The sequence below is a fragment of the Pelmatolapia mariae genome, linkage group LG5, assembly GCF_036321145.2.
Source record: "Pelmatolapia mariae isolate MD_Pm_ZW linkage group LG5, Pm_UMD_F_2, whole genome shotgun sequence".
In the NCBI taxonomy this organism is placed as follows: domain Eukaryota; kingdom Metazoa; phylum Chordata; class Actinopteri; order Cichliformes; family Cichlidae; genus Pelmatolapia; species Pelmatolapia mariae.
Window position 1 is genome coordinate 1,476,585 of NC_086231.1, and position 144,179 is coordinate 1,620,763.

The 144,179-nt window shown below is 44.3% G+C and overlaps 1 protein-coding gene across 1 annotated transcript; it reads left to right on the forward strand.

Moving 5' to 3' along the window:
• The first annotated feature begins 24,515 nt into the window (after nt 1–24,515).
• Nucleotides 24,516–86,510, forward strand: dag1 (dystroglycan 1). The gene is made up of 4 exons (XM_063473305.1): nt 24,516–25,107; nt 56,045–56,736; nt 81,861–82,322; nt 82,518–86,510. The coding sequence occupies exons 2-4, from the start codon at nt 56,323–56,325 to the stop codon at nt 84,357–84,359; spliced, it is 2,718 nt and encodes a 905-aa protein (XP_063329375.1). The 5' UTR covers nt 24,516–25,107; nt 56,045–56,322; the 3' UTR covers nt 84,360–86,510.
• The last annotated feature ends 57,669 nt before the right edge of the window (nt 86,511–144,179 follow it).

Genomic DNA, 144,179 nt, shown 5'->3' on the forward strand with positions numbered 1-144,179 from the left:
ACTGAACAGGCTGATCCGAAGGGCCAGCTCTGTTCTAGGATGCCCTCTGGACCCAGTGGAGGTTGTGAGTGACAGGAGAATGGTGGCTAAGCTGTCATCCCTGTTGGACAACATCTCCCACCCCATGCATGAGACTGTGACAGCACTGAGCAGCTCCTTCAGTGGGAGACTGCGGCACCCACGGTGTGGGACGGAGAGATTTCGCAGGTCTTTCCTCCCCACTGCTGTCAGACTCCACAACAAAGACTTTAACTGATCAACACACACATCCACAAATGTGCAATAACACAAATGTGCAATAATCTTTCTGGCACCGTTGTATTTTTCACTCTGTTGTATATAGCATTTGTATTCTATTTTTATCCTATTGTATATTTTATTCTATTTTATTCTACTGTATATAGTATTCTATTTTTATTCTATTCTGTACAGTTGTGTACTGTATTTATTCTTATTTTATTTTATTCTAAGTGTCCTTCATAACTTTTGCACTGTCCACTTCCTGCTGTGACAAAACAAATTTCCCACGTGTGGGACTAATAAAGGTTATCTTATCTTATCTTATCTTATCTTATCTTAAACTGTTCACAGCTTTTATTTTTTAATGAAAAGTTTCAGTTTAAAACATAAAAGTTTAACAAAGGCAGATTTTTGTTTAGTTGCTGAATTTGAATCTTTTTGCTGACCAGAAAGACTGCACGCTTGAGGAGCCTGAGCAGCGTAGTTAAGTGAAAGCTGAAGCAAACACCATCATTAGTCATCAAATTAAGGCAACACTGCGGAGGAAAAAGCGTCGGTGGCATTGTCCACTGGCAGGGAACGCTCACGCTAAGTAGCCCAGGCTTAAGCGGTCGAGTTGTTAAACAGGGATTGGAGGGAAGTGTAAGAGGATTGGCTGTAAGTGACCTCAGATCGCTGCCTTTGGTCTGTAACTCCACGCAGTGCTGCAGCTGCCACATGGTTCATAATGAGAGGCTGTCTGGGAGGGAGGACAATGTGCTGGTAAAATAAAAAGATGGTGCTGGATGACATGACGCGCACACTCTTCTCTTCACAGTCAATGCAGTTCTGATGAATAAACACAGGAAGCTGAACTGAAGGTCTCAAAGTGCGGTCGTCTTTATGTTTCAGTCTCAGCTATGAAAGGGTCAGCATATGTAACCAGGGTTAAAAGTGATCAGTGAAGGATTCAAATGAATTCTAAATCACAGTGAGAGCCGCTGGACAGCAGCCAGGATCAGGCTGATTGGACACGCTCTGTTAAAAGCAGTAAGAAGCTGCTGCTGCTAAAACCTTTGGTAAAACCACTGAAAACAGACAATAGTTTGTATTTTATATTGAAAAGAATAAAATCTTGAAGCATGCTGATAAATTCCTATGACTAAGAGAGGGACAGTAGCAAAAGATGGTGGAGCTGAAGATGTTCAGATGTTCACTGAGCCGCATGGATCAGAAATGAGTCCATCAGAGGGACAGAGAGGAGAGGCTGAGAGGGTTTGGACATGTGCAGAGGAGGGAGGGTGGATGTGATGGACAAAGGATGATGAAGATGGAGCTGCCAGGCGGGAGGAGAAGAAGAGCTGAGAGGAGGTTCATGGATGTAGTGAAGGAGGACATGCAGAGGGCCGGTGTGATGGAGGAGGATGCTGGGATAGGAGGAGATGATCCGCTCTCAGAAAAAGAACAGAGAGCTCTTATTTATTTAATTATTTTTAAAGAGTATCAGTCCGCTATTAAGAAACTGTGGACTTTTATTTTGAAAATCTGCCACACAGCAGCTTCTGTCTGTTCCTGATGTAACAAATTCAAATGCAACAAATCAGCGTAGAAAACATACATAAAAATAAAAACGACTAAACGTAGTAAAAACAACGTTTTAGGTAATGAGGACGTCCAGATTATGGTCACCTCTAGTTTTTAGGAGTAACAATTATTTTATATCAGGTAAGCTCGATATTGATTATGTGTGTGTGTGTGTGTGTGTGTGTGTGTGTGTGTGTGTGTGTGTGTGTGTGTGTGTGTGTGTGTGTGTGTGTGTATTCCTAATGGCAGTGGCCCGTGGCACAGTGCCAATCATTCCTCACTCCCCAATTACAAAGAGCAGAGGGCTGCAGGTAATCACCATTGATCAGTGCCGTGTACACACACACACACACACACACACACACAGTGTGGGTTTGGAGCATTGATCTGCCCAGCCCAGCCTGCAGGGAAGGTGGTGTGTGTGTCGGAGAGGAGAGACAATAGAGATACACAAACAGAGACGGGCAGAAAGACAAATAAATGGACGTGACAGGCAGAGAAAAGGCAGCTTCATGCTAACTGCAGCTGAGCTGAGCGAATAACTGCAGTCACTGTCACTTTGAGAGTTTACCTTAAATGTAATATAATGAGCTTAAAAATGCCAGGCACTGTTAAAGATGAAACCAGCTGCTCCGAGGCGTTTCATCCCGTGACCTCGCACAGAAAGCCGGGTGGAGCTGGATGCCATCCTCATGTTTCAGGGCTCTGTGAGCTACTCCACCAAGCTGAGCCATGTCTGCTTTAAACTGGCTTCATTTCGGCTGATTACAGTTGTGGGTCATGCTGTACTTTGTGGAAATAAGCTGTGCTTTATTTCGCATTAGAAAAAACTAGAAATAAATCATTCTTTATCAGAAAAAAGCAGCACAGTCCCTACCCTAATTACACACCTTACGGTCTAATTAGAAACCTGATAGAGTGCCGTTAGATCCTAAATATAGTTTAACAGAACTATGCCAGATTATATTTAGCCTGGATAAAAGTGAGACGCAACGCTGAGCTCAGAGGACAATACTTTTACCTTTAGTCTTTATTTAACGTAGTTTTTCCTCACAGCAGGATCATTCGTCGCTAACTAGAAGAAAACTGTGTTGTTAGCTTCGACTGAACCACACAGGCTCACACGCTAAGAATGATGGGTAATCCACTGCAGCCCTTACATCTGCAAAAGGTGTTTGGGTTTGTGAGCTGTGATTCTTCTGATCCACCAGGCAAAGGAGCAGCGATATGCAGCGTTCAAGCTCCATGTGTATAATCAGTTACCCATAAATCAGCAAGCGTGGTATATAATGGTGACAAAAACCAGTATGCACTTACCAGTTCATCATGAAACAAGTGTGGCAAAGCTGGCTGTTGTTCAGCAGACGTGACCAAACGATCAGACAGGACTGAGCCAGAATGAGCGAGGGAACATCACGGATCAGAACACAAGTGGGAACTAATGGGAACTGACGAATGCCTAAAACCTGCACTGCATTTTCAAAGGCCACCAGGGGGCGATATCTGTGGCTCCAGAAAAGACTTTCTGGGGAAATGGCAGTGAGGGGAACATTTTGGGGTTCAGCTTAGAGCTGGGCGATAAAACGATAACGATATGTATTGCAAAATAACTTTTTCTCGATAGAAAAATTAAACTATTGCGATAGACCTCATCTCTCTCTTGCTCTTAAAAAAAAAGAAAAGAAGAACAGCCAATCCAAATTAAGTAGCGCAGAGTCGAACCAATCACAGCTGCAGCGTCACGTCACGTGACTTGTTACGTACAGCACAAGTGCCAAGGCGCACATTATTATTATTAGTAGTAGTAGCAGTAGTATTTCGTAGTGATGTGTCGGTCGGGAACGAAATGGCTCTTAGAGCCGGATCTTTGACGTGAACGCGACCCGTGGGTTTTTTTTTTCTCACCCTGTCTCTCGCACGCGAGCCTTGCGCTTTGCGCTGGGAAGAGGCGGGAGGGGCAGTAGTTACACTCGCAGTAGCACAGGAACAGAGCGGGAGGGAGAGAGAGAGAGAAAGAGAGCCAGGGACAACAACGTCACAACGTCATTCTGGGAGGATTACGCAGTGCAGTTTCAAAGTCCAGCCCATCCTCACTCATCACTTCCTGTTTGAAAACATCAAGACGATGCGTGATGTCATGAAACAGGGTCAGGGGAAAATGAGTCGCTGCTTAGTTGATGATGTATTTTATAAGGACGACACCAACTTGTCTGCAAACACACTTTACTCTCCGAACTGTAAAACTTGAGAAATTACAACACAAACCTGAAACAGAGCGTTCTCCTTCAAATTAAAGTCACGTCTTCCCACTGAAACCAACACAACCGAGAACGTTTTGAACTCTCAGCGGTGCCTCTAGGATTTGTTCGATTTGGGAATCAAGGGAGTTTTAGGAAACAGCCGCATGGAGCTGCAGAAAGCCCGCCGAGCAGCGTCTGTCTGGTAGCTTTTCCTTTTTTCCAGGACAGAGAGATGGTGGGTGTCATGGCAATCGCTGACTCTCTCCTTTCACTGTAATGCGAGCTGTGCCTGCAGGTGTGGGGAGATGGATTCATCATTAGGTAGAGTTTTGCCACCTGAGGCTGAAACCCTGAGTGTATTAAATATGAACTAAGGTCATGTTCGCCTTCGAGATGCTGACCGGTGCTTATATTGTGCTCGGTTATAGTGTGAGTGTGTGTTGTTGTGGACCATCTGTGCAGTCGTTATGATGCATCAGCTGGGTTTGAAATTTAAAAGATGGGTTAATAATCTCTGGAGGTTCTTTGTTTTAAATCAGGTCATTAGCCCAGCTAGCCATCTGTCTGTCCACAGTCCAAGGAGTTTTGGTCGGATGGTTTCACTTTTAGTGGAAAAAAAAGACTGAGAAGGTTTCAGAATCACAGAATATCTGATCTTGGAGAGAGTCCATACATAATTATATGAACTGTATATAAAGATGGAAGTAGCCACAGTCCCAGCCTTGGTATGCTGAAACAGGACAGAGCAGATCTGACCAATAAACAGAGAGAGACACTCTTCAGCCAATGAGCACGTCCTGGATTGATTATGTTTAGTAAATCAGAATAAGACTGAGGCCATAAACTCATCAGGACAGCGTTCACTGAGTTCAGAGGTCAGCTGCACAGAAGGTTCATTTTCTCATAGACAACAATCCGACTTCTTTTCAAAAGCAGAGGAGTCACCCCCAGCTGGACATTAGAGCAAATGCAGGTTTAAGACCCTTAATGTGTGTGACCTGGAAGCTGTGTCCATCATTTTTATACAGTCTTTAAACCTCACTCTCCTGATCTGATGCGCATGCACGTGGTTTCTGTTGCAGCAGTTCACCTGAGTGATTCTTTACCGTCTGAAACATGAGCAGCAGCATCGCGGACAGCCTGTGTCATCAGTACTTCACTCACTGCTTGATCAGAAACTGCTGAATGACATCAAGCAGCGAGTGCATTTCAAAGTAAGAAGACTGACCTCATGATACAGACATTAGTGGTGTTATTAAAATGACATGTGGATCCATAAAGTGTCAGTGTGGCTAATGCGATGGGGCCGCTTAATGATTCAGTGAAGCGGCAGCCGAGTATTCATCATGCGTGCATTGATTTTCAGCTCCACACAGAGTCATCGCCCACCGTCTTCAATAAAAACACCAATAACATTTTATACAGAGAAATATGCATGCACGGGGTGACCCCGTTTGCTCCGTGCATGCATGAGTTTAAACGTTAAAGACTACGTGGACGATCCAGTGAAAGGCTGCATAAAGAAACAAATAAATGGAGGCTCTGAAAGCAAAGAGGAGAATGATGTGAGTGCAGAGGAGGGCTACTGACTGCTGTTCACATCCTCCAGTGAAAGGTTACACAAATCGATTCTCAAACAGGTCTAAACAACATGTTATCGACTCCTGTTTTCAGAGATGCATTTAAGCTTTCAGCTTCTGTCTCGCTGCAGCTCCTGTAAACAAAGGACACTCGGACGAGACGCAGCGCCGTATCTACACCTAACAAAAATCAGCACCTGCTCATTTCGAGACGTCCATCCTCTGTGTGTCATATCTTATCATGTTCCCGGGGTGGAAGCTGCAGATGTTTCTGTGGGATTCACAGATAAACCTCCAACAGTGAATTTCTCAGAGTATTTCAGACCTTTTATTAGTCATCTAGAGAGAACTGATTTGACCTCGGTGTTGGAGATACCTGATGACCTACCCATTAATGACCTTTTTGTGATTTCCAAAGCGTGCCCTAAAATATCTAACAAGCCTTCAAAGGCCTCGTCTCCATGAACGCCACAGAAATGATCAGACATGGAAGAAAGTTTTATTCTCTGATGAGAAAAAATGTAACCTTGATGGTCCTGATGGTGTTTCATGTTTGGATCTTTGATTTCTGATTTGGGGGGTTTACGGGTGTTTTCGGAGGTGTGCTCCTAAACTTTTGATCAGTTGTAAAACAGCCTGTTTCAGTTTAAGCGTGTTTTGTCTCACTCCCATTTCTTCTTGTTGTATGTTGAAACTCTACTTGGAGCCTTATTCAGATCCAACCATGCAAAATAGGATTTTTTGTCATTTTTCAAGTGGTCTTAAACTTCTGATCGGGACTGTATTGTATGAATAAATGACTATTCAGCTATGAATTTGATAGCAGTAGGAAGTTTTGCAGTATTTTCTCGGTTGGCCGGTTGATTCTTTGGTTTGCTGAAAGGAAACAGAGAGAAATGCTGATGAGTTACTGACAGCTGAGAAATCCTCACAGCTGTTTGTTTGCTCTGAAGAACAGACAAGAGAAAAAAAAGCAAATTAAAGGACTAAAAAGTGCCAGAGAAAACGCCGGCCTCTATTTTTGTTCTGAGGAACGAACGTGCTGACACGATAAAGCTGCCGACCGCTCTGTGGGTGGTTCTGAGAGCTGCTGACCCGCCCTCTTATCATGTGAGTCATTAAGCCAAGCCACCCCACCATCAGGTGAGCCTGGTCAAAGTGTGAGTGGGGCCTGAATGGTCTGGAAGGGATCTCAAGACTGCTCGGTAGCAGAACACCACGTGTGCTCCAGTGGGATGTAGATAGCCATCTTGGTTTTTCTCTCAAACTACCCGTGTTCTCGGTGTAGCGAGCGTAAGGATCCCCCAAACATAAATGTAGTGGCATAAGTAGCATGATAAACAGGAAAGCACTCATACGTGAGGAGGTGCACTGGGCTGTGGCTGGCAGCGGCGTTGCCTCACTCTCAGCAGGGCAGGTTGGATCATGAAGCCAGCTCAGCCTCTGTTTACTTCCCCCGGGTGAGAATGCTTCATTCAGCCCCCTCCGTAACTCTGGAAAGTCCCTTTGTAGGAGTCAACACACACTCGGCGCATGTGTGCAAATAATCCATTCATTCACTGCATTCTGCGAAGCATTAAATTGAATACTTTTAGCTATTAAAATCCTTTCCTTGAGCTCTCGTACTGATGCACTGCGTGTAAATATTATTTGCATTAATGCAACGATGGTCGTCGCCGTTGCCGCAGCCTCCACGGTTCAGATTTCTCCTTCTTCTGCTTCTCTGCCACAGATGGAATGAAGACGGAGTGTTTAATCTGCATGCACATGTGCAGAGTAAACACAACCCTGTGACCTACAGCGCACGCACGCACACACACACGCACACACACACGCACACGGTCCTGGGGCTCGTTTAAATGCCCCTCTGGAAAATGCTGTGTAATGAGAGGATCCATAAAAGGAGACATTCGGCTTTAAAAGTGAATTAGGTAATTTCACACGTTGCCGCTTGCAGTGAGAACAGGTGAGAGAAAGTGGAAGACTTCAGGTCACAGACGTGGATGTCGCAGTGTGACACATTAGCCTAAGAGTCTATTAAAACTCCCCAGAAAGGGCTGATTAGCACACAGCACGCTGACTGCATGAGGATTAATGACACAGTGAATGATGCATGCGATAAAGTCACATGATGAAACGCATGGATCCTGGATGTTTTCTCTCCTCCGTTTTTGGACTTTTCCTTTGCCCACAGCGAAGAATCTCAGAGCAGACTTTGTTATTGTCGGTCTTCATTGTAACTGGGTCACCAGATATTACTTTCTACATGAACCCCCTGCTTTAGGCTCTGTGAGGCCACTGAGACAGCGCGAGGTTTTCCAAGCCATCGCTCGCCCCGTCTCGTCTCATTTGCTGTGTTGTTCCCATCAGAGGAGCAACACAAGAACCACATTCACCTGCACATCAGCAAAACCTGATCCGATGACTCATAATGAGAGGAAAACTGCATTAGCAGAGCACTCGCTGCTGCCCCGCTTTAAACTTCCTTGGATTTTGATCGTGACTGATGGCAACATGCAGCTCAGCAGTGCGACACTATGACCTCAGCGCGGCGTGTGCAGTAGCATCCGTGCATGTCTGCGTTAAACCGTGTGACAGACATTTCACAACAACGGATACACGATGATGTACCTGATGTTGGCGACTACTGTAAAAATCAAACACACACCGGCCTTCAGTCCCGTTTCTCACAGACTTTACAACCAACGCTCTCCCGGTGACCTCGCAGCAGACTCCTGCGACCTGTGTGAGCCTCAGACTTTGTTTGGAAGGATTGCATCAGTAAGTTGTGCACCTGTTTAATGTTAGTGCGATGCATTAAAAAACATGTCGCTCAAATTCTTTTCAGACTGTGTCATCAGTACGACTTCACACATCAGCGTGTGTGAGACAGACCAAAGAGGCTGAAGAAAGGCAGGAGACAGATGCTGTCCACTGTAGCAATGATTTATTTACCAAAAAATATTTACAAAAATCAAAAAACTCAACTCCAAAGTTAACTCAGTGCAAATACACAAAACTGAACTTAAACCAACAAAAATGAAGGTGACGTGCGCTCAGCTATCCAAACTATTTCTTCTCTGGAATATTCCATTCAGTAGGCAAGATCAACATTACCGTACTCATAAACATTCCAAGGTGTAGTTGATACATATTACAACAAAACGTCCATTTCTCAACAAACAATGCTAAAACTGACTTTATTAAATTACACCAATTCTCCCCCTTCTGCCCCTGGTCCCTTCCTGTGACCTCAGACTAAACAGGAAGCTATAAATACAGGAAGTGAAGCTGCACTTCCTCCTTTTGCTCCTGGAACACAGGTAGGTAAGGTGAATTCAACAAAGTAGACAACTAACAGATGAAATAAATAACATGTTAACTTAACAAACTTGTCAGAGTTGATTTTAACCAAGATGTTACGTTACATAATCTGTAAAAGTGCAAAACATGAACAAACACGGGATAATTAATGTTTGCAAACTACAGGATACAAATAATGTGTGGCCAAGTTTAAAACAGGAACGTTAACTAAGAATAGCGAGCTTCAAATATGGACAAAGTGTGTTCTCACCCACTTTGTCACAGGGCGGATCAGTGTGGCTCTCACAGTAACGAGTAACTGCACTGGAAGCCACATTAATATTCTGATCTTCACACTCAGTCATAAACTGTCACAAACACCTAAGCAGAGTGAAATGAGGCGCTGTCGGGGTCGTGTGGTCTAAGTTGCAGGTTTGGAAGCTGTTTGCAGATCAGATCAACATTAAAGATTCAAACGCCTCCTCGCGTTCAGTTTTGTAATTGCTAAATCATTTCTAACAGTTTGTTGGGAGCAAAGACAGAACTGGATTTTTCTTTCACTTACAGATGTTTAAAGAGCAGCTCTCTTTGAAACCGTGGAGGTGTGTGGTGAAAGCTACACCTCCTCCTCCCTGGCACCGGCACTCTTACCACATCCTCAAAACAATCTCACCTCATCAACTTTCACACCTAATGACAGAGCAGGTCAATGATGTCGCCTGCGTCACTGTTACTCTCCCGCCGACGTGTCCCTCTCCGTCGGGCTGATCAATGTGCGCCCTGAAGTTCCAAAGCAGACGTCTTCTGTTTTCACATTCCTGCAGCCAACGTTGCCCGAGGGGCTGATTTTAGATAGGACCCCTCCTCGGTGGGAAGAGTGGATCAATGGCGTGACTTTGCACGTTCATCTGTAATTGGATGCCTTCACTGACCTGGCCTGTGTGGCCTGAGGACAAAGAGAGGGTGTCAGGAGCACACGGGTGCAGTCTCGTGGTCAGGTTACATACTTTAACACAAACCTGTCCTGACAGCGACCACGAAACCTGCACATTCATGGCAAGAGTATTTTTATGACCAGTTCATGAGTCCTAAATATTAAAACATGCAAACTCAAGAAATCAAAAGAGTTTTCTTCAACGTGTTGGTGGGAAGGATAAAGTTGGGAGTGTGGACGAGCACACACCCTGCATTAGTCTCTGTGAGGGCAGTGATTAGGTTAGGAACTAGGAGCCAATTGTATCTACAGATAGTTATTGATCCTGCAACAGGTGCTGAAGGAAAGTGTGTGTGTGTGTGTGTGTGTGTGTGTGTGTGTGTGTGTGTGTGTGTGTGTGTGTGTGTGCTCGCTGGTGTTCAGGATTCCTTCTATTTATGGATCCGTGGCACTCGAATGCCTCGGTGTGTTTGCATGAGTGCAGAGTTACCTCAGAGACTGCGTGTGTGTGTGTGTGTGTGTGTGTGTGTGTGTGTGTGTGTGTGTGTGTGTTCGAGCCTGCTGGGAGCCAAGACGGGGGCATTAACTGGTGACATCTACAGCCGTGGTGTCATCCCTCAAAGCCCTGCTTGATCTCTGGCTCTTTAATTTGCTAATTAGGCCACGAGGCCCCTGTTTGTTTCCAAAGACCACTGTTAGATACTCATCACTTTTACAAGATAATTCCCAGACAGCCTGGCACGCTGCTCATACCCCAGCTGGAAATCAGTCGTTCCTCGGCACATGCTGGCATTCCTTCAGCTCTCGGCAAAGGCAGAAGTCCTGGAGGAGAGAGAGAGTCACTGAATTCACATTTTAAACCCACAGGCAGGTATTTGTGTTGTGGATGCTGATGTGAAGACAGGTAAGGACAAGCACAGCTGTCGTGGTGGGCGTGATCCCTCAGTTTAACTTTGGAATGTCAGAGGCAGTTCAGAGTGGGCTGTTATAATTCCTTATTATCAGGTTGTCCTAAAAGCTTCCGGAAAAGCTTTCAGTTCATCCAACATGCCGCAACAGGAGTCCCAGCAGAGAATAGATGATTTAATCTGGGTATTTCCAGCCTCTGTTGGGGGGTCTGCATGTAGCTAACACAAAGAGCCAGCGTTACTTAACAGAGGTCTGTGAACATGTTCCTGTTATTTGTTCTTGCTAGAAGATCCAAACCTCTTTAACAGGATATTTTCAGGCTTTTCCTTTTAATCCAAACTTGGATCTTTTGCTTACAAAAGTCAGTTTTTGTGCTCTTAAACCATGAAGTGGGATTATTGTTTTGATAAATGTCTGTATCAGCTGTATCTGTATTTCTCGTTTTATATTTTATTTATAGATTTTAAAGAAGTTTATTGTTAATTTCCAGCACATCATTTAGCTGCACAGTTAAATCCTCAGTTTTGATTCAGTCTCAAAGGATCATTTTCGGAGGAAGAGCATCTAAAATCTTCTATAAAATACTCGCTCGTCGGAGCACGAGAGGTCAAAAAGGACCTCGCGAGGCGGTGAAGACCAAACATGGAGCTAAAAGAGATTAACAAACATGACTCCATATTATTTTTCAGCATGTAAACATGCTTTTGTTTCGCAGCATGAATATTTAATCGTTTCGGTATTGCATAGCTGAAGGGGAACCATAAAACTACGAGGGCCGCTTTGGAGGGAGAAACTGATGTTGAGATGAATCGAGTCTTCTTTAAAACAATCTCCCGCTGCCTGTTTGATTCATGCAAAGCATTAATGGATGAATATACTAGCCCTGGGTCACACCGGACAGCCGTGGTTGTTGCATTTGAAATGTTGCTTCTGAGCAGGGCTCGTGGTGAGTTTCCGTCCTCAAAGCAACTTTGGAGACAAGCTGCCTCCCACCCAGTGACCAACACGAGCGCTTTGAAAGGTCAATGGTGTTGCATGGCAAACATCTGGGCAAACAGTTGGTTACTGCAATTACTTGCAGTCTGTCACTGAATGCAAAAAATATGCAAAGAGACAAACTTTGGAGACGCAGAACGAGATCGTTTTATTACAAAGTTACAAGCTCTTAAACTACAGCTAGCATGTGTGTACAGGCATATACATCCTGAACAGGAAACATCTAAATGAAGCAAATACAAAGACACAACAACAGACACACTTTTATTGAACCGAGTCTTAATATGAGCCGTTTAAAGAGGCGGCCGTGTCCTTGGTGATGGCTGCAGATCCGCTCTCTCAGCTCGCCGTTCTCCGGATCTGTGATGTAACAGCTGTGCAAACGGGACAAATGTCTCACATGCAGTAAATCATAAATGTGTGTTTGGACTGAAGCTCATGAGAGCCATAATTTTTCTGCTTGATCACTGGTGCGTACGCAAAACATGTACACACACGTGCACGCTCCTCATTTCCTGCTCACATTCTTGTTTACCAACACAGAGCATTAACATAAAAAATGACCATATAATAAGTATTATGGTGTGTGCAGTCCCCAGACACTTTATTAGGTACACATTCTAGGTGTGGGTTGGACCCTCTTTTGCCTGCAGAGGTGCCTTCAGTCTTCCTGACTTAGATTCAACAAGGTGCTTTAAACACTCCTCAGAGATTTTGTCTCAGTGGCAGGAGGAGGAGCTCTTTTCAGTAATGCATATTTTAAAAAATCCTACCTTTTCTTTGTTTTTTCTTTCAGTTTTCTTTTCTTTTCTGCAGCTATAACCTGCAAACTGAAAAATGAAGCTAAACTGCTTCAAAATTTGACACCAGGCGGACCTGACAGAGCAAACTGGGACAGAGACCAGCTCAAAATCTGACCAGTTTTATTAGAAAATAATTTTGTGCTTTCTTGGACGAGAAAATGTTTCCAAAAAATTCCAAAAAAACAAATAAAATGTCCGTCAGTTTTATTAAAATACAAAATCATAAAAAAACAAAGATGTAACTGAAGAGCTTCACCAAAATAAGAGTCTCAGCAGTAAAACAGGAAGTGTGTGAGTGCTTTGTTTTGTAAAGATTCAATAAGAAAAAAATAGTCTGAGACTATTTTAAGTGTCACTCCATGCACCTTGGAATAGAATAGAATAGAATAGAATAGAATAGAATAGAATGCTTTTCACTATACACAGGGGCAATGAGATACAGGAGGTGGAGGTGGAGGAAGTAGGTGGAGTTGTGCCAGAAAAATTGGAGATTTTTTCAAACCCAGACCAAACTGTTTGACTTTATTAGATATTCTTGAAAACGAGTGAATATTTTTAGAATTCATAACATTGAATTGATTTGTTTTTGTTGTTTGTGTCTGCGTTGTTTTATTGCAGCAGTAATAATAATCAGCTGAGACGCTGAGGAGGAAAGGGTTAAAGGTGAATTGTGCTGTCCACTGCAGCTTTAAGGACATTTGCTGGAGCTCGATCTTGTGACATTAGTTTCAGGATTATCATTTTATTGCATCTGTAAGAAGCTTCTCGTTGAAGCCGATTGTGTCGTGAGTTATTCGCTCATTAGTCACCACCATCAACCAAAAATGACGTGACATTATTTAACGTTTTAACGAACTGAGACAAATCTCTGTGAGCTTCATCTTTGTTTGCGTGACGTGCTGATGAAGGGTCACGATAGCTGGCGAGGCCGCGCCGCGGGATTATCGATGACCTGTGTAACTTGACAAATCGTCAATCAGCTGCCGGGAGTAACGACCTTTTATCTTACGGTAGAAAATCCCCTGATTTTGTTTCCACTGTAGCGTTTCAGAGCATCTGAGCTGCACTGTGACACCTCCGGGCCAGCTCCAGCATCACTTATCTTCCAGCACAGGCTGAAAACTCATCTGTTGGAGAAGTGCATCACGTCCCCTTGTCCCCACTGAATCATATCCCCTCTCCCGTATCTCCCTCCCTCTGCTGGCTACAATATGCTCTTATCTCGAACTTAACAGAATCGTTTCTGCCTCTCAGCTCAGCTTTCATTTCTCTCCTTTCCCTTTAAAGCGCTCCTCTCTCTTACATGGTAATTCTCTGGTCACTGTAATATTGTCAGGACGCTCTGGCCTCAGTTACCGCAGCAGCCTAATGCCTCAGATCTTGTGTTTACAGCCGAATTTCAATTTCCTCTTCTTCATATTCAACTTAAAATCAGTCATAATTTTATCGCAGTGATTTTCCAACCATCCAAACACCCAAATCGTGACTGTTTGCACTGATTACTGCAATTATCACCTCCAAACAGTGGGAATAAACACAGTTTCTTGCCTGGTTTAATAGATAGTTTGCTCTGTTTTTGCAGCTCTTGCTGAACAGCTTCATCCTTGAATCTTTAACAGGCCGCAGCACAGTGTGCGGCCGAAGGAGAGTCCTGCAGCCGAGTCACTGAAAGAATAAATGAATAGATGAAGTGGTTTGGCTGAGATGTGCCGCCAAGCACTGCTGTGCAAAAGGCTTCCACCTACAGCCCTTTATAATTCATACTCTGTATATGCATAAGACATCATGTAGTTTATAAGGTCAGCTGCAGGGAGAGTGACTTATGGTCCAGTTTCTCTCGACTTTATTGCTCGTTCATGGTGCGAAGAACAGATCTGGAGTCAGATTAGAGTAAACGGCACTTCCTGCTGCTAGTCGTGTGAAACACGGTGAAATACCTTAAATGTGTTTCTCAGCAGCCAAAGAAAATCTCCTTTTTGTTGATTGATTTTAGGATTTGCATCTCCAACTCTTTGTAATTGCTGAGTGTTTCTCCCCATAATGAAGAATGGGTTAGCTTAATCCAAACAGTTAGAGGATTGATAGAAAGGCAGGAGGCCATGACCTCAGTTCCACAAGAAGCTCCTGGAGCTGAACAAATATCAAGGTCAAAAGAAGAAAAGGACACTTGCTCCTCTTCAGTCAGCCTAAAGGACTCACTTAGTTTTACCATTTATTCCTCTCCTAAAGATATCTGCCAAAAATCCCACCCACAGTTCAGCTCATTTTCACCTGACATGCCACAGGTAAGGCATCGCTGCCGCGGCCATGTTGCTGAGGGTGGTTCTGACCCGTTTTCGATTTGTTGTGAAATCACAGTTTCGCTGTGAGGAACGTGTTTAATGTGATCCGATTAATGTTCGGCACCCTGTCCTGGCACTAAACTAACACCAGCTTATGTCAGGTATGTGCTGTCAGGTGTTCAGCATATCTGTAATTATCTAAATGATGTGCCCGTGCTAAAGCAGCATCAAAAAAGCCAGTTTAGCTCCGCCTACCAAAGAACGGGAGAAAAAGAGGAGTAGGCGTGAGTGAACAGATGTAAATGGGAGACATATGTATTAATGGGGTTACAGCTGACTGTAATGCTAAACCGTGGCCAGAGGAGACTGGGTGTCTCTGGTTCATATTCCCAGATGACTTCCTCTTTGGAGCTCTAACCTGCAGGTGTGGGTGGTAAGGTGAGCTGTTGCCTGTTTTTAAAGCAGCACTGCTTGAAGATGGCGGTTCATCAGCCTCGGCCCTGCACACAGAGACTTCTCCAGATTCTCAGAATCCTTTGATGAGTTTATGTTTTTTAGATGAATGTTTAAAGTCTTTGTAATTCTTATGCTGAGAAACACGTTTTCTTTGATGAACCTCTTCTCTCATCTTTAGCTCCTGTGAAATCAGGGTCCCAACGTCCCATATGAAGACTAGTTTCCAGTACATATGAAGGAAAACCTTTTTTATTATAATCAGAAGAAGGTTAGTTTGTGTCATATTCATCTGGGAAAGTTACAAGTCACCAAAAAGTCACAAGCGTAGCAGATTTCACTGATTATCAGAGAAGCACACACAAAGAAAATGAAGCAGCAGGACTCAGAAATAGTTTTTGCTTTCAGAGTTGCACAGAGGGAATATGGTGTGCAGTGACACAGTAGATGTGTGCCATAATTGGGTAAAAATTGCTAAAATTGTCATGGATAATGCCTCCAAAAAGGTACACCAATCTATGGATACAAACTGAAACACAAAAAGTGCTGAAATAAGAGTGAAATCTAAGAGAATACAGGAGCATATAGAGGCTATTGTTTGAGACTGTAAGACAAACTGAAGCTTCCTTTATCCTTATTGTATTTACTGAAATGTAATATATGTGGTCTGTACATCCTAAATGTTCAAGTTCACACTGTGTCCCGATGTCTCCCACCCAAACACCCTGTTTGTCCCTCATTTAGTGCGTTGGGATCTGTTTATGTTACCTGTACACGACAGAGGGTCAGACCTGCTGACAAAACCTGAAGACGCCCAAAGCGCACGTTTCTCTGTGTACGTGTACCATCACACACACACACAAAGGCATTAGCTTCAAAAACCAGGCACAACAATACAATCTGAAATCAATAAAACATAAACAAAACTGCACACACACACAGACACACACATCCCCCCGTGTTACGGAGAGTCTCCGTCACATTAGGCCTTCTGTGTTTCTCTGCCCCATTTCATTCTGCCAGTGCTGAGATGAAATATTAACAAGGAGGACGGCACCCTAACCCACATACTGTATCCTGCACTGCCAGTTTAACTCGCTGCTTTACAAGGCACACAAGCGGAAAACACACACACACGTATTCATGTGTTGTGGGGACATCTAATTGACATAATGCTCCCCCTAACCATGAAAAATGAATACCTAACCATAACCATAACCCAACTGTAACCCTGACACTAAAACCAAAAATCCCATACCGGGATTTTGGTCCCCACAAGTGCAGTAAACTTCCAACTTTTGGTCCCCACAAAGATATGAATACACGCTCACACACACAGAGGACGTTGCCTTGCTTTTATTTAGTCACAGGACAGCCCACATTTATCCAAATCCTCAATAAGAAAACACAAACCCAGCCAGCACCCAGTCTAAAAATAAGGTTTTCCATAAATGTGGCTGCGGCACGAACACGCTGGAGTATTAATGAAACAAAAACAAAGTATGCGGCGCGTCTGTAAGCCGCAGGATACCCCGACACCAAAGCTGCTTCGCCTCATCGACCTACAAACGCCCACCGAGGATGGAGACTTTATCTTTCTTGTAGATTGATTGAGTGCACTGTGAAGTTTTCCTATCACATGCTCATCAGATAATCTGACACGCTCTGAATACCTGCCATTCAATAATCAATTTACTTGCTATCTCTCAAATTACAGCGTCACAGCGTTCCTCTGCCTCGCCGGCTTTTTCTCCCCAAACATCTGCTGTTCAGCAGCAACACACCGCCTACAGTTTCTCACATTATTACACATTTAAAGCCAGTCATCTCTCCCCTTTCCCTGCAGGACAATTACAATATTTAAAATATAATAAGTATATATTGGCAGCAAAATTGGGGAGCACTTTATTAGAAGGCTGAGAGGAAAGAGATGGGGAGCACTGCTGGCGGTGTGGGAAGTGGCGGTGGTGCTGCTGGTGCTGGTGGCGGCAGGGCAAGCAAATCGGATTTGAAGCCTAGCAAAACAGGAGGGCTTTCCGGGAGAAGGGAGTTGTCACTTTTCATTAGATACAGTGGCACGGATGAGGCCCCGGCTCGCCTGACGCCTTCCCTGCATTCATAGTCTGAGACGGAGAGCTGAGCATCTGCAGAGATTTGCCTTCTTCTCCCCTCCAGTGTGTTTGTGCGCTTAAATAAGTACGATTTTAGAGCCACGTGTCCCACCTCTTTCCCCCCGTCTCAGTTTCTTTGTGGACAACCTGGTTTTTTGTCTTCAATCTGCAGAGCTGGAAACGAGGGGACGCCACGGTGGACAGCCAGCTCCCTAAAAACACAAGTTCTTTATTTTGTGTGTAGACGATGTTCACTGGTGGGCGAGCACAAAATCTCCTGGCTGAATCCTCCAGACGTGAGCAGCTTCATTAGAAAGAGCAGCTCCTTTGGTACAAAATCAAAAGTATAAACATGTTCAGTCACTTGTAAAGAAACGTCCAATCACCGAGCTTCAAATGTTGCCGAGCTGTCATTTGTGGATTTTTGAGGATGGCTTCAGAAGCTGAGCATTCCTGGAAATTTCCAGAAAATAGTGCGCTCTGTACTGTAGTGAGGTGAAAATGCATGCTGTGGTTATGAGTATGCACAACTAGAAACAAATCTGTAGAGCAGCTTTGCGTGATTCTCAATTCAAAATAATCCTTCTTTGTCTCCCTCTGTGTGAAACTGGCTGTTTTAGCTCCTCCCCCTTCAAGCCAACCTTCTGCTGTTTGGTTGCCCCTCCTAAACAGGAAATTTGGGCAGCAGGTGGGTTTGGAATATAAGCTCTTTCTGACATCATCCTGATCCAGGAGTAGAAAATACTGCCCACATTATTGGAGACGACGTTTAATCTGAACAGCCAGCATTAAGAAGGGAAATAAAGAAAAGCAGAAGGTTCCTTTTGAAGATAAGGATAATTATTCTATGCGGTATAAATATAATACAATTTACTGCTGTCTCCTCTCATTCTTTATACTTGTGGCAGGTCTTGCTATGATCTTCTTCTTTCTCGGTCCCTCGCGCTCCGGCTCTTATACGCTCTCTGTCTTTGTCAGACTCGATATCCTTTATAGTGCTCTCCCCAGCCCTCCCCGGCTCTCTCGACTCCACTTTATGCCTCCGCGGTGTTGGTTTACTCCTACTTCTCCTCTCATCCACACTTCTGTCATGTACCATCATGAATATTGAAACACCACCCCCCTCGGTAAAGATGGCCTGTCTCCCGACGTTAGCAGCAATGAATACCTCTTCCAGGGGCGAATGTTTGCTCTGTGCACTCAGCACGAGCAGGCTGCCGGTCCATTTATTAGGTACAGCCGGAGTTCAGACAGTCTGCCGACTCGAAAAAAAAGAGCAAACCAGATTCGCACGAGCCAACCGGAGACACAAAGATGATGCAGGAACAAGAGGGAGGGGGTAATAAGGTGAAGGTGAACTTGGTCAAAACGAATGCTTCTGTTTGGACGGGGCTCCTAACCTCCTCTCTACACGGTCTGTGATGCTAACACAAAGCTAACAGCAGGCAGAGTACATGCTGACCACGGCCGAGCAGCAAAGCCCAAATATTCCTTTAACTTTCAGCATTTTCCACCCACTTTACAGTCACTCAAACCAAAAGCTTTCCTGCATGTCCTCCTAGTGAGGTAAAGGGTTTGTGCACACATGTGGACAGGTCTAATGTTAGATTCTTAACCACCGAGCTTACAGCTGCAGTCTAATGCTCTGATCTTATCCCCCGTGCTCCTGCCTGAGCACCCTGTAAACCAGGGGTGGGGAACTGCAGGCCTCAGGGTGAGGCCTGGTAATGAAGTAGTCATTTGATTCAGGCGTGTTGACCCAGGGTGAGATCTAAAACCTGCAGGACACCGGCCTGTGAGGCCTGGAGTTGCCCACCTCTTTCCTTTGCTTTTCTGTCATCTTGCAGATACTCAGCATCACTTCAGCTCCATCTTCCTCAGGACTCCAAAGACAGTGAGATCAGCCTCCCTGGACCTGCTCCTGCAGTCCTCGACCACGTGAAGTCAGATGGCCTCTGCCTAAAGCTCTCAGTACAGCAATTTTACACCATATTCACGAGCAGTAAAGTTGTGTTTTGCTGAATGAGGAGGCTTTTTATAGCCACTTAAAATTCTTTCACTTTGTGCTTTTACTTTTTGTTGCATTGGTGAGTATTTTACTGACTCATCTGCCCCCACGTGACTCCCGAAGTCCTACGGAGACCTTCAAGTGACACAGAAACTTCTGCTTTTGACGATGAATTGGTCAATTGTTCAATTTCGCCTCTCTTGTTTGTGGCATTTAACAATACATTTCCAGTTATCTGAGGGAGCCTGAGTGGCACGGAACAATTTTTTGTCTCTGCACAACTGGGACAATGTCTGCTGTCAGTTATAATAACGCTCTCAAAGATGGCCTAGTTCTCGGACAAAATACCAACAATTTTCCAGATACGTTTCATCCCTCGGCCCCCTCACTCATAACTGCCTCCGCTGGTTCTCGCAGCTCCACTTCAGTGGACGCTTTAATGTCCGGAGATGTTCCGAGCACCGTCGAAGCTAAGTACATACCGTACTCAACTTTTCTTTCACCTCCAGACTTTGGTATATGATTGTTGAGTCATCACAGGGCAGACAGTGTGAGTTTCAGCCTTACATTCCTACTCGCCGATCTGAGAAAACTTAACTCCCAATTAAACACAAATGAAATGAAGCGCGTTTAATGAGCAGATTGAAGTTTCACATCTCACTCACTCTGAAATGAAACATGCATTACTTAAAAGTGACACCTACGCTCATCTCATACTGCGGATTTAATGACAGAACAAAGCCGAATTAAATGAAAGCAATTTTCTAAAGGACAGACAGCCACTTAACACCGACACAAAGATAACGTCTGTGCAGGTGCAGAAGACGAGCACAACAACAGACTCTTGCGCTCAGATCAGTTCACCTACCACGCCATCAAAGAAGAGCTTTTTTTAAACACTGCAGAGAGAAAACTTTCCTTCAACTTTACAGGAGAAAACACATTTGCGTTCCAGACTGATGTGAATGTGGAATTTCCTTCAAGATATGGAGAACTGGTGCAGTGACATCGAGATCAAATCAAGAATTATCGATGTCAGCACAGTTGGTTCATTCTTCCATCCATTTCTGTTTTTCCGGGTCCGAGTCACAGATGGACTCAGGATTCACTTCTACGGGTCTGTGGTGTTGAAGAGAGACAGGACGTATGTATCTACCATCATTTCTGTCCATGAGCTGTGGGAGCTGACAGAAAGATTGAGACTGAGGACCAAAGTGGCAGAAATGAGCCGTTTCCACACCAAACACTCGCTGGAAGGTTTTTGGAAAATCACCGTCTGTTTGGTTCAGTCTTAGACCAGTCGATCACCTGCTCTGTTCTGTTTTGCATCACATGGACTTTGTACACGCGAGCTGACAGGTTAAAGTCTGACTTTGTGGCCTCAGATGTAATGCTTCATGCGTAACGTGTCGAAAGGTTTGGGGCTGCAGTGCATGCAGGACTCTGGCTGCCATCGCCTTCCTCACAGACTCCATATCCAGAAGCTGCAGATGTTTAAATGACGACCATCCTCTCTACCGCTGATGCATCAACCCCTGATGCGCTGATGCGTCAGACTTGATTACGAAGGCTCCTGACACGTGTGAATCTGAATCAGATAAGGAGAAAATGGATAGATGGATAAAAGAATATTCTCAGGAAATAAAGAATGACAGAAACTACTCCTCAGTTCTTATGTGTTAACGTCTTAGTTTCCATGAAACGAGTAGTAAACTGGTGAGGCCAAGCTGAAGCTTCTGTGAGCCTCGGCCCACTCCCGCCGCTCGGCGCCTCGTGTGGTGTATGAAACGCCGTTTGTGCCGTCAGAATAATGCGAGACATCGAGAGTGCTCTGAAGTGCTCTTGAGATAAAGGCACAGTATACACGCAGTCCATTTATCACTACCCTGCTTCACGCTCACATCATTACATACCGTATGCTCCCTGAGCAGCGCTGTGTTCGCTTCTCTCCTCATCGCTGACTCAGATTTTGGAAAGTGACCTTCCAATCAGAGCTCTGCTTTGTTAACGGCACCTTTAGCGGGATAGCACTCAACGCCATGCGACAAACAATGGGTTAAAGACGTTAACGTGTTAGCATTTACACGTCTCCAAGCAAAAGTCTGTTTTTTAAGCCTCGGTCCCATCGTGCGAGGTTATAGTTCAGACCCTCTCCTAGAAACACGAGGCTTTTACTACGGATAAAAAATGATTTCATGATTTCATAAAACACTTAGCTGAGCTTTTATATCCAATCAGCCTCATTTCACGCAGTGCTGAAATGCAGGCACACGCATAAAACCTCTGCAGGTGCCTTCACTCTGTCCATACAGCCAATACAAGCAATGCAGGCATGGAGACAAAGCCAAGTTCTTCTTATACAGGATTTATTTGTGGTTCGTTTATTTCACGAATCTCTCGTTAAGTTCTTATATATCGACTCTGTCTCTGGTTCAAACATTGGATGAGCTTCTTTGACTGTTCAGCCATCATTCTCAGCCTCTCCATCTTTTTGTCAGCTCTGCTCATGTGCAGCAAATTGTTCGGTTCTTAAAGTCTCACGGTGCAGCCCAGGAGCTCCCGGTGTGCCCATCGCTTCAGTAAAGAGTCTCTCTCAGGCTGACTGAGATTGTCTCTGCCCTTCAGAGACCCTCAACATGAACTTTTACTGAGAACAGTTGACTCCTCATCCTCCAGCTTCCCTCTGCTAATGTGCTTCAGTTTAAGCGTTGTTTTCAATAAACTGCATGCTCAAAAAAATGTTTTGTGTCACTCCCATTTCTTCTTGTTGCATGTTGAAGCTCTACTCGGAACCTTGTTAAGATCCAACCATGCAAAATCTGATATTTATTTTTGCCATTTTTCAAGTGGTCTTAAACTTTTGATCTTTTCTATTAGCCTGGCCATAGCTCTGCAGCTAGCCACCAGCTACCTCATCACTTTACGTCAGCTGAGGTCAGGGTTCTCCAACCTGCTCTTCAGTTTTCTGTCTTTGTTTACGCCCAAAGTGTTGGCGGTACTGTGTGTGATTTATTTCTGATCAGATCATTTTCCTGGAGTGGGACTTGGAGCGTTTTTAGCTCTCTTTGGTGCCTCAGAGTTTGACTTATTTAGGAAATGGAGACGAGAAATGGTTAACAATGATCAGACAGGTGGGTATTGTCTGGATCTGTCATACAATAGAAAAAATAAAAGAAGCTGAATTCAAAATATGAGAGGATTTGGTCAAAGTTAAATGTCAGATATTATCTTGTCCATTATGAGCTGTTAAGACTTAACTGCAGTGCACAGATATCGACAGGTCCTGCACGATGATTATTCACATCCTGGATCAATGTCATAAGCATCCCAGCTCACCGGAGGAGGCGTTGAGTCAACAAATTGATTATTTGCTCATGATTAGAGGGTGAACGCTTCACAGATAAAGACAGAGAACAGTGTGGAAGCTCACCTGAGGCTGCGCTGCAACAGGAGAGAGCCAACAAGAGATCGAGCAGGAATCTCAGTTAGTTTAAAACTGTCACTCATTAATCAGCACGTTTTAAAGTTTAAATCCAGTGCTGTAAATAAAACTACACTGCAGTTTATCATACATGTATTTATTTCCAGCTGCAACATTGAAATGATGAACAGCTTAATGAATTCATGAATAATTATAAGTCAACAATATGCACATGATTCTAAATAATAAATACTTTTACTTTAGGTGCTTTTAGTATATTTTGGTGCTGTAATAAATGCAGCTTTTCATCCACATCACGGAGTATATTTTTACATACATGTTTTAATAATTTGTTCTTGGTTTTTCTGAGTAAGGATCGTTTCTGCAACACCAACACAAAGCCCTTCATGTTCTTTATGTAACATCGTGATCGTTTCAGTTATTGTTATGTTGGGATTGTGGTGGATGTGTGGCGTCGCTCTTATCAGACCAACACGACTGAGACTCCTGCAGCAACGTTCACGTTGAAGAAAAACGAGATCTCTCAACGCAAAGAAAGGAGAAGGAAGTCCCAAAACAGGCCTGTGTATGGGAACTGATGCATAACGGTGCATTTCAATAATTATGAGACAGGCCAACAAAAGGGCGACAGTTTGAAGGATGACTGAAAGAAAGAAGAGTGGGTGGAAGAACAGTGATGATTGTAGGCAGAAAGTGAGAAGTAGGAAAGGTGAAGATGCATTTTTTAATATTAGCCTCTGACAAACAGCCTCTGTGTGATAATAATTAAAATGAATGAACTAATGAAAACTAAAGTAAAATCAGCAAAATCTGCTGGAGCGAAACTGAACTGCAGTGATGAATCTGAACAAACAAAACCTCAGGGACTGATTCGCTCCTGCTCAGATTTCAGATACTGTTTATATGTTTGCTGATGACACACAGGTGTACTTATCGGTGCCTAAATCTGCTGCAACAAAAGACTGAAGTCTGTCCACCTGAAAAACAGAAGCTCCAAATCAGGGCCGAAATCCTGGAATAGTTGCGGCGTCTGAGTTACGTGTTGGCGTTCAGCAGGTTCAACCACAGTAACGCGCACATTCACGAAGCTGTGTCGCCTTGCTGTGTTTCAAAGGACAGACTTTAAACCTTTCACTGGTTTAAAAAGCACGAGTTACGTTTCAGATGCACTCGCACATTTCCGCAGGCTCAGTCTGCGCTCCCACGCTGAGAACACACCGAATCAGCTGGTAGATCTTTGTGGTGTGAAACAAACTTCCTGAGCACCTGACGTCAGACTGTGGCTTTATTTGTTGTACATTTCTATTTTTTCTTGTTCTGTCCTATATTTGATATGTGTTTACACACGTTTTTAACTATTGGATGTTTGAATTAAGTTGTTCACTAGAATTTGGAGTCGCAGATCTTAATCTTATTTGGATGTTGTACTTCAGCCTTTGACTGATTTGTAATTTTACTGATTAATAACTGTTTGAAAAATGAAATGCAAACAAACTTTTATATTTTGTATTTTATTTTGAAATCCAGTTCCTGTCTGGTGTATTTGTCTGGTAGATTTGTGTTACACAAACATTTGCCTTGAAAACTAAAGAACTAATTATAAAACAGAATAATAATAATAAGTGCTGCCCCCGCGCGCAGGCCGCTGGTGGAGAGGTGGCGGCGCTGAGGGGAGGGTGGGGGCAGCTTGGAGGGTGGAGTAATTCAGAGAATGCGAGACACTGCCCTCCCTCCCTCCCTCTCTCTTCACTCCTCCTCCTCCGAGTGGAAATTCATCCTTCAGGCTGGGTAGCGGACATTTGTGAGGAGGACGTCGGGAGTGCGGGACGCGGAGACTCGGAGATCCACGGCGGCGGTGGCAGCAGAACTTCTACCGCCGGGTTTGGTGCTCTGCGGCTTCTGAGCTCCGCGCACAGCGATGTGATTTCCGTCTTGTGCTTTTCCGGTGGCTCTCAGCTCTTCTCGGTTCCTCGGATTTTTCCCGCTGCCGTGCCTCCCTCAGCTCCGGCGGTGTTCCACTCGGAGCTTTACGGACATCCGCCTCTGCTTCGTGTGCAACTTTGGAGATCTGACATCGACACACGGCCCGGTTCGTCCGCTGCACTCCGGAGTGAACGGGAAGGAGGTAACCGGAGCTCCCCGTCGCCTCCTCCGCCACCAGCTCCGGTGTGACCGCGGCGGCAGCAGCGGAGAGGGAAGCGGGATTAATGTCGGGAGGACCCGGACCCGCAGCAGCGCTCACGGTCAGTGTGTTCTCGGCTCTGTGCGTCACCGCGCGGCGGCTCGGCTCCCCGCCGGTGCTTCCGGTGTGTTTAAGTGTGAATATCGGTGCGTTCGGAGCGCGTCGGCTCCAGCACGCCCCGTAGCCCTGCGTGTCCTCCGTGTCCGCGACTCGGGCTTCAGAACCGAACAGGTGCTTTTTAATTCGGGAGTTGGGGGGGGGGTGCCTCTTTCTTAAACGCCTCTCGGTCACAGTCGGGCTTATTTTAGGCGTCATGTGTGAACGCTGCCCCTGACGCGGACACGGCGCGGCAGTCAGGGGAAGCATTCCTCGGGCACTCGGACGGAGGCTGAGCGGCTCGCTGACCCGCCGGCTCCTCCGGGCTCCCCTGCACCCTCCCCGGGCTCTCTCTCTCTCTGCTGGGCTGGAAGTTGGCCGAAGTGCACTAGGCGCGTGAAAACGTGCCGGGCGTCGTGGACACAAACCTCCACCTAATCAGCAGCTCCTCGGGACTGCGGGGTGAGCAGCGGGGGGAGAGGTGAGGAAGGTGCGCACCGCAGGGTGTTTTCGCCCAACTCTTCATCATTCCTCTCACGTCCTCTTCGCCATGGAGACGTTTGACAGTCTGCCGCGGCGCGGGGACGTCTCCTCTGACCGGGGGACGGCGGGGGGAGGGGGAGTGAGGGGGGCTCACATACTGCTCCGGTTCAGTGTTGGTGTTGCTGGACTCATCAATCAGTCTGTTAATATTCACGTCGTTATGAAATAATCCTGATTTCGGTCATTTTTAAAGCAGAAATTTCCTCCTGAAAACTGAATACTTTCCCTTTATATCTAAAAAGTGGCGCTTCCATGACGTCATTTTCTCACCGGTGAACGGTCTTCTGGTCCAAGCTGATCAGTAGCTGCAGTTTTCGTGAATTGCGTGAGGCGTGCAGAGGTTTTAACCACAGGACGTGATTGGCTGCTTCACGCCAGCGGAGCAGGAACGCGTCCTTGTGCTGCTGCTGGACCCCGAGCGGCGCGGGCTCTGCACTCGGTGCACAGCGGGTTTATTTCAGACACTCTGCTGATCCAGGCTGACCTCTGTTCAGCTCTGATCCTGCTCCAGTTATCTGTTAAACTTCTTCACTCTCAGCTTGCTTTCTTCATGGTTTTTTTTTTTTTGGTCCAAAGTAATGTGGCCCCTCTGCTTCACGGGCCCTAAATAAATTAAGGGGCTGTGCTGTTCAGTAATGGGTAATTTGGAGGGTTTTGAGTGGTCCCGTGGGTGCTATTACTCTCTGTCTGAAGCAGGAGCAGGCCTGGAGGTCCACCTGTTTTCCTATTACCACCAATGGAAGTAGATCAATACCTCCTCAGTACATCACCATGGATTCTATTCTCTTCTATTCTGTCGAGGCTTCAGTGACGTAAATCAGCCAGAGCTGCAGCTGAGCACACTGTGTGTGTGTGTGTGTGTGTGTGTGTGTGTGTGTGTGAGAGAGAGAGAGCAGGCGTCATGTTGATGGGGCTGGTGTGTTTTGTACACATGCTGACTTTAATCCTTCACACTGAGAACAGTGTTTGTTTCCGTCTGAGAGCCGGAGCTGATCAGCGTCATGGTGGCGATGAGTGTGTGTGTTTCTACACCGGACTGTTAATTTGTTCACTCTGTGTGTGTGCTGACTCTGACGTCCAGCTGTGAAAGTGTGTATGTGCCCATCGTTTGCTGCTTTCCTTCCACGTGAGGCCGTTTTGTGGACACTGTGGATGAAAGTCGTTTTATTAGGCAATGATCAGATAAATTTTTCAAAAGTCAATGTACAAAAATGAGGGATGCACTGATACGTCGCCATGCTAGTAAACAAAATGCATTTCCTGATGTGAGTGGGTGATGGGTTCTGCAGTGGGCCTGACTGTGGATGATGGCAGACTTTCAGCCTGCCCCTGTTAATGTGTCTGTTAGACGCTGACTGAGCTCACAGTCACATTTTTAAATGTCTTGTTTTGTTTAGCAGTTTAACACCTGCTCACGATCGTATCAGACAAAGAAAAGTCGGAATATTGAACGTTTTCTCTGTGAAAAGGCTTCAGTTGGATTTCTGTAGCACTGCAACACTACAGCGAGAGCACGGGGGGATGGTGCTGTGGGTCAGGACTTCATCAGGTTTAATACTTGATTTGTTTCCTCTTTCAAACATGAAGATGAAGTAGTGTGTAGAAACGTGGACATATCTGTGAAGATAGTTGCAGAAGCTGGCCGTGGTTCTCCACCTTCGAAGGGTGGAGTTCCTGTGTTTCTGGCCTGAGAACGCCTCCGTGTCTCCCCAGGAGAGCTGAGGGAGGGCGGGGCGTCTCCGATGCACGTCAAACCCCGATGCAGTTTTTGTGAGAGTAACGTAGTTGTTTGGGATTCGCACCCCAGACTGTTTCTCCCTGGCTCAAAGGAGCACCACAGGCGTGTTTATCTACATGAAGCTTATGTCAGCAGTTTTCCTTTGGGTGTGTGTGGCTGCTTGCCCGTGTTGCTCATGTAGGAGGGGAGGTGCTGGGTTTGGGTTATCAGTGATTCGGCTGCTGTCGGGTTTGGTTTGGTGTAACTTCAAAAGAGGTCGTAGATGATTTTTTTATTTTTGTTTTTCATTTTTGCCAGTGACCTGCTGCTTGTTAGGAGGTCCAGATGTGGACTTGTGGTGCTGAGTTGTTTCAAATGCAGTCAGATGTGAACATGTGAAAAAAGGGAAAACGTGTTCACCCAACTGTCCCCGAGTGAGAAAAGCTCTAAAAACCAGATCAGTGCTGCCGGCAGCTGCAGTAAATAACCTCGTCTCGTCTTCTGATGAGACGCCACGCGAACTGTGAGCCGTCATCGGTTTGTCGGAGAGCTGCAGCGGCACGACGAGGTGAGAAACGTTTTGACGTCTCTGTCTGCAGTGGGGGAAAGATGCCTTTTCCTGCTCTCCGGCTGCTCCTCATCACATTTTCTCTGCTTGTCCTGTAGTAGACGTCTCTGCGCTGACCCGTAAGGGCGAGCTTTTGCTCTCGCCTCTGAAATGCCCCCCAGCCTTTGTTAAAGACACTCTTCGGGCTTGAGCCTAATAGATGTGGTGCAGGCTTCGTGTTTGGCCTGCTGTGTGCTGGCCCACTGAAACAAAGCCTGCTGGCCCGTCTTTGAGGTTTGGAAAGGAAACCCTGGAATTCCACTTTGGGTTTTGGGCTCTACCCCACCCCCCTCCCCCAATGTGAGGCTTACATAAGCAGTAATGTGCTGAGTAACTTCAGACCAAGGGGCAACCTCTGGTGCAGAGAAATGAAGGCAGTGTCCAAACTGCAGTTCCTCTAATGTTCTCCTGCAGCGAGCCAGTCTCTGTGGACTCCCGTGTTAAAACGTCCGACTTTACAGGGGGAATAAACATGTTTACAGCCTGCTTCAGCCTCTCTGGATAGCTTCTCCTTCATAACAGCTCTGAGTGGGGCCATCTCTTATTTTTATTTATAAGACGTCCACTGCAGGAGCTCCTGACTGCTTTACGACCCCCTCCTGCGTCGCAGCTGCCCGGCATGGCGGTGCATGGGACGTTTATGCAAAGATAAACCTTGCAGGCTCATTTTTTTGTCTTTGTTTCTGTAAATCTGACAGCAGCAATGGTTTAGCCACACAGTCAGTCACACTCCCCAGACGCTCCTCTTCCTCCTCTTCCTGCCTCTCTCGCAGCATTTCTTCTGTCTGAGCGAGTCCCCATCTCTGAAATCAATATCATCCAAAATAGGAAAGAGTTCTCGTGTTATGAAAAGCCTTGTGCATCTACAGGATGATGAGTCTAATCTTTGGCTCCCTGCTTTTCAAACTTTTGGGTTACGAGGAGGAAAGGGAAGATTGGGTTATTTTTTTTCTATTTTTGAAGCTTTGGGTTGAAGGTAAAGAAAACGTGTGCGTGTAAGCCCGCTTTATCACGTCGGGAGATGAGCTTGAGATCCTTTAGGCGCTTTCCCTCCTCTCCTCCTGAGCTCTCGTGGGCTAAAATAGGGGGATGAGGCATCCCGAGCGTTCCTGTGCCCACAGCTGACTACCCTTCTGTCGCTGTGAGTCATGCTCTCGCCACGACTCGAACACCACTTGTCGATGCGCGTTTTTCAGAACTCGAAAATAAAACGGTCATGAGATGTTTAAAGAGCCTCGCGGGCTTTAGGAGGCGTGGGACGGCGAGGGCTATTCTTAGCCTGAGATAACAACGGGGCTTCGGTTGGCGAGCAGATTGAGGGGTGCGAAGCGGCCGAGCGCTGCTGAAGCTGGTTTCAGACACCGGCCTGCAACCCAACAGACCTGCTGCTTTGTCTTTAGCTGCTTCCTTTGTCATTAACAGTCGCAGCTTTCATCTGGCGTAAGCGCTTCGTCGGGGTTACAGCATTCAATGCAGATCCCGTCAGTCTGTCAGGGCTCACGGGGAGTTTCCTCCGTCTTCAGCTGCTGTTCTTCCCACGGACGGAAGATCATTGTGGTTAATTTCAGTCGCAGAGTGAGAAATTGGTGCTGTGTCAGTGACTGTAAAAGTTCACAGCCATTAGAGTTGACTTAACACTTTTGGATATTTCCGAACGCTCGCTTGGAGTCACATCAACACCCCAATCAACACCTGTCAGCTTTAAATAATCAGCACTGGAGTTGCTGGAGTTCAGAGGCTGGAAGTCATTTCAGGCCGCAGCGCATTTTATTTCCTGCTTGCAGGATTAATTGATCCTGATGCCACTAATATCATCAGAGAGGAGCTGCAGTGGGGCGATGGTGGCAGGAGAACTCGTTTGTCCTTCCACGGCGAGCTCATCTGTGCGGATGCTCGCTGACTAATGTCACACATGCTTGAAGTGAGAGCCGTGTTGACCCGGCAACAGGAAGAATCCTCCACCGTCCTAAATAAGGAGGACGCCCCCCTCAGGGGGAGGAGCCTCCTCCGTCAGGTCTTCTGAGGGCACATCGAGGCGTTCCCATCCCCAGTGGGTCCGACCCAGCTGGACATATTTGAGCCCCCTCGATGCAACGTAGCAGCTTTGTGGTCCTCCTGAACGTCCGAGCTCCTCATCCCGTCTCTTAAGCCCAGATGTCGTTGAGATGAGCGATATGTCTGCCGCTCGGCTCCGCCTTTCAATCTGTACAACGCTGCCCAAAGCTTGTGGTCATAGATCAGCGTAGGACTGCCTTCACACTCTGCTCTCGCTTCGCCATGGCGCATTGCTACAGCAGAGATGCTGTAGATGCTTAAAGTCCTTCACTTGGGGCGGCCACCCCTCCTCCCACGCTACAACCACCACCTTGGGTTTGGAGGTGTTACCTCACATCGTAGTCAGGTCACAATTGCTGGGAAACCATGCTGGTGAATTTTAAGTTTGATTACAGCGGAAATTCACAGTGACAATCTTGTTTCTGTTACTGTAGTCGCTTCACTTAAGCCCTGCATCCCCCTCCACGATCCTGCCACAGCTCACATTAATTTCCTGCTTTTCTTATTTGCTTTCGGTCGGTTTGCAGTTTAAGTTCAAAGACATTTACTGTTTTCTATTCATGATAAATCCAGGATTCTTCCCAAATCTGTGCACGATTGTATAAAACAGCTGAGATCTAAATACAGAGCAAAGTGTGGCGTGGAATCGATGAGCCTTATCTTTCAGACCTTTAGTTGTAAATGAGTGGCAGCGGCGCCGTCCACAGGTGAGTAAAATGTCCCCTGAAGCCTGTTTGTCACGTGCACGTGCGGCTCTGCGGATGCACGGTGGCAGCTTCTTGCAAATCTGACATCGGCTGCTGCTGCAGAGGGAGACGGAAAGCAGAGCCGGTCATTATGAGCGATGCTCAGCGCGGCGCTCGGGCCTGTAGTTGCTGATGTGGATCCATTTTAGAGCTCAGCAGGGGGCGGACGTGGATCCTGTAGTGCTGCCTCGGCGCTCGTACCTGTGGAGCGCTGCTGTGGCTCATATTTGTTTGGATCAGCTGCCGACGTGCCTCATGAACATCAGAGGTCAGAATTCCAGCTCCTCGTTACTTCCTTCTGTTTGCCCGGTTGCCGTGGCAGCAGCAGATATCCCAGCCCCCCCCCGTGTGTGCTCACATGTCACACTTCTGATTTGGGAGGAGAGAAAACAGGGTGGCAGTTCAGTAATTAGTTCTGGAGCATTAACTGCTTATCAGTGGGCGCTTTTATTAGCCCCCCTGTTTTGGCTGGTTAGCCTTCTGGACATGGAGCCAAATGGCGCTCCAAGTTGTCCGGTCAACCATGGAGGAATTCCTCCGCCGTGCCAGAACCCTCGGTGCCGGGAGAGGACCTAATTGTGATTCGACATTGGTGTCGACACAGCGGCCACACGCTGCTGCGTGATTTTCACCGACGAGATGGAGTCTGATTAGCTGAAATGCTTCCAGCGGCGAGCAGATAGAACGATAGGACCGGAGCCTGGGTGGTGCCATTTGGTTTGCTGGGCCAAGCATTTTGTAACCATCAGGTCACGGTCGACCCGTCTGGGGTTGGAGCTGCTTTTTGTTTCACAGAGCAGAAGATGTTAGATTTGAAATAAAGTCTAAAACACGACAGATTTGCTGTTTTTCTGGGTCCAAACTGATGAAAAGTCTTAAAGGCTGGGAGAATAATCGTACACAAGCCCTCGGTGGCTTGGATGTCAGCAGGAAACACCAACTTACATGAAATACAGGACAGTTTCACAGCGTGTTCATGTTGAGCAGTTTTTAAATCCATAAAGAAAGAAGAGTGTGGGAGATGCGGACCTTTAGCCCACACAGGCCAAAGGTTAATGCTTCAATATTAACTGGACAGATGCACATGGACTCAGAATTCATATGATATTGAATATTTGTGGGTCATCTCCTGTCTTCCCTCAGTGGTGACCCATCTGGAGTTCAGATTTGGTTGGTGTCCAATCCTTTCATAGGATGGATGGAATAATTTTATTTCCAACATGTAAACATAACTGAAAAAACCAGAGAAAAGAAAAACTTAAAAACATCGAGTTTTCATGAAATACACAATGTTTAGCAGAAGTTTGCACTTTTTCTGTTCCCACCCCCTTATTTCATATTCCAGTATTTACAAATCAATATTCAGAATATGACATTATACAGTCCACACATGTTTAACTATATAAGGTCTACACTCATATATGATACACTCATAAACTCAGCACCCTGTGGTTAACACCCACTATGTGTAATGTTTGAGATGTAATCTGTGAAAGTCTCATACTGTCGGGATTACAGTTTTTCCTTTTCCCATTTGGATCGTCCAAACAGAAGCTTCCAGACGTTAAAACCAGCTCCAACCTGCGCTGCAGGTGTTTTGTCTGGTTTTAGCCTCATGCTAAATCGGCACGTGTTCAGAAACTAGAAGATGTTCCATTTCAGATGAAGCCATCAGAAACGCTTTCATGGGAAACGTGAGAAGTTTAGTGTAGTTTGTGGTCTGTGTCCACTCGCCCTGATCGCAGAGGATCAGTGAGACGTCAGAGTTTAAGCTTCTCATTCAGGCTGGAAAACATCAGTGAAAACAGGGGGATTGTAACCCAACCCAGTCATGGATGGGACGCCACCTGGTGGATGTTTCCCCAGCACTGCTGTCCAACGATGAAAGTTCAGTTGAATAAAACCTGTTTGTAAAAGCGTTTCTTCATTTCTGCTCCTTCTTCTCTGCCGGTGATCTTCAGATTTTCTGTTTCGTGGAGCGACATCGGTCAGGTTTCCATTCTGAGGCTGCTGTTTGATGACGTGCAGTAGATCTTGGTGAGGTGCTGGAAACAGACTCGCATGTGTGGGCATGTTGCTTCAGGAATTCAGCTTCAGTCATGGAGACCTGCCCGTTAGCTGCGGGGGGGGGGGGGGGGGGGGGGGGGGCATAAAAGTGCCAAGCACACACAAATGTTTGAATGAACTCAGTTTTACTTTGTTGACGACGTCTGTGATAGCAACGCGCTGAAATAAAAAAAAAAAAAAAAGATAAGCGCTTGTTTGCTTATCTCGTGTGTGGTGTTAAAAAAGAGACTGTTATCAGGCATGTGCTGCTGCTGCTTTGGAGACAATTTGCATGCTTTATTATTAAAAATTAATGAGTGTGGTGCAAGTGTGAGAAGTGAAAGAGACTCGGGAACCAAAGAAATGACACATGAAGAGGAAAAGCAGCATTTTTCACATTTGTCTCCGGCGGTGGAAACACATTTCCTCTGATGGATTTATGCTTCTTCTGCTGCTCATTTTTTTTCTGCTGCACTCCCTCTCAGAGCTTTTTTTTTTTGGTATTAATATGAAAGCTGCACAAAATTAATATTTTGGACACAAAAGGAGATGGCCTGCTTTTAAAATGTCAGCTCTTTTTTTTTTTTTAAGCAAAGTTATCAGCAGAGATGGGAAACAAACGTCCAGTCATTGGACGGTCGCACAATTACTCTTTTTTTTTTTTTTTTTTTTTTTTTTGGGGGGGGGGTGATTTTTTTATTTTAAAAACAACATCAGAGCGTCACGCCGAGCTCTGACTAACTGTGACGTGTTGCTCTACACCAACCAGGGATTCATTGATCAAACAACCAGGAGAGTCATCCATAATGGAAACGATCATTAGCTCCATCCCCGAATAAAGATTTAGAAATGAGCTCCACCTCTGCGAGTTACAGCAGTAAGATGCTGATTACACACTGATGCATGATTAATGATGAGCTAATGACACAACGCGACTCTCAGCGCGACCATTTTCCTTCATTGAGGTCGCTGACTTCAATTAAATTTGTCTGATTACACCTCAAATTTTGGCTTTAGTTTAAAAGGCCTGTGTGTGTGTGTGTGTGTGTGTGTGTGTGTGTGTGTGTGTGTGTGTGTGTGTACGGGTTCGTACTATCCTGGTGGGGACCAAAATCTGACTTTTACTATCCTGGTGGGGACTTTCTGCACCGTGGGGACCAAAATCCAGGTCCCCTCGGGGTTGAAAGCAATTTTCACACTCAAAATGCGGTTTTACTGTCAGGGTTACAATTAGGTTATGGTTAGGTTTAGGGTAAGGGTCAGGGTTAGGCATTCATTTTTAATGGTTAGGGTTAGGGTAAGGGGCTAGGGAAAGCATTATGTCAATGGGATGTCCCCACAAGGATAGCAAACCAGACGTGTGTGTGTGTGTGTGTGTGTGTGTGTGTGTGTACACTTACATGTGTGTGTTGTTGACTCAGGCAGACAGCTCGGCCCTTCCACCTGGCCCGGAGCTTTTAAAGCATCAGCGACAGACAAATACAGCCGGCCGAGGAAATGAGACGTGAGAGAAGCTGACATGTTAAATCTAACAGTCAAACACCACCCGGCCGGCTTTACACCTGCCCCTCTGTGTGTGTGTGTGTGTGTGTGTGTGTGTATGTGTGTACGGGTTCGTACTATCCTGGTGGGGACCAAAATCTGACTTTTACTATCCTGGTGGGGACTTTCTGCACCGTGGGGACCAAAATCCAGGTCCCCTTGGGGTTGGAAGCAATTTTCACACTCAAAATGCGGTTTTACTGTCAGGGTTACAATTAGGTTATGGTTAGGTTTAGGGTAAGGGTTAGGGTTAGGCATTCATTTTTAATGGTTAGGGTTAGGGTAAGGGGCTAGGGAAAGCATTATGTCAATGGGATGTCCCCACGAGGATAGCAAACCAGACATGTGTGTGTGTGTGTGTGTGTGTGTGTGTGTGTGTGTGTGTGTGTGTGTGTGTGTTGTGCAGTTGGTTTCTGAATAGGTGACTTTACTCCTGGCGTGAATTCAAATGTGTACACACTTGCATACATGCATGCACACACGCAGGAGTAAAAGACTCCAGACTGCAGAGATGCATTCTTGCAGGAGTAGAAGAAAGAGGAAGACGCAGCGTTTAAACGTCTGTTTGCGTGTTCGGTGATCAGTTCTTCAGTTCCTGTGACGTTTGGATGAACATGTCAGTTAATTGGCTACAAACTCCTGGAAATGTTCAACTCTCAGCAGAGAAAACTGATAAAACATTAAAACAGGGACTTTTTTCACTGTTCATGAGATCTGTTGCTGGTTGTGTTCTTAATAATCACTTCAGCATTATTGCTATTAGTGCGTTAGTGCTGCAGTTAATGGTTATAATGCTTAAGACTCAATTATTTCTCTCAGATAATCAGATTAAGCTCCCGGAGCCTGAGATCCTGATGATGGCTTCTTCTCTCTGATCAACAATCACAGTAAAGTCAGATTTATTCTTGGCAACAATACCGGAGTTAAAAACACTCAGAGAGAACAAAAGCTCTCACAGCTCGGCTGCACAAACAACAGCAGTGCAGGCTGCAGTCATTAGTTCGCATTAAACATCTTTAATATTCACAAATGAGGCTGATGTGAGGAAACCTGATGGCCTGCTCAGTTACCATCAGCCACCAGCTTTTCTACTGATGGGTATCAAACACTGATAAAAGATTATAACTAAAAGATAAAACAGTAAACTCACGCGGGCTGACTGCTCAGCCCGTCACAGGCATGATGGGTAATTCCTAACGTTTCCACAGATTGTATTAAACATCTGGACTGTGGTGTCAGTCTGCACCCCAACAGGTGTGTCCACACTGGCTGTCAGCTCTCTGCGCCACCCTAAAAGCTTTAAAATATTCATCTGAACAATGAGAGGTACACGACGGTGCCACAGCCTGCCTGATGCCCTACAATGTTAAAGCAGCACACAGTGTCATTTTTCTTAGCTGGTATAAGAACTGATCACCTGTGACGAGCTGTGGGTGGACACCAAAAGCAGAAGGTCGAAGTTAGAAGCATGAGCTTCCTCTGCAGGGCGTCTGGGCTCAGCCTCTGAGGTGAGGAGGCTCCTCCTCCACATCAAACAGATCCAGCTGTGGTGGGTCAGCAGGACCTCCCAGGTGGGTCGTTTCGGGGATGTCCAACTGGGATCCTAAGGGCAGACCCAGGACACGCTGGACAAGATTATGGATCTGACCTGTGGATGGATTAACCAGGAAGGCGAACCCTCGTCGCTCTTTAAAAATGGAAATGTTGCACATCGGCGTCCATCGCAGTTCCACCGTCACGTGTGCGTGACACGGCGGCAGCCTGTGATGAATGAGCAGGTGTTGGTCTGAAACCAGTGAATCAATGGCTTCAAAGTTTATCAGTAATATTTTTGGCTAAATTGTCTTTTAACTTTATCAGGTTCGTCGATTTCTTTACAATCTGCTTTTGCGCGTCTCTGTCAGTGAACGCCGCCGCCGCTGTAATAAAGCCTGATATTTCCTGGATAATCCACTTGTGTGATAAACATAAACTTGGCGACGACTGCAGAGACATTGAGTTTCAGATAAATCCAGAAGCTTCCAGCTCTCTGTTAAAGGAGCGCTTCGCATTTCTGCAGCAGGAAGTAAACATGAAATGTGTCACGGCGGATGAATGCTCATCTCCGAGCCTATTTGCAGATTTGTGTAACGGATCAGGATGTCATGACTCACCCATTCATCCAGTTATTCGCCCTCCTTTTCATCCACCCACCCTCCCATCTATCCACACACTCATCCACCCATCAAGCCGTTTATTCTCTCCACCCATTCATCCGTCAATCTGTCTTTTATGACAGGCAGTCATTCAGGGGACGAGCGCTGCCGTCTGCCAGCTCGCTCTGATGATTCACGTCCTGGAGACGCCACGGTGGTGGTGCACGCGCTCGGCATGTTTGTTGGCGGGCGGCGGGGATGGAGGAGGAATTTGGGAATGACAGTGGATGTAGTAATGGGATGAGCTGATTGATTAGGACTGCAGAAAGGCACGGCAGAGGGTGAGATGGAGAGAGAAATGGGGTTAATAGAAAGCCGTGGCGTGAGAGCGGCAGAGAAAATGAGCGCAGGGGTGGAGGATGGGTGGAGGTGGTGACAGCAGGAGGATGGGTGAGTCGAGGAAAATTACACGAGGGAGCAGATTATTGCCTCTGAGCATCCTTCCAGCACTGCGGACCTCAGGAGGACGGTATTGTTGACGTCGCTGCCGCTTCAGAGCGTTGCACTCTGATTGGCCGATAGCCTTCAAGGGCAAACGGACTGCAGGTGGAGCTCACACCCAAACTCCCCGCTGTTGGCGACGTGGTGGCGGAGTCTTATCGGCGCCTCACATCTCGCTGCCTGCCGTCTTTCAGAGAAAGTTTAAAGCAGTTTATCAGATCTAAGAATCATCTGAAGACTTTTATTGGAGGCTGAAACCTTTGCTGGAGTCAAACTCCAATATTTCTGTTTTCTGAGAGGATGAGGCCAGCGGCTGGATAAACCGGGGGTGACGTCTCGGTTTATCGGGTTCTCACATTTGTTGAGACCTGAATAAAGTTCAGGATGATGATGACTTCTGTTTGTGGCTGCTTGATCAGGTCAAAATCAAAATCAGGTCAAGTCAATTTGCATCTTAACTTGTTTTTAATTGCCTGGAGTCACGACCTTTGGATGAGATGTTTCTCGTCGTCCTTTTGGTTTCCTCCAGTTCAGAGAATCGGAGACGGAGCCAGTCATATTTGGGAAGGAGTGTCGCACTCTAGGTGATAACATTGTGTAGCCTTTTAAGTATGTGAAGTTATTGTGGCACTTATTAATCATTCAGAGTTTAAATACTCTGTTTGCTCATAACACAGATGTCTCGACTGTCACATTTATTGGTCCATTGTTAACGTGAGCAGTAAAGCGTAAACAGTGTCTTATCTAAAAGGATTGCTCTGACTTTTAAGAATTATCTGTACTTATGAATTCAAATTTCACCTGTTTCCTTCTACACACCTAAAAGAAGAAAGCTGACTGAAAGAGGTGGAGCTAAAACGCCTGCGCTGACACTCAGTATAAACCAAAGAAGGATTATTTTGAATGGTGACTCATGCAAAGCTGCTCTAGGAGAGTCCAAGAATAAAAACGTGAAGCAGGAAATGAGCAGAACCGGGCGCATCGGGCTTCTGACATGTTTCTGCGTCAGGTTCAGACTCAATGTTTTTGTGTCCTAGCGTCACCAGTGGTAAATACTCACAACCCAAAAAAGTCCCTCTCATACCATCCCGGGGAATATTATCCTGGGATGGTATTCCTATACTGAGGTTAACGACAGCTGTTGCTGGGGGGATGGAGCCGGTAATGATAAAACTGGAGAGGAGAAACATGAGTGTGAGAGTCTGTTTAGACCTCAGGATAACGGTGATATTTAGCGTCACGTAAAGCAGCGAATGTTGTACATCCAACAATCGGCTGTCTGTGTGGAGGGATTGCCGGCAGCAGATGTACTGCTGCATGCAGAGATAGCTGCTCGCTCCTGCCCTAATGACTCCCCCTCTCTCTCTCTGCCGGCTGAAGTGGGTCTCTTGAAGTGCAGTCCTGTACATCCCGATAGCACAGAGCAAACAATGGATGTATTGGCTGTGCTAGCGAGGGTGTTAGCATCTCAGAATAACAACGAGTCAAGAGGACGCTCCGGTTGAATTACTGCACTTCAGAGAAAATCCTCGCCATCTCTTCCTGCAGCCGAGCAGCCCGTCTTTGTCTTTACTTTTAAATTAAAGAGGGCAAAACAGATGCTGATTAGTTTTCTTTCCTGAGGATTGCACTTGTTATTCTTTTCTTCAGAGGCAGATGTGGAGCAAAATTAGATCTGCTCCAAGTGCCAGAACTTTATTCATGCATACATATCTGCTAAGTATGGCAAGCAAAAAGCAAGGGTTCATACAAACGAGCAGAACGTTTAAAAGTCTGTGTGGTTTCTTTGAGGGGGGGGGCTTGCATGCTTCACTGTGCGGCTCTGAGGGTTGTGGAACTCATCCTGAACGTTCAAACAGAATTCATATCATTCCAGCCGAGCTGTGCTGATTACAGGCCCGGCTCTGCAGAGGCTCAACACCTGGTTTGAGGTGAACTTAAAGAGGAGCTCTGCCGTAAATCCACCTGATGTCTCAGGACTTAAACGCAGAGCAGATGACGGCAGAGCGCCTTCAAGTTTAGTTTTTCCTGAGATCTTAAAGCACTTTGAAGGTTCCAGAAATCTCACAGGTGATTGCTGGTGTGTTTTTCGGAGGTTTTACTTTTATTTTTGTGCCTTCGCTGGTAATCATATATATTTAGCCATTATCTAAATGTTCATTTTCTGGATTTTACATAAAAGAAAGCCAATTGGTTGGCGTAAAATCCTTGATACGTGCCCTGTGTGTGCAGAGGACTTAAAGAAAGCCGAGCTGCAAAGACTCCATATCTCAGATCCTCCAAACTGTCACACTATAAGTAACTGAACCCAAATTACACTCCAATAACTTTGCAGACGGCACAAATTGCCGACTTTGAATGAAGCCAGCGTGAACGTCGTTGTTTTATGAAGCACTCTGCAGTTTTATGACTTGTTTTCTTCAAGCTGCAGGCAGCCGTCACCTACAGTTAAGAAACTCTTTGTGAAATTAGGTTTTCCCTTTTATTAAAAAGAGACGCATACAGCTCAGTTGGATTGGATTTAAAAAGGCTTCATTTTGTTGTTCACATGGCAGTCTGCAAACACAAACACCTGAAGTAAATACACGAGGGGAGGGGGGGGATCAAAATAGAAGAAAGAGCAGAAACAAAATGAAGGCACAGATTTCAAACCCACCGACCGCACATTTACTCTCATTTTAAAATTACTCATTTCCACCTCCGTGTTTTCTTCTTGGACTCTTCTAGAGCAGCTTTGCATGATTCATAGTTCAACATAATCCTTCTTTATCCCGTCCTGGTCATTCAGCCAATCAGTTCATCCTCTGTCTGACCTTGTAAACATGCAAATATCCATCCTTGATGACATCATGCAGAGCCAAGTGTAGAAAAAAACTGCTAATCTGTCTGAAGGTTTCAGTGACGTCATTATTAGAAACTGGCTGTGTTTAATATGAGCAGCAGGTATTTGACTCGACCTCGTGTGTCTGAAATGTGAGAGTAGACCTCTGCATTTAGTCTGCCAGCAAACATGCCAAGCATCATTCACATCCTGAATTCTGCTCTGTAAAAACAAACTGCTGAGGTTTTAGAAAACTACTTTCTCTTATCATTCAAAGCTTAAAAAGAAAGAGCACCACCCAAAAAATTAAGTCAAATGACTGCAAATTGCAGCTGGCTCCAGCTCGTATGTCTTTGAACTGAGGAAGTCATCGTTCGAGAGCCCAGCTGCTCGGCCGTCGCCGCTATGTTTGAGCTCGAACTCGAGCTAAGGTTCCAACCTGCGGTAAAGAATAGGTGAGCTTGAGCTCGGGGTCTTTAAATGGGAAATAAGAGATTCTTCCTGATTCGAAAGACAGACGAGGATTCATAGTGTTAGTCGAACCTTTGGTCTCAAAGTCTGTCCTCATGCACCTGGAGCATTTAAAGTCCTGTTGCGTCCTTGTGCCTCTGCGATGGGCGTGTGATCCTTCAACTCGGTCATTACTTTTGGGAAGTGGGCAGAAGTGGCAGATCTGGTGAATCGGGCGGCTGGTGAGCTACGATTGTTTTAATGTGGCCAAAAAAACGAACAACATGGATTCTGGCACACATCTCGGTTCAGTCATTTCCTGCTGTTCTCCCTCAGGAAGCTCAGGACGTCACAGTAGATTAACCCAGTGTGTGACGGGAAACTCAGGCACGCCCAGTAATGAATGTGAAAGCAGGTCTTGATGTTTATAGACCTGCTCCCACGTTCTTCCTTTGGTACGCAGGAGATGCAGTGATTTCATTTCAAGACTCTGCGGCTCTTTGGAGTTTCTTGTTTTGACTCGTTCTTCGTGTTTTACTGTTATTCCATCTTCTCCACATCAGTCTGGTGCTGCTACACGCAGGCCTTCAGCTGCTGCCATTACAAACTCTCCCTTTTCCCTTTTTTCTGCGGAGCATCTAAATCTCCTGATGTTCAGGCTCGAGCCTTCAACCTTTCAGTCAGTGCCAGGCGCTGCCTTCTCCGCGTCCTTCCCTTTAATGTTATCAGTTTCTCCTGTTTGTGGGCGCTTATTACTTTTTATTTTTTTGATAACACAAGTGCAGCGTCACCTTCACAGAACCTTCTGCGGCACAGTGCTCTTAAATCAAAGCATGCCGAAAGTCTGCAGAGAAGATCACATTTTAATTGACTGATTAGCATCAAAGAGGCTTTTTTTCCACTTCACACAGAAGCTGCACAAAGGCCGAAGTTGTTGATGTGATCCAAAGACCAAAGTAGAGACAGGAGAGCAGAATAACCAAATTACCAACCTTGAATTGTCTCTTTTTAGTTTTTACCTGCACGTCCGAGTTTTGAGTCTTGAGCCTTTGTGTTGCAAGTCTCTGACCGTCTTTCTTTTCCTCTTTAATATTCGGGCGTTTTCAGAGATGAGCTGTGCTCTCACACCTCCTCTAACCTGTTAGCGGCGTGTAGTCACGGCTGCATAAGCGCCGATGGCGTGTTCTCGTCGGTAAAAAATAAGCCACGCTGTCGGCGACTCCGTGTTCTCTTACATGTTTTCATTTGCAACAGTTTAGAGGAATTTCAGGTTTGATTCCTCGTGACATTTACCTAAATCCGTCCGCGGCGGAGTGTCCGTAACATCCGCCACTGAGAGGAAAAACAAAAATGGAGTGATAAATATCAGCTGGCTGTCTCGCTCCATTGGGCTGAGATAAATTTAGTAGACGGGGGGCATCTTTAACCTGGCGAAAAAAATAAAAATCCACACCGTGGTGCCTTTAAAACCCTGCCAGCCAGTTGGAGGTCACATTGCTCGGGCTGTAAGGCTATCAGCCGTGGCCTGCTATTATCATAGAGATAAAGAATGGGGCCTCGAAGCTGAGACGTCTGCAGTGACCGTGGAGGGAGCGAGGGGAAGGGAGGTGGACGAAGATACCGTCTGGCTGCAGTGAATTATGTCCTTTGGGGAAAAAAAAAAAAAGATTTACCGGCTGGCAGAAATGTGAGTTAGCGGGCGAGCGAGCGGCGTTCTGGCCGTATCGCTGAGAGTACAACGAGCTGCACTCGTGAGTGACTCAGTAACACGCTGACAGGCTGATGGAGTGAATGAGTTACTTGAAAGCTTCCAGCAGATTGAACAAATTAATAAATGTTATTGATCACCGACCTGCTGCCTTTGATTGACAGAAAAGTCGATTTTTGATTGATTTCTTGTTGTTTTTGGACACAACTCACATTTCTCTGGTATACACTGAAACATTAAAACCACCTCCTTCATGTTGTCTAGAAACCGAACGAGCTCTAACCCGCTGGGCCGCAGAGGCAGGAGGGTTGGGTGGTTGGACAAATGTGCTTGCTATCTTTGTTTCCCAATAAATAATGTGAATAAGTTCCTCATTTGGTGGATGAACTCCAGCTCCACCATCTTGGACTGCTGCTGGGAGCGCTGGCGACTTCTCCTAGCAGAAACAAGTCTCCACCTGTTAGAGGTTCTGGTTCGATTTGGCAGAGGGTCTCCACAGCAGAACCGGGACTAATGTTGTCCACTGCAGTCCAAGACGGTGGAGCTGGAGTTAGTCCTGCAGTTGGACGAGAGACTTGAAACAGCTGAATGGCACTGAGGAGAGCACCGAACGGTGACCTGAACACAGGGAAGCATGATGGGAAGGATTGGTGCTAGCTGGCTCGCAGCTTTAAAAATAAGAAAAAGAGTAAAAGTTCAAAAAAAAAAAAATAAGAAAAAGAGGATTATACATTCAAGTCAAATCAAATAGTTCTTGTAATAATTTTAGCTCTTCATTTCCACGAGCTTTGGTGGAGGCTCTGTTGGGTAAGCCATCTACATGTGGCTGGCTCTTCTCCATCACTCTGATCATTAACAGCTTATGTTATGTTTGCACATCGAGGGGCTGCAAGGCCACCTTCATATTAAAGCTTCTTTTACCAGTTTGACTTTTAGCAGTTTTTCCAGTTTATTCAGGTCTCCATGAATATTCAGTGAAATAACTCTCCAAATATGGGATAAAGTTGTTGTCGTCTTCTGTTGTTGTGTCAGCAGTTGCTGGTGTGATGCTGGGCGACTGAAACATTTGAGATCAGCTCTAATTTCTGATGGATCCTTTGGGTTTTTTGTGGCACGGATTGGTTAATCCATCCCGTGGTTGCATGAATAAATTGGTATCTGGAGATTTGGAACACCTGGGGATCTTTGACCTACAGGTGGACGGTGACACAGGTGGTCTGCTAGCTTCGCCTGAACTGGACCTCTGGTCTGCGTTTGTGCTGTTGGAGCATTTTTGATGACATCATCTGACCAATAATATGGCTGCTGTGAGATCACTGTACTAACAGGATCTGAGCTCCAGTTTTGGTGAATAAAATTCATATTTTTGGATGTTACTGAGCAATTATTAGCAGGTATCTGTAACATGGTCCTGGTATTTATGTGTATCCCACATGCAACAAGAGAACCGATGCTTTGTCCTTCACCTATCAGTGGCTGTTGGCAAAGAACTCTTTCCAAGTGACCGCCTTAACTCTGGCGTCAACTGTGTCTGCAAACAGGAGCTCCTAGCAGAAACTGTTATTGTTGCCAATTTAACATAATGTAACCACGCACAGACAAAGAAAATGGGAGGAGTTAAGCTGCAGAAACATCATTCTGCCTCTGTGCATGCCCTAAGGCATTATGGGAAGTGCAGAAGAGTAATAATAGGAGTGTCAAAGATCTGTTGATATAAAGTGACACGCTCTGCTCGCTGGTCAAACGCGGATGTTTTCCCTGCGTTTGCAGGTCTGTGTGGTAATAAAAGCAGATTTTTAAATTGTCTCTCGGTGCAAAAATGTGCAGCTCGTTCTGTAAGTAACAATGCACGGCACGCTTGGCTAATAATACTTGTGTAAATAAAGAGAGAGGAGGGGAACAGCCCGGGGGTTTACATGAGCGTGTATGCAGCAGGCTGGCTGTCTGCGCTGCTGCCTGTGTATTTATAACTCGGCAGTGGAAGCCAGATAGGACAGGCACAGAGATGAGAATTGATGACCTGCATCAGCTGGGGATGGGAGGAGATTCCTATCACTGCAAACTCATCGCACACTGATGCAGGTAACCACACAAACATGCCGTGTGAGCGGAAACCGACGGCGTACACACAGGAAACGCTGTGGCTGCTGCAGTAAGGAGGTCACTGCGGTGTGTGTGGAAACGAGAGCTGTATCGTCAGACGTGTACCTGCTCACAGCTGACCCAGATTAGGCCCGTTTTATGTTTGTGGAGGAGGAAGGAGACGTGTTTGCAGTGTGGAGCTAAATGGAGCCTGTCAGAGGCGTGAAGCACCCGAGGGCTCGTCAGTTTGGGAGTCCACCGTGTACCTGACCCGTTTTAACTAACCCAGAAAGAAAGTAGAGCCTCGTACATCAAAGTATGTTTACAGGTAAATATGTTAATACCTCCGCTGGTCACCAGGTTTAACTAGCTGACAGCCACTGAACTTTCAAAATAAGAGAAAGAAGATCTTATTAATAATATTAATAATGATCACAAATTCATTTCTTTGACTTTCTCAAAGTAAACTTCAGTGCAAATATCTCGAACATCACGTTTTTTAATCATTTTGTTTGTTGCCTCCCATCGTTTCTCTGCAGATCCTGACCCTCAGCCGGAGGTTTCTTCCTGTTAAAAGGGAGTTTTTCCTTCCCACTGTCACCAAAGTGCTTGCTCACAGGGGGTCATATGATTGTTGGGTTTTTCTCTGTATGTATTATCGTAGGGTCTACCTTACAATATAAAGTGGTGAGTGTTGTTGTGATTTGAATTGAAAATAGATGTTAGATGACGTCAGCTGTTTAACGTCTGATCCGTAGAAATCGAGGTTGTTGCCGCTGACCTGCAGAGCTGTTGTCCCTCTGCAGTAAAAGCTCGCCTCCGGGAGGCGTAGTGCGTCCAGTGAGTGCTTTTGTTTAGTCTGCGTGCAGCAGGAAAGTTTGTTCGTTATTACTTTAATGGTGCAATCTGTATGATTCCTCTGAAAAACAGATCGTTTGGCAAATTAGAGCAAATTAAGACCTGCTGCGTCGTGTGCTGTTTGCCTCTGTTTTCTTATAGAAGAGCAGCCTGAGACGTTTACAGTCAGCCCTGGATGAATGACTCCCTCTAAAGGTTGCACTAAATTCATAATTCACAGCTCTTCTTAAATCAGTTTTGCTCAGACTTTTGGACGCATTAATCCGTCGACTGTACGACAAATAACAGCTCTTTCTGGGAGCGCGAGTCGCACCGTTTCATTCCAGAACCTTCTCCTGCAACGTGATTCATCTCAGGAAAATAAAGTGACGCGATTATTCATCCGACTAAAATAGCTGAGTGGATTGTTTTTCTGAATGACAAGTGAAGGTCAGACAGCTGGTCCACCGTAGTGCAGCGGTATTTAAAGTCGGCTGTTCCGGGAGTTTGTTTAACAGTGAAGAAGAAGAAGGAGAGCTTCCACACGGCTTCCTTTAACCTCTGACTCACTTTAAAGCTAAAAATAGTCGCCGTTGGCTTGTTTACTCGTGCCAGAGCTGTCGAAGGGAAAGAAAGCCCAGCGCGTTTGGAGGGAGCTGGATGGCACCTGGGAGGGAAAGTTCATGGATTGAAGCACGCCCTCGGATTAAAGAGTGCAGATTAGCCAGGCTGTGTGTGTGTGTGTGTGTGTGTGTGTGTGTGTCATATATAAAGTCTTGTGTTACCCAGCTGTCATTTTCAGTCAAGCTAGCAACAGTAGCCAGCTGTCTCTCACACACACACACAGCTGTCGGTGTATCTCAGCTCTTTGCTGGTGGTCTCAGCATGACCAGGATCACACACACACACACACACACACACACGAGCTCCAGAACATTCAGGTTTTATTTCCTGTTTTAGCTTTAATGATGTTAAAATGATCCTCGTCCTCGTTGGGGCTCGTCATTAAATCTCTCTGATGTTCTCCGAGGATTTCTGGTCCGTCTGACCTGCATCAGATTTAGTTTCCCCCTCGTTGATCAGTCGAGCTTCCTTCGCCATAGCTGTTATCACATGTTGCACTGCAGTCCTGAGTCTTTTCACAGTTAGGTTTCGCAGTCGGTGCCGCTTCAGATCCAGATTAGTTTGTACGTGTAAAAGTAGGGAGGCGAGCAGAAGCCCACAAACTGGAATGACCCCGCAGCTCTGATACAGCAGCAGTGAATCTCCATCCATCAGGCAGGAGGGCGAGATCTGCAGGAGTGATACAGACTCTTTGATTTATTTGCCTGTAAAAGTCGCACAACATGTAAAACATTGAAGTGCAGCTGCTGATTGTTTTTCACTCTGTCACTTCAGATCTGAAACTGAAATTTGTGCCACTGCTGAACTTTGAGCCGTGAACACGTCTGATCAGATGTTTGATGGACTTTAACTTCACGCTGGACTGTGTTGCTAAAGCGATCCAGCTGAGCTCTGTCCAGGTAGCTCCCTCACCTGAACCACATGCAGCGTTTCCTGCAGCGTGACACGGACGGTTTCCCGAAAATATCCCAAAGACGCAAGTTTATGTGTGAAAATGGCTCAAATCCACCTTTGGGCTGTTCATACGTCGAGCTCATTATTAGAAACTTTGTTGGTGTCAAATATGAACATACGCAGCAGGAGCAGGAGATGCATGACAGGAAATCAGGACAGCAGGATGGATCTGCATCTGAATCGCAGCAGAAACAGACCGAATGTTAACAAGAGAGGAAGGTGTGCGAGAGGAAACACAACTCCAGAGGTGTAATGGGAGTGAAATGTAATTACTCTTCCTCCTACACATTCTTTAACAATGATTATATTTCCCTCTCTGCCGTCTTTCTCACTGATTGTTAATTCTTTCATATTCCATTTTGCAGCCGTTGCACTGTTATAATTAGCTTACGGAGATGTGCAAAGCATTGCCGCATCTTCCCTTTATGAGCCGTTAGCCTCATCACACACGCGCTCTCTCTCTCCGTCCAAAGCCTATGAGCTTTGTAAGCGGGTGAGCGAAAGCGCTGATGCTCCGGCGTTGCAAAAACACGACTCTAATCAAAGTGGACGTGTGTTTGGCTGCGTTCGCAAAAGAATTCCCAGGATTCTTCCCGCTGGGTTCCTTCTCAGTTATTTATTTATTTCCAGCTTCGCCTCAAATTAAATCCTCATTTTGACAAAGCTGAAGCGCGCCGAGGCCTCGGAGGGACGGGCGGGGGACGGTGTCGGCCCTCTGCATCATATGGACCCGATTCTCAGAGCCCGGGAAGCCGGCGTGGTCCTTTCATCCGGGCGAAGGTCACGCTGAGGTTTTATTCCTGTTCTGATGAGACCAGAAGGCGGATGTTTTGACAATAGGCGGTGGACGCTCTTGTTTTCCACGACAGGATCATCCACCGCCTATCGTCAATGTAGGAGGATCTTGTTGTTGGAGATAATAAATGGCGCTCCGCACGCTGCAGGTTGCCCGCCCACGTTACTCCAGAGGTTCCCTGGGTGTGTTTGTGGAGACCTGGGAGGTCCGGAAAAGCGGCCCCTCCCTCGGCTGTCCTGTTTTTTGTACGATGTCCTTCATGACATGCACGTTGGCACAAATCTGTTGAAGCTGTAAATTCTGCTTCAGCCGCAGTTTCCACTAAACCCACAAACGACACATCGATTTCATGTTACCGGCTCCAGTTTCTTTTACATATGCATGCACATCTGTGCAGACATCTGCGCCCTGCACAGTGGATGCAGTGCGCTGGCTTCAGGTTGGATCGCGTTCGCGTCTGGCCCCGCCCGTCGCCCGCTGTTTTCTTGTCCTTCTGTCCTGTTGTTCCCGCTCACTCTCAGAACTCTTGTTTTATGAGGCAGGTTCACATCTGCTTCCAACTGTCTGTCACACGTGGACATTCGGCGACTCGCATATCAAAGCCGGTGTGGCCGAGGAGCGGCCGGAAATTTCCGTGGGGAGTTGTTATTCCTGTCGGTTGGATTTGTGCTTGTTCTTCTCATTTCTCAGAATTCAGTGTTTTTAAAAATCCGTTTGTTTGCTTGTTGAAACGGCGCTCTGACTCCCACAGCTCCGCTCTGATCTCCTCTGTGTCATGACACAAACTTATTTATTTATTGTGGAATTAATACATTTAATTCATTCGCAGCTCTCAGTGGAGCAGTTGGAGGATCTTTGGTAAAGCTGCTTTATCATGTATAATCATTTCATAAGTACTTTTTAACCTCTAACATCTGTTTTCTTAAACTCTGCACACACAACTCATTTAACAACAACAACAACAAAAAATGAAATCATCATAAAAGATTTTTAAAGGAAACCAACTCTGTGGGATTAGAGCTGCAGACACTGGAATGGTTTCTCATGTCTTTGTCTTCAGGCACATTAAACTGAATTTTGGGGGGTTTTACTGAACACTGATGTCTGTACTGAGCGTTTTGGCTTTTTGTTTTACTCTAAATGGGACTTCCATGTTTCAACAAAAGACCCAAAACTACGGTGGCCCTGAGAGGTCAAATGGACTGAAACTTAAGAAAACACCAGCAGTAAGAAAAACGCTGCAAAAGCACACAAAACACAACAGAAACAGGAATAAAGAAAACAGAAATAGGAAAAAACTGATTTCCAAAAGCACAACCAAAATATGGTAATATTTAATAAATATGCAGGAACTGAATTGCGCTGGGAGTCACTTAAAATAAGTGGAGGATCTATCGGTTTTGTGATTTAAAAAAAAAAGAAACAAAAAAAATGAACAAACATGAGAGGTCAGTGTGTTAGCCTGACTGTTAGCCTAAAAATCCGTCATCAGTATTACATGAACCATGAGATTAAAACACACTTACCTAGCATATTTTGGGTCCTGCAGCTGCTCCGTCAGGTTATTGCCTCCCTAGAAACACTTACCTTGTGCTTTTGGAAAACTGTTTTTCCTATTTCTGTTTTCTTTTTTCCTGTTTCTGTTGTGTTTTGTGGCGTTTTTCTTATTTCTGGTGTTTTCTTAAGTTGCAGTCCATTTGGCCTCTCAGGGCCACCATACAAAGCTCTCAGCTGAGACCGTAAACTCATCAGGAAAGTGTTGTTAAACTTGGAAAGTTCGGCTCTTTTTCTCATAGACTTTTATGCAATCACAGCTTTTTGCAACCAGCAGTGTCGCCCCCTGCTGGCCATTTGGAATAATGCAGGTCTATTCTAGCTTGCAGCATTGACCTTTGACATTCGGGTCATTCCATATAAATCTGAACAATTTCCCCATCAGCTGATTGTTTCATACAGTAACTTTAATTTTTTTTAATGTAGCCATGCAAAGCTTCACCTTCATAGTTTTTTGTGTTATTTCTTTGCTTTAGCATTAAAGTATGAGGGATTTTAAAAACTTGTTGAGTTTAGGACCTGAATGGATTGATCAAGTCCAAAATATCATGCAAACACAATAAATTATGACTACGGTACGTGATCGTTTTGATAGAGTTAAGCACAGCTGTACCAGGATCTTCTCCTACAGATCACCATTCATCTGTTCGTAAGTTGTTCACCACATGCTAACGAAGGTTTACCCACAATTAGAGCTGGGCGATAGAACGATAACGATATGTATTGCGAAATAACTTTTTCTCGATAGAAAAATTAAACTATTGCGATAGGCCTCATCTCTCTTGTCCTCTTAAAAAAAAAAAGAAAAAAAGAACAGCCAATCCAAATTAAGTAGCGCAGAGTCGAACCAATCACAGCCGCAGCGTCACGTCACGTGACTTGTTACGTACAGCACAAGTGCCAAGGCGCACATGTGTATTTGTTTTTGCAGTCGGGCTGCCCGGGTAATGGAGGAAATGAGTTTGCCGACTAGAGAAAAATCAACCGAGAGCGTGAGCGAAGGTTACCGAAGAAAAAACCGATGATGGTTCCAATGCCGGAGAGATTGTCGAACGGAAGGGCCATAGAAGTTCCGTAGTGTGAAGGTATTTCGGTTATTTCAAGTCTGACAAAAAACAGAGTAGCGCGCACTGTAAATTGTGCCGAAAGCAAGTCTGGAAATACAATAAACCGGTGCATGCTCAATCTCTGACTGAAAGCGCTAATTCATCATTCGGCTTTTGTCAGACTAAAGTCACTGTTAAAACTGTTTGAAAAGCTAAGCTATACAACAAGGAGAGATTGAGAATTTCCTTTTAGTTCTCAGTTTATTTGATATTGACAAAAGTTAGTCAATTTTGTCTGTTCTTCTGTAAAACAAACTAAGATTTATTTTTAGAATTAATATTTTGTTTCTAAGTGGAATTGACAATTTAGTAGTCTGTTTTGTTTGTTCTATTTTGAAACTTAAACGCTTTAGCGGCTGCCTTTTGTGTAGTTTGCAATATTTGCCTTTATTTATCTGAAACTGAAGTCTCACGTTCCTTAAGTACATCTACCCTGTTGAACTTATTATGGGAAATAAATATTTAAATCAAAACAAGCTGCTGATTATTTCACATTTTACTTGTGAGCAACGGCACATTTAAATCTTACAAATATAGTTATTTGGCTTATATCGTGATATATATCGTTATCGCCTGAAATGAAAAAAACATATCGTGATATGAAAAAATCTTATATCGCCCAGCTCTACCCACAATGCACTTTTGTGAAGTTTTCTCCAGTGAATTATGAGAAATGGAAAGATCCGGGGTACCCGGTGGGTTTCTGCTCCTGGGTGGAGCTTATTCAAACATCGACCGACCCCGTGATACAGACGCTCACCGCTGAGCACACGAGCAAAACTGTGCCGAGCAAACTCTGGGCTTTAGATTGTGACAATTTCACTGCGTAAAATTACAGTTTAGATCAAAGTGTTTGAAACTACTTAAAAAGTCATGAGGCTGTAAAAATGCTGGATAAATTAATATGTGTGAACTTTGACATACCGTGAATTAAATAATATGCTAATGTTATTGATACTCAGGTGATTCTGAGGGTTCAGGTGGCCTCTTGCTTTTCATGATTTGGACGTAGCTACAAGTCTCTGGTTCTGCAGCTGTGGTTTGTACACCCGTCATCCACCCCGACCACCTGCTGATGGAGTTTTGAATGCAGTTTTTCAGACTTGCTGTGGAAGTTTGTTTTCTCACACTTTCTGTTGGTTGTGTGGGTTTGTTGGGAGAGTTTTCAGGCCGAGCTGGTCAGCGCTGGCACTGCACACAGACGCACTCCTCGCCGCCTTATGTTCTCGCAGATGGCCCATCGGCTCGCCTTTAGCAGCAGCTAACGGTGAAGCGGCCCGGAGGGTGGATTTGCATTTCTATTATTCTGTAGCTGGAGCTTCTTCCTCTTGTTCCAGTTGGAGCCAAGCTAATTACAAATGTAATTACGAGTGGGAACGTGGATTAATTTGAATGCTTTTTACAGCAGATTTTAGAGGAAGTGCAGATTGTTGAGTCACCGAGGTCCCCGTTTGGCTCTCAATGCTTCTGCTTTTGAAACTCATCCATAAGTCGCCAATAATGAGGCCTAAATTATCACAAAGACACACGCGTCCCCCTCTCTTTCTCCCCCACGCTGCAACAGAACAATGTGGACTCCTTACATCGTCACACCGGAAGAATAAGCTGCCTCTGTTTACACGCTGCAGATCAGGCTGGATGAAAGAAGCGCTTAAATAGCTGAAATGTGCCTAATCTCCGTGCTAAATATCCAAATCTCATTGTAAGGGTAAACCACGCCGTAATCCCGAGTTTCGCTGGGCGCAAACATAACCTGTAGTCTCGTCCCGAGGGAGCTCTATCCGCCGCTCGGTTTGTTGTATCAGTGGGATGCAGAGGCGGGGGGAGGGAGGTGGGGGGCATTGAATGGTGGGAATATTTGCGTCCCGCAATGGCGTCAATGTCACCTGTCAGTCTGGGAGCTTCCTCAGGAAGGTGACCATTTTTAGAGGCTCTCCCTCTCGTTCTGTTTATCACGCTGCTCTCGTCCTGTCTGTGCTAATAATAGAGGCATCAGCTGTGACTTTGGGGGATTGAAAGGTGACGGGAAGGAGGGAGGGAGGCAAATGGACATAGAATGAGGAAGAGACGGGAAGAATTTAAAGTTCCACTGAAGTGCTAATGTTTCACCGCAGCTAAGACGCCCGGCTCTCCGATTAGCTGCCACAGAGGGATGCCTTTCCTCTAATTGGCCCCTGTGTGGCGTTTCTGTGTGCTCATTGGTTGCTCCGAGGATTTCCAACGAAGGAATGTCCTCTCAGGTTCAGACAGGCGCTGCTCCACGTTAAGACTTCATGTTTGGAGACGATTCAAAGTACGAGCCACCACACAGGGACCAAAGTCGGTTTTATTAATGAGGACAGTATGAAGACGACCGGTGCAGGTTCACATCTTTTTACAGCAGATTGATACAAATTAGTGGCTCTTATTTTCAGTTCTTCCTTTCATTTTTATTTGAATACTGCCTAACCCTCCCACACAGCCATAACCTTAACATGCAATGACACTGCGATCATCCTGGCGCCGACACTGGTGGGAAAACAAACTCAAACACAATAGATGTCGTAAAATGTGCAAAACAGAAGCTTTGGGATTCCAATAAAGAAGTCAGCCCTGTTGAGAAGCTGTTTGAGACCTCCGGCTGTTACCATGGGCACACCAAAGCAGGGCCATGACCCGGAGACACAAACGGCATCAAGCAATCCACATAACATCCTCACCAAGTTCCCTCCACACCTCAAAGAACAGCTTCAAGTAAATCTGAAAGACTAAAATAGCACATCTGTGTGTGTAGCCGTGGTTACAGGAGCCACTGACTTTATTTTGAAAGCACTTTCCAAGATCCACGTTCCAAAGTGCTTCATCGGAGTTTCAAAATAAAACAATAAGCTGTGATAAAAGTTACAGGAAGTGAAGCTCAGGTGAAATCAGGACGGCTTTCTCGAAAAGTTTGATGTGAAAGAAGCGCCAGACTCGACCGACCTGGTTTCCAAAGGCAGATTGTCTGAGAACCTGCAGGCTCTGTTTGGAGCTAATAGGTCAGCTGTAGTAAGAGCAAGGCTTTAAATCTGAGTCGAGTTTTACAAATGGTACTGGGTACTGAAAGTACTACCCCACCTCCTCTTAGAGATAAAAGCTTCTCCCTGGTCTGGACCTTAAACGTTCAGTAATCAGTGACGAGGAGTTTTATGGCAGCTCGGTTCAGTGACGTCCCTGTTTATCAGACAGCAGCACAGGAGCCATGTCTTCGTAAAGAGGTGATGACGTCAGATATTTTGTGGTTAGACTCGAGCCGTCTCTGCCCACGGGGGCAGCGTGAGGAAGAAGAGCGGGGAGGGACACCCACCTTTTTATTAACGTCGGGCTCTCCAAGTTTAGACTTTACTGGCAGCTTTTCACATTTTGTTCTCAAACCGATGATGAATCATCTGCCAGACCTCTCAAACGTCCCACTCCCGCTCTACTTTTAGTTCTGCATCCCACCCCTCACCAGTCCTCACCCTCTAACTCTGTTACCCCCCCACGACTGTCACTGCCGCTCAGAAGAGCAGCAGCAAGTGTCCGGTTAGCCGTTTATTTATAATGGTGGGAGATGGAGCCAGGTCTGGATGCTTATTCTGGCCCCTGAGCGGCGGCGGGCCGGATGTCGGGCTATGTTTCGGTAAATGAGTGTTTGTTTTATTGCAGTTAGTTTAAAAACGCACGAAGAAGCAGAAAACTTGTGCTTTCATATTCTGCTCATCGTCTCCAGACCTCCAGGTCGGCACGGTGGGTAAATATTACACCGAAAACCTCATCGACTGCAGGAAAAACCCTGAAACGTTTCTGGATAAATGTCTGAGCTTTGGGCTTGTAGTGTCGGTTCCACGTTTGCTTTTTAAAAGTGGATTTACTTTGACATCCCTCTTAGAAATACGCCCGCGTTCCTCAGCAGCCGGCTGTCATTACGCTTGCATTAGTTTGGCTGGTTTTGCACAGTGTTGCCTCATTTCTTTACATCCTGCAGCCGCTGTGGTTTTACAAGGAAATAAATTCACCTCCAGGATTCTTTGTTCTGTTTTCAGGAAAATCAGCAGCTTACATAAAGACACAGAAAGGCTTTCGTGTTGAACTCTGATTTATGAAAGCACGCAGCAAGCGCTGGAGCGATACCCTCTCCGGTTCAGTCGGTCCGACCCCGATGAACCCTGGTTCCAGTTACATGGTTATTTGGAGTAAATAAAACAATTTGCCCAACATAGATGATGTGGAGGGGAGGCTTCTCTTTGATGGTTTTGACCAATCAGGAAGCACCAGGTTCACACTCTGAATCCAGATTTAAACCAGAGATGCTGAAACCAAGAGCTGCCGTTTCCTTCCCTTCTTGGCTGTCTTTGCCCACCTTCCTGCCCACCTGTGCCACGACGCCAGGAGGTGGGTGGAGCATGTTTGGGGGGCGGTGTTGTGGGTGTTGAGGTAATGCAGCTTTCTGTCCTGCTCAGAGTCAAAGACTTCTCTCTCTGCCCTCCGTGTCTACGTGCCTCTCTTTCTGTGCGCTGACAGCTTCTCTTCATCCAGCTCGCCGGCGCTTTCACAGCGACGCTCCCCCGCCATCGTCAGCCCCATTGTCATGCGATGAATAGAAAGGCTGTGTTTTTGATAGGTGAGTGAGCGCCAGGAGGGAAAAGAAGAAGAAGAAAAATGGCCTTGAAGGTTTTGGAGATGTGAGAAAAGGCGTGGCGTAGCTTAATGCTCTGGAGGGACGACAGGAAGTGTTTGAGATGAAGAAAGGCGTGTGAGGACAAAATGTAAAACAAAAAACATCCTGAAACAGAGAAGAGCAGCGAAGGCAATCAGACGAAGAGAAACCGATGACAGATTGAACAGCACAGAAAAGCAATAAGGAGGAAGAGGAAGCGGGAGGGATGTTGCCTCTGGCGCTGCAGTTGAAGGGACCCTATGTGAAAGCGGGGGGGTTATCCACGGTGGCCATCTTGGACTACTTTCAAGAAGCCTCAGTAAAACTTTAACACTCCAGAAGTAATTCCAAGGAGCTTCAGTGGAAATGAAAACATTTAAAAGTAGAAAAAGCAACTCGACTTTGACAAAGGAAATGTCGAAATTCCAGTGATTTTTCCTTCTCTCGCTCCGGATGTTGACTCGTTGTAGAAAAGCTTGAGCAGCGGGGGGAACGACACCATGGCGCTCCTGATTAAAAACAAAGTTTTGTCCAAAGGTGATGCACGGCGAGGGCGAGGCGGCGACAACAAAGGGTCCTTTGAGCTGGTTGAAAAGCTACCTGGGAGGCCGGGTGTTGTTGTTGCCGGGGAAGTCCTGCGGTGATTTCACTCTCTCCAGCGGGCATCTGCTACGGGGCAAAGTGGAGTCACGGCGGGGGGTCCCTCTTTCTCGTTCTCGCCCTCTTTCTGTCTAATGAAAGCACTCAGGGGAAATCATTTGTGTTGTCACACACACACACACACACACACACACACACACACACACACACACACACACACTTGCTCAGGAGGGGATCCTCTCCGCCATGAAAGAGCTGTATGAATAACAACCTCTGAGTTCACCCTCCACGCTCACAATGGACACACACACACACACACCTACACACACACTCAGTCTGACCCTGCACACAATAGAGAAGGCATGCATTCATTAGCAATTCCAAGAAGGCTTTGACTGGTTTGGCATTGTTGGCTAATCCAAGGTCCCACCGTATATCACCTTCACCTCCCCCTCTTGGTTTATCCATCCTAGCCTCCTCTCCCTCCTTTCTCTCAGTGCTTTCATTCTCCTGACTCGAGTCGTTGGATAACTCAGCAATGAGTGATTTAAGTGTGTGTGTGGCTGTAAGAACTAATCAGATTACTCCCCAGCATTGATAATATTATTCCTCCTTACACCCTCCGTGCAGTCCACGATGGATTTCTATCAGCAATGAGATTTGCGTCGCACAAATCGGTTTAAGGCGCCAAACTTGTCGTGAGATTGACTTTTGATGGAGTGTGAGCTTTGAGCTCGGCCTGTTTGGGTTGTGCTGAGTGTTTTTCGCCCCTTGTGTTCAAACTGCTCGTCTAACTGTGCCTTTCTTGTGTTTCCTCACAGATCTCGAAGGTGCTCGGCACAATGGGACTCGTAACCCTCTGAGGGGCGAGCACAAAAGACGGAGAGGAGCAGGAATAAAGCCGAGTGAAGAAGAGGAGGAGGAACAGAAGAAAGAGAAGATTCTTCCTTGGCGCTGGAGAGGGAGGGAGATTTGTAAAGAGGGATTTGCTCTATCTGTCGGGGGTGCATGCTCCCCCTGAGCCCCCCACCCTCCCACTCGGACATCCTCCTTGTTATTTTATTTTCTGCATCAGTGACGGTTCGACAAAAGGCGAAGAATGCGCGATAAACAAAGTTTGGGCCGGCTCGGGCTGAGCAACAGCCTCGACGTGAGACTACCCAGGACTAGAGTCGTGCTGCTGGGCGTGCTGCTCGCCGTGGCCGTGGCTGCGGCTGCGGAGCTGGACATCGACGTGCTTGGCGGCATGGTGTTGATAGAAGCGGGCGGAGAAAGCGAGAGGTTTGACGGAGGCAGAGGCGAGCTCGAGGCCTCCATGCACTCCTCGCTCTTGCAGGACTTCCAGGAAGTGACGGAGGGCGTCGCGGCGGCGGACATTGGTGAAACGGCAGCAAATCAGCAAAACGCGGCTACGCCCACAGCCTTCCCCGACTCCTCAGCGGTGGTGGGTCGGATTTTCCGGATGAAGGTGCCAAACAAGATGGAGGATGTCTACCTGGGTGATATCATCAAGGTGAGTCGCACAATCACACCACGTTTGATTAAACACGCCAAGACATCTTACTTTAAATACATTCTGGTCTTTCTTATGAGCTTATTAAAATCCTATGTTCAGGTTTAAAGTAGAAGCTCAGAATAGAATAGAATAGAATAGCTTCATTGTCATTGTACATGTATCACAAAATCATGGATGCTTCGTGCCAACTGACAGCGGGAATAAATAACAAGCAGGAGAAATATGTCCAAACTAGAGGAATGCATGCAAAACAAGCAAAACGGCGCTGCACGGAGACATCACTCACACACCACAGAACAAGTATCAGAGTCCAACAAAGCTTTGGGGAGTTTAAAAATCCAAAGACTCAGAGGGACTCTGATTTAAATAACAATTAGAATACATTCATCCTGATGGTTGAAGGAAGTCCGGATGCATTTGCGTGCACGTGCCTTCATCAGGGAGTCGGACAGATTTCTTCTGCAGTTACAGCAGCGACGAGTCTCGCTGGATTACATCACACGGCGGCGTCCACAATAGTTGTCAAATACAGGAGAGCTCAACAAGAAAAGCAAAAGCTGTGGTCTGAAAGGACACCACCTTCTGAAGTGTTTGTGTTGACGTGCTTTGAGGCTCTTGTACGAATTTGAAGATTGCTGGAAGATTCCTCTTGGTGGGAAGCTACTGGAAAATGGCTTCTGGCCCAATTCCCTCCACCCTCCTGCATGGTGACAGGGGTGGCTGCTGAAGGGTTTCTGGTTATAGGCTGCAAAATTGAATGACATCTGTGAGTGAAGTATGAGATGAATAAGACCATGTCCAGGTTTTAGTGGAGTACGGGGCTGTTTTGGTCCAGCTCTTATTTCGCCGGCATGCTGTCATTTTTAAGTGACCGTGTCGTGGAAATAAACACATTTACGTTGTGATTTAACAGAGTTTCCAAGTGTGGGAGATTTTTTTTGAAAGGTGCGGCCTTAACCTCGTCTGTCAATACTAAATATAGTTCGGCAGTAAATCAGACTCCACTGAAAAACCTCACAAGAAGCAATACTGTGATGTGGACACAGTGGAGTGGATCAGCTTCAGTCATTTAAAGGAAATTAAATTAAATTCATTTTCATTTATACGGCGCCAAATCACAACAGCAGTCGCCTCAAGGTACTTTATATCGTAAGGTAGACCCTACAATAATACATACAGAGAAAAACCCAACAATCATATGACCCCCTATGAGCAAGCACTTTGGCGACAGTGGGAAGGAAAAACTCCCTTTTAACAGGAAGAAACCTCCGGCAGAACCAGGCTCAGGGAGGGGCGGGGCCATCTGCTGCGACCGATTGGGGTGAAAGAAGGAAAACAGGATAAAGACATGCTGTGGAAGAGAGACAGAGATTAATAACAAGTATGATTCAATGCAGAGAGGTCTATTAACACATAGTGAGTGAAGAAGAAACACCCAGTGCATCATGGGAATCCCCCAGCAGCCTACACCTGTTGCAGCATAACTAAGGGAGGATTCAGGGTCACCTGGTCCAGCCCTAACTATATGCTTTAGCAGAAAGGAATAATTGTGCTTATAAGGTAGAAGAGTGTTTGAACATGTGTTTACATTCAGACCATCTTTGGGTGAACGTCCAGCAGGTGTGCGGGTCATTCGTGCTGATTGTTGAGTGAGGTTCTTCAGCATCATCCCTCGTGGGTTTGGCATCTCTCAGGCTGTTTTCACATGTGGACTCTGGACGGTGTCAGGAGGATCTGATCCTCACATAGTGTGATGTTGCTGCTTCTCACGTGTAAAAGACAACAGTAGGAGATTCTGTCTCTAACAGGTGGAGCCCAAATGGAGGGGAGAGAACAGGTGAAAACCACTCTGCTGATGGCTGGACTGCTCTTAAGCGAGCTGGACAGTTAAACACAGTTTCATATCCATTCTGTGAGTGGGAGTGGGGGAATGTCAAAGCTGCAGTGTGAGGGCATGAGCACCTGTTGCAGGACGTCTTGGCCTTCTTGTGGCTGACGTTTCCTTTTTATGGCTCTGTCTGGATGTTTGGGCTCATTTTGCAGGGGGAGTTGAGACCCATCACACGCCCTTCTGATGATGCCGGTCGATGGCTAAGACTTAAAGTGCCCCAAACCTTCAGCATATGCAGACACAAAAAAACGGACCGCCTCTGGGTGGGTGCTGGTTACAAATGCTTCGTGCTGAGCGAATAGGCCAACTGCAGATGAACTCTAAAGAACAATCACTAAAAAATATGTCAGGGAAATGAAGCACGCGTGTGCCATTGCTCAGAACCCGTCCCGAGGCGCCACATTTCTGAGGCCATTCACAGCAAAATGCCCTTTTTTTAATTGCACCGCATTTTCCACAATAGCCAATTTTCTATAATATGTGGCCTCATATCTGAGTGCAGCGTTGCCCTCCTCTCTCTTTTCTTTCTGTTTCCTCTTCTTGTCCCAGATATTCATTCTGTTCCCTTAATTCCATTTATCTTCCTTACCTCCTGCCTCCTTCTTCATCTCCTTCTCTCCTCCACCGTTCCATAATTCTTCCAGACACCCTTTCTCCACTCTCTCTCTCACGCTTGACGTCATCTCCCTCAGCTTCCCATCCCTCCTTCCCTCCTCGTCATCCACTCATCTCTCTGGGGTAAATCTTTATATTTCCTTCATGCCGTCCATTCTTCTCTTCTGTCACCTTCCTGCTGTTCCTCCACCCCTTTCCATCTTTCTTCTTCTCCCTAATTATCACTTTTAAACTTCCCTCCTCTCCCTATCACCTTCCAGCCTTTCATATCCCGTTGCTTACCCCCCTCCCCTCTCCCTGCCTTCGTATCTCCATTGCTTTTAAGTCCCATCTATGCCCTGCACATCCTTCCTCCCTCAGCCTCTCCTTTCTTCCACCCCTGTCAAGTCACATCAGATCATATCAATCAAGCTCCCCCAGCGACGAGCGGCACGCTAATTTACTTTAAACCGCCCCAATAAAACTCGGCACATTTGCACACAATCCGACTTTGGAAAGATGTTCTTCCTGCACATGCGGCACAAAAATGTCAGAGGTGAATTTTGGGAGCGATGTGAATGATTCGCAGAAGTTTTAAGCAGTTTATTTCATACTCGGTGGGAGCTTCTGTTTAGTGTTTCATTAGCGTTAATGTTCTTTTACAGTTTACGAATGAGCGATCTAGGCCGTTTGCTGAACTCGATGTGGCTCTCTGGTGAAGAAAACGGGCGCCGCGTGCGTTCTGTCTGGAAGTTTAAGGGAATATGATGCAGATTTCATGTGACAGCTGAAATAAACCCGCTGGTTCAGTCCCCTGGTTTATGAGGTTGGCGTTTTCCTTCTAATCTAACATGAGTTTGTGAGTCGGTGCTTTCCGTTTCAGCCTCACCTTTTCTTCCTCTTCGTCTCCTCCTTCTTCTGCCCTGACATGCCTTCTTTTTTTTAATTATTCTACTCATCTTCCTCTCACACTTCCCATCACAATTTCCAGCTCTTCTGTCTCCTCGCTCCCACCCCTTCTCCCTCCATTTGTCCCGCAGGCGAAAGCTGTTCTTCCAAACCTGATTATATCTGTCACACTGGAAGCTTTGGGCCTCTATTAGAGCCAATAGGAGCTGACAGCGTGGGCAAATAAGCCAAAAAATGGAAGAAGTATAAGCAAGAAAGAACGGAGAGACGGGAGGAAAGGAAGAAAAGACATCCTGACCTTAGAAGCTGCAGCTTCTGTAAAATCCTGCAAATAAAAGGTCACAGATTAGATGTGGAGCACGTGATACGCCGGCCTGCCGAAGTGCCCTCGTGAAGGAGTCGGCTCCTTCGTCCTGCGTCGCTCTCAGACTTTTAGCCGAGCCAAGAAATCCCCACGACTCTAACAAAGTTTGTTTACCTCCCCCTCCATTTCTAATTTCAGCCCTGCGCCTCCCTTCCCCGCTGCTGCTCTGTCCTCAATTACAAATTTCAACACTTTTTCCCCGCCACCCCCTCCTCCTCAGATGTTAGGCCCCCCCTCAGGTATTTCGAAGGTCGGCGCTGAAGGTTGTGGAGCGAAAGGCCAAATCAATTTTTGTGCTTGCCGTTGCACTCATACTAATGGCCTTTTCTTATGAAAATCTGCCAGAGTTTGAGAGGTCTCCAGCTCCGTGACAGCCTCGCCTGCCCATTCACCTTTAGCTGAGCAGCCGGGGCCCCATCAGTGAATGCATCGCCATTTAGCCATTCATACCGCGTAGAGATGAGGGTTCTCAGCCGGGTGGGCAGGACATCAGCCTCAGAGGAGGTTTTAAAGAGGTCGCAGGGTGATTTAAGAAATCTGAAATACAGTATAAACCTTTACAAGTGCACGTTATTTATATTCAGTGATATCTCTGATACAGCTTTTTCCCGTGCTGCTGCAGCTGCCTAAACACATTTCTGAATCCTTTTTGAGGTTAATATGACACCGTTTCTTCGTCGAAGGGTCGCGGTGAGTTATTAGGTGATAAACTGAATGGGTATTTCACCAGTACTGATCTGATATTGGCCAACGGATGGCTGCATTGGTTAATGGATTTCAATGCTCTTTCTTACACTGTGTCATTATGAAATGGAGAAAATGCAGCTTTACAAGCATTCTCTGAAGATTCATTTAGAGCAGAGGTTCTTATATTTTTAATGGCTGATTTAGGAAACTGACAAATGATTGAAGGCGATGTACATAGTTAGCTAACAAGGAGGAGACGCAGATCCCTTTGGTGTTGCGTCTGGAGGACCATTTGGGCTAAAATCTGCCATTGTGTGAATAAGGGAGCATCTAAGACAGCTTCACCCCGTCTCTGCAGGTATGAAGCTCAAACATGCCTTAAAGAAGGCACATCATTAAATTGCTGCCCTTCCTCCTCCTCGGACCAGCTGCCCTGCTAAACTGTTTTTCCAACTCGTGCAACAAATGCACATCGTCAGTCTTGTTATTTCAGCTGTATCTGTTGCTGTGCTGGTTTTCAGCTGGCTTATAGCATAAACAGCAGTTGTTGGGGAGCTCTCCAGCGGGTTGTACCATCAGGGAGGTCCTAGAACTCTTTGGTCTGAAAGCTGCTAGAACTTCAGATTCAGACACTGGCAGCATTGAAACGTGTGTCCAGTCTTCACCGATTACCTGTTTGTGAACACGCAGCAGCGAGCGGCTCTGAAGCTGTTGTTGGCGTGTTATTAGACAAATGTTTTTGTACCTGAGATGAGTTCAGGAAAGTAGACAGACTTCTACTCAGCTCTCCACTCCGGGCAGATTTGTGGCAGGTTAACCTTGTCAGAGTGGAGCGATTTGAAAGCTTTTGGAATAGATGAAAAGGTTTGGACGATGTGTGCAAACTGCAGAGCGCCCAAACAGAGGTGGAAGAGGAGCTCTTACTTGTCTTATTTTGGATGTTATCATTCAGAGCGGCTGGAGAGCCGGAACCTTTGCGATTGTGGCGTCTGCGTGCAGGTGCTGCTGGGACTCGATGACCCTGCTGTGGTTCTCTCTGCTGTTATTAATGGAAGTGGCTGGAAGTTTGGGGTTTCTGGCCAGCAGATGAGCACTCTCCATTGCCTCATTACTGCAATTACCAGCGTAATTAGCTGATTGGCTGATGGGCTCGCTGGCAGGCAAAGCACGCTTACCCGCTTTTCCTTTTTTTATTCCAGGAAATAACTGACGCTAGCTGAAAATTCTTTTGTGCTTCAGTTCTCGGAAAACGAAACAAGCCTATGTGGGTATTTATCTGTTTGCCTGTGAGCAGATGCTGCGTACTGCTCTGTTATCTCAATGTTATGATTGTGCATTAAGATTAAAGACAGATACTCACAGCTAACCCTTTCATAATTACTTTGTGGAAGGACCCCCACCCTCCCTCCAACACGCCTCCACTCCCTGCGTCTTTGTCCTCCACGTAAAAGCGCCTCAAAGCAAAACTCTGGATAACAAACAGTTTATTTGGTAAAACGCTGGTCTTGCTCTGCTCGAAAGATCTGAGCTCACACCCAGAGGAGGAGGAGGAGGTGTGAGCTGGAGAAAGAGAGAGTGAATCACTCCGACACATGCTCAGTGTGGACAGTGTTGGAAATATCTTATTCAGTGTTACTAGAACTACTTTAGTCAGATGGATGGTTTAGCAGGTGACCCTCGTCAGAAGTCTCTCTGTATTTTTCTACCATTTATCTGGATCTGGAGTCGAAGCAGAGATGCATCAACCTTGCTTTCCCCGTCCACCTCCTGCACCTTTGACTGCTGTCCAATCAAAGCACCGAAGCCCCTTTGGTCCCTTCTGCTGATGGTCAGGGTTTCAATTGAAATTTTATTGTCATAGCAGCAGTTTTTAAACCACACCAAGTTATGGTTTGCACTAAAGGCCAGTGCATTCATATCAGCCTCTGCACCGCCTGATAGTTCTGCTGTTGACTGTGCTGCCAAGGAAACGCAGACTGTACACCAAACGGTCGGGCTTGGATAGCTTCTGTTGAATATCAACACTTCACCGAGTTCTTTTGATTCCTCAGAGGCATCCGATGGAAGACAAAACACTGCTCAGGAGACCATTTCACACTTTTATTCTCTTACACAATACTTCTAGAAGGGTGATGGTCCTGCATGACACGGTGCCACGGATCTCAAAATGGTGACGCACGCTTAACAGTTGTGTTACCGGCTACGCCATTCTAGTCTAAACAACACTGTCTCAGTAACTTTCTCAGTAAATGATGGTCCCCTACTTTTTCCCAGGCAAGCGTGGGCGAGAGTCTACAGCATTCTACCACTGAAGGACACGTAGTCTAATGCCTTTGTTTTTCAGGGCCGTGTCCACTTAATACTACACTATATGATTATATGGCATTTTGGTTAATATGAGACTCAACATTACGGCACTTCAAATAATTTCAACACTTCGTACTGTTATAGCATGAACCAACTTTTCCAACAGACGACACAGTTATGGGCTCAACATGGTTCTCTGCTGGCAGACTGTAGGGAGCGGCTGTTACCACGTGGAGCTGGTGTCCAAAAAGATCCCGTTAGTTGGCAACGGTGAGAAGATTTGGGGGAGTCTTTTGTTGCCAGCGGCTGATTCAGCATCACCTGATCAGCCCTTTATCAAAAGTTTGAAGCCTAATCTTAAAAGTAGAGATAGTGTCTGTCTCCTGAATCCAAACTGGAAGCTGGTTCCACAGAAGAGGGGCCTGAAAACTGAAGGCTCTGCCTCCCATTCTACTTTTAAATACTCTAGGAACAACAAGTAAGCCTGCAGTGTGAGAGCGAAGTGCTCTGTTAGGATAACATAGACCTCTTAGCACCATTTTAGGCAGTAATGTTAACCTCCTAAGACCCGAACTCTTCCACGGCATGCATTTTTAATTTCTCTTTGATATTTGGGGTGATTGGGACCTGATGAATATAAAAACAAAGAATTACCAGATTTTCTTTCCATCCATCCATCCATTCGCTTCCGCTTATCCTTTTCAGGGTCGCGGGGGGCGCTGGAGCCTATCCCAGCTGTCACAGGGTGAGAGGCGGGGTACACCCAAGATGGCAGCATGCTCTTTGTTCGTTACGTGTCCGTCTGTAATTAGTTGTCTGTAATTAGTTGTTCTTAAAAGATTTTTTCGTATTTTTTTCGTATATTTTTTCTTGCATTTTTTAACGTATTTCTTAACTATTTTTTAACGTATTTCTTAACCTGACAGTTAATATTGCATGGATTGTTGGAAAATGTGTGGTTGGTAGATGCTTTGGAATTTGATGGATGCATCTTCTTGGAGCTAACAGGCCTAGCCTGGCCCTGTACCGTTCTCCTGGAGTTAACTGGCCTAGACCCGGCTCTACACCATCTTCCAGGAGCTAACTGGCTAAGGTCTGGCCCTGCACCATCCTCCAGGAGCTAATTGGCTTAGGCCTGGCCCTGTGCCATCCTTGTGGAGCTAACAGGCTTAGGACTGGCCTTGCATTATCCTTGTGGAGCTAACTGGCTTAGGTCCGGCCTTGTACCATCTCCCATGAGTTAACTGGCTTAGGCCTGGCCCTGCACCGTCCTTCAGGAGCTAATTGGCTTAGGCCCGGTCCAGCATCTTCCCACAGGAGCAAACTGGCCAAGATCTGGCCCTGCACTGTCCTCCAGGAGTTAACCGGCTCAGGCCTGGCCAAGCGCTATCCTTTTGGAGTTAACTCGCTTAGGCCTGGCCCTGTGCCATTTTCCTGGAGCTAACTGGTTTGCTTCACCCACAGGTCTGTACTGTTCACTTTTGTTAAGTACTAAAATTGTGGATGATGGCAGTATTTACTATTCTTATATTCCTCTTGGCCTTTTTGGACCCTCGGATAAGCAATTGCATATGGACACATAGCAGGGGAATCTCTGAAAATGATCTTTATCTGCAAGAGAATTCTTTCAAAAGGCACATGCTCTATAATGTTGCAAAAAATAGAGCAGCTACCAGCTCAGTTGGATCATGACATTAGTTTTATGCCTGTTTTGCCCAGAGACTTCCCTAAACTTCAGTCTACTCTGGTCTTGCATACTTATTTCATTTGCCCATTTAATGGAGGCTTCAGCTCGGGTTCAACATATCAAAGTTCTGAACCCAAATCAAAGGTGAAACAGAGGTTGTTGATTGTCTTGCTCCTATTTTTGTCAGGAAATGTGCAACCAAATCCTGGCCCTGAACTGCAATATTCCCAGACTCCTTCTGATTTTAAAATAATGTCTGGTGTCAAATATATTCATCTTAATGTGCGCAGCCTACTACCGAAGATGGACATGGTCAAAATTTGGGTTAAATCTACAGATGCAGATGTTGTTATAATTTCTGAAACTTGGTTAACTAAATCTATTACTAATGAAGACATTAACATATATGGGTACAATGTATATCGTACTGATAGGCCAAAAAAAGGAGGCGGTGTAGCTATTTATGTCAAATCAAGATTTAATGCCTCGATTGTTCTGTCCCAATCGATATGTAAACAAATGGAGTTTTTGGCTTTGAATGTAGATATTGCTAATACTCTTTCGATAACCATTGTTGGGTGTTACAGGCCCCCATCTGCTTCAAAAGAGGCATTATCTTCACTAAAGCACCTTTTGGCTAAATTAAATTACACTGAACTACTAATGGCTGGAGATTTGAACTGGGACTGGCTAAATGCAACTTCTGGTGAATTTAAAGAATTTTGCGATTCAATTAATCTTACCCAGCTAGTCTATCTTCCTACCAGGCCAAATCTTAAATGCCCTGAAAAGTCCACATTAATTGATTTGGTTTTAACAAATGTACCTCATAAATTCTCTTCGCTTGGTGTCTTCTGTAATGACCTAAGTGATCACTGTGTTGTTGCTGTTTGTAGAAATGCTAAAATTCCAAAATGTAAGCCGCGCATAGTGTGTAAAAGGAATCTTAAACAATTCAATGAACAGGCTTTTCATCATGATTTGTCAGTAGTTAATTGGGAAAAAATCGGACTATTACCAGATGTAGAGTTAGCCTGGACATATTTTAAGGAAAGCTTTATGGAAATTGTTAATAAACATGCCCCCTTACGGAAAGTTAGAATTAAAGGCCGAGAAAATCCCTGGTTCTCGCAGACACTCGCAGATAACATACACAAGCGTAATAGAGCATGGGACAAGGCGAGGCAAACAGATACTACCACTGATTGGTCTGCTTTCAAACAGCTTAGAAATAAATGCACTTCTCTTATTAAAAAGGCCAAATCCGAATACTTTTTGTCTGTCACCACTGAGAATCTCAACGATCCACAGAAATTTTGGAAAGTAATCAAGTCCTTTTCTGTCAATAAAATGACTCAAACCTTTCCTAAATTTGTTGTAAAAGATTCAGTCTCAATTAATGATAAAACTGAAATTTTGAATTGCTTTAATGAGCACTTTTTATCAGTGGGTTCCTTGTTTGATTCTGCAGAAACTTTTTTAACAAATTCTTGCCCAGAATTCTCTATGTTTTCTGGAGACCGTTTTAACTTTGTACCTTTTAGTGTTTATGAAGTGCATAAAGCTTTAAAGGCTTTGGATCACAGAAAACCTCCTGGTCCAGACTTGATGGAACCTTATTTTTTGAAGCTGGCAGCGGATTATATTGCAGAACCACTTTCAATTCTATTTAATTTTTCAATTAAAACCAAAGAAATTCCATCGGTTTGGAAATCAGCTTTTGTCCTGCCTTTATTGAAAGGAGGTGATCCATCGGTGTTGACTAATTATAGGCCAATATCAAATTTGTGTGTTTTATCCAAAATCATGGAATATCTAGTTTGTGACCAGTTGAAGGAGTTTTTGTACTCTAATGATATTGTCTCTAAATTTCAGTCAGGCTTCAGGAAAAAACACAGTACTAACACTGCCACTATGAAAGTGATAAATGATATTATTATGGCACTTGATAAGAAATTGTACTGTGCGTCACTCTTTATTGACCTCTCAAAAGCTTTTGACACTGTTGATCATGCTGTCCTAAAAAACAGACTGCTCAGCCTTGGATTGTCAGAACATGCAATAGCGTGGTTCTCAAATTATCTGAATAATAGAACCCAGTGCATTAAACTTGAAGGTCTTTGTTCTAAATTTGTTGCTGTCCACAAGGGGGTGCCACAGGGCTCAGTTTTGGGTCCCCTTTTGTTTCTTTTATATATCAATGACTTGGGTCAAAATGTCTCAGACACAAATTTGCATTTTTATGCTGACGATACAGTTATTTACTGCTATGGATCATCTCTTACTCAGGCCATTGAAACCTTACAGAAAGCCTTTGTTGCTTTCCAGCATTCACTTATCCAGCTAAAATTAGTTCTCAATGCTGACAAGACTAAGCTAATGTTGTTTTCTAAGTCAAAGAAGGTCCCAGAGCCTATTCCAGTGGTGTCCACCTTGAAGGAAATGTCATAGAGATAGTTCATGAATATAAATACCTTGGTGTCTGGATAGATGACTCCTTTACCTTTAAACCACATATAGAGAGACTTGTAAAGAAACTGAGGCTGAAACTTCGTTTTTTTTCCCGTAATAAACAGTGTTTTTCGTTTGCAGTAAAAAAACGTCTTGTCACTGCAACCTTTTTATCTGTGTTAGATTATGGTGACATTCTGTATATGAACGCTTCTTCCTCATGTCTTCTAATGTTGGACACGATGTATCATGCTTCCTTGAGGTTTATCACCAATTGTAGATATCTGACCCATCATTGTGACTTGTACTTAAGAGTAAATTGGCCTTCTTTGGCCATTAGAAGACAGGGGCATTGGTACACTTTTATTTACAAAGATATGCTTGGATTGTTGCCTCCTTATATTTGTACTTTGGTCACAAGGACAAATAGTGGTTCTTACTCCTTGCGTTCAAATGATCAGCTGCTGCTGTCTGTTCCCCTTGTCCGCACAGAGTTGGGTAAGAAAGCCTTTGTCCACTCTGCGCCTTTTTCGTGGAACCTGTTACAGAAAGACTGGAAACTGACTGAATTGTTGTCTTTAAATGTTTTTAAAACTAAACTCAAAGGCCTACAGACTGCCTCAATAATGTGTAATTGTTTTGTGTAATTTTTAATCTTGTTTGTTTGTATGTATTTGTTTGGAAATGTGCTGCCTCTTGGCCAGGACTCCCTTGAAAAAGAGGTTTTTAATCTCAATGGGACATTCCTGGTTAAATAAAGGTTAAATAAAAAATAAAAAAAAACACCCTGGACAGGTCGCCAGTCTGTCACAGGGCTAACACACAGGGACAGACAACCATTCGCACTCACATTCACTCCTATGGGCAATTTGGATTAACCACTTAACCTATCCCCACTAACTGCATGTCTGTGGACAGTGGGAGGAAGCCGGAGTACCCGGAGGGAACCCACGCAAACACGGGGAGAACATGCAAACTCCACACAGAAAGACCCGGCCTGATGGTGGAATTGAACTCAGGACCTTCTTGCTGTGCGGCAACAGTGCTAACCACCGTGCTGCCACATATGATGATATTCATTTAAAATTTCAATAGAACAGTAGCAGTATAATGTCCTCGTAAGTGGATATCAGGCCCTTGTAGAGCAAAATTGAGTATTTTGGTCTAAATAACCCAAAAAGTGATGTCCACATATGTGGACGCCAGGTCCGAGGAGGTTAAAGCTGGGATTCTTTAGGCCTGTCTCGTCATCTTCTTGGCGCTTCCTTGGGCTCGCCGTGCTGCTGTAGGCTGAATTTGAGGCGGGTGCGCTTCTTCCCGATGACACGGAGTAGTGGATCCAAATCTAAACAGCCAAATCTTCAAGTTTCCTGCACACATACAACAGAATAAGTGGCCGCACACTTGTAGATGTATGCATATTTGCGGCTGCGTGTTGCTGTGTGTTTGCACGCAGGGAGGAAGCGGCTGCGTGCGTGCGGTTGTCAGAACACATCGACTCGCTGTTTGGATCACTCCCCTCCTGATGAACGGAGACAGTGGCTTGTTGTTGTTAACGGCGGCTCCCTCGGGGGCATTTTGGTGGGAAAACTAACTTTCTCTTCTCCTCCCCGCTGTGTCCTTTTCCCTCCTCTCAATTAGATCTCGTCCTCCTGCCCCCTCCTCTGTCATTCGCCGTCTCTTTTTCTTGTTAAATTTCCACCGCTCTCTGCCCACGACTGAAGGGAACTCCCTTTCTTTTCTGTGCTTCATCTTTTTTTCTTCCACATCAGCAATCTGTCTCCCATTTCAGCTACTGCAGATTAGCTTGCAACACAAGCACGAGCAAAAATTATTTTTCTTTCTTTCCCTTCTCTGTAATTTTCTCCTTTTTTGCCAGACTCCCTCTGCGTTTTCTTTTCGATGGGTTTTAAAACCGCAGCCGTCATTCTGTTATTTCCCCCTCTTTCCATTTGCTTCCACGTCTCTTTACTCACAAAAACTTTTCATTCTGACTCTCGAGGCTCTCCTCTGATAATGGCAGCATTGTCACTCTTTGTCGCGGGCCTCTCTGCTCGTCCTGCAGTCTTTTTTTACAGACAGGCTTACATTGTGAGCCCCTGTAGCTCCGGAGCTGTTAGCTGGCAGGATAGCAGTGGAAAACTGGTATTAAGAGAGCAGGAGGGAGGAGGCGACCCAAAGATAAAAACACACCAGAACATATGAGTCACCCTAGCTGTAAGCTAGCACGGTGCGATGGGTTTACTGGCACCGGGACGGCGGTGGCCATGTTGCTATGTAATTAAACATACAGCAGGCGAGGCTTCTTGATTCATATGTTCCAAATTATATGCTCCCACAAATTCATTCACAATTTGATGGCTCTCAGTTTAAAACCAGGGTTTGTGCGCTTCACATTCTGGGACTCTCCTGCTCATAGTGTCAAGCTGCGTCTCTGCTACTCACATTGATGCCTTCATGTCAGTGTTGGGTTTCAGGGCGTGATTTCCATTTGACCTTTAGCACACATAATTACTGCCAAACAGCCACCGTTTGACTCCCTAACCTCCCAAAGAAACGCACGGCAGAGAAAGATGGAGCTCATTTCAGTGGTTTCGTTTCTGAAAGTAAATACTGCTCGTGCTGCTGAAAAAATGCCTCCCGGCGACGTTGTTTTGGTGTGTCCCTCCGTAGCCAGGCAACCACGGCTTCTGGACTGGCCGGGATCCTCCTGCATGCTTGGTTGTCACCCAAAGGGGGAGTGGAGCTGGAGCGTGGTGGGCTGCTTTCATTGGTTTGCCAGGCTTGGTAAGCCGAGCCATATTTGGTGTGTGAACGTTACAGTGGCAGTTTATTTTTAGACGCTGCGGTCTTAGATTGTGTGTTGACTGCCTTAACAAGTCAAAGCAGCAGTGATGCTTCACTGTGTGCACAATCAAAGTTTGAAAAGTACGGCATCGGCCCGAATGTTGGGCCGAGTCTCACTGAGGTGCCTGTAACCCAATCAGGAGAGAGTCCTCATGACACGCTATCAGCCCTTTCAATCAGCTGAAATCACTCCCATATTCACTGTCAGCAGGCAGCTTCCTCCACAACACGCAGGCTCTGTCGGCTTTTATCACCTTTTTTTGTGGTTTGGCTGCTTTGCCGAAAAAAAGAAATAATAGCGCAAATTAGATTAGAAGACCAGATCTGCTGGGCCTGAGGTTTAAACCCAAACCATCCACAGTGAGGGAGAACCAATCGGTGTACTATTCTTTTTAATAGAATACAGTAGAATAGAACAGAAAAGCCACTTGACACCAGTCAGTGCACCTGACAAACAGAATGGATTTACTGGATTTACTGGCCGTCAGACTGACAATGTAAATAAAATCAGTACATCTAAATCTGAAAGTGATAAAGTCCATTAAAAATATCCAGCATATTTACACATAAGACTATAAGAGACAGTTGTCTCCGTACTTTAACCGTACAGGATGTTAGAAGGTCATAGTAATAAAACCCAGCAGGGTGTAGAAATATGAAGCAGTCTCATTTAACAACATCAAGGTCAATTTGGACACAAACGCCAGACGTCACTGACCAATGGGTGGCCGTGCATATATTACAGTGGTCCCTCGCTATAACGTGGTTCACCTTTCACGGCCTCGCTGTTTCGCTGATTTTTTTTGGTGCAATTTTGCATGCTTTTTTTTTTTTTTTTTCTTTACAGCGCATTGTGTTCTGCGTCCTGATTGGCTGTAGACCATTGTCAATCGATCTCGTGCCGTGTCTCCTGTACAGTACAGAATGCGTTCAGCTTGTCAAATTTACATGAATCTTCGATGCTAGCAGTGTGACTCTGAAGTGCTGTATGTTTGTAATTTTTCTCCCCAACAAACAACAATGTCGACGAAACGTTTTGTACCATGAAAGGCATCTGCGGTAGGAAGATGCTAACCATTGCGCAAAAAGTTAAAGCTAAAGAAGGTAGAAGTTGTCGTATTTTTTAAGGCGCATTAAGCGAAACAAACAGTCAGTTAAGGCAAACCTTACTCAACCCATTCTTCTTGCTTCCTCTACTTCCGTACCATTGATTCATTAATGATTCATTAATGTTGAATTCTCTATCAGCTGCTCTATTTAAATGTTCTGGACCTGAAAACAGGGTTTGACCTTTGGTTTCATTCTATAATACTGGACTTATTTTTCTACGAAGGTTCATGCCTGTCTGAGAAAAGTGTATAAAGTGTGTAGTGAGGGGTTTTTAAAACATCTATAATAATTGTAAAAAATAAAGCTGGCTACTTCGCGGATTTCACTTATTGTGGGCTATTTTTAGAACGTAACTCCCACGATAAACGAGGGACCGCTGTATATACAGTTTGTGGTGAATCCCGCCCCCTTTACATAATAACACACTAGAACCTTGCACCCATTTGCCCCGATATAATTAGGGTTTGGGGTAAGAACATGATGAAGACATCTGTGGACTACAGGCAGGTAGAGAAGTCAGTTTGATTAGTGGTAACAGTTTTACCACATCCACTGTGGGCCCCTAAAGGCAGCAAGGTAAAACTTTTAGATGCTTCATCGGCTTAAACTGGGCAAACCAAACATTTCCATGGTCGACTCACACTGAAAACACTTAGCAGCCAATTGTTAAGGCTACAAATACTCCAGAAAAACATGGCCTTAGATTTCGGTACCCAAGTACCCCGGTGTGCTCTGTTCGGTCTCGCTCTTCCAACAGTGTTAATATAAACAGGCTGAAATCTCGACTTGGAAGGAGGCCATCCGTGTCGCTCCTCTCATCTCAAACCGATTTTATTTCTGTCTCCTCTTCAGGCTGCAGCGTTCGGCGTCACCGCCGCTTCAAAAGAAGGACGCTCTATACCGTGTCTCTCATTATCCCCGAGCACCGCGTTTCAAATTTAATGGCTGGTGTCGGCACTAAAGCTCGTTAGCCGGATATAGAGGGCTAATGTTTTATTCAGCAAAGAAAAAGGGCGTAATTGCTGACCTGGGGACAAGCGAGGCCTCGGCCGAGTCCGTCGTCTTTAAGGACGCGCTCGCTCTGTCAGGTCTCCCGATGAAGACGGCTGGTGGGAAACTGAGTCCGTCAAACAGAAGAGCAAATCGAATTGTGGTTGAGCTCCTTTTATTCACATCTCAGAAGAAATGATGGGAGCGTAACTTTGGGTGACGTGTGCTTAATTGTCCATTTTTTTCCCTCCATTGTAGCCGTGTCACAAAGGATTTAACAGCGTTCTTATTTGGCCCACAGCGCTGTCTTTAGTTTACTCTTTACTGTGAATCACTGCTGAGTCTCTCGCTCGGCTCACTCAGGACTGTAATGCTGTGAGCACAGTTTTCTCGTTTGCTACTTTTTGAGGTTTTTATGTCATTTTTTAGACATATTTTTCCAGCTGATGCCGTAAATCCCAGCCGTTGACATAATTCAATGGCGAGACGAGCGTACACGTTCAGCAAATGTGACCGAGGCCATGTGGTCTGCTGCGGCTGACGCAGGACACGCCATTTAAGCCGCTTCAGCGTGCTCCTACAAGCCACTTTGCAACCCACCTCCACCCCAGGTGTTGGCTTTGTGTTTGGCAACTTTTTTCAGTTAAAAATAGAATAACTTTGTGTCATCAGTAAACAGAATAAGACGGCTCGAGTTCAGTAATGAACGGGAAGAGTTTACAAGATGCAAGGTGAGGAAAGGTGAGGTTCCAGGAAAGATGACAGGGAGAAAATAAATTTAAGAGACAAAGAGAATTGTGGAGACGGAGGTACCGTGTCATTTTAGAGGACAGCTTTGGAGAGCAGATCTGTTTCATCGGATGGATCGGCTGACAGATATTTAGGCCAGTCTCTATTCTGAGGTATTTGTGTTTGAGCGCTGCAGAGGAAGATGAAGATGTGGGTGTGTGTGTAGGTGTGTGTGTACTTCTGTGCTCTGCCTTCCTCGTGAGGCTGAGAGTAAAGAGATAGTGGAACATTTTCTACTGGTGAGGATATTCTGTGTGTGTGTGTGTGTGTGTGTGTGTGTGGTGAGTAATTCTGGTGGGGCTGCAGCATTAGTCAGAGCTGAAAGTGAGAGTCTGCGAAAAACGAGCCACACGCTGAGACAGAGATAACAAACACACACACGTTTATTGTTTTTAGCACACAGTACACATGCATGCACATTATATGCAGCGTGTGTGTGTGTGCACTCAGTCTTTCACTTTCTTTGCCCTTCCAGCTCAGCTTCTCTGCTCTCACACACACATCTGTCTCGGCTGGCTTTGTTTACACCGTTTCATTTTCCTCGCTCGTGCGTCCGGCGTAGCGCGGCAGAAGCTCGGCTCCGTCGTGTTTGCTAAGTCGAGCCTGCTCCTCGGACGGTCTCTGCAAAGGCCGCAAGCTGTGCGCTCGGATCCTCGCTCGCCTTCCACTCGTCCTTGTCATAACACGACACACACTCTCCTGCAACCTTTTTTCTCGGCCGCTTCACACACTCGTCTTTTCTCCTCCTGCAGGAGCAGCTGATGCACGCACATCTTTCTCTTCCCTCCCTTTGAATCTCTCACCCACACAGCTGGAATCCCACAATGGCCGGCTTCTGTTGGCTCTGCCGTCGCTGCTCGTTATTGTAACGGCAAAAAATCGGAGAGAGAGAGGGATAGAGAGACACAGGAGGAGAGCTTTGTGAGCGTGCTGCAGGCCTTGGCGGCCGGGTTTTCCACAGTGTGTGTGTGTGTGATATAAAGAGCACATACTTCAGCACAGGTTTTGTAGCCCAGAGCCGCTTCATCGTCATACTTTAACGACTTTATAATAGGCACGTGCGTGTGGTTATGAGTGTGTGTGACGTGCACACACGTGTGCGTGTAACTGCAAACTTCTGCGCAGCAGTCGCAAACATTTTAATGACTTCTTAAACTCCCGCAGCCCATAATGTCTTCCTGATGCCCCTGATTCCTGTGGATCCCACATTGATCCTGAAATAGACCCTATTAATAGGAAGAGTATATTTTTCCTGGAACGTGTTTCATCTGTGGGAATCTACACCCCTGTTTGACTTTATGACCATGAAGTAAACCCACCTTCCACAGACGTGCAGATTTCTGGGTGTATATGTTTATATTTGAGGATGTATTAATTCAATTTTAGTTTATAATGCAGGTAATATATAATAATTGCAGATGGCAGCTGTTATTGGAGATTAAGGTGAAATGCCGACATTAACACTTCTCTTTTTAGTTATACTGAGAATGGAAAATCATTTTTGATACCTTAAAGCTTTCAGCAGATTACAAACCAGCACTGTGTCTAACTTACCTCTGTAGCTGTGTGTAAATCGGTGTTTTTTCCACGAGTGCGTTCTGTATGATTTTCAGTGTTCGTCCGAATTCGCCAGCAGGAACTCCAGTACTGATCACATGTTTGTGCAGGTAACAGTCCCGTGAATGAGCGCTTAGAAAATCAGAACAAAGGGTGGTATCAGTTCAGTTCGGTTATTTCTAATAACACCAAAACACGAGAACTGTTGCCTCATGGTGCTGTTTATTGTAAGGTAAGGATCCTACAATCATACAGGGGCAACTCCTACAATCCAGCACTTGGCGAAAGTGGGAAGGAAAAACTTCCTTTTATTATGAAGAAACGGTTCCATTGATGAAAAACACCAAAGACGATGGTGTTCTAAGCTTAACTGAGGCTAAGACTTAGAATACAAGTGCTTGCTCAAAGCAGGTTGTTTTTGACACTTAATAAACGGTTCCAGGAAACCTAATTATTGCTAAAATACTACCCGGCATAAGTCACAGAGGTAGAGCAGGTTGGTGGTTTGATCCACGGCTGCTCCAATCTACATGTCGAATGTCCTTGTACAATATACTAACCCCAAGTTGCATCCATCAGAGTATGAATGCGTGTCATTGGTGGATAGAAAGGGCTTGAGCATAGAAGCAAGTGCTTGTATGAATGGGTGAACGAGGCATGTTGTATGAAGCTGTAGAAAAGCGCTGTGTTAGAGTCATTCCAGTTAAAGTAAATGGTCCCAAATACAAACCTGTTGCCTCCTGGGTAAAAGTCCAGGGTTCAGTCCTCGCTCCCAGCATGACCTCCTCCTGTTGCTGGACGTCTTTACTGCCGTGCTGCTGTAGAGGCTGAAGCCTTTGAGGTGTCAGACAGAGGTGCATGCTGTGCAGATGCTGGGCTCAGCCTGGCTCAGAGTCCGTGTGTGTCTCGGATTCAGTTGCAGCTCCTGAGCGGTGCCTCATCAGACCCCGTCACCTAAAACAAACAGAGTATTTCCAGGAGTGCAGAATGTGTTTCCTGTGCCGCATGACAGAAGGACGACTGTGGGGAAAACGTCCACAGTTACCTGTGTGAAAATGGCTTGAGTGGTCTCCGTAGTGAATTTGGAGAGCGGCGTTCGTATCGAACTGCCTTTAAAACCCATTTTCCGATCTCAAAACTTTTCCATTTTAAAAACCTGGGGGGGGGTTTTGCTGACATTTGGGAGTTGGACAGCTCGCGGCCCTCACTGCTCATATATTTCCAATTCCTTGACTGCACCGCGAGAGTGTGAGTGCGCCTGCTGTGGACGGGGCCTCGAATTTTTAACAGCAGAAAATAGGCTCTAAGATGGATTTCCCCCCATAAACATCCGCCTGCCTGTTGGCCAGCTGAAGCCCCCCCCCATTGCTTGTCCGTCCGTCTTCATACTTTCCACTGGAAACCTTCGACTGTGCCAGGCAGCCGTTCCCATCTTGCCCTCTCTCCCTCTGCAGGTTTGGTTTCCTGCAACCCCCCCCCCCCCCCCCCCCCCCCCACTCTCTGAATGCAACCTTTCTCACTCGCCCCACGCTGAGCCTCTCACCTCGCTCCACTTCTCCCCTCTTTGCATTTCCTTACACTCCTCTGCTCCCCCCATCATTTCCCCTCCTTCATTCCTCCTTCTCTTCCTCCCTTCACGCTCCCTCTGTCCTCCTTCATCTCGCTCTGAGTTTCATTTCACCCCAAGTCATCATATCGCATCACTGTGCTCCCGGTGCACCTCCTCATCCTCGTCCTCCTCCCAAATATGAGGCTTATCTGTGGAGCTGTCACCGGGTCCGCCGTAACAATGGACTCCTTTCTCGGCGTTCGCCTCTCGCTGCGACAATGAGCTGCTTTCTTTCTGCTGCGAGACTCGACGCCTCCTCGTAATATGTCCGTGTTTAGGAGATCTCTCCCTCATTTTCTCTCTCATTATTCTTGCTTGACCTCTCGTTTTCTTTCTTTCTCTCATTCCTGCTTCCTGTCTTTGTCGCTATCTCAGTCTATCTGCCTCGCGCTCTCTCTAAGTCCCACTCTTGGACTTCTTTGAAAGAGCTCTGTGATTGCATTTTTCTCGAGGTAACAAAAGTGTGTGTGTGTGTGTGTGTGTGTGTGTGTGTGTGTGTGTGTGTGCATCCAGTGTTTCATAAAGGCGGTGTATCTATGTGCCATATTATCAGGTCATTAGAGCGCCGGGTGTGAAGAGAGTGAGGACAGAAGTGAAGTTAATTATGTGTCACACCACCTGTGATCCTTAACACGTGTTACCTGTGTCCAAATCCAGGTCGTGGCTAATGCAGGCCACACCTTCACAAGCCAGAACCGGGTGGGACGGTCTATAAAAGCGCTGCTCCTGTAGCGTAGCAACTGTGATGCTAGCAGCGAGGGTCCTTTTGGTCAGAGAGGACATGAAAACCTTTGTTTACTCTCAGGCGGAGACGCTGCGGCCCGTTAACAGCAGCTAATGTAGGTCATAGAACAAAAATAATATAACACGGCCAACATTAAAAATTTCATATATTTTATAGAATTATATTTCATTTCATTTAAAAATGACTTTAATGGAATGAAAACTCAAACACTGGGCTCCAAACGCTCAACTAGAAGTGCTTCGTTAAAGAGCCTGCTAGTGTCCACGCCTGTGTGTCAGAGGTCAGAGGGGGTATTTCAAAATAAAGCTCGTGCCCTCTGTACGTCAGACACACTGCGAATACTCTGCGATCCGTCTCTGACTTTTTGTCCAGGCTGCGTCTCCGACTCTGAATGAGGAAGCTGAGCCCGCAGAGCGAGCGAGCCCAGCGACGCGCAGGAAAACGAGGATGATGCTGCTGATATGCGATAACGTCTCCTAGTGTTTCATGGCTGTCGCTCACACAGACTTCAAATACATTTTCTGCCTAGTTTGTTGCAGCTTACAGCGCTGATAGTCATGGTGGCTTTGTGGCTGACGCATGTGTCAGCGACGGAGAGGAAAGAAAGACGATGAAACAAGTCCCAACTTTGATGAGATTATCACGTATTTGGTTTTAATTAAGTCTTTTAAGTGGGAAGTGGGGGGGCATCCACACCTCTGTCTGCATGTCAGTGATTCGGTCTTTGAATCGGCCATAAAGCACCAACATCATCATTAAGCATTAAGTTTTTTGGATGCTAAGGATCTCTCTGCTGTAAAGTCCTCGAGCATTTAACCGAAGCTCTGAAAGGTTCTCATCCCGCTCGCTGCTTCGGTACGTCCGTCCTCCGTTACCCTCGCCTTTACCTTTAATAACGTCCCACAAAGTGGTTTAGCGCCCTCCATTCTCCTCCTCCAGACCAATCCTCCCAAAGTTTCCTGGCTGGTTCAGAGGGGCTTGGGCTGTAACCTCGCCAGAGGTGCGTGCTGAACGGGAGGAAGAAGGGAAGCCAGAGGAGCCCGTGAGAGCGCACGATAACCTTTAGGGCCAAACATCAAACTCCTCTGCGCCGCAGACTTGTGCCAGGAAAAGATATGAAATATTTTTCTTGACATTTTGAGAGGATTTGATGTATTTTTCATGTTCTTTTAGGGAAGCAGGAAACTCCACGCTCTCTGCTGGGTTCATGTAGGAGTTAAAAAGGCGCTGTTGTGTTCTGTTTTAACGTACGCCGAGCCAGGAACGCTGCCTCGGAGAGCAGAGCTTTTTGGTTTATAGCTTTGGGGAATGTGCTGTGGAGGGGATGCGCTTATCCAATCACAGCTGGAGTCGGGCCTGTGCCGCTGCCGTTTTAGTGCCATTCGGGTCAGGAAGATGGGTTTTTGGGTTTTTTTAGTAAAAAAAAAACATCAGGTCTGACTAGCTTCGTCTGCCGTTTGTATTCACACAGCTAACGGGAACAGCTGGCCTGCAGCTTATTATTCAGCACCACCTCTCATTGTCATCTTTTATTTTCTGCTCCACCCTCGTCACATTCTCCCGACATGTCTTCACCCTGTGGTGGATGCCTGGTAGCAAGCAGCAGGAGATTTTTATATTTCACCAGGATTTTTCCTGCATATAAAAATGTATATAGGAAGGGAAGTCCTCAGGACTGAGATCCACAATAAACTGAAGTGGAGATGAATTTTTCTCGAGCACCTTTTATTTGTGAAATGTCCAAAAATAACAGGAAACTCACTGCCAGAAAAAGCTACACACAAGTCCAATTCACATCTCAGCCGATTCATTTCTCAGTGAATCGCTCCATTTTTATTTGCTAATATCTTAACCGCTTGTTCGGATCATGTGAAGAATGTGAAAATGTTCTGCAGCCGACCCGAACCTGTAATCACGGCTCTGATCATCACACGAGAGGAAAATGAACTCTTCCCTTTGTGTTTCCTTTCATTCGTGTTTTGAATTTGATTCATCAGCAGCTTTACTTTTCAAATTAAAATCTCTGCAGTGAATTCGGGATCAAACGCACCCCCAAAACGAAGAATAAATAATTTTTAAACTTCACATTTGTGCTTCAGTCTTTCAACTTCTTTTCAAAATTGAAAACTGAAGTCCAAAGGAAGATTTTAATAGACGAACGAGTCCCAAAGGATGTTATCCTACTGAATGATATAAGAATTAAACCAAAGATTATTATTTGATTTTATGCTTAATCCTCAGGGAATAAGTCATATAAATTTTTAACTTTTGTCATTTCCTTTCTATTTATTTTTTACCTTTATAAGAATTAAGGATTTTAAATACTTTTTTTTTTAAACCTGCAGTACCTTCACAGCCCACCAGGGACTTACATCCCTAACCCTGCAGAATAAGAAATGAGATCATAAAAAAATAGTAATTACTTGAATAAATTAAAATTAGGTTTATTGAATATTATTTGTTTGAATGTCCTTATAAAGGGTGATATGTTTATTGGGGTGCAACGCCTGCTCGGTCCCTTTGTGTTTGTCTGGACCTGGGGCCCAGTTTGGTGTTACTGGGGCTCCCGTACGGTACTAACACAGCACAGCAGTGAGTTTTTCCTGATATAGGCCTTAATAAGTGAAATGATCACCCGTGTTTTTTCCTCACACTCATATTTAATTAGCAACTCTTAAGTAAGCGATCATCCTTCTGCTTTTCGGACACAAATTAAGCAATTTACCGAGCAATTAGAGAAGAGTTGGAGGAGATCGCTGCCCGACAGCTCGCGTGTCCTTCGTCGTCTCTTTGTGATTTAATTTGCAGCGCCGTGTCAGGAGGCGCTCAGTTTGAAGTTCTGTCTTTGGAGAACACTTTGTGACAAATTCAATCAGCCGAGGAAGCTGAAGATTTTTGTTTCTTGATTTCCAGCCGTTGACCCGTTCTCTGATATTTTTGCCATCTCTGCTGCTTGCTGCGCAGCATCGCAGAAGGCTGCTGGTTTCAGACAGCCTATGTTATGAAGCTCAAGTGTCGGTTATAATGGGCCCTGTCTGCTTTTCTGTAATCTATAATTATGTGGACAGAACTGTATCTATAATTTGTTTTCCTGCAGTAATAATTTTCGAGCTGAATCGTGACATCCAGAAATGAGCTTTTATCTGGCGGCGGGGAAAAGGAGCATCAGATTTTAATCATGACACTTTGAAATGACGGCAGAAAAAGGAAGGCGGGACTAAAGAGGAGAGCATGGCGATGCAGAAAGAAAGGGAAGTAGAGTGAAGTAGACGGGAAACTGAGGATGAGAAAAGCAGGCGAGGCAACAAAGAAAAGGCAGGAAGATATAAATAAAATGATTGGAACAACTTATTTCCACTATGTCCCTTTGCTGTTTCCTCTGCTTCTGGAAAAAAGGACGAGATCCAAGAGTTTTCCAGAGAAGGCTTGAGGGCGCTTGTCCAGCAGGGGGCGTGAAGGGGGGTATTTAGGAGACTTGTTGTCCATGAGGGGGTAACTGGTAGAAGTCCAGCTGCTGGCATGCTTTCGATTTTTGTTGAGGTGGCCACATGCGCTGCACCTCTCATGGAAAATAGGCTTCTGTGTGTGTGTTCGACTGTTTGCATGGCTGTGTGTGTTTGTGTGTGTTTTCCCCCGGCGACGCCTGTGTGCTGGTTAGAGCATTAATGATGTGTCTAGGGAGCGTTGCCTCTACATAATTTATCAACCAGGATTTATTAGCCGCAGAATTAACTTGTAGGGGCTGGTGGAGGGTCGGGGGCGGGGAGGCGGCGCAGGATGCATTCGCTCTTGTTTTTGAATTTATGTGCACGGATGCATTGTCAGTCCCCGGCGATCCATTTCTCTCCATCAGCCTCCTGCCATGTGGGCGTCCCCAGCCGTGTAATTGGCCGAGTTATTTTAATTTTAGTCGGGTTTAAATTACAATTCTGTTGAGTGTGTCCGTATGCGCTGAAGGAGGAAGGCTTAAACTGGATTTATGGTTGACGTAGGGGTTATGTTAATGCCGCCGCAGACGCTGATGACAAACTATGATTTATATTTGAGCATCGACATTTGTGGTTGACTGCTAGCGGCACGAGCACCGAGGGGCCGTTTCAGATTTACACAAAGAAGCTACGTTTACATCGGGTTCGTTGCAAAATTGAAGTAGAGAGGTCTCAAAACCTTCATACCTGTCTTCTGATACTGTTAGACTGCTGTCAAAGCTGACCAGAAATCATGTTTGATTAGAGCCTAAACCTGGGGTGTCCAACTCCAGGCCTCGAGGGCCGGTGTCCTGCAGGTTTTAGATCTCACCCTGGGTCAGCACACCTGAATCAAATGATTAGTTCATTAGCAGGCCTCTGGAGAACTTCAAGACATGTTGAGGAGGTCATTTAGCCATTTAAATCAGCTGTGTTGGATCAAGGACACATCTAAAATGTTGCCCACCCCTGGCCTAAACCAAACCACATCATATTACATCTCCAACTCCCCTTCCAACCTAGTTTTTTGGATATTTTGTAGCTACATGCTAAAACCGTTAAGCTAGCTAATATATAGAATTATCTGGCTCTTTTTTCTTCCTCTTCTGTCTTCCAGATTACAGAGATGGGTAAGGACTCGCTCCCAGAATGGCTGCACTGGGATGCCAGCAGCAGAATCTTGCAAGGTCTACCTTTGGAAGAGGATAAAGGTGTTCACTACATCACCGTGTCCATCTCCAACCACACTAAATCCTCGTCTTCTTCAGAGGTGTTTTCCATCGCAGTGCACCCTGAAGATTACCTGGATTCAGATTCAGCTCAGCTGACGTCTAACCAGGCGTCCACTGAAAATGACATCCAACAGTTCATGTGTGGGAACGAGGAACCGGTCACAGTGCTGACGGTGATCCTGGATGCTGATTTGACAAAGATGAGCTCAGAGCAGAGGGTAGAGCTCCTGGATAACATGAGGAGCTTCTCTGGTGTTGGGCTTCAGTACATGAAGATGCTCCCTGTGGTCAACAATAGGCTGTTTGACATGTCTGCATTTATGGCTGGACCTGGGAATGCCAAAAAGGTGAGTGAATAGTCATTTCACTCTACTAGCAGTAGCCCTCAAAGCTCTTTTCTGAACTGAGCAGTTTGTGTCAATTTGAAGGGCTTCTTATGGAACAAAATTAGTTACCTTGTGCAGCTGCTTATAAATAATTCTAATAGTCACCAATGGATTGAACTGGTAAACATCTAATCAACATTTCTGATGTCTCTCCAGGTGGTGGAGAACGGCGCTCTGTTGTCCTGGAAGCTCGGCTGCTCGCTGGACCAGAGCACAGTCCCAGATATCAACAGCGTCCAGGGTCCTGCAAAGGAAGGCACAATGTCAGCCAAGCTGGGTTACCCTGTGGTGGGCTGGCACATCGCTAACAAGAAACCTCATGTCCCCAAACGAGTGAGACGACAACTAAACAACACTCCGACGCCTATTCTGGTTGTGCCTCCTCCAACAACTGCAGTGGAGCCACCAGTGCGAATTATCCCAACCCTCTCCTCTCCCTCTATTGCTGCACCGACCGAAAGCTCTGCCCCTCCCGTGAGAGGTCCCGTCCCACTTCCGGGAAAGCCTACTTTTAGAGTACGTGACCCTATTGCTCACACTCCGACTACGGGACCTTCCCAGCCAACGAGGGTCATGGAGTCCACCAGCAGCATTGCTATCCAGCCGAGCATGACCAGGCCTACCTACGTACAACCTACCGCCACACCAGCCACAGCCTCCACGCCCACATCCACCAGGAAACCTACCAGGAAACCAGGAAGGAAGCAGAAGACGACCACACCAGCATTCAGAACGCCAAAGACCCCCACAACGAAGTCTCCTATGACCACCACATCACGCACTGTTCCAGATCCATTCAACGAAAAGCCCGTGTTAAGGAACCCCATCGACCAGGTCAATGCATTGGTGGGCACTTATTTCGAAGTCAAGATCCCATCTGATACATTCTTTGACAAAGAGGATGGAACGACAGATAAGCTGCGATTAACCCTTCGACAAAACCACAATGAAATAGTTCCAGAGGACTCCTGGATCCAGTTCAACACCACCAGCCAACTCCTCTATGGACTGCCTGATGTCCAGCATGTGGGAAAACATGAATACTTCATGCAGGCAGCTGACAAAGGTGACCTCAATGCAATTGATGCTTTTGAGGTACGCGTAAACCGCTGGCCAACCAATGACAAAACCCCCGTTATATTTACGGCACGATTTGAGGGTGAGCCACGGTCTGTAACGACAAACATCCACAAGAAGATCCTCCTGGTTAAAAAGCTGGCATATGTCCTCGGGGACCGCAACAGCAGCACGGTGAGTCTAAGGAATATCACCAAAGGGTCCATTGTGGTGGAGTGGACGAACACCAGCCTGCCTCAGCACCCATGTCCAAAGGAGCAGATCGTAGTCATGAGCAGGACGCTCGCCAATTCTGACGGAAGACCCTCACAGAGCTTCAAGCACATAATGGAACCCGAATTCAAACCACTGGACGTCAAGGTGAAGGGGAGGGCAAGCTGCCGAATGTATTCCTTCATCCCACCAGGAGACATCGATATCCCAGAACCTCCAGCTGTCACTCCAGGTGTGGGATCAAGCCAGGATAGCGCAGATGACGTCTACCTCCACACGGTCATTCCTGCTGTGGTGGTGGCAGCAATATTGCTAATAGCAGGAATTATTGCAATGATCTGCTATAGAAAGAAACGAAAGGGCAAGCTTACCATCGAGGACCAGGCCACCTTCATTAAGAAAGGTGTGCCGATTATCTTTGCAGACGAACTTGATGATTCCAAGCCACCTCCGTCCTCCAGTATGCCCTTGATTCTCCAGGAAGAGAAGCCCCCACTTCCACCCCCTGAATACCCCAACATGGCCACGCCAGAAACCACTCCCCTAAATCAGGAGCTGCTGGGGGAGTACACGGCTCTGCAAGATGACGACCCCAACGCGCCTCCCTACCAACCGCCTCCTCCCTTCACCACTCCTATGGAGGGCAAGGGCTCCCGTCCGAAGAACATAACTCCCTACAGATCTCCACCTCCTTATGTGCCGCCCTAAGACTTGATTAACCCTCCCCTGATAGGGCGGAGGGTGAGGATGCCTGAGGAACTCTGACAGTTTCCTTTCTGGTGTTCGTCTGTCTGGACATTTGCAGGGAGTGATGACAAGAGGTGCTAAAGTACAAAAAGGCTTCAAGCAACTTTGGTTTGGGATGGGTCGGGGCGCAATGATTTGGGTGGGCTTTACAGTGCACAGGGAGGGACTACTGTTTTCGTGGTAGCCCACCTACTACAGTGGCCTAAGACGAGCAAATTCTCATCACGCTGGCTTTGGGTTCGACCAGCTGGTCTGAAGCAACAACTGGGAGACGTGCGCTCCCGTCCCAGCATTTTCTTTTCTCCCGAGTTTGGATACTGGATTACTTTTCACCTTTTAGCCCAAGATTCTGATTCTTTTTTCTTTTTCCTCTGGACTGAAGTGTTTGCCTAACTCTTCTTCTGCCTGGCTTTTAAATAATGCGAGAAGACGTCGTCCTGTCATCAGACCGCTGCAGGCGACAGCTCGCGTTTTTAATAAAGGGAGACAGATCCTTCGAATATGAGAAAAGCTATCGCGAGGATCTCAATTCAGCCCTGCAGACGACACAAGACAATAGGAGGCCGAAGTGTGTGCGCGAGTGTGTGTTTGAATGAGCGGGCGTGTTTATTCAGATTCAATACGGTTTGCCTTTTAACACTAGTTGTCTGTTTTTATCCTTATTCACAATGTCTAGTAAAGATGAGAATAACAAGGTAGCCTAAAAAGATTTAGAGAAGAATAATAATTTTTGTTTCATTGGTTTTGAGTTTCACTGTATATCTGGAAGACGTTATGATAGATTGTTATATTTTTTTGGAGGTCGAAGAAATGTGGAAGAAAGGGACTGCCTCACTAAAATAACCTGCAGGAGCTTTCTATTCCTGTTTTTATATATATATATACATATATGAAACACCAATATCACAATTCAAACATGAACCTTCTTCCTTTCAGTACAGCTGACTGACTCAATCAGATGGAAGCAACAAGGAAATTTAGTTATGAGAGGTTGACGAGATTTGGAGATCAATTATTAAATGTAGCAACACAACTCTTGCCCTTTTGTACACACCTCCACATTGTATACTAACAGGAAGAACATCCCTGCAATTTATTTTGGACCAGGGAGAATTATTTTTTTATGTAACGAGGCAGTTCTTCTCTCCACTCGAACGAGGAACGCCACGTGGCAACCCCGCGCGGGACTGTACAGATAATCCCATTTTAGAGGTCACGGAGGAGACGACGGAGGCCGAGACGACGGAGGCCGAGACGCGGACGCGATTAGTCACCGAAACAATAAGATCACATTTTAATTTTCTTTTTACAAGAGTTTTTGATACAGCCTCAAATCGATTAATGATTAAAACGAGAAAATGATTCAAGATTAGTCTTCTGTGATTTGTAAAATCTTAGCTTAGAAGTTCAATTATTGGTTCAGTTATGTACTTTGATTTTTTTGTCATGGGTCACATGTTTTAACGTTTTATTTTACTCTGTGTGTGTTTGCATTTAAAGTGTATTTCTCACTATTCAAAGATGGAATGACCCATATTTTATGTATTCACAACTTTTATTTCTTTATGTCCTTCTGTTTGATGATGAGTTCAACTGAAAGTGACCCTTTGCAATAATAATGTACGCTGCGGTCGACCCAGCGACGGGTCGACGCAGGCTCGAGTGACTCGTACGGTCGTGATGTTGTCGGGTGTGCAGATGCCAAGGCTTTTATTTTTTGCTTTTGGAGTGTGCATTGTAATAATAAAACCAAGTGGTACCTTAAACGAAAGCAAAATCACCCCTTTCTTCATTCTGATTTAACTCGTTTCTGCCGGGAAAATATTTTCTCCCGATCCCACCCTGACTGATGTTTATGGATGAGATTTTTGGTCACTGTCACTTTTCTACTGCTCCACTTAGCCTTGAATTGATAAATCAATCCGTCTGAAGTCCACAAGAGGTTTTACCTCCCTAGACAGCTCGCTGCCTGGCAACCATCTACGGTCTTTGGACTCACTGGAACGGTTGTACCGCTGTCCTTTTTGTACTAAATTATTCTGCCATTGAATGACTAGTTGGACAATTCCGTTTGAAAGCTCTTCCCATTAAAAAGGCTACGCTGTGAAAACAGTCTCTCAGCTCACTCTCTCTTTCCACACGCTGCATACAGATAATTTGCATTGATTACTTGGAATATTGATTAGATGTAAACAATTTGCCGGCTCTGTTGCCCCTCTGCGATAATTCACGACAGAGTTTAATTTGGAGGTAGGGGAAGCGATGATCGATGTATTCCCGGGACGTCCGTAGATGCTGAAATGGATAAACAGGTCGTACTGATGACAAAGATTAACAGGGGATTGATCTGGGTTTGATTGAGGCAACCCGTGAGGTGGCTCGGTGTGCGCATATATGACAAGACTCTCGACCTTTGAATTAAAATGAGCAGCACGGTCATAAAAAGGGTGAAATCGACGGCTCTTTAGCTGCAGTCTCTCTGATGACTAACGAGACGGCGAAGAGGTTTCGCGACAGCCCCCAAGGATGGGGGTCAAGGTGAAGACTCGGACCTCACTGGGCGAGCAAAGAAGTGTGAAAGGCTACTGGCTTCAGTTCAAGTAGACCAGCACAGTCTCAGAAACAGGTTCGACTGCATCTTAGCAACATGCTAAACAAGCTCAGCAAGCTGGCCTTTCCATTTGGATATTTCACACAGGTAAAAATTACACAAAGGGGAAGATCTGGACTTAAATAACCCTTAGACATTCATCTGAGCACAGCTACAAGGTTAGTGGGCTAAAGTGCCACAAAGGTGTCCCTGGTTTTACCTGCTCACTGATCCTAACCTGCTGCAAAGCATCTTTAAAACTGTGCTCACACCTGTTCTCCTTCTAGGCTTTGTAGTTACCTCTGAAGACGTCGGCATAGGTCATACACTGCTCATTAATACTGATTCTGATTGGAGGAGAACCAAGAGTGTGACGTTTACAGTATGTTATAAAATAGAGGTCATTTAAAGAAATCCATCATGTTCAGGTGCACGATACTGATCTGTGGTAGTGCCGTGACTCCTGCAGGCCAGAGGCCCTGAAAAAAGTCACACTGAAATTAGTCCAGTGTTGTAGCTGTGACGCTAAAGAGAAAAGCAACAATATTCAGATCATTTACTTGTATATAATGAACTCTGTCATATCAGCAGAACTGTGCGGGTTGTGCTTTTAATTTAATCGACTTTCACAAACTCAGCGACACAAACGACTCTCCAGAAGCACCGTCAGTGGACGGTCATCCCGCCGAGACAACACCAAGCACCTGTCTCATTTCCTCATGTCTTAGCACCTCCTACCAGAGCTGTAAGGTGGCGAGGCAGCAGGTAAAAAGAGAGAGAGACATCCTCACCTTCATTTTAAAGCGACGTCATTTGTGTCATAAATAGTTTTGTTACAGCTCAGTTGCAGCTGGATTTATGATAAGAAGTGCAGCAGTGCTCAGGACAAGTTTTATAATTAGAGACGCTTCTAATTAAATTCACAGCATGGCCCGACGTGACAGATGTCACACAGAAACGGTGAAGGGCAGAAAACCTGATCATTTTTAATAACTGAAACATCTGAGGAAAAGAGGCGCACTCTCGCGATGCTTTTTAGCTTTACATGTCGAGGAGCTCAGACTGACTTCAGGAGGAAACGCTCCCAGACTACGAGCTCCCTCTGCTCACAAACACAAGAAGCTAAACCTGTAAACGTGTAAGAAGGGACCATGAACCCACTCAGAAAGTATTTAAAGGTGCTTTCCTCAGCATTGAGATCAGCATGTGCATTACTTTCACTTTCCCTAAACACATCTTATGATTTTCCCTGGTTTCTGGTTTTAGATTCATGAGAGAAGGGGCTGATTTTCATTTCTTTTACGTGCATAGTTTAGGTTTCTTTTAACACTCTATTCTGATATGAAGGATGTATCTTTTATATCATTTTTAGATTTCATCTACATCACAAAAAGCACACCCTGGTTTGACAAGAAACCTTTAAATGCACGGGGAAAATTTCCCCAGCAGGTAAAACTGGATCGGACAGAATGGAGCAGGGGAAACGCGTTTTTGCTTGAGTCAGCCTTCTGATACATGATTAGTTTTCTCTGGAGTTGTGACAGACTTTATGAGATGTAATTTCAGCTGACTGAATCTCTTTTTGTCAGTAATTGAACGATCTCATAAAAGGTACAAGATTGTAGCTTTTGACAGTTTTTCAGGGCTTTGTTTGAGGAAACCGTATAGCCGCAGCCACAAAGGCTTCACTATCACACTTCTTTTGCAGGGAAGGTTGATTAAAACTGTCGGTGGCCACACAGGCTAAAGCTGAATGCAGTCGAGTGCACTGGGTCTCTATTAAAGGGGGGGGGGGGGCATGGAGTGTGATAGGTGGGTGGAAACTGTGCAGCTGAGGATCAGGACTTTAAATTGGAAATAAATTGACAATCAATCCCAGGAAAAGTCATTCAGAAAACAATTCAGCTGGTCTGCTGCAGCCTGGCTATTACCCGTGCGGTCATGAGGACCGTCCACGATGACATGCTCCTTCATTACAGCCTGACCCGCTCAGCAGCGTAAGCATGAAGCGTTTGAGTCCCCAAGGTCAGTCGCTGATGTGCAAACCACAAACAGATACTTAACGCAGGCTGAATATACGACTGCAGAGCTGCATTAGTGTGTTAGCGGCTAAATGTGCACACTGGTACCAGTATAGTGTCATACTGTGCAAACATGAGTCGATGAAGCAATACTCTGCTTCCTCTACGGTGAGTCCCTCGTCCTCTGGTTTCACACCAGCTCAGACAGCGAACAGCAAACGTGGTCCCTGCTCGTCAACCAGTCCTCCACCTGCTGCAGGTTCTGGTTGGAGTGGACCTCCATCCTCCAGAACAGAAGGAGGATGATGTCGAGGACCGCCACTTCACTGACGGTCAACCAGCTGTCATGGAAACAAACCAGGAAGATGGGTCAGCAGGGATTTTCAAAATAAGAGCAAGAAACTATTCATAAATTAGAATGGTCTTTCTCTCAGGTGCATGACAAGTAAATAAATACCAAATTAGTTCTGAATAAATAATAGTGGTGGTGAGTTCTAAGGAACACGCCTTAGAATAAAAAACTGCTAAAAATACGAGAGCAGCACCACTCCATCGTATTTTTAGCAAGTTTTTTTTTTATCCGGTCGTTAAGTCTGACGTCACTAGCCGTGTCTGGGCCTAAACTCCGCTGCAGGTCCATATATCAAACGATCACTGTGGCATTACTGAGAGTTAAAAACTGTCTAAAGTCTTTCATCTTTAATAAAATGATCAGCGTTCTGCTCTACCAGGTGTAACAATGAAGTTTAACATCCAGGCATCCATGAAAACAGAATTTATGACATTTAACGGCGTTAGAAGTTAGCAGGAAGTTAGCTCGCTAGCTTCCATCTAAATACAATATAGCCTGTCCTGACTGCGGGGTTTTGGAAACAAATTAAAACGTACAGCTCTGCTATCACTTCCAACATAAATGAAAACTAAACAGCAGTGACGTTTGTAGGGTTACTGAAGTTTGGCTAGCTGGTATATAATGATGTGCTACGTGACCGCTAGCGACACAGCTATGTTAGCATAACATAAACAAGCTAACTTTTTTTCCACTCGATAAAAGTTAACGTGAGGGTTCTCAGTGGTCAGGAACAAATGTAATCGCATGGCAGGATGCTGTAAACGGACCAAACTTCAGTCAGGAGAACAACTGAGATAATCCATCCACAATACGAGGTTAGTCATTCATATACTGCTGCATGGGCTGGGCTGTAGTTACATCGTAAGGTTTTAAAAACTGAGCTTAAATAAATGATTAGCGATAATAAAAGCCGAGGGAGGTCAACAGTGATCACTGACTGTTTTTAGGAGCTTTTTGAGATTAAATAGAACAAAATACAAAACATTAAACATGTTAAAAACACAAAAGCCATATTAAACGCAGACTACTTTAGGCCCGGAAGTAGGATTCCTCACGTAATCACTTAAAGACCGGATTGAGGAAGTTATTTTTTCTTCTATTTGTGAAGTTTATTTTAGAAATGGAAAAGAAAGGATTAACAACTTGAATAATTTAAAACAAAGATAGTAGCATCATGTGAGATTTAGAGACAGTCTGATCGGCGAAGCATCTTACTGAACAGATAAACATGGACATATATCTGTGTGGGGAGACGGGGGCATATGCTGCACTGGTCCCCCCTTTAACTTGATTGCCATCATTGATTTTCTCCCATAGATGCCACTGAACCAGAGTAATACTAATTGTATATAGTACTTCAAGTATTTATGTTCCAGTGGTAACCTGCACACGTGTAGTTGAACTGTGGGATGAAGTTGGAGTACCTGGAGAGAAGCCACACAGGTAGAGTAAGAACGCTGGTTCTGTTCCTGAGTTTCTTCCTGTTAACTGCACTGAGTTATGAAGCCAAATTAAACCACAGCAAATAATGACAGCACGTGGTATAGATTCAGTAAGGTCGATGGTAAAACATGAGGAAAAACTCAGGCAAGCTAATCAGAATGAGAGTTCATGTGGGCTTAGGTTAACTGGGAATTCTAAATTACCTTCACTGAGAAAAAGAACATGTTGGATTTATTTCATTCAATAGTGGACATTGTTACACACAGATGATTTTCTCTGGTAGCAACTTAAACAACTGATTAAATTAACACTATTAAAGTTATTCAAACATGAGGCGATTGTGTTAAATACACCCAAGATGCTTACATACAGTATCTCACAAAAGTGAGTACACCCGTCACATTTTTGTAAATATTTTGTTATATCTTTTCATGGGACAACATTGAAGATATGACACTTTGATACAATGTAAAGTAGTGAGTATGCAGCTTGTACAACAGTGTAAATATGCTGTCACTTCAAAATAACTCAACATACAGACATTAATGTCTTTTTTTTTTTCTTTTTTTCTTTTTTTTTTTTGTCTGTCCCATTTGGTTCTTTAGCCGTCAGAATTGTTGTCTGAAGACCAACAAGGATACCAAATGGATTTATTTTGCCAAATGGATCATCATGGCATTGCCGTATTGGTCCATTTGATCAAACTTTGTTGTTATTATTTATTTTATTTTCAGTTGTTACAGATGGGACAGACATGACTGGGGGATAGGAAAGGGAGAAAGAGAGAGAGGAAGGAAAAGAAAAACAGAAGGGAAAAGGGACAGTGAGAAAGGGCACTTACAAAGACAAAGAGTGTATACAAAAGGTTTCCCCATGTAACGGTCTGCTAGAGGGTGTGGAGGGCCATAGCCCCGTCCCCCAGGGCATGAAGCAGGCATGGAGGAGATCCAGGCTCCAGACATCCAGAGGCCCCAGAGTGCGAGAGCCCAAGGAGTACCACTGGAGGGGCATCCGTGCCACCCTCCTGGGAAGGGCTGAGGAGATCCCCAGACGAGGGGTCACCCAGTAGCCACGGAGCAGAAGCCAGAGGGGGCTGCACTGGCGTGCCCGCCGGCTCTGCTGGCAGCCAGCTGTGCCAGAGTGAACCGAGTTGCAGGCCCCGAGGCCGGAGGCCCAAGGGCCCCCTTTGCCCCGGAAGAGGCCTGACCGAGCGACAGGCACCAGGCCTCGCCAAGTAGCCACCGGGAGTGAGCTGGTGTATACCTGAGCGCCCAGCCCCGGACACCAAGAACCACCAATGCACCGACCCCTGAGTGCATCAGTCACTGGCAGGGAGTGTGGTGAGGGGAGATAGGCCTCCAGACTTTGGAGGGCCTGGGTGTTTCCAGAGAGGTGGAGTCTAAGACCCGACCTGACATACAGACACAGACAAACAGGCACACACAGACACAAACATGCTTTCCCACCCTCATGCACACATATACAAACACTCAGCACTCACCCAACGTAGGGATAGACATACATGGACATGTACACACAATCATACTCCCCAAACATACTCTATACCCCGGGTCCAGGTACCCTCGCCCCCAGAGGGGGAAAAGGCACCCAGACCCAAGAGATGTGACCCTTTTCCCCAGGGTGGAGGCAAGCAGACCGCCCCAGGCAGCAGCAGGGAGGCCAATCGGACAGCCAACACCTCCTCCCAGCCCCCCGCCCCGATGGCTAGTAGAGAACGGGGGTGTGTGAAGACCCCAAACCTCCCTCCTCCCGCTCACGTGTAGTGTTGCTGCGTGTTGTTCTAAAGTGCATTTAAAACAAGGGAGGGCATGGTGCTGCTGCCAGAGAGCAGCAGGTGTTAGCACGGCCCCTCCCGAGACATTAATGTCTAAACTGCTGGCAACAAAAGCGAGTACACCCCTGAGTGAAAATGTCCAAACTGTGCCCAAGTGTCAGTATGTTGTGTGGCCACCATTATTTTCCAACACTGCCTTAAATCTGTTGGGCACGGAGTTCACCAGAACTTCACAGGGTGCCACTGGAATCCTCTTCCACTCATCATCATCATCATCACCTTTATTTATAAAGCACTTTAAAACAACCACAGCTGACAGAAAGTGCTGCACATTGGAACTGTAAAATAAAATTACATGAGATATAAATAAAAACCAAATAAAAGTAAAATAATTAATTAAATAATTACTTCAATTAAAAGAGAAACTAAGTCTCACTGAGGTTAAAAGCCAAAGAATAAAAGTGGGTTTTAAGACGTGAAGACTCCTCCACGATGACATCATGGAGCTGGTAGATGTTAGAGACCTCGCGCTCCTCCACCTTCCATTTGAGGATGCCCCACAGATGCTCAATAGGGTTTAAGTCTGGAGACATGCGTGGGCAGTCATGTACCTTTACCCTCAGTAGATTTAACAAGGCATTGGTCTTTTTGGAGGTGTGTTTGGGGTTGCTATCATGCTGGAATACTGTCCTGTAGCCCGGTTTGTGAAGGGAGGGGATCATGCTCTGCTTCAGTATGTCACATGTTGGCATTCATGGGTCCCTAAGTTAATTGTAGCTCCCCAGTGACAGCAGCACTCATGCAGCCCCAAACAATGACATCCCCCCACCATGCTTGACTGTAGGCAAGACACACTTGTCTTTGTACTCCTCACCTGGTTGCCACCACACACCCCTGACACCATCTGAACCAAATAAGTTTATGTTGGTCTCATCAGACCACACGTAATCCATGTCCTTAGTCTGCTTGTCTTCAGCAAACTGCTTTCTTGTGCATTATCTTTAGAAGAAGCTCCCTTCTGGGACGACAGCCATGTGATGCAGTGTGGGGCGTATGGTGTGAGCACTGACAGGCTAACCCCCCCACGCCTTCAACCTCTGCAGCAATGCTGCCAGCACTCATACGTCTGCTTTCAAAAGACAACCTCTGGATATGACGCTGAGCATGTGCACTGAACTTTTTTGGTCGACCATGGCGAGATTTGTTCTGAGTGGAACCTGTCCTGTTAAACTGCTGGATGGTGTTGACCACTGTGCTGCAGCTCACTTTCAGGGTGTGGGCATCATTCTTATGTAGAATAACAATTCTTTGTTTCAGATTCTCAGAGAGTTCTTGGCCATGATGTGCCAGGTTACACCTCCTAGTGACCGGTACGAGAGAGTGTGAGAGCAATAACACCAAATTCAACACACCTGTTCCTAACAAGTCACATGACACCAGAATAGAAAATGGCTAATTGGGCAGTGTTTGGACATTTTCACTCAGGGGTGTACTCACTTTTGTTGCCAGTGGTTTACATTAATGGCTTTGTGTTGAGTTATTTAGAGAAGACAGCAAATTTACACTGTTGTACAAGCTGCACACTGACTACTTTACATTGGATCAAAGTGACATATCTTCAGTGGTGTCCCATGAAAAGCTATAACAAAATATTTACAAAAATGTGAGGCGTGTACTCACTTTTGTGAGATACTATAAATTCAAGCGATGGCCGGTCTCATTTTTTCAGTGTATAGGTGAGAAAGAGCCATTCACAATGTGACGTGTTCTGGATGGAGGGATGGACGGACACCACTAATGCTCACTTTTCTTTGAAGAGACATTTGAAATCCAAGCTATCTGCTTGTGAACATTCCAATTTCTATTTCATTCTCACAAGAGTGAAAACAAGACAGCAATCTCTTTGCAACTAAGAAAAAATAAATAAAGGTGGTTGCCAGGAGATTGCATTTAATTTTTTTCACACTTGGCGAACACTTTTGATCACAAGGCGATTGCATAGGTCACCTGGTGGGAGGCAACCTGTCTCCAAACTACCAACAGACTCAGACTGGTGAAGGTTTGCAAATAACAGCTGTCTAATTTATAAAGACAAACAAGAGTTCCTGCAGCATTAGTTTGCACGGATGAGCACAACTCTGTGATGGGTCTCTTAATAACAGAGGATTTGGCTCAGCTGTTTGTATTCAATAACCAGGGTAGGGATCTATGTCCCTATCCTGAGTGAGCTGTGGGTAGTGACCGAAAGAACGAGATCGTGGATACTAGAGGCAGAAATGAGCTTCCTCCGAAGGGTGGCTGGCCTCTCCCTTAGAGATAGGGTGAGGAGTTTGGCCATCTGGGAGGGGCTCAGAGTAGAGCGGCTGCTCCTCCACATGAAAAGGAGCCAGTTGAGGTGGTTTGATGCCTCCTGGGTGAGGTGTTTCAGGCATGTCCCACCAGGAGGAGGCCCCGGGGCAGACCCAGGACACGCTGGAGAGGTTATATCTCTCGATGGACCTGGGAACACCTTGGTGTTCCCCCAGATAGTTGAGGAGGTGGCTGGGGAGAGGGAGGTCTGGGCTTCTCTCCTTAGGCTGCTTCCCCCATGACCCAGCCCTGGATAAGCGGAAGAAGATGGATGGATGGATGTTTGTATTCTGGTTATATTGCAATCAACCAAGGTTTTCAGGTGCATTTGTCATTTTGCAGTAACACTATCGTCCTGCTTGCCTCACTGTTTGTGGAGGAATTTCTGTTTCAGAGCTGGACTCTTAATGTTAGGAAGCAAAGGATTTGCGATTTTTGCTGGTTTATCACAAACAGCCAGCTTGACCCCGTTCAGTCTCAGAGTCACAGGAGACCGACTTCAGACTGATAGAACCAAAGTCAATTTGATGACAGCAGTGGATAAGGAAGTGAGGCACTGCAGTCTCAGAGTTCATCCATCTTTCATGCACAGCGAGTGGCATGGTGGCTAGAACTGGTCCTCTAGAGTTGCTTAACCAGCGGCATTTCATTAAGCAGAGCTCATCTGGAAGAACTGAACATCACTTATTGAAGCAGAGTGTTTGAGTAGTGACCTGCTGATCAGATTCAGATGAAACTACATAGCAGAGAGGAGCGCCAGCATTAACAGGAAGTAAAGCAGAGTCTAGACACCACTGCTGGTGGTGGAGATGAAGTAGGTGGAGAGTTGGGTGAAGATCTCTGGGTAGTCATGATGAGAGAGGACAAGAATGCAGACAGACATGTGTCTCTCGCCTGAATATTCCTTACTGAATGTATTCATAAGCTTCGTCAGAAGATTCTGGTTCAACGAGGCCACTTTCACTGCGTTTTAATGACACGGCTCTCACACTCTCGTGTTTGTTTGGAAGCTGTGCAGCTGTGTGGTGATCATACAACAGACAGTGCAGGGAACGGATTACATTTAGAGACAGTTTTCCTCATTACTGAGCTGTACCTGTGGCTGTTTGTCTGCCCAGTGATCCAGATCTGTCCATCTCCGTGTGATGTGTGGACAGACGCTCTCAGAGGCGCCGCGCTCGCCTCATTCCCAGCTATTCTAATGGAACACATTCCGCTTTAAACTCCTCTCCATTCACGCGTCTTGTCATGCTGAGTGTTCTTGACCTTGCATCATCCAACAGAAGGGTGTGAATAGAACCCCCACGCCCTCCTTTCTATGCTGCGGCCCCCCACCACCCCTCCATTGCTTTGGTAAATCACATAATGAGCTCCTGTCTGCCGTTTTCTTCTTTCCACCATTTTTTTTTTTGCTCTGAAATGCTGCACTACTGACAAGTTCCTCCCCGTCCTCTTCAAACCCATCATTCTGAGTGTGTGTGTGTGTGTGTGTGTGTGTGTATGACCCATTTTGAGAATTATACATAACTATAGAAGACATGATATGTTTTGGTTGACAAGGAAAATGTGTCTTTTCTTTGCACTACTTTTCCACAACACATCAGGAGCATACTCTCAGTTGCCAGTTTGTTTGGTGCTCCTCGCTAAAATGAATGCCGACGTTTAGAGAGCCGCTGGCTCTGTGTGGACGCCTCTCTGGAGGCTGCAGTTTGTGCTGCTGCTAAAATATTTTACATTATAAGTGACTGTGTCCTTCTAACTTACAGCCTGAACCATGTTTGCACATTTCTTCTTTGCTTTTTGACCATATTCAAATTAAAATAAAGTTATTATAATAAAATAGCTGTTTAGTTTAGCAGCCTTGTGTTTTTTTTACCCCTTTAAACACATTTATAACGTTTTGTTTGTTGAAGCACTTCAGTGTGACCTATGACGGATGAACCAGTCCTGAGTCTACACATTACAGACAACTTAGAAAAGAACTCATTTTAAATCTGATCTTTAGAGACTTTGTTACGAGCGGACAGCTGCTCCTCCTCCACATCAAAAGGAGGCACGTCAACCTCCGACACCTCCTAAGTGATGTGTTTCAAGCATCTCCAATCAGGTACAACAGTAGTTGCCTCAACGTGCTTCATAATGTAAGGTTAAAATCCTACAACAATACAGAGGAAACATTTCCTTTGATGGGGCTGTCTGAATCTGTTTGCCTGGCTCACCCAGGCCAGTTTGCCTTGGGAGGGGGCAAAACACCTTTGACATCATTGTCCCACACAAACAGCAAACGACACACAAACCCCTCCACCACGATAAGGTGGTGATTTACAGAAGACAAGTGTAATGATTATATTTTATTATATTTTAATTATTATATTTTAGGTGACGGCAGTGATTGTCCTGGAGATGTCAGCTGTATCTTTAGTTTGTTCAGCCAGACCTTCATCCTCCTCCTCCTCCTCCTCACCATGACCTCTTCAGTTGCGTTGGCCATGTTTCCCACCATATCGCTGCTGAATAATAAAATGAAAAGTTTAGATTTAGAATTTGGCTGAATGTAAGCTGCTCATCCCGCTGCTTTCCTTCACAGTGTAGTCATTTCTATCGGCAGTCCAGCTGTTTCAGAGTGTGGCTCGACCTCATTTAGCATTAAAACAAAATTGATCTCACATCTCTTGTTTTTACCGCTGCTGGGTGGTGGTCGAGGTGCCAACTAGGGTTGCCAACTCCCTGAAAAATAAATAAGGGACACCTCGTGGACAGGGCCGGGCGACCCGATTGTCTTCACCCTTCCCAGTGTGGTGAATTTTTTAGGTCTTTTTTTTGTGTGTGAAATTATTTTTTAACCATTTGACTCGAAGTTGATTTAAGTAGATGCATATTCTTTGTGATATGAACACATGGGAAACAAATGATCATTTAGCCATTTATTTTTAGCTCAAAATGACAACATTAACACAATAAAACAGGTCTCTTTCTTAAACAGAAGCCTGTCATGCTTAACTTTTGAGAATATAAGTAAATCTTTCTTTAAAAGAACTCTGTCCTGCTTAACTTAGAATTATATAAATTAATATAAAACAATAGAAAGAAAAACATTCTTGTAACAGTGCACATTTAGTGCAATTAGAAAAGTGCAAACAGAAAGTCTGTGGAACACCTGTAAACACAATATTTGTGCCTCAAAGGCCTTGACTGTAGCTGAAAGTTGAAGTAAAAAAAGAACAAACTCATGAACTCAAAAGCTCAATGCTACATTAGGTGGAAACAGACTAGTTTTTCCATTTGTATTTTTTTTTAGCTCTTGCTGCAGTTAGGAGTTGTTTGTTGTTCAGTACTGCAGAGTAAAACTCAGAGCAAGACATATCATAATTTAGACTGACAATGAGCTCACTTCTAATTAATTCAGTAGAACATTTGTTCCGCACATCAGTCCACTTATTCTTCATAAGAGAGAAAATCCTCTCCTCAAACCCAGTGGAAGACGGGATGCTGAGTACAAAGGATACAACAGCCTGGATATTGGGGAGGTCAGCTGCCTGAAGAATTTGCATCCACTTCTCTGCTGTTCCCTTGGACTGCCACTTTTCCTTCTCCTGATGTTCTTTGGTGAGGTGCTCCAGAAGGCTGGTTGCAGTGACACACTCTTCATAAAGCTCATCCATAGAGATGTTTAACCTGCCAATAGAGATGAGAAGTTGACCTGAGTCCTAAGTGGCACATAGAACATTTACAGTGGTAAATAAATGGAAAAAAATGTATTATATATGTTTATAACGTTGTATAGCATTTAAACAATACAAGTATAGTTTATTTATTATGTATTTATCCATCCTTATATTAAGTATATGAACTGTTTGAATTTGTAAAATAGTGTATAAAAATTGCATGTTTGTGTATATACACTCCAAACAAAGTTAATGATTATGGTTTTATTTATATATGTTATCTATCAATTGCATTTATTTGTTTCTAACCATCAATAATATTAAAACATGGTTTATCATTTCACTGGCAAATGTTTTCTTCTTACCTGCCAGCCAGGTGAAGTCACTCAACGATCTTCTCCATGTCATCAAAGGAAATCTTCCCAGATGCTAGAGAGAGGGGCTGCAGGTGGAAAAGCCAGTTTTCTTCTGAAAAGTCAAACCACTTCCGGACATAACTGATGGCAGTGTCTAGGAAGGCTGTAAACTCCTGCCTGGCACCATCAGCATCAGATGGCGAGAGACGCTGGAGCTTTTGTCTTGTTAGGTACCCGTAGAACCCATCATCTCTTCTCTGAATAAGTCTTTTCAGGAAACACTCCATGATGGAATAGAGGTCAACAGATGTGGTTACATTCTTCTCCAGTTTTTTCACCACTTCTTCAAACAGACACATGACATTATTACAGAAGAAGAGGTAGACTTCCACAATGTCTGCCTCTCCCTCAACTCCAGCAGCATCTTCTGTCAACTTCAGCAATTCCTTCAGGCGCCTTGGACATTCCTCACCAATGCTGATGAGATATGACTTCAGCGGGTCCCAGTTCTGCAGCAGGCGGGTGATTGCAGGGTTGAGTGACAGCCATCTCGTCACAACATGGCGCAGGATATCATGGAATTCAACGTCACAAAATTCACAGAACTCCTTCAGGGACTCTCTCCTTTTGGCAGAGGTGGAAAAGAAGCTGTATATCTTCAGGACAATAGTTTCCACATCAACTGAGAGCTTGTCCAGGGCTTTTTTCACAGTGTTATGAACAATATGTGCATGGCAGTTGCCACGAAGGATCTCACTCTCAATTTTGTGAAGACTGAGTTGTGCATGCCATAATTTACATTTGCATTGTCAGCACTGAATGCAGAAACCTGATCTAAGGATAGCCCCACGTTTTCAGGAGAGCTTTGTATTATTTTTACTATTCCCTCTGCAGACTCATCTGGATTTTCAACAAAATCCAATATCTTGTTGACAACTCCAGCCTCTGGTGTAAAAAACTGCAAGGCCAAGGGAAACATCTTCCGATTTCCCTTATTTGAAGCATCAGTGTGAAGAGAGAATGGGAGTGGAGTTGCACCACTTTTCAATTTTTTGATCACCTCTTCTATTGCCTTTCAGTCATTCAGCGTTCGTACAGTCAGTTTGAGTGCATAGTCAGCTGAGTTATAACTTAAACCGTGCTTTACAGTGTGGTAGATATGGGCCATCTCTGCAGCAGTCACCTGTAAAATAGAAATATATATATTTTACAGTATATCTGTATAGTTTGTGTAGTTTATCAACTGCCTTTAAAGTATAAATTACACATGCAACTTGTAAGAAATGGGTATGGTCATATATATGTATGTTTTCAATATAATTTCAATATATTCATTGCACATGCCCATATTAACCTTAACCAGAGGGTTTAAAAAAAAACAATGTTTACATACCATATCTGCTTCTGCCGTGGCCTGGTGGACAACAAATTGGTCAAGGGTTCCCCGAGCTTTCACGTCCCTCATGTTCTTCATGTGCCCACCACTAGAAGGATGCAGCTTGAGGTCAGTCAGTCCACCATGGCCTATGGAAAAAGTGCGCCGGCACACAGTGCAGTGCGCTTTATAGGTGTTATCGCGCACTTTTTCCAGCCAGGTGTTTTCCTTTTCCCATTCCTCCCTGTATTTTTGCAGCCTTTTTTTTTCTTTCTCGGAGGGGTACAAACATTGCTGGTCGAAGGTGTACTGTCGTCCGAGACTTGCACCGCAGTGTCGGCGTTTGTTTCCCTGTTGGCCATGCTTCTTGTTGTGGTGATCTGTTGTCTTCCGGTATCTTCTCCGCAAGCGACCTTTCCTCGACCAATGAGATAAGCGGTAATCTGAATTGTCATACTCGTGCGTAAGTGTGCTGTCAGCTCATTGGTCACAGAGCAGGAGAGGGGCTGGGAATTATATTTTCAAACAAAGCGTTAATTCCATTAACATTTATAGACTTCTTTTGAATCTCACTGTATTACGGGACAAAGTGCGTCCCTTTTCAGCTCAATACGGGACGTGTACTTTTGTTTCTAAATATGGGACGATTCCATTTTTCAAGGGACGGTTGGCAACCCTAGTGCCTATGGAGGACCACAAGAGCCACGCGCATCGAAATAAAAATTTCTGTGCTTTAATAATGAATTGTAGAATAAATTCTGCAATTGTAAATTCATTTTTGAATTCCAATTTAATAAACTGCAGTTCAAAATCCATTTCCCTTTCCTGTTCGCTCCGGGATTAGCTCCTGGATTAGCTGCTGGATTAGCTCTTCGATTAACAACTTGCTGGAGGCTATTCAAATTAGCCACACCATGGGATGTAAGGAGCTCTCTGATTGGTTGGTCAGACACAGGCTGTCTGCCCCTGGATTTTTCTAGCTCATAGCTTCTCCCTGCTACGAAGCGTGTGTGCTTGTACAAAGGCCGTTCAGCCTCGGGATTTACACTCGGCTCGACACAGATATGTGAAGAATGAAGGGACCCTGCAGCGAAACGGAGAGCCCAACCTCTGACTGAGTGCCTGTCTACACAGTCTGACCACCTGTTGAAGGTAAGGTGCTAACGTGGCTAACGCTAGCATCACCGCACGTAGCCCCGTTATTTTAAGGACATCTTAGCTAATGAAAGTTTTACGTCGCAGCTGTACGAGCTAGCTGCGTGTTTTGTAAGCTGCTGTGCTCTTCACAAATAAAGCTGGAAGCAGCTCAGACTGTTAGAACCAGCACTGAGCCCTGTTACATTTATACAGTGTTAGAGCAACGGCTGCAACCTACAGCCTTTAAACTAGCGATTACAACGCTGACAGTAAACTCGTCAGTCCAGATGTTACCACATTACTCTATGGTACTTAGAGTTAAAACAACTGAGACAGGCTGATTAAAATAACAGCTGTCAGTTCTCTCATTCCTTATATCAAGACTGGAGATCACACTACTGATTTCAGTTAATTTAATATGTGAGTGCACAGATTCATTCTCAACTGGACATAAACGATGATCAAAGGTTGTATATATGATGAATTCATCAAATCCCAGCCTCTAACACAGTGCGCTGAATCTTAGCTTTGAATGTCCAGTATATTCTAATCAGTGCAATGTAAGCATTCACTGAACCTATAGTATCTACACCTGTGTGGCAAATGTGTGGTAAAGATACAGATAATGAAATTTAATTATTAATACAATATACATCATGAAAAACGAAAGCTGAAATTGATTCAGTTTAGTACTTTTCTCTGTATGCTCTGTGATTATAAAGGCCTTAAATTCTGTGATATATATTGTAAATGATTTTCACAGAGGTCTTAAAGTACTTAAATCACTGCTGATAGTCTGGTTGTTTATATTTTCACGTTTTTGTGTCTGTAGGGCTGTTTGATGACGATTTGGACTCCTCTGGGAGATGAGGACACACCCATACCTGTTCCATACTGCAGCCGTTGATGGTGTTACAGCTCTGAGTCAGCTTTGGGCCATCAGATGCACACACTGGAAAACCAGCACCTGGACTTCATGCAGGAGAGACGGCCTCAGTGATGATGGACTCTGCATCCTCTACTTTACCTCTAATCTCTTTCTTCTTTAACACACAATTAAAATCACTCCAAAAGAGTGTAAACTTACTGAGGAAGTCTCTAACTTGTACACATTTGTACTTTTACTTGTTTTATGAATTATTTTTAAGAAGAGTAAAGTTATTCACATAAAGTTTTTATTCTTCTGTATTTATTCTTTTGTATCATGTACCACAGTCATACTGAACTTTACAGACCTGGTGAATTGGAGAAAACAAAGATGTCACACACACACACACACACATACACACACATATATATATATATATATATATATCATTCAGCTTCAGCAGTATTTCTATTCATCTTATGAATTCCAGTCTAATGTCAATTCACTGAGTTCAGTTTTGGTCTTAGACTCCAGAGAATACCACCTGGTTCAATCTTTTTATCTGATTATTGGCAAAATGTTTTCTTCTTTCAGAAGAATGTTTTCTTATGAAAGAAGAAAACATTTTGGGCTCAATTTCAGCCTCAGGCAAAATTGAGCCCAAAGAAACAACAACAAAGTTTAGTTCCTCTGGATTTTCCATGGAAAATTGTTTTATCACTCATCCAGGTGACTTCTCCAGTGTCACGGATGGGTGATGAATGTATCTCCCACTGGAAACCATTGTGTCCAGTTAAAGTCAATCGACTTTTTTTAAGGAGAGTTGTTAGATGCTGTGCTCATGAGGACAATGGGTTTTAACTTGCAGCACAACACAAAGCTGCTATACTGGATCAACAATCAAAACACTTAATTGAGCAGAATTAAGGCAAAATATAATATCCTTATGATGACACATCACACACGACCCAGCATTGTTCTAAGAATGCAAACTTTCTTATTGGAAGTTTCCACAGCTGCCAGAAAGGGACAGATTTCTGGCTGGTCTTAATGAGTGGTCGTTGCTCTCTCGTTTTCTCTGGAATTGCTGCACAGAGGATGTAACACCCATGATAAGCACTGAGGTGTGTGTCCTTGTCAGAAATCAGCCATCCTCAGTTTCCAGGTAAGGAAAAGTGGAACCAGAAGATATTCAAATGCATCTCTCCACAGCTGCTGATGAATTCTACAAAAAACAAAGTTTGTTAAAAACATTTGCAGGTGAATCACCACTGATTTATCAGTGACATCCATTTACTCAAAAATTACCGACAAGTGGATAACTAGGATATATATATATATATATAATTTCAAAAATGTCCTGTACAAAATGGAACTGTATATGACAAATGTGGTGTGGTGCTTGTGGAATTTTAAACAAGGACCCTACAAAACTTTACAGTACTCATGCTGCCAAACTTTTGACAGCTAGGTGTGCAGTAGGGCTGGGTATCGTCACTGATTTCTAGAATCGATTCATTTCCGATTCACAAGGTCCCGAATCGATTCGATCCACGATTCGATTCGATTCGATTCAATTCGATTTGAATCTGGGAAATTTTGACAGTCAGAAATATTATAATTCAGATCAGTACATTGACATATTTTTGTATCTACAAAAACGAAGCTGACACACGCAAGACTTTATCAAAGGTGTGAGCGTCACAGCAGATGCCTTTGTGTCAAAGTAGCTGAAGATAAAACAGAAAAACATGAAGGTGGTTTTCCTGGCCTGGGATTTTATAAAAATATGTATCTGCAGTACATCAATAACGAAAGAAAACCATTAATCAACATATGAACGTTACCTCTGACGTTACAGCAGTTTTATTAGAGACACGGCTAAGCGTTTTGCATTTTGCATAATTTTAAAAAGTTTAAATTTGTTCAGTATTGAACGGCAGAAATTAGGTTTTCTTTTCGGAAGTATGTAAAACGAAAAAAAAAAAAAAAAACAGCGGCCGACAGCGCTGTAAACAACAGTAGTGTTGTGCGTAACAAGCAAGCGAATAATGCAGAAAACAGTACAGAGAGAGAGAGAGAGCTGTGCATGAAGTGTGATTTTATCGTGGGTGAAGCAAAACAGTAAAAGTCAGAGGGAATTCATGACGATGTTTATGTGAAGCGTAGTTTGGATCTTCTTTTGCTGCTGGTTCAGTCAATATTGTTTGGAGAGAGATAAAACTAACAGCTTTAGAATCAGCGCAAAAACGGCGTGAACACAAAGCGCTACCCGCCGAAATATCAGAATCAGCGAGCTGTCGGCTTTCAGCACCGACCGTGTCCGTGCAGTTGTTGTGCCAGAAAGTGATTGCCGTCCGCGGGAACGCGCGCAGACGCTTAAAGCTGCAGCGCCCGTCGGGTGAGAAAGGCGACATCTCACTGATTCTGATCCGCGGGTCCGCGCTGTGTGTTTACGTCCTTGTGCAGAATTTGTGTACCTGCTCTCATTTACTGTCTTAGCTGTTTGGTGGTTGTTGAAATTTTGTGAGGTTTCACCTGAGATTCTGGCGTTTCGGGCAAAATAAATTTGTAGCCTCACTGAGGCCGTCTCTCCTGCATGAAGTCCAGGTGCTGGTTTTCCAGTGTGTGCATCTGATGGCCCAAAGCTGACTCAGAGCTGTAACACCATCAACGGCTGCAGTATGGAACAGATGTGGGTGTGTCCTCATCTCCCAGAGGAGTCCAAATCGTCATCAAACAGCCCTACAGACACAAAAACGTGAAAATATAAACAACCAGACTATCAGCAGTGATTTAAGTACTTTAAGACCTCTGTGAAAATCATTTACAGTATATATCACAGAATTTAAGGCCTTTATAATCACAGAGCACACAGAGAAAAGTACTAAACTGAATCAATTTCAGCTTTCGTTTTTCATGATGTATATTGTATTAATAATTAAATTTCATTATCTGTATCTTTACCACACATTTGCCACACAGGTGTAGATACTATAGGTTCAGTGAATGCTTACATTGCACTGATTAGAATATACTGGACATTCAAAGCTAAGATTCAGCGCACTGTGTTAGAGGCTGGGATTTGATGAATTCATCATATATACAACCTTTGATCATCGTTTATGTCCAGTTGAGAATGAATCTGTGCACTCACATATTAAATGAACTGAAATCAGTAGTGTGATCTCCAGTCTTGATATAAGAGATGAGAGAACTGACAGCTGTTATTTTAATCAGCCTGTCTCAGTTGTTTTAACTCTAAGTACCATAGAGTAATGTGGTAACATCTGGACTGACGAGTTTACTGTCAGCGTTGTAATCGCTAGTTTAAAGGCTGTAGGTTGCAGCCATTGCTCTAACACTGTATAAATGTAACAGGCCTCAGTGCTGGTTCTAACAGTCTGAGCTGCTTCCAGCTTTATTTGTGAAGAGCACAGCAGCTTACAAAACACGCAGCGAGCTCGTACAGCTGCGACGTAAAACTTTCATTAGCTAAGATGTCCTTAAAATAACGGGGCTACGTGCGGTGATGCTAGCGTTAGCCACGTTAGCACCTTACCTTCAACAGGTGGTCAGACTGAGTAGACAGGCACTCAGTCAGAGGTTGGGCTCTCCGTTTCGCTGCAGGGTCCCTTCATTCTTCACATATCCGTGTCGAGCCGAGTGTAAATCCCGAGGCTGAACGGCCTTTGTACAAGCACACAGGCTTCTTAGCAGGGCGAAGCTATGAGCTAGAAAAATCCAGGGGCAGACAGCCTGTGTCTGACCAACCAATCAGAGAGCTCCTTACATCCCACGGTGTGGCTAACTTGAATAGCCTCCAGCAAGTTGTTAATCGAAGAGCTAATCCAGCAGCTAATCCAGGAGCTAATCCAGCAGCTAATCCCGGAGCGAACAGGAAAGGCAAATGGATTTTGAAATGCAGTTTATTAAATTGCAAGTGGAAAAAGGATTTTGAACTGCAGTTTATTAAATTGCAAGTGGAAAAAGGATTTTGAACTGCAGTTTATTAAAGTGCAACTGAAAAAAGGATTTTGAAATGCAGTTTATTAAATTGGAATTCAAAAATGAATTTACAATTGCAGAATTTATTCTACAATTCATTATTAAAGCACAGAAATTTTTATTTCGATGCGCGTGGCTCTTGTGGTCCTCCATAAGTGCCAACCTCCATTTGAAAACAAAAACAGAAGAGCAACACATGGCTGCCTACCCAGACCTGGCTTCACTGTGAAATATAAAGCTAACACTTCACATTTTCAAACTTCCATGTTTTGTTCATCATGTTTTTTCTGGTCAGAAGTAAACATATTTGGAAGAGAAGGTCAAAGTGCTAAATTGTTAGCTTAGGCTAGCAAGGCACATAGCTAGGCTACAGTAACACACAGAGATACCTGTTAATTAGTATGAAGACACATAAAATAATAGTAACTCGTTCAAAATGCAGATGTGCCAAAAACTCAAGTCATGGCCGACTGTAGGAAAGCAGAAATCTACATCTTTCTCTTCACCACGTCTGTCAGTCTCCCGCTGTTGGTGGTGTCAATTACACAATGGACCCGGAGTCAGCACAACAGAGCCAACAGTGCACGGGCAGGAATGCATTTCTTACTTGGCACCACTTCACTTTTAAAGAAGAAAGGCATGGGCCAAATCTGACCGTTCAATGCTGCTGCCAAGCTGCTCTCAGCGTCAAAAGACTCAAACCTAAAGAAACATCTGGATGTAAGTTCTTTTTTAAAGATTAATGTTAACCTACTGCAACTAGCATGTTTCAGTTGTGTTAGCTAACTGGGCTATGTGCCACTTCAGTATCTTCGATGTATTATTGCTGTGTGATTTATTACTATTACTGAAGGCCATAGCTGGACTGGCCATCGGGCATACCAGGCATTTGCCCGGTGGGCCGATGGTAATTTTTCGTTTTAAATGGGCCGATGTTTTTTTGTTGTTGTCTTTTTTTTCCCATAACGGTGTAAACAGTGAAAGGTGGCGGATTGGACAGATGCTGGCAGACGTGTAAAAATAACTCAATTGTTTGGTAGTGGCTATGATGGAGCTTTCACAGATTCAGTAAAATTAGCAAGTGGTGGAGGCCAGCAGGTGGATGAGGGAAAGGGGAGGCGGAGGAGGAGAGACCCGAGGCGGCCATCGGTCCGACTGTCAGGTGAACTGACCTTCAGGTGAGAAGTTATCACCTGCAGTCTATCTGGGTCAGATATAAACCAAGTTTAGGTGGAGTTTATTTTCGTTGTGCTAACTTTTTACAGTCAGTTACAATAACTCGTACTGCGTACTAGCTAGCATGACGGAGTTTCTATATAGCTGGGTGGGTGCTATGATGTGACTGGTGAACTTTATTTTATTCATAAGGTTAGTTAGTAGAGTTGCCTACCGTCCCGTAAAAAACGGAATCCTCTGGTATTCAGAGTTAATATTACGCGTTTCGTATTGAGCTGAAAATAAACACGATTTGTCCCGTACTTCAGCTACAATAAAAAAAAAGACAAAAAGCTGGAGTTATTCTGCGTCTTTACGCTGTCAGCTGCCTCTTCTTCTCTCATTCTCCCCCCTCCCTCTCCTGCTGCTACTTCAATCACGAAACTGATCAATGATCAGCTGATCGGCGTTTCTGCTGCAAGTCCCATCTCTCTTGTTTGTTTATCTCCCACTTTGCGCCAGAAAGAGGAAACTAGCGGAGGTTGCGTTAAACAGCAGAAACGCCTTTAAACTTGATAAGCTGTTGTTAGAATTTATTTAATATTAATTTCTAGTATCAGCTGATGTTTGTTGGAGCCACAGCCATAAAAGCTGCTGGTCATGATATCGGTTTGGTTATCTGGTGAGAGGGAAACATGAAGATGAAACCAGGAGATGTCCTTACTGAATCATCAGAGCTGATCAGGTGATGGAGAAACAGGTTTACCTTTTAGGTGACATGAATGGGTTGAAGGAAAGTTATGAACTGTTTCTGAGAGACAACTTACACCAGGATCCTTTTCTATGTAGCTGACAGCTGGTAACTGTGCAGGGGCTGGTCTAGCAAAGTTTTGCCAGGCATGGGCATTAACAAGAAAAGGAGGGCACAAAAAATACGTTTCTTTCTTATTCTCATTTAAAATTTCTAGCTTTTAACAAATAATTATCCAAATCTTACAACCAAAGTTTTCATCTGATGTCAGATGTATAGAAATCCATTATTGTACATAGTAATTTTTTTCAGGGTCCCAACATAATTTCTTCAGAAGAAAGTACTGTATATGATGCCAGTATTTTCCCACATTTTCTAGATACTGTACCAGTACTGCTTGTAAAATGCCATCAAAAAGTCAGTTAAGTTTTATTCTTTCTCACCTGTCTTTCTGTCTCCTTTCACTTTTTAAAGGTTGCCATGTTAGAAAAAATATTTTGCCCTGCCATGCTGTTTATTGATGTGGTATATAAATAGTTTATGAAAATGTCACTAAATCTGTCATTTATTATTTTTAATATTCAGTAATGGTCATGTCTTACCTCTAGTCTTCTCTGTCTTAATTTCAGGTTTCCACCATATGTTGTAGATAGTTCAGGAGGTTAACTCAACCAAGCAGTCTTTGGGTTTCGGCTAAGTACTGTTTAGAATACCAGAATAGGGAGGATGGTGTAGGTTTAAGTTTATTAGATTGATACATATGCCAACAAGACAGTGTACATCACTGTCACAACGACGTTTGTTTTCATTCAAAGGCTTTATGGTTTTTCCTATAATACCTGGTGGGCCGGTCTCTAGTCAAAATGCCCGGGCTGATTTTTTGTCCCAGTCCAGCCCTGCTGAAGGCTACTCACCACCGCGCTAACACTGTTAGCTGGCATTAGCTGAGGTTAGTTCATAGACTGCAGACTGTTAGACTTGATGGATAGCATTAACAACCTGCTAGCTGCAAATAATCATGTGCAGTTCTGAAAGCAGTCTATGAACTAACCTCAGCTAACACCAGCTAACAATGTTAGCTCGGTGGTGAGTAACCTTCAGTAATAGTAATAAATCTCACAGCAATAGTACAGTCATATAGTTTTAAAAGGCATGACAATATATCAAGTAATCCAAGGTATTCAGAATACGTTACTCACATTGAGTAACTTAACAGAATATGTTGCAAACTACATTTTGGGTCATGTAATCTGTAATCTGTAGTGGAATGTCTGGGATGTTTGGAAGGATTCTTTACAAGGCAGGACGTTTAGTTTCATACTTTCACAAATATATCAATTTAAAAAAGAAAACAGAGAACACACTTCTTTGATACTCAATAGCTGTTCGAAAGACTCAAAAGATATTTCAGACTAAGTCAGATTCAGATATCCTTTCGGACCCAAAGACTCATTTCAGGGACGGGGTGAAGGGAGTTCTTTAGACTTGTAGCCTCAGGCTGTTCCTGTTTTAGCCATGTACCTAATAAACTGACAAAATATGTGATACAGTCTGTGTAGAAACAGAGATAAGCCTTTTCTCCATGCTTGACAAGGTAAAATGTTTGTTTAGTGCTGAAAAAGAACCCACTGCAGCTACATCCAACCATCCATCCACGATGCTCCCCTCGCTCTCTGTGACTCTGTGGTGGCCATGCATCATATATATTATACAGGAGGTAAAGAAAGTGGATTAAAGATGAAGGAACCCCTCTGTGCCTCTCTCTCTGTCCTCGGTTGTATAAGCTGCTCTTCTTTGAAATCAAATGATTAGACAGCACTATATGCAGCCATAATCCTTAGCATATTGATGGGAAAATAAAGAGCGCATACATACAGATAGATATCTCAAGTGTACAATAGAAATGAATAAATCTCATATTGATACCTGTGAAATAGCTCAGGCATATTTCAACATCGATATCTCATCTGATTCATGAGCTGTGTGGAGATTTAAGCTGATGTTGTGGCTCACAACAAAAAACCCTCTGAGATCAGAGCGTCTCATGCTACAATCATCGCTACAGACATCAATACGTTTTCATATCCTCTGATATTCACTGAGTAAATATTATTATTATTAAATCTTCCTCACTGCTTCCTACCTCATTCTTTCAACTTCTGTTTGGCCTTCTTCTCGTGACCAGCTGGTCTTCAGTAGAAATGTTCTTGGTCCTTATTTTCATCCTCTCATGGTACCAAGGTCGTGGTAGCCTTAAGCATCGCTGATGTTTCACCTCTCATCGAACCGGAAAAAGGCCATGCTTGAGGATTCATAACAGGACGGCCAACGTCATGACAGTAATGCCCAACTTTTACACTCTGTGATACACTCACCAATCAAAACCCGGTTCCCTAAGAGTTATAAAGTAACTTATTTCACAAGGAAAGAGTCACGATTAACATGATGTTAGTTCACTGAACTGAACACCATCAGCAGCAGTACATGAGCTCAGACGCTTTAGTATGCTCATTGCTCTCTCCAAGTATCCTGGCTGCACTCTGAGAAAGTTAAAGTCAGTGAAAGGCCAATCAACCTCTAACTTCATTGTACAACCACCAGAGTGGAGACCTTAAATACAGAGGTCAACGTTTTCGACTTCAAATCAATACCTGGAGTCCATTAAGCTGAGAGCTCTGACATAGGTGTCCGTTTGGATCAACGAGTTTATGAAAAAGTCTAAACTTTCAGTGTCAGAACAATCAGAATCAATCAGCCATCAACATTTCATGTCTCCTACTCCCTGTGTCGGTCTCAGGATGGATCTGCAGGTTGAGAAAATCAATTACGCTACCTTGATTAATGTTAATGTTCATTCATTTAGCATCTACCACCGAAAAATCCAGTATTTCAGCCCATCTCCCAAGAACAGCAGATAACTGACCTAAACTCATCTTACAGAATTAAACATATTGATCCATTTAATCAAGTGCAATGATGAAAATTAAAACTTGAAGGCAGGATTTCACTTGCATAAAGAAGTTTTTGGTGAACCCCTCAAAGAGTAGGAGAATTCCACGTCCAGCAGTACACAATCCTCAGAGACTCTTGAGTACTCACTTCTCTTCTTTGGCTCTTTGTTAAATCCAGAATTAAATTCAAAATCCTTCTCCTCACATACGAGGTCTTGAATAATCACACCCCGTCGACCCCAATCCAGTCTTTACGTGACATCACTTAAAGACCGGATTAGTTGGCCTGCTGGCCAGCCCATGCAGCAGTATATTAATGACTAACCTCGTATTATGGATGGATTATCTCAGTTGTTCTCCTGACTGAAGTTTGGTCCGTTTACAGCATCCTGCCATGCGATTGCATTTGTCCCTAACCATTGGGAACCCTCACGTTAACTTTTATCGAGTGGAAAAAAGTTAGCGTTCATCCTCCAGCTTCACTATGTTTATGTTATGCTAACATAGCTGTGTAGCTAGCCACCACGTAGCACATCATTATATACCAGCTAGCCCAACTTCAGTAACCCTACAAACGTCACTGCTGTTTAGTTTTCTGTCTTCATTTATGTTGGAAGTGATAGCAGAGCTGTACGTTTGAATTTTCTCAGAAATCTCTCAGTCAGAACATGCTATATCATGTTTAGGTGGAAACTAGCGAGCTAACTTCCTGCTAACTTCTAACTCCGTTAAATGTAATAAATCCTGTTTTCACGGATGCCTGGATGTTAAACTTCATTGTTACACCTGGTAAAGCAGCAACGCTGATCATTTTATTAAAGATGAAAGAATTTAGACAGTTTTTGACTCTGAGTGATGCCGCAGTGTTCGTTTGGGACCTGAAGCAGAGTTTGGACCCAGAAACGGCTAATGACATCAGACTTAAAGGCCAGATAGAGCACGTTGCTCTCTGAATGTCTGCGTGAGGCTCCCTTACAGTCTTTAGACACAGCTTGCTAATAAAGCTAGCTGGAATTAGCTGATAAATTAACACTCCTCTGTCTTGTCTAAATACGGTCACTTCTCGCTCCAAAAACAATAAAGCAATGCTGCAGGTGCAGAGTTTAGACATCAAAGGTTATCCATGTTTTTTATGTTAATGGTTAATGTAGATTAGAGCCCCACCAACACACTGATGAGACCAGTATATCAGTAAATATGAGCTGTTTATCTGCATTTTTAACACTGATAAATGGCAAAGTAACCAAACGACAGGGAAACCCCCTTTAACCCAGTTATGAATGTCGACATTGCATAGTTTGTCGATCAGAGGGCACTCTGGACTCTGAGCTTTTTATTATTAATTTCTAGTTCTTGGTTTGTGTTTGATTATGTTAGTTCCTTATCATGCACAGTTTCTTCATCAGCGTCTCCTGTGGAAGTCAGTCTTTTTCCATCATAACTAAAGCTGAGACTGAGTTTACTTCTGCCTGCAGAGGCCTGTATTCTGGGCCGACTCTCACACACCGCACACCGTTTTCTGACAACTTTTAGGGAATCTCTTGATGTTTCATGCATCTGAAAGAAAAAAATATATCATTCAAATCTTAGATTTTATGATCGCCAAGTACTGTTACTGGTCTAAAAAATCCTGTACCGTAATGTGATTTGCAAACAGAAAATGTGGAAGGTTCATAAAATCAGAAGATAGAGCTGTTGTAATGTGTAACAACCCTTATTGTGTTATAGCACCACTAGGGGGTGGTTGCCCTACTATTGTAGTAGTTGGGGGGAGTCTCCTAGTGGGTGTGTGAGTATAGCGGCAGTCATTACATGCAGCTCATGTTATGTTCTCAGGAGAAACCTTACCGTTGTAACGGGCTGGCGCCGGCGACTACAGATCCCCGCACATGTATGTACGGACAGAGTAGAGCCGTGGAGACCTGGCTTGTATGGTCTTATTTTGCTGACGACGAATAAAGGTCTGTTGTTTGATTTAACTGACTGGGTTCGAGTTATCCGGCTAACGTCCACACCACACGCTCGCTGGACCTGCTAGCTGCTCCTTCCTCGCCAGACTGCTGTGACAAAGGGATTGCATCAGATTTCACAGGCATACTTAATAAAGTCTCCAGGACAGATGCTCAGAAATGATTTATGCAAAATCACTATTTATCTGTAAAAAACAACATAGATCTCTTAGAAATAACCTGGAATATATTTAACATAAATTTTGGGTGCTTCAGATGATTACCTCTGCACACTCTGCAGTAGGACAGCCCTGGCTGTGCTAATGCTGGCTAGTTATGCTACGCTGCTGCATTTTCAGATTAGGTTAATAACATGTTTTGTCCTGCAGCCATTTGAGCTTAATCTGAAGTCTCTGGTCTGCAGATAAAATAAATACAAGTGAGCGTCAGTGTCTCCATATTTGATTATTCTCCTTTCAAATTCAGCAACACTGCAGGCGACAAACATCCACCACACACACACACACACACACACAGTGCACACAACGCTGCAGAGGGAATCACAAAGGCAAACACACACAGCAAGGTGCATGGACACACACACACACACACACACACACACACACACACAGACTCCACACAGGGGAACCACAATTCAATGTCACAGCCATTTTACTATCATCTCAGCCATGGTTAGTATTCTGTCACCGTGCCCGGTTTACTATGAAGCAGTGCTCATTTGTATGTTGATAAAATGTAATCTCCCAGGTGCCTGGCTGCATTTGTGAACACTGTCCTTCTGACATTTGCAGAATGCCAAGCAACACATTTCTCTGCCAGTCGGGTGAAAGTGTGCGTTTCCTCAGCCAAATGTGTGTGTGAGATATTAACTGTTTTTGCTGCATGTGCCAGTCAAGACCCCTGAACTGTGTGTGTGTGTGTGTGTGTGTGTGTGTGTGTGTGTGTGTACCCTTGAATCTGTGTGTACACTTCCTCCCAGTCCCATGAGGTGTGGGAGAAACCAAGACAACAGTAATGATCATGTCTGATTGGAATTAAATCCTCAGATAATAAGATGAGTCTGGCCTTTCAAACTGAGCGCTTGCTGTACCACACGTGTCACAGAGGGAGGGACGCTGGTGGAAACGTTTAAATTTTGCAGCACACAAGCCAACAGAAACCAACATACCCACGCTGAGAAAGCTTGAGAGATCAGTGTTCGTGTCCCTGTCAGTACTCTTGCTGCAGCATTTTGGATTAACTGAAGGCTTTTCAGGGAGTTTTTAGGATTTCCTGATAATAATGAATTACAGTAGTCCAGCCTGGAAGGAATAAATGCATGAACTAGTTTTTCAGCGTCACTCTGAGACAGGATATTTCTAATTTTAGAGACGTTGCGCAAATGGAAGAAAGCAAATAATAATAATAATAATAATAATAATAATAATAATAACTTTATTTATAAAGCGCTTTCAAACAAAGTGCTGTACAACTAAAGAGATAAATAAAATAAAAGCGATACATAGCAATACAGGTAAAAGACACAATACAAGTTAAAAACAATAACAATTTAAAAACTAAAAGCCATAGAATTAAGACATGTAGGATAGGGTGAACAAATGTGTCTTCAACTTAGTTTTAAAAACCTCCACAGAGCATGGCTGCCTAATATCTTAAGGGAGGTTGTTCCACAGAAACGGGGCACGAAAAGAAAAAGCACGCTCTCCAACTGTCTTTTTTCTGGCTCTAGGAACTTTTAGAAGGCCAGAGTCCTGAGATCGGAGAGCACGAGATGGAACATAAAGGTGTAAAAGGTCGGAGAGGTATGAAAGTGCCAATCCGTTTAAAGCCTTGTAGGTGAGCAGCAGGACCTTAAAATCTGCTCGAACCTGACAAGGTAGCAATGCAGAGATCTCAGAACAGGGGTAATGTGCTCAAATTTCCCAGTTCTTGTTAAAATGCGAGCAGCTGCATTTTGCACCATCTGTAGACCTCTAAAACTTTTCTTTGGTAGGCCAGAAAGAAGAGCATTACAATAATCAATACGTGAGGACACAAATGCATGGACAAGAACCTCTGCAGTGTCGCTTGACAAAACTTGTCTGATTCTGGCTATGTTCCTCAAATGATAAAAGGCGGTCTTTGTTATCCCTTTTACATGAGATTCAAAGGAGAGCACCATGTCAAACCACACACCCAAGTTTTTTACCTTGTTCCTGCAATTTATGACACTGTCATCAATTTTCAAGATGAAATTTTGGGACAAATGTTGAAATTTGTGTGGCCCAATGACCATCAACTCTGTCTTATCAGTATTTAGGAGCAAGAAATTATCCGATAACCAGCCCTTAATTGCAGATAAACAACATTCTAGTTTAGAGACTTCAGCACAATTTCCAATGGTTAAAGGAACATAAAGCTGCAGGTCATCAGCGTAACAATGAAAGGTTACATTAAAAGAACGTAAAAGAACACCAAGAGGCAGCAGGTACATAGAAAACAGCAATGGTCCAAGTACAGAGCCCTGAGGGACCCCATGCCCCACTGCACAGGTCTCGGAGAGATCATTTTTAACACTAACAGTCTGAGACCTCCCAAACAGGTAAGATCTCAGCCATGATAAAACATTTCCTGTAATTCTAATAAAATGTTCAAGCCTATCCAATAAAATGCAGTGATCCACAGTGTCAAACACAGCACTTAGATCCAGCAGTAATAAAACTGAAGTGCGATCGTTGTCTGCATTTACCAGCAGATCATTTACCACTTTGACTAAAGCTGTTTCTGTGGAGTGATTTGGTGTAAAAGCAGACTGAAATGCTTCAAACAGATTGCTTGTTGACAAATGCTCAGTGAAAAAATCACTTTTTCAAAGATTTTAGATAAAAAAGACAGATGTGAGATGGGTCTATAGTTTGCGACCATGTCAACATCCAGTCCAGGCTTTTTCAAGATTGGCACTACCACAGCTGATTTAAAACATTCAGGGAAGACTCCGGTGGTCAATGAAGTATTTAAAAGAAACAGAATGTAGGGTCCTAATACTGACCACAGTTCCTTTATAACCCAGGCTGGTAGAGGATCCAAAGAACAGGTTGTACATCGAGTTTATCAGCACCAACAGACAAAGCAGCTGAGTAGTCTAATGAACAGCTTGAGGAGGGAGTAATATGATTTCTAAGTGTTTCAGCCCTGTCTCTGAAAGCAGTCTTACATATTTGTTTAATATGTGCATTGAAGGACATGTCCTGGTCAAAAATGACTCCAAGGTTCCTCACAGTGTTACTGGAGGCCAAGGTAATGCCATCCAGAGTAAGAATCTGGTTAGATACCATATTTCTTTTTTTTTCTTTTTTTTTTTGCCTGTCCCGTTTGGTTCTTTTGCCATCAGAATTATTGTCTAAAGGCGAAGAAAGATGCCCAACGGATTTACTTTACCAAATGGACCATCCCAGCCTTGCCGTAATGGTCTATTTGATTCACCTTTTATTGTTTATTTTATTTTATTTTCACTTGTTAAATACGGGACAGACTTGACTGGGGAAAAGAAAGGGGAGAAAGAAAGAGGGAAAGAAAAACAGCGGGGAAGAGGGACGGGGATAAAGGGTAGATACCATATTTCTAAGATTTTCAGGGCCGAGTAAAATAACCTCAGTTTGATCTGAATTAAGAAGCAGAAAGTTAGCGGCCATCCAGGTCTTTATGTCTTTAAGACATTGCTGCAGTTTAACTAATTGGTGTGTGTTATCTGGCTTCATGGACAGATAGAGCTGGGTGTCATCTGCATAGCAGTGTAAATGTATGCTATGTCTTCTAATGATGCTGCCTAAGGGAAGCATGTATAATGTAAACAGAATTGGTCCTAGCACTGAACCCTGTGGAACTCCATAATTAACCTCAGTGTGTGAAGAGGACTCTCCATTTACATGAACAAATTGGAGTCTATTAGATAGATATGATACAAACCACTGAGGCGCAGTACCTGTAATACCTACAGCGTGCTCTAATCGCTCTAATAGGATATTATGGTCGACAGTATGGAACGCTGCACTGAGGTCTAGCAGGACACGCACAGAGATGAGTCCACTGTCAGAGGCCATAAGAAGATCATTTGTAACCTTCACTAAAGCTGTTTCTGTGCTGTGATGAGCTCTGAAACCTGACTGAAACTCTTCAAATAAGCCATTCCTCTGCAGATGATCTGTTAGCTGTTTGACAACTACTCTTTCAAGGATGTTTGATATGAAAGGAAGGTTGGAGATTGGCCTATAATTAGCTAAGACTGCTGGGTCTAGAGATGCTTTTTAAGTAAAGGTTTAACTACAGCCAGCTTGAAGGCCTGTGGTACATAGCTGATTATTAGAGATAGGTTGATCAGATTTAAGATTGAAACATTAATTAATGGCAGGACTTCTTTGAGCAGTTTTGTAGGAATGGGGTCTAAAAGACACGATGATGGTTTGGAGGAAGTAATTATTGAATTATTATATATAAGAGTGGGGGTGGGGGGGTTGTCTGCCAGTAAATCATTCATGGGAGACATTCTGTCCAAAAAAAGGAAAAGAACGAGTCATCAGCCAATTTGACATCACTTTGACACACATCACAGAGCATGACGCCTCGGCCACACAGGCCTAGATGCTGGGGGCAACGCCCTGGCAACATCCGGTAACTAGGGAAAATGTGTATTGGCTGACTGGATGAATTCTCAAAAATCTCAAAGAGGGTATTACAAATAGTTTATATATGTATATATATATATATATATATATATATATATATATATATATATATATATATATATATATATATATATGTATGTATGTATATATATATATATATATATATATATATATATATATATATATATATATATATAAATAGATATTTTTCCCCGATGAGCAGTGATTTCCAGAAAGTCACCCAACAGTTTCTAGGCCAGTACAAGTAGAGAAATCCAGAAATGGATGCAGAGATGAAAAGGGTCCAGAAGTGCAAAGAAAAAATGGTCATGAATGTGGAATGGGTCAAAATGAAATCAGACCTCGATGTCCTTTTCAGGGAAGGTCTCACAAGACGAAGTACATTCAGCACATATTCTGACAGCTCGGCTGTTTCGTAGAAGAGTCGAGATGTCAAACTGACCTCACAGCAATCCAGACCTGTCACCCATTAAAAAGATTTGTGCCATTATGAAGAAAAAAATATGCCAAAGGAGCGCCTGAAGCTTTTAAAACTACAGCAATCATCCTCTTCAGTTCTTACAGCGCGCTGTTAAAAGAAGAGGTGATGCACTCGGTGGGAAACATGCCCAGCTTTCTTGAAACATGCCGCTGGCATCAAATTAAAAATGAGCTGATAGTTTTCAACAAATTAAGCATTTAAAAGATCTGAAGAACGTTGCGTTCTGTTTCCTTCTTAACAGTCATCTTTGACTGTTTTTGAATCAGCTGTTTAAGTGAGCACAGCTGTCATTAAGTGACTCACTGCTACATATAAAGGCCATAAATATCCTCTGTGACCGATCCATTAATAGAATAGATCGGATAGAATCCATATATAGAATGTAAAGGAGGAAACCTCGAATACCTGCAAGTTTAAAACTTTTCCTCGTCCAGTTTAACCTCGACTCTCAGACGTACGGGTCCTGTGCATCGATGCAAACAAACTCTTCGTGCTTCCTTTCCACACAGCAACACTACATGAGATAAAAAAAGCTATGTTTCAAGGACAGGACAGGAGTGCTAGTCCAACACTGACCTGAGGTCAGTTTGCTGGCTGGCATCATGAAAGTAATTGTGTTATCTGGCAATGCTGACCTTTAGAAACGTGTCCTGTTTGTAATTCATCTGAAGCATCTAACTTCTCGTCCAGCAGAGTAAAATGCATCGCACTGGCTTCTCAGAGTTTCTTCACATGTTCACGCTAAAAGCACTGACTGATGGTCTGTCATGCAACAGCACTCTTGAGTTAAAGTGCTGCGATGTTTCAGACATCCATCAAACACTCAGTATTATTGTGTCTCTGCTTAAAGCTGGATTCACTTTGGCATCCGTGGCAGCGTATAGATGCTCGAAAGGATAAGAGGCTGTTGAGGGTGGATTTTAGTGGCAGAAAAGCAATGAGCTAAGAGACGATCCAGTGTTCCTGTAGCTCTGGTGTTTATTTTTACCCTTCATGATGTCACATCTGTGTGGGATTCACAAACGGAACATAAGCGGAAAGCAGAAAGGAAGCAGTTTGCAGTTAGCCTTTAAGATGTAGACTTTTTAAACTGTGAAGAACCTTGCAGTTATTTTTGATCAGGAAATGATCAGGACAGGTCATCTGATCAATATCTCTAAAATTAGAAACATGCTGTTTCAGAGTGACACTGAAAAACTAGTTCATGCATTTATTACTTCCAGGCTGGACTACTGTAATTCATTATTATCAGGAAGTCCTAAAAACTCCCTGAAAAGCCTTCAGTTAATCCAAAATGCTGCAGCAAGAGTCCTGACAGGGACTAGAAAGAGAGAGCAGATTTCTCCTGTATTGGCTTCTCTTCATTGGCTTCCTGTTAAATCCAGAATTCAAAATCCTGCTCCTCACATACAAGGTCTTAAATAATCAGGCCCCATCTTATCTTAGTGACCTTGTAGTACCATATCACCCTATTAGAGCACTTCGCTCTCACACTGCAGGCTTACTTGTTGTTCCTAGAGTATTTAAAAGTAGAATGGGAGGCAGAGCCTTCAGTTTTCAGGCCCCTCTTCTGTGGAACCAGCTTCCAGTTTGGATTCGGGAGACAGACACTATCTCTACTTTTAAGATTAGGCTTAAAGCTTTCATTTTTGTTAAAGCAAATAGTTGGGGCTGGACCAGGCGACCCTGAATCCTCCCTTAGTTATGCTGCAATAGGTGTAGACTGCTGGGGGATTCCCATGATGCACTGTTTCTCCTTCCTGTCTGTCCTTTCACTCCGGCTGTGTGTATGTTTCTCTACAGCATGTCCAACTTTTGTTTTCCTTCTGATAGTTTGTGTTTTGTCCTGTTTGATGTTGGTCATCTCTCTGCGCTCTTTCAGTTATTCTATAGGAGTGTTTACAGTGCATCGTTCCAGCCAAGCCTGTTATCCTGCAGGACGTGGCCTTAGGAGCTGGGCACCATTAATGTGACCCCAAAGGTGAAATATTCAACATGTAGTGAAAACACAGGAGTTTCCTGGCTACGCAAACACAATCTTTCACCTGCTGATATGTTCAGCAGATCTGATTCCCTGCAAGGAGGAGGGGAGAGGACGGGACTCAAACAATAGAAGTCACTGTCCAGAGGTGCACGAGAAGATGAACCCGAGTGTGAGATGAGCCACATTTTAGACTTTTACAGGAGCATTCAGGAAGCTTTTCGATCACAGCTTTAATGCTCCACCTGCATGGCTCTAAGCAACTAAACTCCTGAAGTGCAAAGTGGTGACCCACCAACAGCTTTAAAGACTCTAAGAAAGCACCTGTGTTGAAAATGATCCAGAGGTGCACGAGAAGATGACCTTCTTTAAGTACGATTTGATTTCTATGGATCTGCTCTGAGAATAATCTGATCACGCCGTGTCTGCCTGAAAACAAAAAAAATAGAAATGTGTTCCTGTAAATGTTTCCACTGCGGACATCACATTATTCCAGGAAACTCTTATGACTTCACATCTTAAATCTGACGTGCCGGATCACCTTTACAAGTCCTGCTGAGGCCAAAGCGTAAGCTACAAATGCACCAGTTCAGTAAAGCTTCTTAGAGCTGTACGTGACTTTTGCATGGAAATGCTGGTTTAATATTAAGGCCCCGATGTGAGGTAAATTGTAAAGGCAAGAATAACAGTCCATCTTCTCTCTCATATGGCAAGCTTTTCTGTGTTCGTGTCCTCTGAGCACATACCGCCACTTACAGCAGCGTGACCTATGTGTCATGTTGCTGCATTTCTTGCCTGGGGCAGTGAGATATACAGACCAAGTCATCTGTTTCAAAGACAGTGGCGTTTAAAGTATCAGTGGAATCCAACTGTCCCCCCTCTTCTTCTTCATCTGCTCGCTCTTCCTCCATCTGGGTACATTCGTTCCCCCGAGGAGTCGTGTCAAACAGAGAGGAGCCGTTATCAAAGGTTGCGTTAGCCCCCTGCGGGTTCGGGATCAGAGGGGTCGAACCAGAAAGAGGCGAAATGAGACAGGAAGGGGAGCAGAGGAGGAAGGATAGGAGGTGAGGAAAATTATTTTAGAGGGAAAAGATTTGCCATATTGCAGCAGGGCAGAAGGGGCAGATGAGAGGAGGAGGAGGAGGAGGAAGAGGGGGGGAGGAAGAGCAGAGCCAAATGTACTGGAAAGCAGAGTTAGAGGAGCAACAATTGCAGTGGATCCCAGCTGCGGAACAAAAGAAAGTTGAGCTGCTTTTTACTCTTTCCAAGTCTTTCATTCGTCCTTCCCTCCCATGGGTTAAGAGACGGCAGAGGAGGGGCGGAGGAAAGGAGGGGTGGAGAGGAAGAAATGGAAAAGGCTGCACCCGAGGGAGGGGGTGTAAAATAGCACAGTCAAGAAACAATATCTGTCAAAAGAGAAAACCAGCATCAGAAAAATGTATTACAATGTCAACATGTTACCTCATTCAGCACCAAACTCCATCATCGCCGCACTCTTCTCTTTATACAGCCCCGTGCTCTCAGCTCTGTCTGCCTCCGCTGTTTCATCACGTTTGTTCAGATTCAATCTGTGCAACCAGTGTTTGTGCAGCAGTTCTGGGCCTACACTCAAAAACAAAAACATGACTCAAAAGAAAAAGTCAGAAAAAAAGGTCCTGCATCGGACATGAACATCCAGCTACGTCAGATGACGCTGTGATTTTAGAAAGACTTCAGAGTCCTGACACATCTGTGAAAAAATAATTGTGTTTCTTAACCACTTTATGTTCCCAGTCACCAGTCTGAAGTCCTGTTTAGTCTATCAAATGTTCACCGTTTAAATTATTGTTTCATTTTTGAGTAAAACGGACGATAAAACGTGGCGCGCTGTTAAGTTTCTATCAGACCTGAGTGAAAAGAAACTGGGTTCGATGACAAAACAACCAAACAAACATGAGGAAGAAAAAACTGCAGGCCTCGCATGACTTCACAGCTGCTGGTTTGTTAATATCCTGTCCATGAGTGAAAGAAGGATTCATCTACATCGTCTCATGTTTAGTTTATCACTCTGAAGAACAACGTTGACCTTTCGACATGTTTGGTAAAGATATTAAAATGAAGAGGCTAAAGAATAAATCTACCTTTTATCAACTGAAGTTAAATCTGTTTTTAGAAATCTTATACAAAACCTCTCTGTATACATAAGTTCTCTGTTAAATATGTGAGATAAAAACATATTTATGATTTAACACTGCAGTTCCCTCACTTAGCAATTCAAGCAACTGAAAATATTGTTTCAGAGAACTCAGAATTTAGCTGGCAGGATGATAGTTTTTCCTTGGCAGGACTTTCCTTAGCCCAGCTGGAGTGTTAAAGGTCAAGAGAAATGTGGAGATGTTTACAGCGCAAATTACGTACGAGCACAGAAGCCTGGGGAGCGCTTACAGGCTCCGGTGGGCCTGACTTCACTCATTAGTTAGAACTGCTGTGGCTCCATCGTTGTGTGGGCTTCAGCAGATCCGACAACAGCTCTTCACAAATAAAGCAGCCCCATTCATTTTCATCAAGAGCGCTGTAAAGGACGCGTTGCTGAAGAGGTGCTCAGATAACTCCTCAGCTGAAATAACCTGAAGGAAGAGAGGGAACAGACCAGCTTCCTGCAGCTGCCACGTGAAGCTTCCCTTTCATCAAATGTTTGGTCTGCCCACAAACAGCCATCACATTTAAGTAAAAAGCAGAAACCTCAATCAAAAGGCATTCCTCCTTAAAGTAATTTTTCTAAAAGATATTTGAAGTGTTAGATTAAATATGTTTACCATATGCAATGACCCACGTCGTCATCGGCAGCCTGTCAAGGGCTAATAAAGCAAACTGTTCTTCAAAAGTAGCCTGGGAGCTTTAAAAAGATTGATCTAACGATTCATCCATCCATCATTAGCCGCTCATCCCGGTCCAGGCCACAGGGGAAAGACTCTATACAGAGGACCCAGACCCCCACTCCCCCAGCTACATTTCCCCCTGGGGGGGCTTCTGGTGGGACATCGAGGTGATCCCAGACAAGCTCGGAGATGTAATCTCTCCAGGGTATCCAAAGACAGCCTCCACCTAGTTGGACATGCTGCGGGGGTCCAGGAGGTGTTGTAGTCACATTTATCTCCTTGTGAAGCTCTGAGCTCCACCAAGAATCACTGCCTTAACGAGGTTTAGGGGTTCGTGTGCGAGTGGATCATGATATCAAGAGCTGGAAGGGTGATGACCCAGACTAAGCATAGTTCTGACGATCTCTAGGCTGGACAGACCAACAGACCATGATACCTGTCCTGGACAGGGTTACCGTGGCCCATCCTGGACCCTGGCCTGGGGGAGGGAGTCACATGGTGCACCTCTCCTGTGGGAGGTCTGTTTTCAGCTTTGTTGAGCCATCTCACTGACACACCTGTGCAACCAGGTGAAGTCTCTCAGCTTCATAAACGAAACATTTTTCAGCAACCAGGAAACAAGTAGTGACTGCAGAGTGTAAGTCCCTGCAGTCACGTGATGATTTTATCCTGACCACATGTCATGTCTGAATCATGTGACCTGTGGCTATGATGAAGTCGCCCGCAGGGCAGTAAAATTCAAGCTCAGATCAAAGATTTTGTGTGTTTTAACACTTTTACGTCGATTATATGCAGATTATATACTGTTGGAGGTATTTTATTTCTGTTCGTGTCAGTTTCCTGTGGTGATATTGCTTTTTAAGGGCAGCTGAACTGTGCAGCTTAATGGAATAACAGAATGAGTTTGGCAAGCTTGTTGCTGAGCTACACTTTGATTTTTACTTGTAATGAGAAACTGCAGCTGTTGGAGTAGTTTTATAAATATTTCAGTGTTTGTGCTGTTTTTAATGACCAAGCCACAAGTTTAACAAAATGTGCTGTCGTCTGTTTAGTTGTATTTTAAAGCAAAATTAGTCAGTATTTGTTTTTTGAGTGTAATTAAAATATTTCAGATTTTAATGCTGATGGAAAAACATGTGCTGACTCTGGAAAACCAGGTTTCCAAAGTCAGCCTCAGGTTGCGTTAATAACCAAAATAATAATGAAAATGTTCATATTCCAGGATCCAAACACAGCTATGATGAAAAAGACGGGACGACAACAACTCAACAGAAAAATGTGACACATTCTGAGAAAAATGTTTGTGCTGCACTATTTTCGATTCCTTATTTTATGCGTCTATGTGCTGTCTGACATTTGCCAACAGGACATGGACGGTCTTGCAGCTTACTTTTACCGAGGGCCTTCATGGCCACGCTAGTCTTTTGCTTGGTTTCTGTTCATAGAGCGGAGAGGAGCAACAGAGCGGGAGATGGAGTGATGATGAGGTTGAGTGGAGAAATCATTATCATTAAGTTACTGTAAGTGCGATAAAGTGTGTGTTAAACTTTTTAAAACCTCTTTCTTTGGATGCTACACAAACCTAGATCAAGTATTTAATGGCATTACTGCAAAATAGACCTCGGCCTGTCTTCAATGAGACTTGAAATCAGCAGCTGAGACCATAAATGCTTCACGAAAGTGTTCACTGAGGTCATAGGTCACAGGGAGCAGACTTAGGTGTGTGAATTTGATTGATTCTGTTGTATCGTTTAGTTACTTCCTGTTTTATTTTGGCATTCTGTTGTTTCCTGTTCTCCGTGAGTTCTGGTTCCCTTGTCTTTTCATCACTAATTTGTTCCCTCTGTGTTCCCCGCCCGTTTCCTCTAGCTGCATTACATTTGCCTCAGTCTCCTGTTGTCCTTGGTTGAGTCGTCCCACGTTGCTTTCCAGTGTATCTTAGGTCTTCCTCCACTTCCTGAGTTCTCTGTACGATTATTTCTCGAGGATGCTGGTTTTGCCTTTTGTTTTTTGGACCATGTGTTAAACACAACTGTACCATAACTTCTACAGTCTGTATCCACAAACCACAAACGTCGGACGTTGGGCCTTTTGCCTTTTTACAAACCAAAGAGAGGCTGACAGAAATTCATCCGAATCACAAACCGACCTCCTAGTTTTTGTTGTCGTGGCAACGATGGTCCATCAGGACTAGAGAAATCGAGATGTGAGTTCCTCGTGACTCGGGTTGTGCTGATGGACAGTGATGTCAAAGTTACTGAGGACACTTCTCTAATCAACGCAGATTTTGACATCATTATTTTGAGGTTCATAATAAACTGAATCTTCTTTGCTCTACTTTTATGTGGCACCTCCATATAAAACCGACACTCAGAATTATGAAATTGAGTAGAATATAGTAGAATTATAGGTCAAAGTTTTTACCAAAATAAAGAGCCAATGAATGTTTTGACCTAAAACCATTATTTTTTTGCATTGGAACCACATTCTGCATTAAAGAAGGTGGACAGCGCTGCCATAATGGGGGCGCGTTAGCCTTCTCTGCCGCCCAGCGGTGATGCCATCAGTCACTCGCGATGCCACAGGGGAACGATCAGATGATTGGACGATGGAGCAAGTCGCCTAACCCTCCTCACAGCTGGTTCTGACAGGTGACTCTGCAGAAAAGGTAAAGAGAAGCCCAGTCCTGAAAAAACCTTTGGGATCTGGATGATTCACACTTATGGTGAGGGGGGAAAATAACATTAGGCCAAATTATTTACGTTTCTAAATAAAACCAGCCACACTGGAAGACAGACTGAAACGGGCATAACGACACATATCCAGAAAATCTCTCCATAGTTTTTATGGGGTACCCTATGAACAGGACCATCAGTAGCATGGAACTACAGAGAGACTAAATGTCACACTTATCTTGATATGTAAAGTATAAAGTAGGTACGAGAGAGACTCCACGGGGAGGACGCAGAAGGGGATCTGCTAAAGAGTTTATTAGTGATTTAGAATCCTGATCTCCCTCCATTCTCCTTGAACTGTATTGGACCGCAGAGGCTGTATCTCAGAGCTCAATTGGTCACTGTCAGAGGCGACTGTCCAACTGAAATCAGGGTGGTGCTCAATATAAAGGATTCCTATTGGTTTCTGACGTCCAGACAAACGACACTGGAGGTGAGAAAAATGGCTTATTGATGAATGTCTGAAACTGTGGTGAGTCTCAAGGTGTGACGGCAGCATGCACAGGGCCTCCTCATTATTATCGGTCTCTGTCTCTCTCTCTCTCTCACACACACACACACACACACGCTCTCTCTCTCTCTCTCTCTTAAGGAACTTGTGAGGATATTTATTTGATTTAAAAAAAAAAGTCTTAATCATAAAATAAAAAGCCGTTAGTCTCCAGGTGAGAAGTGAGTACCAACTGTGTATGTGCATGTCTGTGTTAATAAAGACTCGTGCTTTATAAAAGATTATGTCACCCACTGCTATTAAACTCTTATTTTCTAGCCTAATTAGCGTTTTTGCTGCATCAAATCAAAATCCTTAAATTTCATTATGCAAGAAACTCTGACTCAGACTTCTCTGACAGTCTGTTGAAGCTCACAGCAAACACATTATGGGTCAGATAATGGCTTTAAAAAGGCTCTAACAGCACAAACAGTTCAGGGGCTCACTGCAGCTACAGCCACCTCCTCCCACCTGTCAGTTAAAGAGGAACTGCAGTTTTCAGTGTCGGCTGCACTTTTCAGTCCTGCAGGTTGCAGCTCGGTTTCACTGCAAGACATGCGAGTCCTTGTCGGACCTTAACTGTGGCAAGAGATCTCTAGGTAGGCCCTGGTGTGGTTTTTCATGCCGCAGTACCGAATGCTATCATGCATAAGGTGTCTCTCGGAGTCGGGGGTCTTTACTCAGCTTGTCTCAGCTGGCACTTCTTTATGAGAAGAGCCTGGTTTGTAAGCTTTCCTGTGCCGGACCCCTTTGATTTAATAATGCCCAACCTTTTAGCAGAAAAAGAGCACACCGCTGTGGACATCATCTTCTATTATAAATCCTGTTTAACCCTCAAAATAAAGATAAAATTTGCCAAAACACAAAAATGTTCCTAAAACTAAACACTAACAACACAGCCACATCCTTCCTTTTTTCCCCTCTTCTGTTAAAGCTTCCATTTATAAACATCTGATTCTAAACCAACATGTTAAATATTTAATGCAAACCCGTATTTCCACTGCCCGAAATTAAGAATAAAATTTGCTGCTCGTTTTACTGCTCTGCGCGCTCAGGCTGCTGCCTGCTTTAAAGACATACTGCAGCCCTTTGTCTTCAGCAGGTCTCGTGTCCTGGCATTAACATCTGTCTCGAGTGACCGCTTGTTGTTGGGTCTCACTTCACTGCTCGATATGCTAATAAACCTGTGCATTACTTCCATTTGCAAAGACCAAATGGCCAAATCCTGCAGAGCTGCCCACCTGTTGTTAATGAGAGCAGCGCAGAAATGAACCCACGCAAAAAGGAATCGTCATTTTAGCAAGTGTATAGTCATAAACAATAAACCTTCACAGACCTCTACTATTCACAGACAAACACGCATATCCAAAACTACCAAGGCCGCAGAGAGAGCGAGGACCGCTTAACAAGAGCTCCTGTAAACAGCTTATTTATTGCTCTGTTGTTAATCACAATAAATCAATATTTTAATACTTAATAATTCATTCTGGAAAGCATTTACATGCACATGCACATATCTCCCCTCCCTCGGCACAAATACAAACTAAATCTGTGGGAAACACCAAAATGGAACAGATCAGCAACGTCCAAACGTTTTGTGGACACACCAACGAGGAAGCCAACTTTCAAGGCACGCCTGTATTTACAGAAAATAGACCAAATTACATATTATCAGGGAGATGAAGGCGCTGTGATAGCACGTTTGCCACATCTGAAATTTAGTTGTAGTTTGCTTCACATATGAAAGACTGGATAAGTGTGGCAAAGAAAGAGGAGGTGAGAAGGAGCGAACTGTCAGAGGGCGGGATGGAGGAGATGTAGTGCAGTCGAGGAAGCTGGGTATCCCACCTGTCGTACCTTTAGTATAAAACTGTGCTGGTACACGCTCCCCTCTACAGAGGGCTAAACAGTACGTGACATCAAGTATTTTTATAATCTGATATGAAACATCTTTCAAACACCAACCAGGGACCTCGTAACAGGTCTACGCTCTTTTTCTTTACGGATTCCCTCGACTTGTGCATTAGTCATCGTGTAGTCAGGGCTTCCTTACCACACTTTGTAATTCCACAGCTCTTCTGTTTCCTTATCATTATCTGCTCCCATGGGGTGCTGTAATATAATACATGCTCACATAAACAAGCTAAACTGCCCCAAGGCGTGCTGAATAAAACATGCGGATGTTGAAATTCAGTGAAATTCCTCTTTAAGTGCATTTGTAATTCCGCGCTAATTTGTTTTCCTAAACTTGCCCACCTTGTCTCTGCCCGTTTCTGACTGTGAGTAAGTGCAGTGTTTGTTCCCTGATAAAAACCAAGCCACCCTTGGGTGTGCCGAGCGTTACCGGGCACGCGTGCTCCCGAGTTTCAATTACACTGATGTAGAATTCATTTAAGGATATGCGAGAGCAGCGATGCCGACTGCTGGGCGCTTCCTCTGGAATAATGGCAGATTTAATAATGTCAGGAAACAAACTGGAAGTGTGGTTATCTGAACGTGCTGCTGTTGTCGTGCGGCCCGGTCCGGGTCTTGAGCACTGGAAGACGAAGAAGACGCTCCGCAGCGCGTGCTCCACGCCACATAAATCATTTCAGCATCATAATTAAATGTCAGAGGGTGCCTTATTAAAACCGGTGACGGTAACATTTTATGATCCATATCATAGTTTCTGCTCACTGTTACCTGCTCACACGGGTCCACAAAAGGATATCCGGCACGCTCGATTATTCAAATGTTTCTGACTTTATGGTATTTGTATAATTCATAGACTGCACGTCACGTCCTCGGGCGTGTGTGCATGTTTGGGTAGTTTGCACCGTTGCCGCCTGTGGACACTGTTCACCCCATGAATCAAAACGTGACACGTGATGATTTGTATACATACATTAATGCCAATATAGCACGAGAAGCCCCAGTGCCTCCGCTTTATTTATTATTTATTATTCATTTATTTCTGCAGCTCCTAAATTCTTAACTAAAACGCAACCGAAAGAAAATAAAATGCCATTTTGGAAATGATGTGACTTACCTCTTTTGTAGCTCATGTATTATTTGTCTCGCCTTACATACAAGGCTGCAGTCTTTGATCATTTAGACCTGAACTAAAGGAATAAATAATATAAAGATCAAATGCTATGACACCATATGTGAAACTCCCCGTATGGGGATGAAAGAGAAGTTCCCCTTTGATAGTCCGCTCGCTGTGAACACACTCCTGTTTTATTTCCTGTTTCCGAGCTTAAGAGACAATAGAGATAATTTCTTCAAGAAACATAAAAGACTTTGCCATAGTGAACACCTATCTGGCCTTTAAGTCTGACGTCATTAGCCGTGTCCGGGTCCAAACTCTGCTTCAGGTCCCAAAGTCAAACGAACACTGCGGCATCACTGAGAGTTAAAAACTGTCTAAATTCTTTCATCTTTAATAAAATGATCAGCGTTGCTGCTTTACCAGGTGTAACAATTAAGTTTAACATCCAGGCATCCATGAAAACAAAATGTATTAAGTTAGCAGGAAGTTAGCTCGCTAGCTTCCACCTAAACATGATATAGCATGTTCTGACTGAGAGATTTCTGAAAAAGTTCAAACGTACAGCTCTGCTATCACTTCCAACATAAATGAAGACAGAAAACTAAACAGCAGTGACGTTTGTAGGGTTACTGAAGTTGGGCTAGCTGGTATATAATGATGTGCTACGTGATCGCTAGCGACACAGCTATGTTAGCATAGCATAAACACAGTGAAGCTGGAGGATGAACGCTAACTTTTTTCCACTTGATAAAAGTTAACGTGAGGGTTCCCGATGGTTAGGGACAAATGCAATCGCATGGCAGGATGCTGTAAACGGACCAAACTTCAGTCAGGAGAACAACTGAGATAATCCATCCACAATACGAGGTTAGTCATTAATATGCTGCTGCACGGGCTGGGCTGTAGTTACATCGTAAGGGTTTAAAAACTGAGCTTTAAAATGAACAGTGGTAATAAAAACCAAGAGAGGCTGACAGTGATCACTGACTGTTTTTAGGGGCTTGTTCAGATTAAATAGAACAAGATACAAAACATTAGAACATGTTAAAAACACACCAGCGGTAATAAACACAGAGTAGTTTGGACCTGGAAGCAGGATTCGTCATGTCATCACTTAAAGACCGGATTCCTTCGCAATTTGTCGATGTAGCATGGATATCAAAGATCCACATCATGTTTACCGCCTTGTTTAAGGTGTTGGCTAGCTAACATTTGCTTATCATAATCAATATTATGTTGATCGATTACTCATTAATTCAACAAATATCGTGCATGTACTGATATGAAAAACTCATCTTTTTAAAGGAGAATTTTTATTGAACTATAGGCAAGGCAAGTTTATTTATATAGCACAATTCAACAACAAGGTGATTCAAAGTGCTTTACAGAGACATTAAAAAAAAACCCAAAACAAATAAAAAGCATGATTTAAAATTGAAAAAGGAAGGAACAGTAGATAAAATCAGTAGTTAAAATGTAAGTTTTGAAATTTAAGCTTAAAAGTGCGGATTTGGTGTTTTATTCAAAAGCAGCTGAGAACAAGTTAGTCTTCAACCTGGATTTAAATAAACTGAGTGTTTCAGCTGATCTGAGGCTTTCTGGGAGTTTGTTCCAGATATATGGAGCATAAAAGCTGAATGCAGCTTCTCGGTGTCTGGTTCTGACTCTGGGAACTGATAAAAAACCGGATCCACATGACCTGAGGGATCTGGAAGGTTCATACTGGGTCAGGAGGTCACTGATGTATTTTGGTCCTAAACCATTCAGAGCTTTATAGACCAGCATCAGAACTTTAAAGTCTATCCTCTGACGGACAGGCAGCCAGTGTAAAGACCTCAGAGCCGGACTGATGTGGTCCACTTTTTTGGTCTTAGTGAGGACTCGAGCTGTAGTTGTCTGACTGATATTTTAGGTAGACCTGTAAAGATGCTGTTACAGTAATCAAGCCTACTAAAGATGAATGCATGGACTAGTTTTTCCAGGTAAACACAGCTTTAGTCCTTTAGTCAATGAGACAAACATTGAGACATTTGGTTACAATAACAAGCGGTATGTTTGGACATGTCAAGCATGGCGGTGGTAGCATCGCACTTTCTGATGCTCTGACGGCCTGATGTTCCAACAGGACGAAGATCCAAACACACATCAAAACTGGTGTTGGAATGGATAAAGCAGGCTGACATTAAGCTTCTGGAATGGTCATCCTAATCTCCAACCTCAATCCTACTGAAAGTCTTTGAACGACACTTAAAGGCCAGGCCACTGCCACTAAACCAACCAACTTAAATTCTGCCAAGACGAGTGGTCAAATATCCAGTCAGAAGCTTGTTGAGGTGCAACTTGCTAAGGGCCATTTAACCAAACACTAGTGCTGTTATATGTACACGTTTTAGCCTGTATGTATCCCTTTGAACCTGTGTGGGTTTTAACCATCAATCCATTTTCTTCTTCTTACCCAGGTCTGTGTCACGTGGCAATTAGATTAGATTAGATTAGATAGAACATTATTAATCCCTAGGGTGGGTTCCTCTGGGAAATTCAGTATAAGAATTAATTAGATCAATTAGTTCAACCACTTTCCAACCGATAGGAAAGTGGTTACTGGCAGTCTCTAGATGAAACTGTTTGCAAAGAGGTATATGGTACAAAAACCTTTGGTCTCACTAAGCAGCAGTGAAACTGTCAAAAGTGCAGCTCAAACCAGAAACAGTAAAAAAAAACATGCTTTTTGCACACTTTTACTCTCACTGTGATCATTCTCCTTTTCTGGTTTATGTGACATTTCTTCCACTTTCACTACCACTTAGTGAGTTTTCAGACACGTCAACCTCCAGTCGCCAGATGACTGCTGACCCGTCTTTAGGCCTCGAAGACTGAGGCCTTATGACCTGATGTAACCTCTATTTGTTTAGCTGGTTTAGTATATTACTGGCAACTTTAGCCTAACGCTTTACTAAGAATGTTTTACGTGATAACCGACACGTCATGTCTTAGTGAGCCTTCCTTCAGTCAACGTGCCACCACGCCGAGTTTATGCTAAACAATTTCCTGCAGTCACCGATGCCATTTTCACATCATAACTATTCACGCTGCCACAGTTTTACTGGCATGAGAGTTTCTCTTTCAAAGCTCAGTACGACTCTTATCCTGCCACAGTATATCATTCAGTGTAAGCCTCGCTCTCCTCCTCATTACAGCCTCTCATAAGGTCAGGCAGGCCCTCAAGAACAATATGGCAAGAGAAGACAGATGGGGAGAGACAGGCAGCCACTCAAACAGACAGGCAGAGCTGTGTCAAAACTGAAAGCTGCAGCTTTGCCATTCCGGCATGAGGAGCCATAAATGGGTCTCTTAATTAAGGTCCCTTAGCCCCGTGCATGTCGCCAAAGGCTGGTGCTGCTGCTGACATCCAGCTAATATGGTTTTTATAAGGGCCTGGAGAAGGATAGTGAGGGATAAGAGAGGCACAGAGGAGTGAGGGAGACAAAGGAAGTGCACATCCTGACGGGCCACGTAAAACATGGAATTCTTTGAAATAAAGTCTGAGCATCACTCTGGTAATGCTGCTGAAATCAGTGGAAATAAGAGGTAGAAAAGGGCATTTAAACCAAAAATACACTTCAATTTTTACGGTGAGCCATTAAACTACAGCCCCAAACTGCTCTCACATGCCTCTGCATAGCCGTGGTTAATTTATCAGATGGTAGCTTTACCTGGCAGAGATACACCGGACCTCATTCCTGTTCACTTTTTGAGTTGTTGAGAACTTTCTGAGAGTCATCGTCGCTTTGGCCCATCAAGCGAGCCAAACGCAGGTGAACGCAGCGTGCTAAACAAGCTCTGTAGAGCGGGAATGCAGAGAAACGTACTCATAGCAGTGGCTGGCGCTGCTGTGCACTCAGCACAAAATTATGAGACTGTCAAAGGTGCTGACAGATGAGCCACACACATCTCAGTGCTGATGACAGAAATGTTTACTGTGAATAGATAACAGATGTGATGCTGAATTATTTATTTCAATAATGTCTTCCATTCCTGTAACGACACCGCTGACGGCCGCAAGCAAGAGATGTACAGAGAGATGGAGGGCGAGAGACATGTGCTGTCAGCTATAGATGTGCCATTGTCACTCCTAATAAACCATGGCAGCCTGGTGACTAATTAGCCATAATTTTGCTCATTGGGGCTTTGAGAAATGTTTGAAAATCTTGCCCGAGTCACAGTCTCTCTGCCAGGAGGAATGTCACAGCCAGGCTGGGTCTAAGCGATGCTGGCACGGCATCAAGAGAGGCTGGCGTGTCGTCGAAAAACTCCCCGAATGCCCCCAGCCCTGCAAGAACTCGACAACAGTTGGAGAAAACTTCAGGGACAGCGTGGTTTAGTCTTTGGCCTCGATGACCTTGATGGAAATGAGGAGGAGCTCGTTGGTATGAATGCTGTCTGAATGTGTCTCCAAGGCTCGAATACACGTGGAACTACTTTCAGGAAGTAGCCACTTAGTAATGCAAAGGTTATCACTACGCAGCTCAACAGTCACGCCAAATACGAGGCAATCGCAGGGAGGGGAGGCAGCTTTTAGAACAACGTGCTCTGTGGTCGGATAATCAAGTACATCTGCAAATGTGCTCCGAATAGCAATTCCACAGATTGTTTCCACACCTAGTTTTGTGGTGGCGGTCCATAAATATGTCTGCTCGCAATCTAAATATCTGTGACAGCAATAATGAAATAGAGTTTAAGACGAGGCTGTAAATAAGGATTTCGTAGCTGTGTTTGCTGCAGCGTACACTGGATATATCTCTGGGGGGCAGAATGTGATATTGGTTACAGCAAGACAATATTTATGGGGTGGTTATATATCACCAGGTAGTGTGAAGACTTTCCAAATGTTTATGGCATTTAAAGGTCAGCGAGGCTAAGAGAAAAAACAAAAATACCATGTCCATGTTTACCCGTATTTTAGCTGACTCGACCAAAAACTGCAGCTCATGCATTGACTTTCTTTAACCGCAGACTGAGCATTAATAAGTAAGTAGTTAAAAACCATCAGGCTGATATAGATTCAACTGAGTCACATGAAAAAGTTCCCTGAACCTCGCCTAAAACCATAAATTTGACTGATCTTTACTTCAAAGTCATCTCCTCGTGCACCTCTGGGGCACTCTCAGCTTGACTGCTTTTATAAAATCCCTCAGTAAAAGTTTTGGCCTCAGTTACAGGCCCGGAGACCAGCTGATGACCCCTGGCAACCACCCGTCGCTAAGGAAATGTGTACTCCCGGACCAGCAGGCGAGTTGTTGCTGGGTGAAATTAGTTGCAAAGATTGTGCTGCACCACAAACCTTGTTATTGCTTTGATTGCTAGCAGGTTGCCATGGTCACCCACAGTTTACAAGCTCTGAGCTGCGGTAAAACTTTAAAACTGTATGGAAATGGAAAACATTCACCTTCAAAGTAAAAGTTGCATCTTACTGCTACAAGCAAAAGGGACAGCTTTTAGTTTGAAGGTGAGTGGTCTCCCACTCTTCCACCGCGAAACGACTAATAACTGCCAACAATGTCCACCAGTGGGCTGCAGCTGCAGAACACTCCTTTTCCCACAGTGACCAGTGGTTTCCAGATGGTTGCTGACCAGTCTCTGGGTCCGTGTGACTGGGACCTCTTCAAGTGTCCAAATGATCCGAGGCAAATCTGTTGAATGGTGCAGGTCATGAATAAAGACTGTGTATCATATGTTTCACAGAAATGAGTCAATCTTCATTCTCACAGAAAGAGTGAGGGGCTGAGATGCTTGTTGTTGGATTCTGAGAAGTTGGACAAGACACGGACGTGTCTTTATTTTGACATTCGGTTTTACTGGTTTTACTGGGGTTTCACAATGGGACACAGACACTCCCGCTCCGCTGTCACGTCCGGTCTCCTCCACTCCGACTGTCACTGTGAACATATAAAGAGTCACAATCACATTCACATCCCAGCACACCTGTTCACCCCGCCCCTACGCCGCCCCGGGAGCTCACTGCGTCACCCCTCCTCTGCAGCCGGCCAGAGACCCCACCCACGCCACAGATTCCATCAGCCAGTTTCCCTTTGGATCGTACCCAGCCTGCTGCAAAGAATGTGGGTTTGATCGACAGAGCAGCACATCGCAGGGTAGCAGAGGAAAACTGAAGGATCTGCAGTCAGAGCTCCGAGATGCTGGATCCATGTACCTGAGGAAACAAGCTCGGCCACTGTAAGTCTCATCATCAGAGAAAGAGCGACTGCAGCTTACTCAACCGACTAGGATTTTTTTTTTTTTACTTTGTCTTATTCAGATTTTTGAGTAGTGTAACTGATAGCATCTATAGTTATTTTTCACACTTTTATTTTATGGAAACATTTGATAACTTTTACATTTTCTGTCACTTCCACTCAAATAAGACTGAAATGAAAGTGCTCAAGGTTACAGACAGAGCTTTTATGCTCAAATAAAATCCAATTAATAACAGATGTGATAAAGCCCACCTTATCTGACATTTTTTACAGGCCTGTATCACTTTGTAATTAACAACACACTCTTTGGGTCGGACTGCCATTGTGTGTTCGGCTCTGTGTTGCTGGAGCTCAGCTGTTTGAGAGGATGTTGGCTCTAAAAAATGCTGAACAACAATAATTTATACTTTTGTGAACATATGCACTGGCAGAGCTGTTAAAATGAGCGACGAGGACGCTACGTCACAGCCAGAAACGTGTATTTATACTTAATGTTTCAGAGAAGCCTCCATATGATGGCTTTATGCTGCTGTAGGTGCCGACACGCCATGTGGGACAGTCACGTGATGCAACTGGAAAGCAGCCCATCATCCTCGGCTCGGACTAATGAGACAGATGAATCCAGACAGCTCAACAGTCGCCGGTTACAGCCGAGCTGCCCAAAACCTTCTGATTCTGGTCTCCGGATCAACGACTTTTGGTGGCCACAAAGTTCTTTTAACAAGTACTGAAGGAAACTCGTTTGGCAAAATGATAATATTTGAGAATCAGTTACACTATAATACTGCATCAGCCAGCTAAGCTGCTGTGTTTTCAGTGTGACTGGTTTCCTGCTGGGATTCAGGGTTGCCACCACACACTCGCTCCATCTTTGTCTGTGTCACAGGCCGTGTTACCACAGCTCACTGCTTTAAATAACCAGGAAATGCAGTTTTTCTGACTGCAGCATGTGGGCATCCACCTGAGACAGCAGGTGGATGTACTTTTAAACTACATTTGTTATCCTTTTGTTCCCTTGATTTTATGGGTACACCTTAATGTTATTACCATTATTATTCTTATGATAAATTATCTGACATTCAAGCATTTCAGGAGCAAACCTCCGGTGCCGAAGCTTCCCATCGCTCATCGGCTCCTGCTCCCTTTGCTCTGAGGAGTTTTTTATGTGCGATCAGACTGCACCGCTCCTGCAGTCACAGATGACTTCAACACGTTTTTTTCAGAGTTTTATGCCAAAACGGAGTGATCTGGGAACTATTTGTTAACACCCCCCGTGTTCTGTATTTAAGTTGAACACTGCCTGGAGCGAGACATCATGTAATTAGACTCATAGGTGAGAGACATTGTGCAAGCCTAGCAAGACTTTGGCTAATTAAAATCTGGAGTTACTCCAATTAAAAGGAACAATGTGCCAGTCTAGCAACTGTGAGGCCCCCAGAGTCACCAAAACGGTTATTCAGATTTATGGCTTCATTTAGGTTATTAGATTTTGAGTGAAACGCTTTTTTCCTCTCAAATATTCATTAAAAGCTGATGTAGGTAAAATCTCTCAGAAAAGTGGATTAAATGAGAGTAATTTCAAACCGGAGAAGTGACGGGCTTCCCATTGGTCCTCTTTAATTTTCCAAACTCCCAGAAAGTGATCAACAGGGCGGAGGAGAAGTTTTCTCAGCTGTACCGCTCCACACAAGAAGCAGACGTGTCAGCTGTGCAGCAGTGAGGACACAGTTTAAAAATGTTGGGTCACTCTGATAGATTTCAGTTTGAGCACTAAAACACATCAATCTGGGACAGAACACAGTCAGTTTACTAAACTGAACAGGAGCACTAAGACACTAAAGTCTAAGACTGATCAGGGACAGGATGAAGCCCCCGAACACTTAAACTACAGCCTGTAACTGTAATTTTCCTGCATAAACCCTACGTTTCAACCCTCAGGCTGCAAAAGCTCTGACCTCATCAAAAAAGCAGATGGAAGAAGCACCTGAAAACAAACAAACACACAAACAAACCCAGCAAAACAGAGACTAAATAGGAAATATCAGTCTAAAAATTGCTTATGATGCTGATCAAACGTTGCAAACATCCAGGAATGAACAGAGCTGCATTAAGTTTGGCCCAAGTCACCTGCAGGTCATGTTCTGGAGCAGGTCCAGACAGCGGTGGCATTTTTAAACTTGTGCCTCCCTGATGGAGCTGGAACTCCTCCACCCTGTGACAGAGCTGCCTCCGAGTTTGATTTTTATTTAGTGGAGGAACTCGGCCACTGACCCCAAAGAAATTTAGCATAGCCTGGCTCTGATGCCGAGTGACACAAATCTGAGTTTTGCTTTTGAATCAATAATTATTATAATAATTATTATCAATCTCTGGCTCTCTTCAGCAGCGTGTCTTTGTCCCGTCTTTCTCCCCTCAACCTAACCGGTTGTTGGGGTTTTCTCTGCATTATTGTAGGGTCTCAATATAAAGTGCCTTAAAGCTGCTGTTGATGTGATTTGTTGCTATGTAAATAAAATTAAATTGAAACTGAAGCTGAGTTTGGTAAAGCTTTCTACTTTCTACTGGACTTTAATAAAGACGATAGTCACAGATGAAGGTGGATCAGAATCGCCTTGTTATGGATGGTTACGCCTCACCTCGTTACAACCAGAGGCGCCCCCTGCTGGCCATCGGAAAGCTTGCAGTTTTTAGAGATCAGCGCTAATATGACTAATATTTATCTAGAACATGTTTTGTATGCTTCAGATAACTCTAACTACAAGATGCAAAAAATGAATGGTTTTTGTTTCTGCTGAGTGGAAACTGGGTGGATTTTGTTTATGTGTATAACCCCAGCAGTGGGTCTGTCATTTATCATAACAGACTTGCATTTAATTATTTTGAGCTATGATGAGTCGATGTGGATGTGAAAGCATCACTTCAGTTGAACATTGTGTTGGGAACAACAGAAACTTTATCAAACTGATGAAACGTTCACGTGTTATACTAAAAGCAGCGTCTTCAGTCAGCTCAGCAGTAACCGTGGCAGAGCTCGCTTCTTTAACAGAGGTTATTAAGGGTGAATGAACTGCAGCCCAAGACTGCTCGACAAATCACTAATCCTGCCTCATAACGTGCAGGCTCCACTGTCATGACAAAACCAGCACAAATATGAATCATAAACTCTGGACATGCCGAAGAAAATCATTGTGCAGGAGATTTGGATCTTTAATACCCAACCCCATATTGACTGAGCAGGCAGGTGCGCTACCCCTGAGAGGCGCTGTGCTGGCAGCGGTAAAATCATCCCGCATTTGTCTTACTTTGGCCTTCAGATGCTCCAAAAGGGGAAAAATCTGCAGCACTGCTTGGTTTGCAGAGGTTTCGTGATCTTTATGGAAATACCGATCATGTCACAGTTAAAGGGATTATCACCTTTCATATGCACGACAAAAAAAGCACGCGGCAGTTTCTAAGTTTCTCCGAGTGTTTGCTCAGCGAAGAGCAAACAGGAGGCGTCTGTATGTGAGGGTGGAGGGCTCCATGCTTATTTTTCTTCCCCTGGTTTATGCACCACCCACAGAGATCACAGCGCTCATTTAAATACTGTTTGTCCTCGTACACACGTTTAACTTTCTACTCTGAGAGCGTCAGTGAAAGTGTGGAGGGCTTTAACATCTGAAGGAAATAAGAGGTAGGTTCATGGTGATCGGCAGCTTCGTCCCGATCTCCAGTGCATCAAACAACTTGTCCTCCACCCTGAAGCTCGTTCCTGGGATGCAGCAGCAGGCAGTGCTGAGGTTGTTACTCAAAAAAGGAAAAAGTAAATCTGTCCTCTTTTTAAAAATGAATGCATTTCTTTCTACGTTACACTACATGTTACTCCAGGACATCAAAATAACACTATGTTTCCCAAATATCCACACTTCTCTCTGTCCTTATAAGAACACAGAGTTTTGTTTTAGCGGCCTGGTTGCATCAGAGGAACGACGGCCAGTACAGGACGAGTACAGGATGTGTTGAACCCTGATGTGTCTGACAGGTTTTTTCTGGCAGCTGTTAGCAGATAAACAGCTGCTTTGTCTGAACTCTTCATGTGTTTATACACCTCTCTGCATTACATCATAATTATTATTAATCTCTGGCTCTCTTCCACAGCGTGTCTTTGTCCTGTCTTCCTCCCCTCACCTCTAACCCGTCGTGGCAGATGGCCCCGCCCCTTCCCGAGTCCGGTTTCGCCGGAGGTTTCTTCCTGTTCAAAGGAAGTTTTTCCTTCCCACTTTTGCCATGGGCTTGTTCATAGAGATGGTTTGATTGTTGGGTTTTCTCTGTATTATTGTAGGGTCTTTATCTTCTAAGATAAAGCACCTTCAGGGGACTATCGTTGTAGTTTGGTGCTCCATAAATAAAATAAAATTCAGTTTTTCAATTTCTGTTTGTTCAGAATTATGAACAACCAAAGAAAAACAAACTGAAGTAAATATTAGAATCTGCTGTCAGACAAACTGTCGTCTCTAAACATTTCCCCCATTAAATTTGATTTAATGTGACTTTTTTCCACAGCGGTGAAACTGAAGGATGTGAAAGTGTGTCCACGTGTTCAACACGTCGACTCCGTCCTCTCTGTAACTCCTCCTTCCTCTCTGTAACTCCTCCTTCCTCTCTGTAACTCCTCCTGACTAACATGAGATGTGCAGATATGTTTCCAGGACCATTTTTCACCTGCACCTTTCATCTGAGGTTAAACTTTGCTTTTGGCTCAGTATCTTTCACTTTTGCTAACTTTTTTAAGTCTTTCTAGGCCTCCTGCCCATTTCCCCTCACTTCACTCCTCTCGCCTCATCCACCAGTGTTCAATGTCAGTCTGCCAGAAAAAAAAGAAACTCTTTAATTAAGTTTACTGCTCTGGAGACTTATCCTCTCATCAGGGTCTTCTCCCTCTCTTTGCAGCGCTCTCAATAATGTATTTCTCTCTCTCTTCTTCTCTCTTCTCATTCACAATATCCCTTCTCTTCCACCTCCACTCATTCACTTCTCTGCCATCACTCTCATCTCTCCATCCTGCTTCTCTCCCGTCTCTCTCCGACTCTCCAACCCACTCACATTCCCATCAGGCAAATTCAAGCATTCTTCTTCTCTTCTCTCCCACTTTCTCCCGTGTTCCCAGCGCTCTGATTGGCACGCAGCAGATGTTAGACAGCTGTTGCAAAGGAGATAGGTTGCTCATTTTTGCCTGTTCAGCCTCCATCCCCGTTACCTCGCCTGCTCCCCGTCCATCTCCATCCGTCTGTCCAGCTTTCTGTCTTTACTCTCAGAGGAGAGCAGGACCCGTCCTGTCTCTTTGACCCTGAATCTCTCTCTGGTGCTTTGTTGTTTGGCATCAAGCCTTCTACACACACACACACACACACACACACACACACACACACACACACACACACACACACACCTCTGAGCTTTAGAAAAGTTTGGACTGATGCTTTCCAAGGTGAATTGCCAAAGTTGATGCTCGTGTTGCAGGCTGGCTGCTGGAAAAGCAGCATTGATTTCTCTAAAAAAATTTTCTGACATCGCCGCAGACCTGAGGTGAAAAATGACATTTCAGAGACATTTCTAAAAAATCACCACGACAGTCAGCGCGTGGTTTCTCGGCTGAGGTCGGCACATTTTTGCCACTCGAGCACAACTCTGGATCAGTGTCGGACGTAACACATCATTGCAATCACATTACATCTTTTTTAAATGCAGAAATGTAACCTGTCAGGTTACTAAATTCAGTAATCACATTACAGTTACAATTATTAAATGGACCCAAGAAATTAAAAACATCTATTTTCATATTTTCTGTTTGTCAGTTTATTTTGAAAATACAAGAATGAGGATGGAGGATGCAGGAGCTCAAACAACAGGAGCACGCCAAAGACTTACACACCAAACAAATATTCTATCCCAGGTTCAACGATGTCAGTCGTTTTTCCACAGTCACTGTGGGAAAACTCAACACTGTCACATTTTGGAAAATGTAGCCTTTGGGACTACACCACAGTCCATAAAGCATGAGGATGTAATTCTGGACGTCCCGTGTTTAAATATTTGATTCCATCCTTTCAAATAAATCAATATTGTTTTAATTAAATGGCATTAATTTTTTTTCACAAGCCAATAAACTCTGAGCCACTCTAATCTGAGGGTTGTTGGTTTGGACAATAAATTATTATTAATAATAATTAATGTTTTCAGCAGCGCAAAAACTGGTCTCGTAATAATGTCAGGAATTTTTTATGCCTTAAATAAAATAAGATATATACGTAATCTACACTGACTTTGACCTTTGACTGGACCTGAGACTATTTATATATTGTTGAATATAAAAAATCTAATTTTAATACGGCACACAAATACAATCAAAGGTTTTAGCTTAGTTTTTTTTCGACAGATGCTGTTTGCAGGTAGAACCAGTTTCTCAAATGGAAACCAGTGGGCAGTTTATTTTGAAAGATGTGTTTGTTTTCTTTTGAATATTTATTATTGCTCATTAATATGACAAAAGTATTTCTTATCAGATTACCGGATTATTAAAATAATCAGCTTGTCATGCGTTGCATGTCAGAGTCTCTAAGCTGACCGGATGGAAGTGTCACTTTTTTCCTCTATTATTTCTGATCACTGAAATATACTTGAGTTACAAACCAGACCTCGAACACCTGAAAACATTGTTTTTAAAGGAGAACAGACTCGATTGTTTTCTCATCAAAGGTTAGATATGAAGATCAACAACTCTCATGCTTGTACAATAAATTTAGGCGTGCAGCGAGCAGCTGACCAGCTGTCATAAAAAGGATTTGCAGCCTGCCCAGGTCAGTCTGATTTAGCCACGCCACACTGAGCCGTGCCGAGCCGTGCCGAGCCGTGCCGCGATGACATGTGTTTCCATTACAGCATCACTGCAGGAGGCCAAGCTGTGCTAATGCGGTCCTGCTCAGCAGCAGCAGCGACCATCAGTGGACGTCAGTTTCCTCCTCTCGGGTGTTTCTGGCAGCTAAATTTGTGTCTGTGCTGAAGATGTGTCTGTTCGGCTGTCGGGACTTTACAGCTTCCACCTGAATCTGTTCTGAGTGGATGAAATAGTTTTCCTAGAGTTTCATTTGGAGCCCGGTCCTCTAAGGGTTCCTAGTCTGTGGGGGAACGTCAGCAGAAATGCAGCTTTGCCAACGGTGAGTCAGTTGAGCCGGTCTCTGACCTGGTAACGGTTATTTTTACAGGATTTTCTCTGGGTGTGTGTTCTTAGGTCAAAGCAAATCGATTGCGTGCAATATCCGCAGTACTGCACTGAAATTAAAGTTGGGACATCGATTATACTCATAGTAAGAATAGAAACAATAATACATGAAAGCAAAGTGACAATCAACAGAGAAAAGCAAGACAATTTTAAAAAATGGAACCAAATCATCTTTTAATGTTACAGTTACAGCAGAATGGAATCAGCTGTTTTGTGTGGTGCTATGGTGGCTGCTATAGGACAAACATGTGTTAGTCGGCCAACTGAGATCAACAACATTTAGAGGCTACCCTTTAACAGCCGCAGCTCTGGCCATCAGTTCACCGTTTACCTCAGCTGCCGATGCCGGGTGACGAGTGCCCACCTTCATTATTCTGGAGGAGTCTGAGAGAAGTCAGTGAAGCAGAGAAGCTCACGTCTGACTGATGACAGTGATACTGAGGCGAGCTGCTGAGGATATGCTCTACTCTATTCAAATATGGTGGGGGAACATGGTGGCTACCAAAAACCACAAACCTGCTCTTATAATTAATGCATTAAAATACACAAGTTTATGAGAATATATCTGTTTGTTGGAAGACACTATTCTATGTATATTTATGAGTATCCTTTATTAAATAACCTTAAATAAATTGCAGACTGCACCTTTAAAGCCTCAGCTCATGCTTTGAATTAACAAACTGTATTACAATCCTGTCAGCTTATACAGGGGACAGTTAGTGAAAGCAGAGCAATATTAATGAGGCTGTACAACACTTACTTTACCATAACACTGCAGTTCCTCCTTAGTACGACTAATGAACCATAATGACACTACAGCGTACAGTGAGTCCAAGTGCTGCACAGTCTCAGTGCAGTTAAGTGGCAGCGATGCGGTTTTATCAGAATTTACTGCTCCGCTCTCGTGGAGGTGCCGTGGGTTTAATTTAACGAAACATCTGTGTTGGGAGGTGCCCGTTTGATAACCCGTATACCAAACTAATTACACACACACACACACACACACACACACACACACACACACACACACAGGAACTGGCAGAAAAGATGAGGAAATGTGTTCATCTGAGTTTAATAGAGCAGCACAAAAGGTGGTTGCATAAGAAGCTGATGTAAAGGCTGATTCACAATGAAGCGTACCAAAAGAATATATCGATACAGAATCTGAGTGCATTCAACCTCTTTACAGGAAGGAAGCTCTCCTTCTGGTGAGAGGCGAATGAAT

Excerpts from the sequence above, each read along its gene's own strand:
- dag1 (XM_063473305.1), top strand. The coding sequence starts at position 56,323 with ATGCGCGATAAACAAAGTTTGGGCCGGCTCGGGCTGAGCAACAGCCTC. Across the intron at positions 56,737-81,860 it reads ACCTGGGTGATATCATCAAG|ATTACAGAGATGGGTAAGGA; the intron begins GTGAGTCGCACA and ends TCTGTCTTCCAG. Across the intron at positions 82,323-82,517 it reads GACCTGGGAATGCCAAAAAG|GTGGTGGAGAACGGCGCTCT; the intron begins GTGAGTGAATAG and ends ATGTCTCTCCAG.